Source organism: Rousettus aegyptiacus, unplaced genomic scaffold (assembly GCF_014176215.1).
Source record: "Rousettus aegyptiacus isolate mRouAeg1 unplaced genomic scaffold, mRouAeg1.p scaffold_m13_p_11, whole genome shotgun sequence".
Classification (NCBI taxonomy): domain Eukaryota; kingdom Metazoa; phylum Chordata; class Mammalia; order Chiroptera; family Pteropodidae; genus Rousettus; species Rousettus aegyptiacus.
The window spans coordinates 92,294,943-92,438,096 of NW_023416286.1; the positions used below are offsets into that span (position 1 = coordinate 92,294,943).

Consider the following 143,154-nt stretch of genomic DNA (forward strand, 5'->3'; position numbering starts at 1 on the left):
TATGGCAGTCATCCCATGCCTGGGAGAGTTCAAGGTCACCCTCGGGGGAATCAGCACCGCCCTTCCCCCAGGAGAATCCTATCTCGGGTATGATTAGGAGACAGTGGAACCACCTGTGGCCGGACACAGGGCTCTAAACAACAGGTACCGAGGGGCACAGTCGGCGGCTCTCTGGGGATACATTGGGCCAACGTCCATTCTTCATAGCAGCATGCAAAATGGCGAGAGCGAGGCCACGGCGCTCAAAAGGAATGCGGGGGACAGTGTGGGAGGGGAGGGGGGCTCAGTCAGGGGGCGTCGGCACAGCGGACATCTGGCGCTGACCCCTCCGCCCCCAAGGACGCAGGCGCCCCCGCGCCGCCGCGCTGCGCGGGGACCGTTGGGGAGCACAGACGGGGCTCTGACGGGCGTGGGCGGCCCACGTGGCACACCTCCTGGGCTGAGCACGACACCGAATGAGGAGGGGGCCGTCCTCTTTCCAATAACCCCCGGAGCCAGATCCGGGTCAGGACCAGCCCAGGGCACCGCGTCCGCTGGGAAGCAGGACATGTGAGACGCGTCGCCAACAGAGACACCGTGTGGCAGCCACGGGCAACTGCGGGGCGGGTGGGATGAGGCTCCCCGCAGAGGCCGAACCCTCGCGGCCTTTAAAAGAAGGCCCTGGGCGCCTCCCGCCTGCGCCCAGCTTACTCCCTTCCCATCTGTCTCACAGCTGTCACTGTGTAAGCGTGTGAATGGCTTTTAGCTGAGCTGATTTCTGGGTTCCTTAGACTGAATTTCCGGCCTCTCCATAAGTCAGGCCTGACCCCCCAAAGGCCACAGTTTTGGAGAGGGTCTCACGCGGTCTCTCTGGGAGAGACACCACCAGCAAAAGGATACACAGGTCCTCCCCCGACTGTTGGCACAGCACCTGGTCGCCCAGAACGCACTGGCTGCTAGAGTCACATTCAGGACCCCCCCACCCTCCCACCCCCCCCCCACACCCCGCTTCGGCCCCGTGGCCTGAGGGGGCAAGAAGCCAGGGTCCCTAAGTCTGCTGTTTGGCCGGAGGTCCTTATGCCGCCACTTGGTCATGTCTTAGGTGCACGCTGGGAGCCCGCGCTCCCTGTGCGGAGAGAGAGAAGCCGCTCCGATCCCCCCGGGGGAGCCAGGAACCCGGTTCCGGTCAGATAAGCATGAGGACAAATGCCACACGCCCTTCTCCCCAAAGTGGCAGAGAGCGCCCCGGGAAGCGATGGGGGGGCCGGGCCGGTCTTCTGTATTCTCCTGTTTTTCAGTCTCGCAGACAGGCCCCCTAACCATGAGTCTCCCGTGCGGGGGCGGGGGCGGGGGCGGGGGGAGGGGTTCGTGCAAGGTGGGTGGAGAGCTCTCTGAGGGGAGATGCGGGTGACACTCTCCCTGCCCGCCCCCAGCGTCTGGTCACTGACCCACAGCTTTCCGCCCCATCTCGGTGCGTCTCGCCCTTAAAACAGCAGAGCCTCGGGGGCACCAGGTGCGTCGGCGGCCCCCGAAGACCGTGATGAGTATCAGGTGATCGAGGCCTCACCGCCTGTCTTAGCCTGGATCCCCCGGAAAGTAAACTCTGAGGCAGAGGACTCATATGCTTCGAAACTTTGTCAGGGACTATAATGCCCTAAGGATTACAGGGAGCAGAGGTCAAGGGAAAAGGGAGGGGGCGGAGGGGGACGGACATCCAGTTCAAGGACAGATGCCCGCCACCGAGCCGCCTACCTCTGCTAAGCGCACGTGATGGCGTTCATTCAAAGTACATTTCTCTAACACTCGTGAACCCCTGGGCGGCATGCAGAAAGCTACAGGGTGGGTCCCTGCCCTCACAGAGGTCGTGTGAACTGCACCCCAGTTTGTCTGTGTTAAGAGTGGGGGAGGGAAGGACTTACCCATCAGCTCTTGCCTCCCATTGGCCAAAGGTTCTCCCCACAGGGCGCTGACTCGCCCAGGCTTCCCGCCGGCACGTGCACGGGCACCAGGCACGTCTCCCGGAGGCGTCAACAAGGCGCCCCGAGTGGATGGGGGGGTGGCGAGAAGGGACCGGCATGCACACAGGCAAAGCACCGCTGCACCCGCGTGAAGCCGGCTGGAGCCCCCGTGACGTGGCGCGGGGACCAGAGACAGGTAAGGCCGAGAGGCTCTGAAACAGCGGCCGTGGGGAGAGTCACAGGGACAGGGCCGCCGCGACCACCTGCGACTGTGGGACACGGAGAGCTGTGTGTCTCGGTGGCCTCCGGCACGGCGCGGAAGAGGCAGACTCTGACACACGCTCACCAGGTCTGGGGAGCGGCTGGGACTTCGCAGGCCTGCGGGGTCTCCTGGAAACGTTCTGTGCTCCGATTCACAATGCTTTTGGGGACCCAGCAAAGTCTCAACCCCCTCTCCTCCTGGGGAGGCGGTCGGCAGGGAAGCCTCATAAGCTGGCAGCCCGTGTTCGAGGCCCAGGTCTGCCACCTGCTGGCTCCGCGACCTTCTGCAAGATTCCTAAGCTCCCTCCGCCTCGGTTTCTTCATCTGTCGAAGGGGGAAATTATGATAGCAGATGAGATCGCTCGGTGTCATGTCGAGTCCATCGTCTGGCACACAGTGGATTCTCCATACATAGAAGGCACCGTGGTTATGATGCTCTGTGCGCCTCCTGGAGTATCATGTTTCTCTGGGGAAAATTAGGATGGTGTGACTCCGTGAGAGGGTTCTAGAGCCCTAAATAAACCATCAGCCGATTCTATTTTAACGCCTCTGTGAGCAAACAGAAAACTTGGCAACAGCAAAACGGCCCGAAACAGAAATAAAACCAAGTAGTAAAATTAGCAGTACATCTTGGCGTCTTTCCTCCAGGGCACGAGTGCTCCCCAGCCCCCCGGGCGCGAGTCAGCTCTGGCGGCAGAGACAGGAGCCGCCCCAGAAGGGAGTCTGGGGCTCTCGCCTCCCCGCCGCTGTCCGTCCAGACTCCGCTCCGGCTGCAGGAGGCCTCGCGTGAGCCACGGCGCCGGCTTCGGGAGAGGGGACCCGGGTCTCACGGTTGCGTAAGCAGATGTTCTCGGCTCCTTCACCCCAAGGGGCCCCACTCTGCTTTGCTGTTCGAGGACTTGAGGGTCTCGTCAGAGCTTCAGTCTCGCTTCCCGTAACAGACGAGCGACGTCTACCGCTCATCCCTGACGCGACGTCGTGATCTCGTCACCCCGTTAGCCCCCCAAGTGTTCACAGAGCCCTGAATCTGTGCCAGGCCCCGCACCGGCTCTGGGCAGGTGAGTCTCCAGGGGAACACGGCTTAGGGCGGGAAACACGTCACGGGACAGGCGGGCGCAGAGGTGCGCGCATTCGTTCGGCGGGTACCACTGAGCACTTCTCCAGCGGACCCCAACGTTCTCGGCACCAGGGTCCGGTGCTCTGACGAGCATCTCACGCCTGAGGACCCGAGGCGGAGCTGTGGCGGTGATGCCGGCGCTGGGGAGCGGCTGCAGACGCAGACGAATCTGCGCTTGCCCGCCCCCATCCCTCCACCCCACCCCCCGCCCCGCCGCTCACCTCCTGCTGCGCGCCCCGGTTCCCAACAGGCCAGGAGCTGGTATCATGATGTCCACGGCCTGGGGGTTGGGGACCCCTGCACTTCTCAAGCCCAATGGGGCGCCTGCCTTCAGGGAGCTTGAGACCTGGAGGGAGAGACTGATAAATAGCAGATGATCCCAGTTCGAGGAGGCCGACTGTGTGGACGGGCGGGCCCACCAGCGGCCCTTTCCGGACACGTGTCCTGGGGACCGCAGCAGCCACCCTGCACTGGGAGCCGCTCTGCACCCCGTTTCCCGCACGCCCCCATCTCCCCATCTCCGGCGTCAGTCTGCACCGGTCTCACTTCCGTGAGACTTATGATTATTGAACAGGCCATCGACTTTTTTAAGTACCCCAGGATACTTTCCTGTCTAGCTAAAAGCCAACTTAGACTACCGAAGTGTCTCAGAGCCCAGGGCCACAAAGTTTAGTGAAAGGGGTAAGCTTCTCTCACCCCGTGAAAGACCTGCCTAGCAAATATCTGGCCCCCAAACTGCCTGTCCATAGGTGAGGCAGTGGGGAAGCCCACTTCCTTCGGTGGAGACCCCACCCCACGCCAAGGCCACGGGAGTCTAAGTAACGCTCACCGCGGTGGTTGAGTTGAAGGGTTATCTCCATCTCCCTAAATTACCAACTGTTACCAAAAGAGTGAACATCTTTTAAAATAATTTCTACTGCTATACGACATGCATTTAGAAAATTGCACAAAGCATAAGGTATTTGGATATCCTTATGATGTTATCTGAATGAATGATCTCAGAGGAACACCTCCCCCCGTGACTACACAGGTCAGTTTTAGTATGTTTTAAAGTCTAGATTATTGCTAGACTTAGAGGAAACTCACTGGACCTGGCCTAGGTCTCTGTCACGGTGCCTTCTCCAGCATGAGGCCACGGTGATGCCAGCGTGCTGGGCACCTCCCTGGGGTCTTGGCATCTCGGCTCCAGATACCCCACGGGCCACAGAACAGACCTCACACACACAGGCCCACGGAAGAGCCGTCCGCAGACACAGGGCGGGTCCACAGGTGAAGAGAAGCCATTCTGCAGAGAAGATCTGGGCCGCAGAGAAACGCCTCTGCCCTCGAACGGGTGTGCGGAGCACAATTCCCTGCTGACGGCTCCAGCCTGTCAACAGCCCACTCAGGTGGATTCCCTTAAAAAAGGGGAACGGTTTTCACCAGAGTTATATTTGAGACCCTACCTCTTGTATATTAAAACTGTTGAGAGCACGGAAATGATCTTTCCCCCCATTTTTTACCACGGCCCCAAAAAGTTTCAAAGAATGACCATGAAATCGCACTTTTCACCAGAAAGCTGAAAGCAGGATGCCGAGGACATGGCAGGGGACAGGGAGCTTCGCGGGCGGACGGGGACCGCAGAAGAACCATTTACTAGGACCCTGGGACACCCCGCTACGCCCACAAATGCTCCCTCTCACGATCCGCTGAAGCCCAGTCTCCACTCCGCCTTGGAAGCCCGCTCCAGGGGCCTCGTCTGGCATTGTCATCTGGCTTCTCATATGCCATCTCATCGCACTTGTCCTGATGGCCACCTAAAGGTCAGACAAAATAACTCACACCGCAGGTCTCCTAAACGTTACCTTGATGTCAGACCTGGGTCAGGATCTAGGGACACGAAGATGAATGTGTCTGGAACAGCTAACCGACCACCAAATTCTGTGTCGTTCAGCCCCCGCTCCCCATCCTTTATAGAAACGTCACGGAGATCCAGCTTCCCAAACAGGAACTACACCTTCCAGTCCCCTTTGCATTCGATGGGGCCTTGCGACCATTTCTCAACAACGGAAGGTGAGCAGAAGGAATGACTGTCATTTCTGAGCCGAAGTGCTGAGAAGTGTGGCCTCTCCACCCTGAAAATTGCACAAATTCCTTCACCCACAGGCCGGCTACAGAGGATCAGAAGTTTCCCAAGCCCCAGGCCTGGAAAAGCCGCAGAATGGAAAGAGTTGGGTCCATGAATCTCCACGTAGAGAAAAACTACCCGCAAACCAGGAAGGTCTGTATCGGCCCACGAGGTGATTGAGAAGTGAATCTCTGCTGTGTTGAGCTACTAAAACATGGGGGATTGTTTGTTATAGCAGTGAGCAGTACTCTAACTTTTACAACGACCAGACCTTGTCTCTATCCCTGAGATGTTAAGATCCCAGCATGTTTAGACTTGCGTTTTAGAAACCACTTCCCAGCACCAGGGTGGAAAATAGACTGAAGTGAGATCACCCCAGAAAGAAGCCTGGTGTGTAGTAACAGCAGCAGCAGTACCTGGTGTGTAGTAACAGCAGCAGCAGTACCTGGTGTGTAGCAGCATTAGCAGTAGTAGTGTGCATCTTGGCTATTATATTTATTTCTGCAGGACCAGCATTTATACCCCCTTCTTCATATAACACCACCTTAATTTTCCTTCATTCCTGTAGTTTAGCTGAAACTGACTCACCATAGCTCTAAAGATTGGTTGGGACAATCGGAACCAATCTGGGCAATACTGGGGATTTTTCTAGAAGAGTGGGACAGGGACCTTGAATTTCCTGGTTGGGTTACTAAGGATAGACTGAGGGACCAGACCTCAAGGCAGCCATCCTGCCTCCATCAGGGGAGAAACGGCTGAGAGTGGGAAGGATGAGGAGGAAGGAGTTAAAACAGCTGGCCTGTGACCCAGCCACTCCCAGGTACTAGAGGGACTCTCTCGGGGAGAGAGAAGGCAAGAGTTCCAGCCCAATCTAGTTGTTACCGTGCTGATAACTGAGCTCCTGATGAATGATTAACAACAGTTCAAAAAGGAAAGTCCTTATCTGTGGAAGCTCTTAGCAGGATGTTCCTGGTTTCGGGTGGCTTGTGATGATGGCTTGCAGTAAACAATTTTAAGATGTGGACATATGAGGCATGGCTCCCTGAAAAATGTCACATAAGCTCAGTGACAATCTTGCTGCGAAACTAAGATGTTTGTAACATAAACACCTCCGGCTGTGTAGGATGGGCACAAATATTACTCATCCGATTACCCTGAGCCAGAAAGCACATGTCATGCAGAAAGGACGGAGACAGGGGTCACGTGGATGTCCCACACCTCTCTCTGTATTCAGTTACCTATTGCCATATAACAAATGTCCTCAAAACTGAGTGGTTTCAAACGACATCATTTTATGATCTCTGTGTTCTCCTCAGATCAGGAATTTGTTTAGAGTGTGGCAGGATCAAATGTCTTTGCTCCACGTGTCTCATGGGGACAGAGCCGGGCAACAGGGAGGACTCGGAAGCTGGAGGCAACTCAGCAGCGAGGGCTGGCATCTCACACCTGGAGCTCAGTGCTGCCCGGGGGCTCAGCTGGCATCCAGGAGGGAGATTCCTCTCCACAGCTCTCTTGGCTTCCTCATGGCATGGTAGCTGGGTTTCAAGAGAGCATCTCCAGATGAACAGGCTGAAGCCATGTCACCTTTTATGAGCTAGACTCAAAAGTCATATAGGGTCACCTTGCCATATCCGCACACCCAACCGAATACACTGGAAGGGACCCTAGGCGCCACCTCTCTGAGCCAGGAAGCATGTCTTATGCAGGAAAGGACAGGTCTTTCTGTGGCCATCTTGGAAAGTATAATCTGCCCCGTATTGCTTTCTCTAAGTTGTTTGATTGCTTATATTTTTAAAACTACTAGTAAAGATGACTAGTAAAGTAAGACATCCGATTTAACAGAAGAAATCAAAGCCAAGAGCCATGATGACCATATTTGTGCTCTATATCTGGCGATGCTTGAAGCCAAAATCATTCTGGTGCTGCCCAACTGCATGAGTCAATAACGTCCTCTTCTTTCATTTAAGCCGCTTTGTTTGAGTTTTCCTTCGCTTGCCATCAAAACATTTCAAAATAATAGAGTGCGTATATATTATTTGCCACCTTGTTAGGTGATATTTTAGGCTGCTTATAAAAATATACACATACTCCTCAGCAAGATAAAAACATTTTTAAGAAATAACTGAGAAAAATAGAACCAAAAGGAAACAACAATAGGAATACTTTTTGATTAAACTAAGGACGAGGTCAGAACTCACGGTTCGTGCTGGGAGTCCATGAGGAATGGAATAGAGGTAGGAGGGACAAGCTAACAATTGTCGACATAATCCAGGTCGGGGTGAAGAGGAGACAGGCGGGTGAGCCCCATAAGATGTGAAGAATAAGGGAAAAGTAGGGTTCAGCACAAGTCCAGGAGGGTTCCTACATTCTTGGCTTAGGTGATTGGGGAAGACAGAAATACAGCTTGTTAGGACAAGTTTGGGGGGATTATTTGGAGGTAAGTAGTTCCTTTAGGACATTCTGAATGTGAGGTACCATGGGCATGCACAGAGAGGTGCAAATGGAAATTGGTTTCCTAAGGTAGTAAATGAGGATAGCTTCGACCTGGAGACCCAAATTCAGTCAGCAGCAAAATATTTCGAAGACTCCAGTATGGGCAAGACACTGCGCTGAATTCTGGGGGTAAACGGATAAACACAATAGGCAAGAGTTCTGCCCTCATGTAGCTGACACTCCAGCGAGAGTCATCAGCAGGTAAGTGATGGGGAGGGTCATGTTACTGGCTTTTCCAGCTATTCTAGTCCTGTTACAACCCCTATGGGAAAGAGGTTCGGATGTTGGGCAGGCAGGTAGGTAGGTAAGTAAATAAATAATCAAATTATAAAAATGCTTCTAGAGCAATAGGGTTCTACGGAAACTCTTAGGTTTGAAAAAGTGCTCTCGGAAATATATACATGCCTTACTGTTAAAGTGTACGACTGGAACTTATTGGATTTCGTTAACCAATGTCACCATAAAATAATTAATTAATTATTTCTTTTTTCAAAGTGCTCTCAGGTGACTCTTGCTTTCTCCAAGCTTCTTATATTCAGTCTCCTGATTTGTCTTAATCAGGACGCTCAGTTCCAAATGACAGAGACATAATAAAAAGCATTCTATGCTTTTTAAAAATGAGGGAGTTACTGGCTCAAATAAGTAATGAGGACAGACGTATTTGGGCTCCAGGCCTGAACGGCGCACTGAGGCCCATTCTGTCTCCACTTCTCCGTTCCGCTTTGCCTGGAACCCCTTCCTCGTCACGCCAGCGCTCCTTGTCATGGTGGCAAGGTACCTCTCTGCGTTTCGAGGAGCGTGACCCCTGCTCTCGGTGCACCCAGACAAAAGGCTGTCTCCCTCCCCACAGTTCACAGAAGTTCTGGAATTGCATCTCACCTGCCTCTAATTGGTTTCTGTCCATTTCTGAGCCAACCACTCTGGGCAGGTAGTTCAATGGTCGCACCCCACGCCTTAAGTCAGCCCCCCTCAAACCATATGGACAATGAGTACAGGACAGTGAGTTTCTCAAGGAAAATCGGAAAGCTACCACCAGAGGGAAGAGGAAGGAAGCAAGCCATGTCCATTGAAGAGCCACACTGGCAGCCTAGCCTATGACCCCATAGGTTGCAAAAGAGGCTTTTAAAAAAGTTACCATAAAATACAGGCTAAGATGCCAAAAACAAATCAGAGTTCTTCCTCCCATGTTTTGTTCATCCTCTCATGTTTTGTTCATCTAAAAGGATGAAGACACTGTTTCACATCCTGGAACAGTGTTTCTCAAGCATGGCACGATTGACTTGTGGGGCGGCATAATTCTTCGCCGTGGGAGGTCTGTCCTGGGAACTGTGGGAAGTTTAGCAGGGTGCCTGGTCTCCACCCACTGGGTGCCAATACCACCTTGACCCCCAGCTGTGAAACAAAAAACATCTCCAACATCGCCAATCTCCCATCCTCAGATTTAAAAACACCATGTAAGAAGGCATGAGAAAAGAAGAGTTCTAAATACCAACCAAGAAAGACAAACTCAAGTCTCCTGGTCCAGCTGGGTCCCCCTGCAGTCTGAGGCCCGCACACTTAGGTCCTGGGCAGGAGGATTGGGTTATTGGACATTAGGTACCAGACCAGAGATTGTCTAGTCCTGCTCCAAAACCCTGGAGGCTGGCCTCGGAGGTGCCGGGTCTTCCCCCTAATCCAAGTTTAATGTAATCACGAGGCTCATCGCTTACTTAGTGCCAACTGCGTCCAAGGCACCAATGGCGCATTTGAATTTTCTCTGTTATCACATCAACACTCAAACAGAGATGGTAGCTTCATTTTATAAAGGAGGAAACGGAAGCTCTCAGAGCTTAGCTGCCCCCACATCCCACCCAGCACATTCTAAAGCTGAGATTAAATACCACGCCCATCAGACTCCAGAACCTTCACCTTTTCTAGAATGAGGCCTCCCCGAATTTCCACTTCTGATGGCTTCCTGCATCTAAGCTCCCCTGACTTATGATTTCTATTCCAGTTCCTCTTTTCTCTGAGATCTGATTTTATATTTTCTCTTGTTCTTCTCCCTGCATTTTTGGTCTCTTCTTTGAGAGTTTAATCTCTATCTTTGCAGGTCCAAAATAACAAAGGAACCAAATAACTATGGTTCACCAAAAGATGAATAAACCACATTTCACCATTTCTCTCGGAGAGCAGGTCATTTTTGAGATTCATTTCATGCCTTCACTGAGAATTGGGGGGTTCAGGCCACTCTGTCTGGATTTAAATTGATCATTTCAGAGACCTCATAGCATGATAAAGCGGAACTTAGGAAACCTGGGTTTTAAATTGGACCTTGCTATGTGGCCTTGGGGCAATGACTTAACATTGAGTCTCATTTTTTAACTATAAGATGGGGAGAACTTTTGGTCAAGATGCCGCAAAGGTAGACGCTGTGCTCGCCTCCTCTCGTGACCGCATCAAAATTACAATGAAACTAAAGAACAACCATCAGTGAGAGTCTCCTGAGGTCCAACTAAAGAGAAGTCGTACAACTAGGGACACACACAAGAGGCCACCTCGAGACTGGTAGGAGGGGTGAGGTGAGAAACTCTGGCTGCCGCACCCGTGTGTGGCGTTGAGAATCTGGAAGGACAGCTCGGCTGCGGAGGCTCCCCCAGCAGAATGGGGGGTCCCGGCCCCACGCCGGGCTCCCCAGCCCAGGGTTCCACTGACAGGAAGAGGAGTCCCCACAACCTCGGGCTGTGAAAACCAGTGGGGATGGTGGCCGAGCGACACGGAGGGCTGAGGGGGTCACAGCCTTTCCTCGTCCAGGGCCCGCGCGCGGACTCACCGCTGACGGACGCGCCCGCTCTGAGCCCGGGCGCCGGGGCGGCGGCTCGGAAGGCGTCAGGTGGGGAGGAACCGAGCTGTCGGGCTTCGGGGTGAGGGCTGGAGGGGCGGCTCTCTCCTGCACGGAGGTGTTGGCAGAGGCCGCTGTCCCTCTGTGGAGCCCTCCCGGCCAGCGCCATCGCAGACAGCCGCCACATCCCAGCTCCATCCGGGGACTGACGCAGTCGCCCCGCCCACGTGACGTCCCAGGCCCCACCCCTCCCAGCATGCGGACCCACCCAAGCCGCTCCTGGTGGCTTTTCCATACAGATGACCTGTCTTGGCTCCTGCTGTGGAATTCCCTAAAATTCCTCAAAGGCTCAAAAACCCAGACAAGTAGCATCTGGCCATGGCATGCCCATCTTGCTGACCAGCTCCAAACCGGGCACTAGCGACAGCCAGCCTCGGTTCCTGGATTGGCCTCTCAGGGCACTTCTAAGTCCAGCACAGGTAGCAGCCATCTGTGGATTGCTTCGTGGCTCATTCCAGGTGGCCTCAGACACTGCATAGGCTGTGGCTAAATTTGGCCTATAGTTGGGACCCTCCCATGAGGCTCTTGGGCCCACACATCCAGTGGCTGGCTTCGACCAGAGCTGGAGCACCACTCAGCGCTGCATTGAAGGAGGACACACCTGAAGGGGAGGCTAGGTAGACACCAGAGCCCTCCTAAAGTGAACCCTGCTCTATAGGGTCAGCCCCTCACGGGCCAGTCCTCACAGCCAATCAGCCAGGGGCGGGAGGGTCAATCCTTCCCTTCAACGTGCAAATAGCAACCAAGGCTCAACTACAACAGGAGGGCACATACGACTCACACAAGAGACACACTTCAGATATCCATCTCAGGTGACTAGGGAAGACTGTACCACTGGGCCTCACAGGACACCTGCTACGTAAAGCCACCCTACTAAGACTGGGAGACATAGCAGCCCTACCTAACACATAGAAACACAGAGAGGCAGCCAAAATGGAGAGACAAAGAAACATGTCCCACATGGAAAAAAAAAAAAAAAAAAAAAAAAAAAAAAAAAAACAGAACAAAGCTCCAGAAAAAAGAACTAAATGAAATGGAGGTGAGTAATCTACCAGATGCAGAGTTCAAAACACTAATTATAATAATGCTCGATGAACTTAGGGGAAAAGTAAATTAACTCAGTGAGAACTTTAACAAAGAGCTAGAAAGCATAAAAATGAAGATAGAAAACATCAAAAAGAACCAGTCAGAAATGAAGAATGCAATAACTGAAATAAAGAATAGCTTTAGAGGAATCAACAGATAAAATGAGCCAGAGGATCAAATCGGTGATTTAGAAGGCAGAGTAGCAGAAAACACCTAATCAGAATGGCAACAAGAAAAAAGAATCCAAAAAAATGAGGATAATTTAAGGGGCCTTTGGAACAACATCAAGCATACCGACATTCACATCATAGGGATACCAGGAGGAGAAGAGAGAGAACATGAAATCGTAAACCTACTTGAAGAAATAATGTTGGAAAACTTCCCTAACCTGGTGAAGGAAATAGACATAGAACCACGGAAAGTGTAGAGAATCTTAAATAAGATGAACCCAAGCAGGCCCGCACCAAGACACATAATGATTCAAATGCCAAAGGCTAAAGACAAAGAATCTTAAAAGCGGGAAGAAAAAAGCAATTAGTTACGTACAAAGGAGTTTCCATAAGACTGTCAGTTGACTTCTCAACAGAAACTTTTCAGGCCAGAAAGGATTGGCATGAAATATTCAAAATGATAAAAAGCAAGGACCTACAACCAAAATCATTCTACCCAGTAAACCTATCATTTAAAATCAAAGGAGAGATAGACAGCTTCCCAGACAAGAAAAGCTAAAGGACTTCATCACCACCAAACCAGTATTACAGGAAATGTTGGAGGGACTTCTTAAAAAAAAGAAAAGAAAACGTATGTATCAAACGTATGAAAAGCATGAATAATAAAATGTTGATAATTACATATCTATCAAGAATTACTTTAACTGGAAAAAAACTAAATTCTTCCGTCAAAAACAGGGTGGTTGAATGGATAAAACAACAAGACCCCCACATATGCTGCCTCCAAGAGACTCACTTCAGATCAGAAGACACACACACACTCAAAGTAAAGGGATGAAAAAGATTTTTCATGAAAATGGAAATTTAAAAAAGCCTGGGGTAGCAATTCTTATACCAGATAAAATAGACTTTAAAACAAAGACCATAACAAAAGAAAAAAAGGACCCAGTAATCCCACTTCTGGGTATTTATCCCAAAAAAAAACCCAAAATACTACTTTGGAGGGACATATGCATCCATATGTTCATTGCATCATTATTTACAATATTCAAGATATGAAGACTACTTGGGTGTCCATCAAATATAAATACATACATACATACATACATAGCTGAAACCTCACCATCTGCAACAACGTGGATGGACCTAGAGGGTGTTGTGCTGAGTGGAATAAGTCAGACAGAGAAAGACAATGATTCTACTTACACGTGGAATCTAAGGAACTAAATAAATAAACAAAATAAACTTACAGATACCGATAGCAAATTAATGATTGCCAGATGGGAGCGGGGTTGAGGGGCGGGTGTAAAGGGGAAAGGCTTAAGAAGTACAAACTGGTGGTTACGAAATAGTCACAGGGATGTGATGTGTAGCATAAGTATCGTCAATGATACTGTCATAACTACGTGTGGTGTCAGGTGGGCACTGGATGTATCAGGGTGATCACTTTGTCAGTGACATAAACGTCTAATCACTGTCGTACGCCTGAAACTAATATAATATCGTATGCAAACTATAATTGAAAAATAAAAAAAGAAAGTAGGAACTTTGTAACAACAACAATGACGACAAAGAGTGGGGGGCATGGGGAGATGGGCCTCGACTTACTAATCTACGAGGACTCTTCTAGCAATTCGATGACAGCACTAACCCTAAAATTAATTCCATGGCCGTTTAAAACGTCTGAAATAGCTTGAATAGATTCAAATAAGAAGCCAGCTCTGCTTTGCAGGCGGGTGGCTGGAAAGAGGGCCTCGGTGTGGAGTGACAGCTGAAGCTGACTTCGGCTGTGTCCCATGAGGACAGAGCAGGGGGCAGGGCCATGTCACCTGAGTCTGGACGTAAAAGTTAATTAAAAATGTATGCCCAGGCTGAAGGAGGACACCTAGTGAATTAGTGATGGCGGTCGGATGCCCACATGGCACGGTGGCTGGGGGGTGGCGGTGAGGCCAGCCGAGGAACCCTGTAGACAGAGCGCGGGGTCACCGGCCCGTCCTCACCGGGTTTGGGGCCCGTCTCCAAGAAGGAGCCTGTCTCCAAGTATTAGGCTGACATGTTTCATTTAGCAGAAGGGTCAAGCACCGTGCCGCTCACAGCAGCAGGGCACACGCAGGACAACCCTCCCGCTTCTGTCTCCAGAGGAAACAGAGAAGGCCGAGAGCAGGAGGCGGGAGCCGGCAGAGGTGACAGAGTGGCCTGAACCCCGCCGGGAGCCAGGGACCTCTGAAGGCAGAGGGAGTCTGCAGGTCTCCTCCCCTGCTCCCTCACCCGCCCCCACTCAGTAGCTGTAAAACTCATTTTTCTCCCGAGTCCTCAGAGGCATCTCTGAGGATCCTCACCCACCTGGGCTGGGGGTACCCCACCTGAGGTTCAGGGCAAAGGCGGTCAGGGAGCTAGAGAAGAAGACCCCCTGGGGAGGGCCCCGGGCAAGGAGCCTCCTCCTTGCTCTGCCCACGCCATGTGCCCTGTCGGTGAGGGGACGGCCCAGAGGATCCGGGAAGCCACCCAAGTCCTCCCTGGCTCTCCAAGTCCTGGGCAAATACAAAGCCTGAGTAGGAAAGGACAGGAACGGGAAAGGTCAGTCCCGGGCAGTAGAGAGGAGACAGCTCAGAGAAGGATCTAGCAGGAAAGGAGCGAGAGGAATGTCAGATGGCTCCAGGCTGGGCGAGGTGTCTGGGAGACAGGTCACCAAGGTGGGAGGCAGACATGCGATGCCTCGCAGGTAAGATAGGTGGCTAGGAGCTCAGGGGTCATGCATCCGGGGTCCTCGGTCAGCAGGAGGCAGGCGATACTCGGAGGGTGGACGAGTTTGCACGACAAGATGACAGATGCTGGGAAGATGAACCACGAAAAACATCGTCTGTAAACGCCCTTTGTTGAGACGATGTATTTCCTCTGCCTGGTCACTTTGGGGTTATTAGGAGTCGCAGTGGTGACGGTGGTCACCTGTAAACACCACAGAGACTTTGAAGTCGCAGTTAAGAGAACAGGCAGCAGCCCCTCCTCAGCGCGTGCTGAGCTTTTACGGCGAGATGTGCCCACAAGCTCCCCTCCTCCTCGGGGCCGAGTGAACGCCCCTCCGTGCGCCCACCTGCGCGGCGGCCCAGGGACGCGCAGACACGCGGACCCGGCGGCCCGCCATCTGCTCCGCTCACTCCTGCGCCCGCGGTGCTAGAACAGGCTCGGGCACAAGGAAGAGACTCAGCAACTACCTGATGAATGAGGGGACGAATGAATGAATGAATGAATGAATGAATGAATGAACGAACGAACGAACGAATTATTTAATCCTAGATCCTTCTACTAAACTCTAGAGCCCTTTTCAGCAATTCCTGCATCTGAAGCTCCTATACCGCTGCGCGGCACACCGTCCATGCTGAATAAATCTTCTCGAATGAGGCGAAAGCGTCAGGCACCAGCCCGGGCGATGTTAGTTCTTGGGGTGGCCCGGGGCATCCTTCGCTTTCACCTGGCACGCCCTGCCCCTCCCCCTCACCCTCACTGAGATGTCAATGAATTTCCGAGCTGTTCTCTGGACAAAACAGACATTCATTTCTTTCTCCTCTAAAAAACATGTGTGCGAATCATTGTTTTTGCTCAAGATCAAATCAAGCCAACGGCTAGCCCCCCTCTACGGCAGAAAAATAAACACAGGACGTAGGAAGGACTCGGCTCAGAGGAGCAGACGCGCCGCCTGTTGAGTTGGTGTCAAGAGCTTATTTTATAAGGTGCCGTGTGTTTGCAGGATCATAAATGAGAACTTCCAGACCCCCCCGGGCTCCGCGTGGTGATGCGAAACCTCGCCCCCACCCCCCACCGGCAGTAAATCCCCTTGAGAGGAGCCTCGCAGGACGGCGCCTTCCCCACTGGAGCTGCATAATAGACATAATTACTGCTGTCAGGGTGAGTGACAGAAACACTGTCATTAAGTGTGTTGTGTAATCTCCCTTTTCTGCTTTTGCTTATGGTAAATTAAGATCCTCTCCCTCTCCTCCTGCAAGGATTCAGCTGCCCGGCTGCTGCCTTCCCATCCCCGCCCCTCCACTTTTCTCCCCCCTCCCCCGCCCCCCACCTTTGGCTCTCCCTCCTCTTGCCAAACCCATTAATCCATCGACTTCCCTCCCAGCGTTCCCCCCTGGGATCTGACCAGGAGCCTCCCCCTTTCCCTTCTAATGGAGGGTTGCGAGGGCTCCTCCGACGAGGTCTCTAACCTTCACTTAGGAGACTGGGAGCCAGCGCCCGCCGTCACCCACCCCAGACAGCTGCCCAGCCCTCCCACCCTGGAGCTCGTGCTGAAGGGTGCGTTACTGCCGCGTTCAGGCTTCCGGTAGGAAGCCCGTTTGTCACACAGGATCCCTGGCCTTTTGGTGCGGTGGGAACCGAACTTTAAACGGTCGTGTTTAAAGCCAGTCCAACAGTGGCGGAGCATGGTGCCGAAGGTGGACCTTCTGCTGCAAGCTCTTACCAGCTCTGAGGAGCGGGAGGTCTGAAGCAGGACCCAGCAAGCCCCAGTGTTCACGAAAAACTAAATGCAATGATAAAATTACCGTTCGTATTCATTGCCTGGGGCTGCAATTACTACAAATCACCACAAACTGGAGGGCTTAAGACAACAGACATTTATTCTCTCAGAGTTCTGGAGGCCGGAAGTTCAAAACCAAGATGTCAGCAGGCCACGTGCCCTCCATCCACAGCTCGGAGGGCCAGATACCTCCCTGCTGGGTCTTTGCTTCTCGTGGCTCCCAGCGACCCTTGGTGCTCTTCGCTCGTGGACGCGCCACTCCAACCTCTGCCTCCACCTCCACGCGACCTCCTCCCCGTGTGTGTCCCCTCCTCTCCTCCCGAGGTCGCCGTCCCCTGGGTTTAGGACCTGATTTAATCCTGCGCGATCTCATCTTCATTAGTTATATCCGCAAAGCTTCTATTTCCCAGTCCGAGGCTGCAAGCGGACGTGAGTTTTGGGGGGATGCTAGTCACTTAACACACTAAAAGACGGGAAGAGAGGTTTTTCAAATCTTTTCTCTGGATTCCTTCATACCTTGTGCATGTCCTGCCAGAGGAAGAGTTGGGTGAATCCCACAGAGCTGGTTCAGATGTAGGGGCCTCAAGAAAAGATGTTCAAAGCAATCCTCCTTAACGCTGTCTTGTTTTCGTTTTTTAGCTCAATGTACACATCTCCTGGTTGCAGAAGACCCTTCCCTCTGTGCCTCGCCTCTCCCTCTCCCAGGCCGGGGCGGCCTCGGGGCTCCACTTAGCTGAGAGCGGAGACGTACTGGAGGAGCCACGAGAACATCAAGGGGCCGAAGGTGGGGAGAGAGACGCCTTGGGGCTCTTCAAAGCCTCATTGTGGAGTGAATTAGAATGTGTTTGCATGATCTTCTCTTAAAATGCAGTCAGAGAGTCCAGCGCCAGGCTCCATGTCCACGCGCTCACAGTGGAAGGGACAAGTCACTGTCCAGTCAGCTACTCGGGTTCGAAACCTGATTTCGAAAACAAAATCAAGAATAAATCAATATTAAATTAAAAGGGGGGAGGCTCTGGTGTCCATTAAAAGTGGTTGTCCCGCCTCTGCCACCACCCCCCAGGGACCTTTGGCGCTATCTGGAGACGTTTTGGGCTGTCACGGCTGGGGGGGGGGTGGCTGTGCTGCTGGCATCGAGAGACCAGGGACTCGGCTGAATGTCCTGCAGCACTCAGGAAAGTCCCCGCGACAAAGAATGAATGAGCCCAAAACAATAGTTGCACCAGGCGGAGAAGCTCTGATCTCCCCCTAGGTCATGGTCCTAAAACCAGACTGGCTCATGCTTCTCTCCTGCTCAAAGAGCAGCACATTATTCCTGAGAATTCTAGCCCCTCGGCCTTTAAGTTCTTCCAGAACTTTCCTAAGGTTGCCCTTACAGCCTTATCCCTCACGACTCCTCATAGGAACCCTTCTTCCCGGCAGCCCTGGGCCTGCACATGGCCGTGCGTAAGCTCATCACAGCTCGCCTCACTTTGAGATGTTCCCCAACCTCAGACTGGAACCTCACCTGTCCTTCAAAGATGGGGGGACCAGCTCCAGCTCCAGCCCTTCCAGAACTCTCCGGGGCCAGCCTCTCCTCCAGCCTCTCCCCTCGCTCGGGACACTCCAGCCACACGCATCTCCGTGCTGGCTTCCGCCTCCCTCCGCCTGGCTCCTGTGTGACCAGCTTCTCTGGGCTTCAGCCCTGTCCTCGGAAAGGCCCTCACCGACCCTCCCAGTCGCTCCCCTCGTTCTCCGTCTCCACCCCATTTCATTCCTCCGTGGCGTTTACTGCCACGTAGTGACCTGCCTGTTCCCAGGCTCGCTTCTCTCCTGCCCTTTTTTTCTCACGCCGGAGCATCCACCGTGAGGGCAGGACCCTTGCGCTTTGCACCGTTGTGTCCCAACCCCTTCGCGATACCGCGAGTCTGACTCAAAATAGGGGTTCGGTAAATATTTGTCGAACGAATGAACGAATGAATGAATGCCCCCAACCGATACGCAGGTGTTTAATTACCGAAGTCCTTCTCTCGTCCTCGAAAGCCCCCACGGTACAGCACCACGCACGCGGTGAGTAGCTAGCAATGATGCATTGGATGGATTAATGCCTGCCGCAGAGTTAACATCTGCAGAGCTCACCTTCCGATACGTCTAGATTTCATCTCCACAGCTGGCCCGCTTTGTAGTTCATTCCGAATGGTCGGCGATGTTCTCACTGGGTGGAGGAACTACCCGGTAGGTGTAACATTCTGATGTACATTTCGAAATTGCTACGCTTCCGTTTTATGGCACAAATAAGAATTGTTTATGGCCACTGGGCTTTATACTCTTTCTAGGGGTAAATTCTCGTGGATCTGTTTACAAAATCTATGCAGTTCCTTGCGATGTAAAGACCGGGCAGGAAGCCTGACGATTAGCCCCACCCGGTTCCCTTCCCTGGGGCGGTTAGGAAGGGTAACGGCCCTGTATTTACACGGTGTTTTGCCATAAATTCCTGGTCCCCGGTGGCAGAGATGCTGTCTCCTGATACCCTTTTTCCTCTTTCATGGCTGTGGCATTTTCAGCTGGGACATGGCCACCCGTGGAAGACTACATTCCCCAGACTGCTTTGCCCCTGAGGGATGGCCGCGTGCAAAGTTCTGAGCCAGGCCCTGTGAATAGAGGCTAAGGCTGCAGCGTCCTGGTGCTGAGCCCGACAGGCGAGTTCGCCTTCCCTTTCTCTCCCTGTCCTGGCTTACGGATGCGGTAGTGGCCGCCGTGCAGAGGAGGACAATGTCCCAAGGCGGCGGGAGGTCGAGGGACAGGCAGGTGTGCCAGCGACATCGCCGCTGCCGCGCAGCCCTGAGTTGCTTACGCTCAGACGTCCCCGAGCGGGGCCAGTTCCTCCCGGGACACGTCTTCCTCGGCCTCCTCTGCCACCCGGGCTTGCGGCCGTCTGTCCTTGGCCTGGTCTTAGCTCCTTCCAACCTCGATCTTGCCCGTGGGGACCGATCGGCTGGCACGACGTGATCGAAGTGACGGATATTTTGGGAGACGCGGAGCAGGCTTACCTCCTGCCAGCCAGCAGGGCTTTCTACGTTCCCCGGTGGAACTTGCCATTCCCCTCCCCCCGCCCCCCGCGTTCCCTGGGGTTGTACTGACCGCACCAAGAGAGCAGCACAGATGCCTCGCAGACGCCTCCAGAACTCACGACCCGAGCCTGTCGCTGCAGATCGTTTTCAGATTATCAGGGACCCTCACGCATGAATGCTCTTCGCTGATACCAAAGTGCTTTCAAGTGATCTCCATTTGCCTTCGCCATTTGCTGAAAACAGGTGGGCACGATGTCCCTACACGTTCTCAGCGGATGCGGCCCAGAAGGAAGTTGGGGCGAGTCAGCTCATTCCTGCAACAAATGTTTGAGGAGCAGCTGCTCAGGGGCCATCCCGGGCACGCAGGGCGCATCGGTGAGCCAGACGGACAAGGTGGCTGCTTCGCGGAGCTCCCGCTGCGGTGGGGGAGGCAGACAAGGGAGAAGAAAAGGAGAGAAAAGGGAGAGAGGGAGAACGGGGAGGAGAGCGGTTCAACACTTTCGTCCTGTGACGAGCGCGCTGTGGGAAGGGTCGGGCAGGCCTCTCCCAGGGGAGGCTCTGAGGCTGAGCTGAGGCTCGAGTGACTCCAGGCCAGTCGTGGGGACGACGAGCCAGGGAAGGCTTCTGGGAGAGGGAACGGCGGGTTCCGGCGCCCCGGGCCGGGAGCACCTGCCACGAAGGGAAGACACTGTGGCGGCCGTGAAGCCCGCGAGGGGGAGGGCGGGAGACGGGGTCGGCTCGTGCTTCTCCCGGCCCCTCGGGAGTTCACACACGGGTCTGGAGGTCGGGAAAAGGGGAAGTGGAAAGCCGACCCTGAAGTAACGTCCTTCCCGAGAAGACTGACGCTCTGGATCGACTGCGCCCAGTCCCTCGTCGTCTCGATGTCCTTCGGAGAGTGCTCCACCTGCGTTCCCGCCTGCACGTGTGGTGACGATGACGATGACGATGATGATGACGATGATGATGATAAGTATTGACGATTGGCAGCGCCGCTAAATTTGGGTGTTAAATGCATACTCTTCCAGCTTCTGTAAAATAGGGAGCTTCTAGCTCAGGCGGAAAGTAAAATTACCTCTAAAACTGAAGACTTAATGGACCAGCCCACGCTAAAAGCAGGACCCAGAGTCTCAGGAAGAAGGTTCTTGCCTTTAAAGCCTTGTTTCGTTCTGCATTTATGACACTGGAGCCCAAACGACCCCATCTCTGCCTTGAGCACCCCAAGGCAAACGTTCCGATCAAGTCTCCGGGATGATTGAGATGGGCTCGCGTGACTCACTTTGTATCCTGCGGGGCCTCAGTTTTGTCTTCAAAATGAAATAGCTTAGAGACCTAAGTCCACTAATTGGTAAGTAGACTGTAGAGTCTGCCTCTCCTCTTGCTTTCCAAGTCAGGGTAACTTCCACCTCTCTCCGCGGCATGCCGGCCGTCCTCGGTGATTTCACAGACGTCCCCGCCGACCGGTACGACAGTCTACGTCCCGTCATCTCCTGGGCGGTCACGGGGATGCCGCGGTGGACGGGATGGCCGTGGCGCTGCCTCCGAGAAGCTAAGTCTCGTGGGGAACGGGCGCTGAGCAAGGGCGCGCGGGAGACACCCGAGGCCATCCCACCGTCCGGGCCCCGGCGTGGCGACCTCGATGGCGCTTGAAGCTCTGGAGACACGTGATCTCTCCTTCGCAGCCTGTTGTGCTTCCAGACACATTGAGGAAAGTGCGGGGGGAGGAACTAGTGTCGCCCCCGGGCGCCCGCTGCGGAGCCCTGCCTCCCTAAGCCTGGCCTCGCCCCACCCTCCCCAAATGCCCCTTCGAGCCCTGCAGCAGGAGGCGGTGTGGGGTGCTGGGAAGAGCTGGCGTTTGGCCGGAGGCGAGCCGGGCTCGAGCCCCAGCTTTGCCTGCGAGGGGTCCCCGCACCCTGGGCACGAGTCCTCCCCCCTCCCCGGCACCGTGCGGGCTCACGTGACGATTCACACGCGCACGCTTGGCAAACCGCAGAGCATCTCGTTCCCGTCGGCCGCGACGTCACACGTCTCCACGGATCCTGGACTTCGGCTTTTCCGGACACTGATACACAGACGCCTGCCACTCATTAGTGACGCCCTCCCCGGGTGCCCCTTCCCGCCATGGTTCGTTCGTGCTCATTTAAAACCAGGGCTACCAGGGCCATGTTGGCTCCTCGGCTGCCTCCCCCTTCCTTCCTTGTGGGGCTTGTGTCCAGGACGGAGCGGATGCCACTGGAAGCTCTTCCGGGGCCCTTTCAGAGTCATCCTCAGTCCCAAACCCCAAACACCTTCCCCCCCTCTCCGCCCCCGTTCCATTTCACCAGCTTGGAAAATCAGAACACTTTTTAACCCAGATCGAAATGACCTCCCTCAGCCTAAGGTCGGGTGAGGATTGCTGTAGCCCTCGGCTTTCCTAAGACATCTGTCCCAGGCGGTGGTGGCCCTGGAGGGAAACGCCTGGATGCCATGGGGGTCGCCATTCCCTTGGGGGTCACCATTCCCTTGGAGGTCTGACACAGCGACTCCAAGAACCTAGTGAGTGTTTATCTGGGGGACCCCTCCTCACACCCCGAAACTTTCTTAGGCCTCCCAAACCCACCCCCACACAGGGCTCATCAAATCAAGAAGCTGGGTCCCATTCGCTGGTCAACCGCCGTAGAACATGACCTCCGCCTCCCAGGCTTCGGTGGCCAGCTGGGGACAAGCTGGGAACCAAGTCACACCTGGTCTGGGGGGCAGGCCGTTTCTCCCGGACCCCCCCTTCCCCCCCACCAGAGGCAACCGAAGTGCGAGCCTCTCTCCTTCGGCCAGGCAGGCCCCCACCGGCTCACCCTAGTGGCAAGTGGCCAGCAGCACCTGGCCCTCTCCGTCCCTGACGCCCCAGAGGGCTTTGCGAGTGTGTCATAATCCTCCTCTCCGGCAGGCGACGTCACAGGGGCACTCAGGAGAGCTCCCGGGGAAGGTGAGGTGAGCAAGGACAGGCTGTGGGCTCCTTGGGAGCGGAAGTGCACACAGGTGAAAACTCGTGCTCACGGGAAGGAAGCTGACAGCACTTCCCTCCCACTCCGGTGGCAGAGGACGCTGGGTCCCTGCGGCTCAGACGCAACTTCCTCATCGGAAGGGTCTTGCCGCCAGCGAAGCGAAGGATGTGGATGACAAGGGTTGTTGCCTTGGGGGCGGGGGAGTGGGGGGGGGCAGCCTGGGGACCCTGATCCCGGGAAACACACACAAAGGGACATCCACAAAGGTGCCCGTCAGGCCGGACGCAGCCCTTGCGCTCGGAACCTGAGCGCGGAGGGGCCGTGGCTGCATCTCAGCTCTCAGCCTCTGGCCTCAGCCTTGCCCAGTGACATCCCTTCCTCCGGAGTGGCTTGCGGGGAATCCCGGGAGAACGGCTGTGGGTTTTCAAACGGAGATTCGGGAGCCCTCGGTTACCCCCACGGGACGGTCTTTCTTCTTTCTTCTTTAGCCTTCTTAAATCGATCTCCCCGTCTTCCATGGTCATTAACAAATGTCACCAAATCCCCCATGTCAGGTAGAAACAACTGCTGTTTGCTTGAAACACAGGTCCATTTACATGCTGGAATACGACACATCTTAGAAATGGCAGCTCGTAAAGCAGTCCGAACCATAAGTACTAGACCCCAAAAAAGTCACTTTATATTGTCTAAAACACACAACTGAGAAATAGCGTAATTTTCACCTGCTACAATCAGAACTATTAATGGGCCTCATCTTCCTCGTTCTGAGTAGTTTTTTTAAAAGCCTGAGATTGCTGTCGTTCAGGTAGTGATTTCAAAACTGTTTAAGGGTTTTCGTGAGGTCGTTCAAGACAGTGTGCCCTTTTCTAATTATTTTTCCATCCGTCTGTGGCTCTCGCTCTCTCTTTGTTGTTTCTTGCTTTTTGTTTTATGGAAATATTGACCCACGAGGATTTGCTTAAATCCTCCTTGGTTATAGGCCTCCGGAGACAAAGCCATATCCATGGCAACCACGGGCCGCTGGGCGGAGAAGACACATCGGACACAGAGCGGAACGGCCCTGTTTACTGATGACTCACGTCTCGAAAGCTCTTGGGCACATTCTGACCGCCGGCTCGGCTCGGGGCAGCAGGCCAGGCTGTCTTCATCCTCCACACCGGCAATCTGTGGGCAGAGCCGCCAGAAGGGGCGGAGCCCTCAGACGCTCCTCCTCCCTGGGAAGGGGGATCCCCACCTCTCCCAAAGCTCTGGGAGGTCCTGTGGGGAAGGGGGATGGGCTAGCATGAGGAGGCAGGCATTGGGCGAGTCATGTGGGGTGCTGTGGGGGCGCAACTGCTGAGCCCTCGTGGCCCTGGGGGCTCCCTGCCTCGCAGGCCATCTGAGGCCATCCCTGCAGGAACCGCCTCATGCCGAGGCCCGCTGCAGAGGCGGAGGCGCACGCAGCAGGAGCAGGCCCTGCTGGAGCCCCGTCCACAGCCCGGCGCTTCCGATCTGCCCTACGACCCCCTACGTGCCCCAGGACGCCTCGTTCCATCCGCCTTGTCCCAGAGCCGATGAAAACCTGGTAGTCCCACCGCTGTGCAGCTGTGTCCCGCATTCGCTAGGGTCTCCCTGGACAGCGGCAAGGCCACCCAGTGGCCCTTAAATTGCTGGAAGCTTCTATCTGCCAAGGAGAAAAAGCGGGAACAAACCAGGCACTTCCTCTCTGGCAGCTTGGCATTTTTACCTGTTTCTTATGTCTGACTTCTACATGCATTTATTTGAATTGTTTTTTAAAGTTCCAGCACCTAAAATAGTTTGAAAAATCCCAGCTGTAGAGACAGGAGAAGGGACCGGAGAGCAGGAGGGGGAGGGGCAGAATCGCGGATCATCCCCTGGGCGCCTGGCATGTTAGTTTGTACCTCTCGCATTGACCTTAACATGTGGGCATTGCATTTCCTATCACTTTTTAGATGAAGAACTGGCATTTGAAAAAAATATATATATATGAAATTTCCCCCACGATCACACGTTGGCAGAATCAGTCCCAAGTTCTGTGTCAAAGTTGGAGCGGCCCCCAGGGCCGTTTGATTCTCCTTCGGCTTTATCTCTCTGTAAAATGAGTCGCCGATCGCATAAGATTACAGATGACAGAATAAAGACAGCGTCCCCAGCCCGGAAGAGCCTTGCCAAGAACTCTGAACGGTTTGGGGCCCCGCTAATGTCCCCGCAGACCCCGAGGTGAAGCGGTCGCTAAATTCTAGAAGCTCCGTGCCGGGCAGCGGGACGCTCCCTCGTCAATGCTCCTGGTGTTAGGTGCCGGCGCTTTGGCATGTGGAGGCAGCTCCGTTTTCACCCGTCACAGACAGGGAACTTCCTAGAACTGCTGCGAAATGCAGCCAGCTCCCCGCGTTCAGGGAATTACTCTGCACGGCATCCTCGCCAGAAAAAGAGCACGGGCCCGGCTCCCGAGGCCGAGTGGGAAGCATTTGCAGAGGGCTCCACTCAGAGCCCTGTGCCGGCCGACCGCCGACCGTGTGGTGCCCGCTTCTGTGCTCAGAGAAGCCTCGCGAAAGTAGCCAGGACCCTCTGACCAGACTGCTCGTTGTTCAAAAGTGCCGGGTGCTTGGAAATATCCCCAGAGAGGGTCAGGTCTGGCTTCGGCGGGGTCCAGAGAAGTCATCGGTGAAGTAACACCACCCCGCATGCAAGGGCTTTCTGCTCAGCATCTGGTCGTTACGATGATTTTACTCACTGGCGGCTGGTGGCCCAAGCCGAAGCCGGAGAGGGAAAGCGTGATACAAACTTAAAAAAAGAATCTTACGTTGGCTGCACACTTGATCCCTCAGAACATTCCCGAGGATCGTTTGACCTTGTTTGATCCAGCTGGGCACGGGGCGGAGCATGCTAGAAGTCAGCGGTGAGGAAAGGGACAGGGGACCTCGGTGTCCACCCTGGGATCCAGCTGCGATCGAAAGGACAGGCGTTTATATCTTGTCGTTTAAAAGTAAACAACCAAAAAAAAAAAAAAAATGTCACGCAATCGACTGTCTCTGTGCCCCTTCCCCCTACCCCGCTCCCCCCGGAATATCCAGGGCAACACAACGCTGCTTCCTCTGTCCGGAGGGGAACGAGGGGAGCCCCGGCTTCCTCTTCCCGGCTCTCTGCCCCCGCTGCGCCCCTCCTCCCCAGCCACCTCCCCCCACCCGCCAGCCCCCGTGTTACCCGCATGCCACGGTGGTGGCGAATGATTGTCCTCCCTTTCCTGATGTTTCCTTAGCTCCTTTTCGCTTTTCTATGTTGAAACGATTATAGACTGGCTAGAAGCTGTAAAACATTTGCATGTTTTCATTTACCTGGGATAAGGCTGCGGTCTTCTTTGCCATGACCCACCCCGACCCCCCTTCTTTCCCATAGGCCTCTTTGGGGGACACAGCCTGAGGAAAGAGTGAACAGAAAAGTAAACGTTTCTTCGGGGGGGGGCAGTCTAACTTTCTTGAAAGAGGAAGGATTTTCTGTGACGCAGGTGTATGTATGCAGGTACGTTGGTAGCACGTCCTCAGAAGATCACGTTTAAAAGGTAAAGCACACTCTCTAAATATCCAAGGTTTTCACTGTTTTTATTATTACTGATCCTGACATGGAATGAATGCTGTTGATCATATTTGGTAGCGGCTTGCAAAAACGATAGTCGTTTCTGCTAATTCTCAAATGAGAACTCAAATTATTGTGATTCTCGATAGCGAAATTCATTATGACAAATCTCCCCAGGGCCTTTTACACCCAGCTAAAGAGACTGGATCAAAACTCCACCTGAAAATACTAAACGAAACAAAACAACAACAGCAAAACACTTTGATGTTCATTTGCAAAAGACAAGGCAGCATGCTGACAAGAGAAAGTTCCTGCATGAAGGAGAGCTAGCTGGATCCAGTTGTGCACTTAAAAAAGTCTTTAAACGCTAGAGAAGAGCTTCTCGGGACTTGTTTCCGTTTGCTTTGGTTCGGGGTCTGGGGTTTCTCGGGTATAGCTAAAATGGCATTTCCAAGGCATCTAAGTTTTCTTTTCGAATGAGCAGACGGCTCCCCACGTCGCCCTGGGTGTGGGCACAGAGGGGTGACGTGGTGGGTGTGCAGCCTCATGTCCTCCTGCAGGGTTCAGCCCAGAGACCCACATCTGAGGGTGAGGGCAACAGACAAAGGCCTGCGGAAGGCCGGGCGGCTCGGAAATGCCCTTGTGCGGGGAGGGGTAGCCGCGAGCACACCGCAGGACATCGCCATCACCGAACGCCGACTCCCGTGCTCCGTGGGTTGATGCCAGGGAAATAAGCCGCTGACTATGAAGGCGATTACATGCTCATTTCAAAACATTTAGGAAACCGAAATCAGTGTAAGGGAAAAAATTGCTTGTAGTTCTACCGTCTAGATATAAACATCACTAACTTTTGGGTGTATTTCCTTCCTGTTTTTGTGCACGTTCGGGCTTCCTTCTACAAACAAGGTAATATGTAATGCAAAGTTGGACTCGAACTATACATAGAGTTTGGGATCCTACTTTTTTCTGTGTCGTTAACTAATCTCGGCTATAAATAATACCACTGTACAACTTCCATCATATGGATGTACCTACCGTTCCTTTATTCTTTTTTCTTTTGCAGGATTTTTTCCCTTCATTTCAAATATTTTTAAAGACAGATGTAAGGGAAAACATCCTTGTTCATAAATCTATATCTTTGCCCTTCTCTGACTCTTCCCTTGATGTAGATTTCTAAAAGTAGAATTACCAGATCAAAGGAGGAACCACGTTTGCAGCTCTCGATCTGTATCATATGCTAAACAGTTTTCATGAAATTTTTACCAGCTCGCCTTTCCGCCGCGGCCCCCAATCACACACGAAGCATATGCAAGCAACCACGTGCCGACATTAAAGCACCTGATTTACAAATTAATTAGTAGCTCGGGATGTTTGACTCTTCACAACATGTAGCAAGGCCAGAAAGGACGGGAACGTTTGAGGGCCTCATTAGCCAAGACTCACCGGAAAAAAAATAGCCTAACGAGCACCCAGAGCCTCCGCCAGCTTGTCTTCTACCTTGGCACAAATTAAAAACGTCACACCTTCCTCAAGACCCTTGGCTGCCATCTGCCAAAAACAGTAGCATAATCGGTAACGAACCCGTGACAGCTGTGACGGGCTGGAGGCCGCTGGGGCTGGGCAGCGCACAGCTGGGCTCTCGCGGTCTTGGTCCCCGCGGGTCTAGGGGTCTGCGTGTTAAAGCTCGCGTCTGTCACCGCGGGCAGACGCGCGGCAGAGCCTCTCTCCCCTTGCCATGCACACGCCCTTCGCTCCTTTCTCTCCGGCCCCCACTGCTTTGCAGCAGCCAGGGCGCTGTCCAGTGAGGAAATCCCTCAGCCTCCTTTCCGCCTGACCGTGGCAGTCGCCCTCCGAGCTGTCTGCTTTCACGGGTGTTCCGGCCTGGGCTTCCCGGCGGGGCCTCAGATTTGTCAGAGGAGACAGATCTCATCCTCTCTGCTCCCCTCCTCTGCCTCTCTGGGGGTGCTTGCCATCCCAGGGGGCGGGGGGTCGTCGACACATGGTGCCCTCCCTCAGCCCCCCGCCGTGGTGCTCCTTCCTCATCCGCCTCCCTCAGTGCACGGGCCCCTCGGCCTCCCTGTCAACCCCAATCGGGACACTAACAAGCACGGGTCGTGGAAAATGACTCCAGCCTCTGATAACTGCCGGCTTCACCGTTCCTACCGTGACCCAGCGAACACATCCGATACCTAGACAATCTCCTGCCTTCCTCTGCATGAGCCCCGCCCCCGCCCCCTGGATTAGAGCTTAGAACGCAGCGCAGCGCTGGACAGAGAGGCACCCGGAGGCCAGAAATCAATAGTGGGCCCGTCGCTGTGGTGGGCACGCTCGCGAAGTCTGCACGCGATGAGCGAGTCGGAGTAGAAAGGGACGCCACCGTGTGTGGCAGGTGTGGCAGGTGTCGGGCCAAGGCAGCTGAACCCGCCGGGCGTGGCGGGGGTGGGGTTCCCTGATAATGAGGCGACCCTTGCCCCCCGCCCGGGTCCACTCTCAAAGGCTGCAAGACCTGGGCTGAATCCTGACGGGCATGCATTCTCTGCACACGAGTCTGTAACTTCGCTCTGGAGCTTCCAGTGGAAGTGTGCGTGCATCAGGGTGACATCTCCGAAACGAACCTGCGGTCCCCACGACACAGGGCCCCCGGCATGGGACCCGGCCCGGGCGCCCAGCGGCTCCATCGCAGGGTGGGAGCATGGCGGTGGGAGGCAGCCGGCCGGCGAGCGGGGATCTCAGACACAGCCGATGCTCTCCGCGGCACCGCCTCGCCCCGCTTCTAGGAGCCGCCTCCTCGAAGTCTGGAGGGAAAATGGCCGAGGCCAGAGCCCGTGCGAGCCGCTTACCTGTTTGGAAGACTTGAGGCAATGACCAATCCCGTCTCCTCCATCTCCACTGAGAAAAGCTAGGAAAAAATGGCTCGTAGCCAAGAACACGGCCTTGCCCAAAGAGACATCTGGGTTTTGCCCTCAGCTTCTGGGAAGCCGACTACGTCATACCTGATAAGAGTGTCTTTGCTTAGGGCAGGGGCTGGCCACACCTGACCATCTTAGAGTGGACCTGCCAGAAAGACCAACCATGTGACTTAGGGTGGGGGTTCTGAGTCACTTGTCGTCAGTCAGCCTAGGGACTGAGTTCAACTTCCTGAACCAGCGACCAATCAATCCATCAATCGGCCACGCCTACATAATGAAGCCCTAGTGGAAACTCAGAGTGGCTCCTGCGATTGGCCATAGTCCATGTGCGTTGTCCCACAGCCCTGCTGGGAGGGCGACGTATCGGGGCTCCACGGGGAGAGGGGCCCCAGAAGTCTGGCGTTGGGAGCCCTCCCGCAGTCTGCCCTGTGCGTCTCTTCCTCGGGCTGATTGCGACCTGTGTTCTTTCCCTGTAGTAAAGCGTAACGGTGACCGCGATGGCTTGCAGTGAGCCCTGTGGGTCCTCCTAGCTCACCGCAAAGCATGGTTTACCGCCACCCCCACCCCCCCCCAACACGCACCTGCAGGTGGCGTCAGAGGCCAGGGCAGTCTCGGGCACTGTGCTCGCACACTCGGCCGTCTGGCTCGTTCTGGGCAAATGGGCTGAAAGCAAAGTATCATGTGATGTATGTCAGTCCACGAGGAAACTTACAACGTTGCCAAATTCTGAGGACGAGGTGACGGAAGCCATCTCGAGAGATCTGTTAAAACAGTCTCATCTTCCTCCCGAAGTGTCCCTGGTGCTGACCACAAGCCTCCCGGGGGGCAAAGTCCCTCTGTGCTTAAAGCTCCAGAGGTTTCCATCACATTCAGAAGGGAATTCAATCTTCTTACCTTATTTATGGATGTGTGTGTGTGCGTGCGCGCACTATTCCCAACTGAAACGCAAATCTAGATCAATGCCAGCACACAGTAGGCATTCTATGAACATTTGCCGAATAGATGAATCGTTTGAGTAAAAGGAAATGAAAAATGCTTATTTCGCCAGCAAGACTTTATCTCTGGCTTAATTTCTTCCCCATGATTTTTTAATAGCGCTCCAGTTCACAAACTATAAAACCTGGCCTTTAAGTATATTCACAAAGCTGTGCTATCTCACTGCTCTGGCTCGGGCTGCCAATCACAATATCCCGCATGCGTCCATCACAGGAGGACACAGGACCCAGGTGAGGCCGCATTCCTCCCCAGCACTTCCCAACAGAAGCTAAGAGAAAGGCCCTCCCTCGGGGTCGGCGAGGCTGTGAGGAAGGAGCACGGAGCCGGCCGCGCCCTGGTACCCTGCCACATGGAAGCGGCTGGTCCAGACGGATGAGAATAAATCTGACACGCGGAGAGAAAGAGAGGGGGACGCTGGTTCGGTGGTCCCTGAGGCCGGCCACACAGTTCCACTGCCCACGGCTCGGGCATAGAAGCCAGTGGTCCTCTCGGCCCGAACTCGTTCTAGAGCGTGGAACGTGAGCTGTTCCCCGTCTGGCTCACACCTTCCCTCAACACATGTTTATCGAGTATGTGCTGTGTGCAGGGGACTGGCCTTGGGGGTTCATTCGAGCTGGGCCATGGCAGTGTGGGGAACGCAGTGAGAGGGACACGTCAGAGCAGAGCCTCTCGCCCACTGCCACTGCGGCGGGAGAGCCTCTCGGACCAAATGGCTTCCAAGCCGAGACCTGAAGCTCGCGGGATGCTAAGGGGGTCGGATGAGGTTCCCATCGGCGGGAGCGGTAAGGGAAGCTACGTGAAGGACGTGACATTTGAACTCGGCCTCAAAGCATGGAGGTAAGAGGCAGACGCTTAGTAAAAGGGTTAGGAGCATTTCAGTGGAGGGAAATTGTGCAAAGGCCAGATCCAGGGCACAGCGAGGAGTTCCTGGAGTCTCGGGTGCACGGAGGGAAGAGGTAGGAATTAGGCTGCAAAGGCGCATTTGGGGCACACAGCAGGCCAAAGCCCCGAAGGTTTAGGGGCGCGAGAGCCGCACGCTCCGCCCCAAGCTGCGAGAGGCTCGTGAGCGCCGGAAAAGACGGACGAGGTGGGGGCGGAGAAACCCGCGTGGCGCCCGCTGCAGCCGTCCAAGGAACGAGACGGTCGGACCCAGCACGGTGGCCGGAGAGATGGTCAAGGAACAAACGTGGGCGCCGCCGAAGACGCAGAAACGATCGGATTTAACGCCGCGATTCGAGGTGGAGGAGAAAGAGGAGCTGAACACGGCGAAGACGGTGATGGCGATGGCGGCAATGTCCACAGGCGTCTGTTGGCCCCGACCCCCAACCTGGGCCGAGCGCTTCATAGGCATTACCTCATCCGCCCCAAGGGGGAGGTGCTATTATGACCCCCATTTTCGAGTTGAGGAAACTGAGGAACGCGGAGATGAAGTCATCTGTGCAAACAGAACCAGAATGATAGTTCTAAAAAATAAGGAATCTAGGCAAAAAAAAGCGCTTGGGAAGGAGGGTGAGGCCGTTTTTGCAGACCGGGTGTAAGCTGCCTCTCTGGGTGACGCCAGCTCTGACTTCCGTTCACATGCGTCGGGGCCGGGGGGCAACGGCCTCACTCACGTTCCCCGAGTACACAACAAACTAGAAAATGCCCAGCTTTCTCAGATCACGATAGAGGGTCTTGATTGCTCCCCCATCCGCGCCTGTCACTTGTGATGAAAGGAAATTACATGCATCTGCTAAGCTTTGTTTTTCACAGAGCTACGTGGGATGATTTCCCAGTACCCTGCGGTCTTCTAGGTGTTTGCAAATTGATTTTTTTGATTATTTGTTCCAGTGATTTTCCAAGTATTCAGTGTTTTTCCAAGTTCCTCTGCTTTACAGTGTGGGTGAATTAAAATCCGTATTCGCCTTCCCTTTCCCGCATAACATGAAGTTTTAAGGTTGTGATTATTTAGGATTTTTTTTTTTTGTATGGAGCTTATATCTCTGAGGAAACATATACGAATATATATGACTGTAAATACATATGTGGATGGGCAGAAGGCAATCTTCAGGCAGAATTCCTCAGTGTTTACGACCATATGCAGAAATGGAAACACAGTGAGAACATATAGCTATTTCAAGTATCCTAAATAAATTGAGATTATTACCTCCTAGAAACGTTTATATGTTATAGTTAAAAAAAAAAAACCTTAAAACTTCAAACAGAAAAATTATTCTGTGCTCACGCAGCTCTCCCATTAAAACTAACCAAAGCAAGATACAACGGAATTCTAAAAATTCATCTTCTTTCTGCCCAACCCCCTTTCCTGAAGCCAGGATTTGGAGGGAGTGGCAGTTGGCCATTTGGAGATTCCATTTTTTTGTGTGTGGGTACAGTCTAAAGTCCAAGGCAAAGAATCGGAGCAATAAAATTCCAGACCCGATGCATCATGGGTGACATGAGGGGCTCAATTAGATGACTGTTAAGGGCCTTTGCAGCTCAAATAGTCTATGAATCTAAAGACCGATTATGAGGATGCTAACGAAAACTATGGCAAAGTGTTCTGTAAAAACACCAAACATAACTCAAGCAACCACCACCCCACAAAGTTAAACTTCTCATCTTATTAAGTTTGCATCTTCAGAAGGATCTACTTGGTCTGAGTCTTGTAAGTATCATAGATGACCAAAGAAAGTTTTGTCAAATCCATGAAGCCAAAAATCTGTTTAATGAAAATAAATGATTAATAGGATGAATAGATTTGACAGCCTTCATTCGAATGAAACTCACCTACCATGTGAAAGCAAAAACAAATTTTTAAACAAAGAACAACAACACAGCCCAGGATCTTCCCTAGAAACTCTCTCCATCAGCTCTCGTCCCTCCCCATTTAGGCTCAGGAGCCCCGGGGACTGCATTGTCCCTTGCTGCTTCCCTAACCCCTCAATAAACCCTAAATAGTTCCTTTATTAAACTCTCTGCTAAGAAGGTGTCATCAGTTTCCTACTAGGCCCCTGGTTAATACAGACATAATGATATTACGCAATAACAAAATAAAGATTAAATTGGAGAAGATGTGTAAAGCACTTAGCCTGGTTCATATTACATACTTAATAAATATTACCTATTATTATCATTGGGCTTTTTATTTCCCTATCAATTCTGCCCTACTTGATCCAATAAATACAGATTGCCAGTTGTTGAAGGATTTCCCCTCCAATCCCTGTATTAGGAATTTTGAATGAGCGTATGTTTTAGCCTTGTGTTTTTCTCATGAAGGATGGCATTTGTTTCATATCACTTAAAATTCCAAAGGACTTTAAAAAGAGAACGAATTTCAGACAAAGTCATGTAGACGCTATGTCTTTTTCACAGTCACTTCTGGGTGTCAATGGCGGTCTGGGGACAAATTGGGGAAACTTCCAAGAGCTCAACACCAGTGAGAAAGCAGGGTGCCTTCTAAATAAATGCCTTCTGGTTTTTCCCAGCAGCAACTGTTTGGAGAGTAAGCGAGATAAAGGATTATAGCGGAGGCCACACGGATTTGTCACGCCAGTGCTAAGGTTTCTAATTCTGGCTGGGCGTATCAAGAATTCTTGACGTTTTTTAAACAGAAGATGTCAAATACATGCGTTAGGTTGTGAGAAGAAAGTTTTTTGCCCTTGCCTCACTCTTCCATGTTTGTAATAACCTGCTGTTCTTCCTCCCTGCCCCATAACTGATTTAGTGAGCTCTTTGAACACAGTGGGCTGTCTGCCCACCGACCTGCTCGCCCTTAGTAATGTGTCTTAGCTGGAAATCTTGCTCTCTTTCCCAAAGGAATGGCTTTAGGCAACTTAAAAGCCCTATGATGCTCTGAAATGCGTCTTTTTTTTTTTTTCTTCAAAGTAAAGCACTTTTTGGTCGTTTGCTTAATATCCACAATACGAGGGAAAATTACTGCAGACAAACCAGCTGAAACATATACTTTAGCATAGGACTGGTTGGCTCTTCGCTTATTTATTTATTTATTTTCCAACTTCAGTTTTAATCCTTTATCTCAAAAGCTAACTTCACACTGTTCGGAGATGTCGCATCTCCGCCTGCGGCCAGCGACGGGGGTTAGTGTGGCTTCGCCTTCACGGCCGCTGCAGGTGTAGACCGTGACTCCCTTTAGCCTCGACCTCCCCTGGCTGCTCTGAAGTAGGTTATATCGTTTTTGCAAAAGGATCAGTCTGCTCCTCGTTAAGAGAAAACCCAACTTTATTTATCTAATCCCCCCACCACCAAAAATGTGTTAGCGTTCCCACACCGGGAGTCGAACCCGGGCCGCCTGGGTGAAAACCAGGAATCCTAACCGCTAGACCATGTGGGAGACGACGAAAGCTGCTCCAAACCTATATTACTTGAGCCTCCCATCCGCTTCCGCCCGCCTCCGCACCTCGGGCCCGGCGCCGGGCTCGCTTCCGCGCCTGCGCAGAGGCGCGCGACGGCTTCCGCCCTCTGCGGCGGCCCGGCGCGGTTCTCTCCGCGCTCGCGTCTCTGGCGACCGGTCCAGTCTCGCCATCCTAGAGTCCACGTACACGTCGATGTAGACTCTAGACTGCGTGAGCCATGTTCAGGATTCCTCACTGGAAATCCTGTAGCGTACAAAAGGACTGGTGTCCGGATTTCAGACTCATTCGTAAGAGTCATAAAACCGCCACCGCTGAGGCCGAACCGGAGTTGGCGCCGCTGTCCCCGACGGCCGGCTGACCGGCGCGTCCCAGCCGCGCGCCGCGGCCCCGAGGCGCCTTCCCCGGGCCTCCGCCCGGCCCCGCGGGTGCCCGCGCGCCTCGGTGCAGCGCCCCGGGCCGCTGCCCGGCGGACCGACTGTGCCCCCCCACACTGTGCCCCCCGGACCGACTGTGCCCCCCACACCGACTGTGCCCCCCGCACTGACTGTGACCCCCACATGACTGTGACCCCCCCACACTGTGACCCCCGCACCGACTGTGCCCCCCGCACCGACTGTGACCCCCACACCGACTGTGCCCCCCCACACTGTGCCCCCCGGACCGACTGTGCCCCCCACACCGACTGTGCCCCCCGCACTGACTGTGACCCCCACATGACTGTGACCCCCCCACACTGTGCCCCCCAGACCGACTGTGCCCCCCGGACCGACTGTGCCCCCCGGACCGACTGTGCCCCCCGCACTGACTGTGACCCCCGCATGACTGTGACCCCCCCACACTGTGACCCCCGCACCGACTGTGCCCCCCGCACCGACTGTGACCCCTGCACCGACTGTGACCCCCCCACACTGTGACCCCCGCACCGACTGTGAACCCCACACCGACTGTGACCCCCGGACCGACTGTGAACCCCACACTGACTGTGCCCCCCGCACCGACTGTGCCCCCCGCACCGACTGTGACCCCGCATGACTGTGACCCCCCCCACACTGTGACCCCCGCACTGACTGTGTCCCGCCCCCCAGCGGCGCCGAACGCCGGCCTCGGTCCCGTGCGCTCCGCACTGCCCGGGGCTGGGTACAGGCCCCGCCCCGCCCCCTCAAAGCTGATCTTTCCAGAGGCAGGAACGAGGGCCGCCGGGAAGCCCGGAGCCGTCCAGGCTCTGTGGACGCGACGGCACAAGGCAGGATCTGAGTCACCGACAGCGGCGGTGGCCGGGCCGCGTGTGTCCCGTGCGCCTGCCGGGGTTCAGGGGTTTGGGGGGGATGCGCGCAGCCCATTCCGGGACAGCCAGTGTGGGAGAGCGACGCTGCTGCTGTCCTCGCTGGGGCCGAAGCTACACAAGTTGTTTTACCAGCAGCGACACTTTGGAGCCCATTTAAAAGCTGATCCTGGTTCTCTGTTTTCCCTCCCCGCCTGGCAAAGGGACTTGGGAGGGCCTCGCTTTCTCCTCAACTACCTGAGGCTCCCTAAAACTTCGGTCGTGATCAGCAAGAGGGGAGCGGAGGAGGCCCGAGTAGAAATTGGTCCATTTATTCTCTTGCATTTATTGACTCGGAGGAAGCTCCCTCACATGGAGTGAACAGGTGCAACGTAACCTAAACGATCGGCTGGAAACCTGCCGTGGGTATCAGACATGTTCAAACGTGTTTGCTCATTCAGCCCCCACAGCATTCCTGTCTTATCTGCATCTTCAGGGCTTCTTCCTGTCCTATCTTTGCATCTTGGAAGAGTTTCATTTGTTTGTTTTTTAATCAGTGGAACAGCTGCCTTCCTTTGGGGGGCACGTTTTGGAACACTGAAGAAAACTCCACAACAAACCTCATCGAAGACGCAAGATCCTACATCTGTGGATCTCATTTTGGGGGCTTTAAATACGTGAGTTCCTGATGTAACCCATGCATCGGACAGGCACGGTCCTTGGGACTGTGCCAAAATACAGCTTTACTTTTGTCTCTTGCTGTCCCCAAACTGAGGTTTATTTGTTCACTTTTCCCCTTGCCACTGGATGAAAACTCGAGCAATGGCAGAAAGCCCTGTGGTCGCTTTAAATAATAAAGCACAATCCAGGACAATATACAATTCAACAACTCACTCTTCATTCTGGAGAGTTCCCCGCCACTCCAGTCGGGCTTGACTTCAGGCTGGGAGCAGTGGTGAGGATGGTCCCCTTCCTACTGGCTCACAACTGTGGGCTTTTCTCGCCAACTTTGTGTTCAGTGGCATCACATGGGTAGCCTGAGGTAGCCACGCTGGGAGTGTTCACACCAGGGAAATAGGCAAATGCTCCGAGGCAGGGCTTTTCACCTTGGAGGGCCAGTTAAAAAGCAATGATGAGCTGGTTAAATATTCAGGAGCATAACAGCCAGCGTCTGCTGTCCAAGAAGAAAAGAGTGACCCACTTCTCACTTCTTTCTCGTTGTTTTGCTCCTCCGAGGCTCCAAGGCCGTCCAAGATCGGCGTGTGGGGAGGGCAGGAGAAGCGGGGACCAAAAGGTCCCACTAGGCTGGTGCTGTCAAAGCCAGCTTCCTGCCTGACCGTGTTTTCGGGCTGACTCTTTCTCTGTGCTTCTCCGGGTTCACCAGGTGTGCCCTTGCTTGGGCCCCTTGGACAGTGGCTCCGGGAGGCCAGCCGTGCTCTCCCGGCCTGGGTCTCACTCCAGTGGTGCCAGGATCATCAGGCCTTTGGTGAGGCCCAGGTGCTCTTGAATTGCAGGTTCTGCAGATGAGGACTTCTGGGAGCACAGCCCGGGAGTCTGAATTTTAACACGCATTCCGCACCCTCTCCGCCAACGATTCTGATGCCACTGGAGTTTGAGAAGCACCGAACTGCGTGGCTGTGAGTTCCCTTCACGTTTTAAGAGACCGCAAATCCTTGACGCAGCATTTCTATCATGTCTCTTTTCCTGCTCAAAAACGTGAAAGAATGGCTTCTGGTTGCCAGCTGAGTAAAATCTAAACTCCCTGGCCAAGCCTTCCATCCTTCCATAACCCATCCCTCGCGCGGGCTGCTGAGATCCTCCCACGCCCCACTTCAGGACCCCATCCCTAATCACCCCGCTCGCTCTGTCCACCTGTCCCTCTGTTTTCCTGCCCTGACGCCTTTGCTCCACCTCTCTCTGCCCCCCGCCCCCACTGGACTCTTCTTTCCACATCTGATCCCAACTCCAAGGTCAGCTCAGCTGCAGGAGGCCACCTCGGGTCTTCCTGGTCAGGAGTCGCTCCCGCTTCCTCTGAATCTCAAAGCACAGGCCCTTACAAAACTGAGGTGGAGGATGATGCCTTGCGGCCCTTGTTATTTAAGTTATTTAATTAGGAAGTCCGTGAGTAAAAATCGGATTCCATAATCCCCCTGGGAACCCAGCGGCTGCACTCACTCAATCCTTCTGCCAAGTAGTCCTCCCTTTTATCTAACTTAACTACTTCCTGCTGTACTTCGATGTGAAAGCTGCCCCCTTTTAACCAGCAGCGTGCACAAAATGTTCCTGGGAAGAGGGGGGAAAAAACACACACACACACACAAATTTTTGAAGTTTAGCCAGACCAGTAAGTGAGCCGCATTTCTCTCGTTTCACACACACAGAAAAGCCTCCTTGTTGACACAGGGAACAGCCGCTCCGTTCCCAGGCGCCCCAGGCTGACCCTCCCGGGGTGGCTCTCCCCTTTCATCGCAGTCCGATGCTGGAGAAAAGCCCCAAACACATTGTCCCTGCCTGGTGTCTACATTAGTCAAAGCGGCGGGTGCGATTCAGGCCCCTGCCTGCCAGTCACTGCCGGAGGGAGGGCCCGGGAGTCGCCCTTCATGAAGGCCTGGAAAATCAGAACCAATTACATCCCACCCCGGCCGGCACAGACCCAGCCTAGGGCTCAAAGTTAACATCGAAACTCTTTTGGGTAACAGCACCTGCCCTAGTTGGGGTGAAGTAATCTTCATGGCCTAACACTAGATTCAGCTTCTAAAATTGGATCTGAGCTCAGGAGGCCGCTGGGATGGCAGAGCCTCCTCAGGGCCCGTTTAGTTTCTAACTATGCCCTTCGCCTCTACCCCAGACTAGCAACTCCTACTCGTCCTGTGACTCAGGGCGCATATACCCCTGAACTCCCCAGCTGGGCCAGGTGCTGGTTCTGCAGGCCCACCCCATCAACTGCTGGGCTGGATGAATTTCCCGGCTCCCCTCTCCACAGCCACCTAAGCTCCTAACGGCAGAGTGTGGGGCTCACTGTGTCGTAGCTCAGCCTCAACCCCACATAATTGTTTACCGAGTGAATCAATCTCCTACAATCACCTCTCTCTCCACAAAACCTCCCAGTGGCAACCCATCTTAGTCAGAATAAAAGTCGAATCCCGGCTATGACCTGCGAAGCCCTACGTGACAGCCACCCGCTCCGAGTAATTATCCCAAAGCGTTAAACACAGCCAAGCAATATCTCTCAGAATAATAACACTTTTACACAGGGCCTAGAATGTAGTCCTGAGTGTAATAGCATCCTTACTGGCCCAAAAGGAGCCTTAAAATGAAAAGGCTGTGCAGACATCGTCAGAACAGCCCTCTGCCGCATTCCTGTCCCTTCACCGGAGCCCACTGTACGAGCGGGGAACACTCAACGGCACTTCCTAGTGACCCCCCAAGGCAGACGCCCATCGGCATTGCGCTTAAACGATGCTTGTTAGAGCAGAAACAGAAATGCAGGGGGAAGCTGTGCGGCAGGTGGACCCGCGCTGACGGCAGCGGCCTTCCTGTGGGGATGAATGAAGACCAACCGCCCGGGGACAGGCCACGGCTGCTTACTCAGAGCTCGCTAGAGCGAGGGAGTCGGCCGCCGGCCCTGGTGTTCCGGCGGAGACTCAAGGCAGGCGGAGGGGTGCGGGGGCTTTACAGTGGAAACAAGGGACTATTTCGGGTGTGCCCTGATCAGAGGCCTTTGGGGAGGGGTAGCTGGAGGGGACCAGCCAGAAACAAGGCTCCCCGAGCGCTTGGTCAGGGTGCATATACTGCTTTTTCTGGTTGGTCCCAAGTTGGAAGTGGGGACAAAAATTAGGGAAGCTGTCAGTTATTAACGGGGTCCTGGCCATCTGGGGGCGACCGGTGCGGGGTGACTGTTTGGCTTCCTGGGTTGTCACTGCAGACAGCGGTCTGCCTTCCCACAGCCTGGCTTGGAGCCCCGGCTTCCCGGCCGGTTTGCTGCAGATCGCGGCTCGGTTTCCTGGCGGTGTGTGGCAGAGCTCCGTGTCCCCACGCGCCCTTTGCACTCAAAGTCACTTTGAAACCGCCCGTGCCGTCCCTGACGACAAGCCTCCCCAGGATGTTCCAGCCCGCCCCCCTCTCCGCAGCGCTCCTGTGCCATGAGTTTACGTACAGGTGCGTACAGGTGTACAGGTGCGCACACCTACCACACAGCCTCGCCATCAACAGCGGCGCCTGTGCCTGTTTGGTGACCGTGCGGGGCCGGCCGGAGCGCCGCGCCCACACAGGTGGGGACCCCAGCGGCATCTCGGGAAGGCAGAGAGCAATTCCAGTCAGCAGCCACGAGAGTTCCAGGGAACCCGTTTGGCCCCGGGGACACCTTTCTCTCCTCAGGCCCGCTTTCTTTTTAAATTTAGAGACATGGTAAAGACATTTCGAAAGTGTGCGCACCGTTATGTTTTGGAGCGAAAAAGCTGCTGGGTCTCGTTTGAGGAGTACCGAAGTTGTTATATAGACGTCGTATCTTATCCTGATACCGATCTGATGAACTGTTCGCTCATGGTAACTATTAAACTAAAAGCCGTGTGACAACGAGAATAAAACGGGCCTTCCACGTTCCCAGTGGGAACCACGGCATAAACGGAGAGTCCCATAGGCTGGAAGACCAGCATCCAGGCTGCCACGCCCCTCACCTGGAGCCCGACCGTCTCCGGGGTCACCCCAGACTTTACTGTCCACCACCAAAGCTGGACGTGGCTGGGCTTTTGTCCAATTTCCAGTCTCAGGCTGTAAATTAATTCCAGTCAATTAAAATAAATGGATTTTGAAAAAAATGCCCACTACTGAACTTTCGAATACTTACACAGTCGAAGTCCGTCACTGCTCTCTTAAAAGAACCATAATACGTGGACTAGAGCTTTCCATTGGGACATTTGTCCATTTGTCTGGATCCAAATTCTGGCTCCGAAAGGAAGGGTTGGGAGGGCCGTTACTTGTAAACACCAAATCTTAAAACCTCCCCATTTTGTGAGTTCTGAGTGTTTGTTCTGTTCTCTTTCTTTCCTCTGAGATCCTCCCTGGGGTCCAGGAGCCCATCACCTCCCTCAGCCAAGGACCAGAAAGGATACACATGAGAAATACCGCTGACAGCTGACACATCGGCCCCTACCCGGTGAAGTCGTGTGAACCGCAACTGGCGGGTGAGATACACTCAAACATCTGTGATGTTCTGTCTCTTAAAAGATGTCAGTCAGTATCGGGGTGTAGGCAGACATGGGCGTTTTTGCACAAGCTCTACGACGAGCCCATAAAATTGTATGTGACCTAAGAAAGTTGCCAGTGGCTCTGTCCCCCCGGACCATGTGGGCCTTTCTTCCTGCCTCCATCCAGCATACCCCACAGAATAGGCCGGGTAACGGCCCACGACACGGGATTTCCAAGTCAGCGTCCATGGCTCCTCCTTTCCCTGACCTAAAGAAAGATACTAAGTTCAAGTTAATGCTGGAGACACCCCAGGCAACCGCCCAGCGGCCCCCAAGCTAGGAATTGTTCCCTCCGCCCACTTTCTAAGCTCTAGTCCAACAGGCTTTGAAAAATCCGAGGCTGGTTATTTCTGTCCGCAGCTCCAGCGTCTCTCTTAGCCACGTTCCCCTCGCCGGCCAGCTCCATCCGGCTCTGCCGACAGGGGGCGCTGGGAGGAGAGTGGGAGCCGCTGGCTTTCTGACCCCAACACCGAGCGTCCCCATGACCACACGACACTCCATCCCAGCAGCGGCAGCTGCTCCTGCCACTCCAGAACCAGGCCGGTCGCCATCCCCCTCCCCTGCTCAGAGACACCAGCACTAACTGGACAGCATGTCCCATCAGAGGGCCGAGTGGCAGCTCCACAGCGTCCCCATTAGGTCTCCAAGGAGCCAGGACCAGCGGAGCAGGCGTCTCTCCAGCCCAGATATGCGTCCCAGCTCTGCGGGCCCCAGCTCCAAGCGCCGAGTCTCAAAAAATCCCGGCCTCTTCCCTGTGACCCCCGCCTCGGGGGTGATCGCTGTTCCTGAAAGTCTTATCCTCTGTGACACCCCAGCACCCCCTCTGCCTTTTCTCTTCCCTCAGGCCTGGCTCGTGATCCTTTCCATTAGTGCTCTGTTAAAATACACACGTGGCCTCTCTCTCCCGCCCGGACTCTGCGTGATCCGAGTGCTGTTTTGGAATGCCGACCCAGCCCTGGCCGCTCGGTTCGCACAGCGTGACCCTACTCACGGCCGTGCGTCCAGCTACCGTGTGCCAGACACAGAGCCTGTCACTAGGACACGACAGAAAACACACAGTAGGTTTTTGCTCTGTAAGTCCCAGAGCTTACAGTCTAGCCGAGAGACAAGTGACATCGTCACCCGGGCAAATACAGAACTGCGGCTGTGGCTGTGCGAGGGCAGGTGCGTGGGGCCGAGGGCGGCCTGCTCCGGGGCGGGCTTTCCTGAGGAAGGCACTGACGAGCAGAGGCCCACGTCTACGCAAGCAATAACCCGAGGGGAACGGGAAGAGCTTTCGAGGCACGGGGAAGAGCAAAGGCCTCTTGGCAGGCGGAAGCGTGGCAAGGAGCCGCGGCTGGAGCACGGAGGATCGGGCGCCCTGCCCGAGATCACAATAAAACCAGGGCAGGGTGGGGATTTCAGCCCAGATCTACGTATTCCCTGGCTGTTTTCATGACGACACCCAGCCACCCAAGCCAGCGACCACTCAAAATTTTCCATCGGGGCAGAGGTCCATCAATCAAACCCCACTCCAAAGGACGAAAATCACAAAGTAGAATATGGGGGTGGGGGGCGGGGGAGGTCAAAGGCCGGAGCCATGGAAACTGCGGTGGGATTCTCTTTGCTGCTTCTCTGTTGCGGGTGCCCAGTCTGGGCCTGTGGGGCCTGGGTGGACTCAGCGTGGCCACTGGACTAGCAGCAGCACGTCTCCCGAGAATGCAGCGCCGGTTCCCAGGCCCCAGCCGTCCCGTGGGAGCCCTGGGAAGCGGGGCCCTGTGATGTGAGTTTCGACAAGCTCGAGGGCCTGTCTCGGTGGTCCCCAAGCTGCCTGACCGCCCCGGCCACCAGAGGAACTTGTTAAAACGTACCCAGGCCACACCACATGTTGACGAAGATGAGACTGTCTGGGTGGGGGCCTGTGCTTGGGTGACCAGCCGGGTTGGGGCGCCAGCGGCCTACGTCAAAGTGACAGTGTGTGTGTGACACAGCGAGCAGTTACTCGTCAGACGCCAGGTAGCTCAGAGCGGCTCTGCAAGCCGGGCTCCGGACGTGATTCGATTGCCTCAGCTCTCCCATTTTAAAACATTATCTTTCAGATTTCTTATTTCGACATTTTTTAATGAATGTCTCCTCATCTCACATATCATCCTATTCACCAAAAAACCATATGAGATTTATTAAATTCGAACCTCGTTTTACTCTAAATATCTGTTCTTGAAAATGCCCCCAAGTTTCAAAATATCCAAAAGAAAAGCACCCGGGCTTGTAATGCAAACACGCATCTAATTCATAACTTTTTCCTTTTACAAAATAGATTTTTCTATCACAGTGATTCAGCATTGTTTTAAACAGACACTATGGGAGGAATTAAGACAATATTATGTTTAAAAACAAAAAACAGGAAATACTTCCAGAGCTGAAAGAATAGAGATTATCCCAGGTTCACCCTCAAACAACAGTATTTTCAAGAAGTTTTCCGCCGTAGAATTTTTCCACACCCTGGTATTTATGCAGCTCACACGTGAGTGACATTGACCAGTCTACTGGAGGTAAACAAGACAAGGATGCAAGACTCACTGCCCTTAAAGGCCACTGCCCCAGCGAGAAGTGACCGAAAGATGAGTGGTTACTATGCCATTAAAAAAAAAAAAAAAGACCCCAGTTATTGGTTATCTTCAGACGGTTTAGCGGTTAGGGACGGCGGAATTTGATTGTGACAAATCAGAATCTGAGGTGGCTGCTGCTGCCACTCTAAAAAAACAAGGAAGCCATTTCCATAGCTTTAAAAAATGGAAAAGAGCATAAGAAGGAAGAAAAGGAAGGCTTGACCGTACAACTCTGCCCCTGAAGATGTTAAAAATAAACCACTAACTGTGAAATTGCATAATAATCATGGTTTGTTTCCTATTATATGGCATCGTCATCTTCAAAGGAAAAAAAAAACAGAAAACCTTCTTTAGAGAACAGAAGCTAGAAGGCAGTATCAAGAAGATAAACATTTTACCTGCAAAAATAAAGGGATTAGAGGGGAAAAGCCTCAGGTTCCATTCTATAGTTCTATGGAATAGGAAATGAAGGGGGGAAAAAAGGTAGCAGATCTGTATCTTATACCATATGCAAATTAAAAACAACAAAATATATTATGAAAGTGTTAGAATATATATACAGATGGACGGCACAGAGCGCAAAAGCCATCAGAGAAAAAGAAATAGATTCAACTTCCCCAAAAGTTAAAATACTAGCGAGACACTGAAATATTTAACAAAAGATTGAGATCCATAGCAAAGTGTTTGTACAAATCAAAAGAAGACAAGCAGCCAACAGGAAAATAAAGAAAAGATCAGAACAATTCACAGAATATGATGGCAAAAAAAAAAAAAATGCAGCCTCGCTAGTGCCAGAGAAATGCAAAACAGTAAAATGATAAGATGCCATGCTTTCCCCTCAGAGTAACAAAATGACTGGATTTGCTCTTCTCAGACGTTCTTGTTGCTCAGTAATGTCATCTAACACAGGGGACCCTCCTCTGCTACTGCTCTGGGTGGGGGTGGCGCCTGCTGCAGCCCGGACCAGCTCCTGGCGGCGGGGTATTCCGAGGGAAGGCACAGCTCCCAACCTGTGCCACGTGGGGCGTGGAAAAGGAAGCCGGACACCCCCTGTCCTTCTTACAGTCCCGCATCTCCTCGGGCACCTGGCTCTGAGGAAATGTTTACCAATTTTTTTAAAAAAACACTTTAAGTCTTACACAGGGGCACATTTCACGCATCTGCAAAACCAGTTAACGGATCTGTGCTACATTGGTAAGACATGGGTAAAAAGTAATTCTCATGTACTTGTCCAAGAATAATGTTCAAAAAGTTGGACACATGACATAGTAAAGAGGTCAAAAGATGTATTTAACTTATTAGCAAAGGACCCTGAAAGATGACAAAAGAAGATGCCAGGAAAGAATGCTGGAGTGAGATCGCACGGTCGGATGCTCAAGTGGCTCACGTCCCGTAAGGCTAACTGTCCCCGCCTTTCCGCTACAGCAAACCACATGTCCCTCCGCCAGATAAAAGTCACTTGCAGCCGATCGATACTGCGTTAACATCTGGCTTTAGCGCCCGGACCCTAATCCATCACAACCAACCAGTGCCAGCTAACCACTGGGGAGGTGTGTTAGACAAGGCTCTAGAATAGGGGTTCCCAAACATTTTGGTCTCAGGGCTCCTTCATGCTCTTAAAAATGGAGGCTCTCCAAGAACTTTTGTTTATGTGGGTTATATATAGTAATATTCACAGCATTAGAAATTAAGACAAAATTTAAACATCAATTTATATAAACAATAAACCCATTTCCGTATTAACATAAATAACATTTTTTAAACCTGTTTTCTAATACAAAAAAAATTAATGAGCTCAGTGTCATCATTTTAAAGTTTTATAAATCATTGGGGTTTCAAAATAATTTATGGATGACAATAATTAGAGAGGGTACAGGGATAACCAAAGATAGCTAGGAAGAGTCCTGAGAACACGCCGACTTGATCTCTAAAAATTCATATATGTATATTCTCAACCTACCACCTTGGAAAATTCTAGAAAACATAATAACCAAGCATACTTCCCATTAGCTGTTATAGTAATGGCACATCATGTAGCTTCTAGAAAACTCCATTGTATATTCATAAAAAAAAAAAAAAAGAAGCATGAAAAGGGCAAATAATGCCTTAGAATTATGAAGTCTCAAATTCAAAGATTCCCACGAAAAGGTCTTGGATGCCCCCATACGCCGCTGGTCACACTCTGAGACCCACTGCTCCCATGCGACATGCAGGAACCCGCTTTCCTTATTTCAAGTTTCAATATGCTTTTTAAAAAACATTTTTAGTAAGAAGGTAATCTCATATAGCCTTTGAAAGTCCATTTCATCTTTGAACCTAAGACTCTTTCTTACAGAAACATTCAAACACACACACACGTGCACAGAGCATGCATCACTGTGAATTCGGCAGTGTTCGCTGTGGTATCACTAATGTTAACAAACTGGAAATAAATTTCCACACGGGGGATGACTTAGAAATGATTACATAACGCGTATGGACACAGATGTATTCACATGCAGATGCACGAGTACTCATGACATACTGTCAAGTGAAAAAATGTGCAAAGCAATATTTACAATTTTTATATTTAAAAACAAAATTCACAGGAGCATATTTAGATACTTGTAAATATACATTATTTTAAAAGTCTGGAAAGATATGCCGAACTGCTGAGAGCAGAGTCTCCAGAGAATACGATGAGAAGGGAATAGAACAGAACAAACCTCGCTTTTTTATTTTCTATATGACTAGATTATTTGCATTTTCAAAATGAGCATATTACTTTTGTCATCAAAACAGCTAAAAACAAGCTAACTAAGACACAGCGATTAAATGCAACGTACTATCCTGGATCACAAAGGACACTTAGAAAAAACTGGTGAAATCCAAATAAAGCCTATAGTTTAGATTTACAAATTAAGTAAAAATATGACAATCATCAGATATAGACACTCGACTGCAAAGAGTTGGCCCGGGAATGGTGGCATCACCCGCCAAGAACCAGACAGGAGGCTGCCGGAGACTGGACCATGCGGACGCACACACGGCCTTCGCGAGGTCCCGGTTGGGACGTTCCGGCTCCCCCAGGCCGTGCACAGACTAAGTCGCCGGGAGACAGACGATCAGCAGGAGACATGTGCCGCTCTTTGTGAGAAGACCCAGAAGGTGTCCCCAACATCGCGGCCACGGCCGGGTGTCCCGGAGCACGGGCTGCAGCGCAGGGCGCCATCCACGGCGACCGCTGCGGAGCACGGAGTTCCAGTGTGCGGTCCCTGCGCATTCTGAACGCATCTCCTTTCTCACTGCATGCGTTCACCTTTGTGATTTCCTGCCCTCCCAACGTGGAGGGAGGGCTGGCCATCCATCCCCCACACCACTGCCGGGAAGCCCACCAGCCCTGCGAACAGGAGGCGGCTCTGGTGTCCGTGTGCTGCGGCCTCCACCGCCCGAGGGGCTTCTCCTCTCCCAGAGTGAGTGTCGGTTCGGGATTTTCAGCCTGTGCATCCGGCAGTCAGTTACTGGACAAAGGAAGCGGAGAGGCAACTTTCATGCTGGTCCAGAGGGTGGCTGCGGAGGTTAAAGCCATCACGAGAGAGGCTGCCCTGGCCCGCTCCATGGGCGGGGCTCTCTGTCCCCTCCCCTGGGGCGCGCTGGCCACCTCCAGCAGCACGTGGCCCCACAACTTTCACACTGAAATTAAGATACATTGTCTATTTCAGAATTTGTGTCTATTTTTAATGGGGGAATAAGATGATAATAATAGTAAATACAATAAATGGGTTGAGCTTTAAATATGTCCAAAATGGTTTTCCAACACGGCACTTCTTGTATACAAAACAAGGTGCAAAATGGACTATTCGGAATGATCTCAACTATGTTATCTCAAAAAGTTACAGAAATCTTAATTTGCCTGATTGGAGAGTTGATGGCTTTAAGGAACTATTAATTTTTAAAGACATGGTGCTTTGGAAAGTCTTCATCTTCTAGAGGTATGTACTGAAATACATGGGGGGAAATAATAGGACTGGGGTGGTGGGGTGGGGTGGGGAGGGGAGGAAGGGATGAGGGGCGGGTAAAAGCAAGACCGGCCGCGGAGCAGTACAGTGTTGAGGCTGCGTGATGGCTGGATGGGGTGTTATTACGTTGCTCCCCGTAATTTGGTGTGTGTTTGAAGTTTTCCAAAACAAAATATTTTAAAACGCCATAAAAAGGCAAAAAAAAAAAAAAAGATGCTTACTTAAAAAAAAACTAAGGAATATAATGAAGAGATTCAGTTGAGTCCAGGTTACAACAGCTGACGACGACCTCTTTCTTATGCTCTGAATTCCTTGAAATGATATATTTTAAAAGAACTGAAGAATCACAACGGTGAAGGAATACAAGAGAAAGGGTAATATTAGGATGTTAGTGGTTTCGAGAAAGGTCCCTAAGTTCCTCAAAGTGGCTGTCAGAATGTGGTCTCTCAGACAAGCCTCGTGAGCATCACCTGGAAACCTGCTCGAAATGCACACTCAGGCCACACCCTGGCCTCCTTCGGGGGAAGGGTCCTGCGACCTGGGTTTGGGTTTGAACAAGCCCTCGGGGTGATTCTGACACACGCTGAAGCCTGAGCAGCACTGTAAAGATGGTGAGACTGACCAGAAACGAGAGGGGAAAGCCTCGGCCTAAGAGTCGGGAAGGTAAAAGCCATTCCACGAGTACTGTAAGCTCAGAGTCAAGAAGTGACAGGAAGCTGGAGGCCTCCAGCCGCAGTCAGCAAGTCCCAACCCTGCGCGCCTCCCACCCCGAGCGGCTGGTGGGAGTGGGGGAGAGGTCCGGCCGGGGGTGCCGGTGCGGGCGCTCCGGCCTCGGAATACAGCCCTTCGTATTTTTTTAGCAAAGAGATAAAGAGATGAGAGTGAGTGAGGACGGGACAAAAGCCCATTCTCCATCTGTGTATTCCGAAAGGTCTGTGTGAATAACCCCCCTCTCTCAAAGTAAACATCTTTTGGAGAAAAGAAAGCTCACACAAACGTGGGAAAAACCCACAGCAACTACCAGTACGTTAATCAAGTGAATGTCATCCCTGTCTAAGAGCCATCCTTCAAGGAACACAAACAGAGGTAAAGATGATTAAGGAATTGAACAAACTCAAGAACTGACTATCAATGTTTGGAAAAACAGAACTAATTCAAGGAGTAGACAGTAATGTAAAAATTCTACTCGGTATTCTCAGAAAGGCAGGGTACTACATCTATGCAAAACGCAATTAGAACTAGAAAGCAATTTTGAATATTTAAAAACAAATTACTAAACTTAAAGAATGGGCAAAGCACCCCATCTCCCTCCAGAATGCAAAGAATATTTACAAATATTGACCATATAGTCCCCAAAGTAGAAACCATACAGGCTACATTCTATCTGCTTGGGAACTTTAAACACATGTAAATCATTCCTGGGTTAAACACATAGGCAGTTGAATCTAAAATCACCCACTAGAAAGAAATGGCAATAGTCCCTATTTAATAGGCGGTCAGACACAGCCAAGGCAGTGCTCCGTGTATCAGAACACAAGAAAGACTGAAAACAAAGCAGTGACCGTCCACACTGCCGCAGACATGGCGGCCCCCGAGGGTGGCCTAGGAGTCTGAGCGCACTGACACATTTAAGGCCTGTGGAATCTGCATGCTACCCAGGGACAGAACTGCAGACTTAAGTCATGTTTTAGAATATGCACTCAGTTTATAATATTGGTTACTTCACCCTGACAAAACGAATTGCGTTACGAGTCACATCTCTGAATAATACAAAAATTAAACAGAGTTCCTTGAAGTCAGGCAAGGCCTTTTTCATTTTTATACCGTTAATCTATGTACAATGGTGGCGCATAAGCCCTTGTCAGCTTACAATCCCTTATTTTTTAGGCCTCCAGCACCTGGTCTTCCTAGGTGGTCTCCCATCCAAGTACTAACCAGACTCGACCCTCCTTAGCTTCCAAGATCAGACAGGATCGGGCTTGTTGAGGGTAGCAAGGCCGTAGACAGATGAATTTTAATTAAACCTTAAAACTGAGGCAACTTCTTTACAAACTGCTGCTTCTGCTATAAGAAATTAGTTAAACTTCATCAGGCACCATCGTACTTTTTCATAGAGAAATAAAAAAAGTCCAATTCTGAACCAAAAGAAGCACTTTAATGGAATCTAAAGATACATAGGGGCCATATATCAATACTAATATTTTAAATGTCCAATATTGGAGCCACTTAAGCAGTACTAAGAGGCGAATTTCAAAATGTCCTTTGAAATAAAGAGAAAATTTAAATTTCAAGAACTTCTGGTTATATTAATTTAACCTGGCTTATTTTTTAAATATTTCCTCCCCCTACAATTAAAGAATTATCATTCCTCTCCTGCATTAAAAACAAAATAACTACATTTCTCTCCCTAAGCTACAGCTTTGCTCAGTTGAATTTTAAACATTCTTAAAGCTTTTTTCTTTACTACTAAACCAGCATCTCAATTCTTAGTGCCAAGAGCAGACTTCCTTACATGACAGCAACACCTGCAAACGAATGAAGGATTCTGCTAGCGAACGTTATATACGGTCCCAACGACACACACAGGCTTAAAAATCAGTTACGTATTTATTTGCATAGATTCAATGACATGAAAATCCAACATACTATCACATGAGGCTTACAATTTATTTATTAATCCAGTTAAAAAAAAAAAAGTTTTTCTCCACTAATTTGAGGACGGCCATATTTTCAATGCTTCAGTTTTGACTGTGAAACATCACACACCTGTACATCTTCAGTTTTCGTAGAATTAGTATTAAGTCCAAAAAAGTCTTTCTTGATGATGTACCGAACACACTGCAAAATCACATTTCTTTCATGTCGAATGTCTGGAGCTAAAAGCTAAAAAACAATAAAGAGATTGGCTAGTAAATAAAATATATCTAAGAAACACAATCTGAAATTTTATGTGTGAACACATAACAATAAAGATGTACGTTATTTACTATTTTGCTAAAAAACAATGCAAGAACATTTCCTTTTAATTTACTCCAAGACTGTCCAGCTTTCTAAACAGAGCAAACATCTGGCGTCGCCCACGAGAACTACGGAAACAGGTGTGAAAGCCTGCAGTTCTTCAACTTAAAAATCGTGTCGAAGAGGACCCGCCAACCCTAAATCTATAGAGTGTAGAAACTGATAAAGAGATTAAACACAGTAATAATCAACCTAGCACTTAAAAATGCCCATATTCCTGGACTTGAATAGCTTCCCATGTTTTGTGCTTACTATAACTGAAAGAAAGCTAACACTCCCTGGTATTTAGAATAAGTACATAACCAAGGAATGATTTGCCAAAAAGATAGCGACCAGTCAATCTATTTTCTGATGGCACTGATACAGTTTGAAAACATCACATAGGAACTTTCAGTGGAAAAAATGATTTAATTTACCGCTTACGAGGAAAATATTTTTAAAATACATTTACCTTAATATTATAGCATGGAAATCTACACAGCAGAGTGCATTTCGGATGAGTGTTAATCAGAAGCTCGGGGTCCACCTGCGACCCTCCCGGAGCGCACCACACACCACTGGCCGCGGCGTGAGCACTCCCCCGACGAGGCAAGACCAAACGCTGTCCACAGACGTTAACAGTTCACAAATCCACCAAAAAACCTGGAATATTTCTCTTCCTATTGCTCTTGGACACGAAAGCCGTGCATCTTTGAACAGCTTCACGTCCGTTACTTAGAGTCAAAAGATGCACTGCTTCCTCTGTACCGTGTGAAAGACAGATTTTCCGGCACGGCACAGTGAGAGTAACGCATCGGACGGGCACTCGAAAGCCCTCTGCTCCCTTCGACCTGCACTGCGTGGAGCTTTCGACGGAAACACTAAAGCTGTCATTGTACCTCAACACATTTTGTTACCGGTTACACCTAGATTTCTATGTTAAGCAGTTTTGAAAGCTAATTATCCCATATTCGCTGACCGTGGCTATATGCCAAATGCAGCCTCAGGATTAAGACGCACGGAGGAGACGTCGAGGAGCGGCCATCTCTGGAGACCTCGGAATCGCGACCCCCACGCACCGAGCTCCGTGTGCGAGCAGGGCATGCGGGCCGGCGCAGAGCAAGCGCACTCACCATCTCCAGGAGGTACGGGTGGTGTGTTCGTGGCTCGAATAACGTGTGATAGTTGTGATGACCTTTCCTCCTCTTGGGGTTTGTCTTTTTAAAGCCCTTCTGGCTCGCACACGTGGCCTCTGAGAAGCTTGTAGCGGTGGCTTGCGCGTCCTGACTTGGCCTCTGAGCAGCGGGGTGGGGAAGGCCCCGGTCTTCAGCCAGCACGTCTGCTTCCGTCTTAATGCGAACTTCTACAGGTGTGAAAAACACACACACGAATTTCAAACCAGAAAACAGTAAACCTTCCAAAATACCCCCCAAACCATAATAATCCCCCCCACCGGACAGAATACCGGCTACTTATTAATGAAAGCGAGGCACTGACGACGTATTACAGCATTTGTTTCAGCGGGAGCCGTAACTGCCAGGCTGGAGGTCACCCCGGAGCCACGGACCGTGCCCCGGGGAACCGGGGAGCGCCCCACGGCAACGCGCTCCTGCGCGGACGAGGGCTGCCCGAGAGTCGGCACGCGCACGCCTCTCTCGTTTGAAAAATCTTTCAAAGATAATGACAACCTAAAGCAAAAACGAATAACGTATGTGCATCGGTTTGTAACACCCGTAGAAATGAAATCTATGACAATGGCACGAAGCAAGGGAAAAGGAAAATGTAAGTCTATTGCTATGAAATTCTTAAATTATATGTGAAATGGTGTATTTCAAAGTATACTGTGAGAAGTTAAAGCTGAATACTACGAACTCTAGACCAACTCCTATGCAATGAAACGAAGAAGTATAACTAATAAACCAGTATTTGCACTGCCCTAAAAATACAGGACTAATCCAAAGGAAGGAAAAGAAGAAATATACAACAGAGCGAGAGCGAGTGAGCAAGAGAGAGAAACGAGCCGTATCAACAATCACGATATGTGTAAACAGTTTAAATTCCCCACTGAAAAGGCTGGGTTGAAGACAAACTGGAAAAAAAAATAAAAAGACCAACAAGAAATCTAAAAACACCCAACTTTAAACTATACATACTCCCTGCTTTACAGAGCTGAATGAATTCCATCACCAAGGCATGGCGCACAGCGAGGACGCCCACTTAGTCACGGGCTAACAGTGCAAGGATGGAAGAAGGCACCGTGCACACCTGCATACACCAATCACGAGAAAACCGCAACGGCTATAGCAATCTCAGACAAAGGAGACCTCAGAACAGCGACTATCGTGAGGGATAGAGAGGGACCATTCATAATGATAAATCAATTCATCAAAAAGGCAAAATGAACAGCTAATAACAAAGTGTCAATATACATGCAGGAAAAGCTCACGAAAGTAAAAGGAGAAATAGAGAAATCCATTATTAAGGTTGGACACTTAAATGCTTTGCTCTTACTAATTTTTCGTAGAAGAAAAATGAGAAAATGAGCAGGGATACAGGATACCTCAGTACCACTTACAATTAACTAACCAAAACTGACAAAAAAAAAACCCAACTCAATATACATTCTTCTCAAGTTCACTTGAGTTAGACTCTAAAACACGTCTCGATAATTGAAAAAACTGGAACCATACAGAGGCTGTTCTCTGACCATAAGAGAATTAAAGTAAAACCAATAATAGAAACTATCTAGAAAACCTCCAAATATTTGGAAACTAAACAACATACTTCTAAATAACCCACAAGTTAAAGAACAAATCATGAGAGAAATTAGAAAATATTTCGACATAAAGATAACATAACGTGTCAAATTTGTGGGATGCAGCTTAAAGTAATGCATGAAGGCAAATTTATAGCTTTGAATATTCATATTAGAAATGAAGAAAAATCTAAATTATCTAAGCATCCATTGTAATGAGCTAGAGACTGAGGGAAGAAATAACAAAGAGTGAAAATCAACACATTAGAAATAGACAACAGAGAAAAATCAACAAAGCCAGAAATCGGTTCTTTGAAAAGATTAATAACATAAACACCTAACAAGACCGATCGAAAAGAGAGAGAGAGAGAGAGAATGCTAATTACTGATATGAGGCATCAGAGAGGGGACAACACTACAGACCCTACAGATATCCCAAGAAAATATTAGGGATAATAAATATTATGCCAATAAATTAGACAACTTAAATGAAACCGAAAAATTTTTTTGAAAAACACAATATACCCAAAACAACTCAATAAAAGTAGAAAATCTGAACAGTCCTATACCTATGAAGGATATTTAATTCATAACTAAAATTTTCCCCAAAAGAAAATGCCAGGTACAGATGGCTTCACTATTGAATTCTACAAACAAGGAAAAATGATAGCAACACAAACCCTTAAAAAAGAGGTGAAGGAAACAGATCCCACCTCATACCAAACCTGGCAAAACCGTTACAAGAACATAAAAACACAGACCAATAACCCTCATGAACATGGATGCAAAAATCCTTAACAAAATATTAGCAAAACAACTCTAGCAATGTATTAAAAAGTATTACACCATTACCAAGTAGATTTTATCCCAGAAACACACGGTTAGTTTGACATTACAAAGTCAACCAATGTATATTATTACCATATTAATAGAATAAAGAGCACAACCTATGATCAGTTCAAAATTCAAAAGTTTTAGGATAGAAAAAAATTGTTTTTTTAATTAAAAAATTAAAGTTTTAAGATAGAAATCCCCTCCTCCCACCACCCCCCAAATAGTTATTCTTTATTTTTGATTACCATGAATTATAGGCGGATGTGATAATAAAGGGTTGCAGTCTAGCGTCTGGGAGACTAGGTTCAATTATCTGGACCAAGTATGGGACTCTAATCATATTCCTCAAAATTCTAAATATTCAAGCATTACAAAGGGAATCACAGTTGAAAGGAAGTATAGGATAAGTGTTAAAAGCAGCCCCTGGTCCCAAGCTGTCAGGTTCAAGTTCTAGTTCCAGCACTCACTGTGCGATCTTGGGGCAAGTGACCTATCTGTGCCCAAATTTCCTCATACACAATGGCACCTACTTCGTGGGGTTACTACCGTAATTAAACGAGTAAAGCACACAAAGCAGAGCCTGACCCGAAGTAAGCACCATGAGAGAATCTGTCGTGATGGCAGTGGTTTTGGTGATCTTCCTTTGAAGTGATGGGGAAAAGAGGAAAAAAAGAAACACGACCATGAAAGAATGGAGCTAAGAATTCACAAAGTGGTTTAGAGTTGGACACTATGAGAGCAGTAATTAAAGGCACACACGACAGCCGGGGCACTGCCTTCTGTCATTCCCTTCCCCTTCGAGGACTGACCTCTCGATCCAGGAACATGAAAGTCGAATGAATCAGAGCTCACCCTGTCAACCTGCTGCTGAGGAATAAGGAACCGGAACCTCATTTATATTTTTCTCAAGATGCATATTTCCCAGCTTAGTGTCATATTGCAATGAAATATTTCCCAATCCAAGTAAATTTAAAAGATAGCCACCGAGTTTTTTCAAACCTAAATCACTCTTTTTTGGTGTGTGGCCTATAGAATGACTTTCTGATTTGGAGGTCCCCCAGTGATAGCCAAACCAGTTTCAAGAAACAACTATTTTGGGGAGCTATAAAACAGTGCTTAACTTCCAATATGGCAAAAAACAAAAACTCACATGCAAAAGCCAGAGCAGATATCAAACTAACCCTTCTGAAAATACTATTCTTTGAAATGTTCTTTCCTATGTCTATCTTAACAATTCCGGGACAGTTCCAGAACCCAGTATAGCCTCTTCTTTTGCTGCAGTCTTGCTTGGGGGGCCTTTCGCTTGTTGAAAACTTTCTGGAAGAGCACTGCTCATGTTTCAGACCCTCTACACACTTTTCAGTTAACCCCGAACTTGAGACACATCTGAACTGTGAGGATACGAACTGCTACCACCTGTGAAAAGCAGACCACGCCCCTCCACACAGAATCCACTTCCATAAGCAGCCTTCTACATGCTTTTTCATTCAGAGCATCCCACTTCATTTCTTGGGTTTATTTATTCCGAAGCCTGTATGTGTCGATTTCCTATTCTAGAGCCGATAATGAACACCGAAAGCTAGAAATCTGCTAGTGGCCTGGATGGCTTATTAAAGCTGAATTCAAACCACATAAAATAATTCTTAATGCTTAGGAATGTGAACAAGGGCTTTTCCTAAAGGGTGGGCATTCCGGACCATTAGTCAAAATGATTTCAAAGAAAATCAAATACATTTTTTAACAGATAAAATCTTCCGTCACCCGTAGGAAAGGTTATGCATTATGGTGCAAGAAGACAGCAAATGCCACCCAGAGAAAGACTGTGATGGAAGGCGAGAGAGTTGGCTTCCTCAGACCTCTGAGCGCTAGCCCGAGGCTTTACATCAGCTCAGCCACGAACCAGCTTTCAGACTCATCCTCTCTAAGTTTTAGGGTCTATGAAGGCGTGGGACCTCGGAGATGCCGTCCAGTCTCCTTTCTTCCTTCTACCTGAGAAATGGTGGCAGCCACAGCATGAAAACATGAGTATAAAAGCACCGAATGTTTTATCTTGGAGAAGAAAGCGGTCACGCCGCTTGTGTTCGCGGGACTCAGTAACCTGCTGATAGCTTCCTCTGCGATCGCCTGTCATAAACACAACTGATAAGCAAGAAATGTAATATGTGTTTAAAGAATAACTCCATCCTCATATCTGCGCATTGGAAACGAGAGTAAAGAAATAAATACTGTTTTTCTTAAAATTAAAAAAAAAGAGATAAGGCAACCATCTGTTAAGCAATACTCTGGTGGAGCCAAAGTGGTTTGTTTCAAAATTCAAGTAGTTTTTAACCAGCTACCACAGGAAGCCACAGTGCATTAAGAGAAGAAAAAAATCCCTGTTACAGACTGAACATGACCGACGACACAAACGCTGTCGTGAGCCCAGTCGACACGAGGCGCGCGGCCGGCCCCGTCCGCACCTTCCCCTCGCGCCACGTCTCCCGGCGCACCCCACGGTCATCCTCGGGACAGACCCTGTCGTGACCACTCGCTCGTCCTGAGGGGCACAGCCGTGGACTCCCGTGGCTGGTGAAGCCTAAATGCGATGGGCGCGCACAGTGGGTCTCCACGCCAGCAGGACGCAGGCTGCGCCACCGGACACGTGCGGGGCCGCTGCGGGCACTGGGAGACGGGCTGCCACGCGGCGACCATCCGCGGCCGCCTCGCGGCTCGTGTAGGCGGCCCGAAGAGAGACACCAGGGCTCAGGCTGGCTCGTCGCCGTCGTGAAAGGGCAGACATGTCTCCTGAACGTCGCTGCCCTCAGAGTCTCCTGAAAGGTTTCCATGTCTTCCGACCCTGAAAACACGTACCACACGCCACGGTGGCTGTGTCCCAGCCGAGGTCACTGATGCACTGGGCACTCTGCAGAGCGCCGCCCTACACACGCTGAAGGAACCCCGTCCCCCCCGTCGCACAGGACCTCTTTCCCCCACCGACGGCGCTAAACACAAGACAAGCGTTCTGGAAAGCAGAGGGGAAATCCACCTCCTCCGCGAACGCTTTCAGAACGGTCCTCGGCTCCCTTAGTTAAGAATCGTTCCTTCCTGTTCTTTCGCTGCATCGTTCGCCTTTTCCTCCCAGGACAGCAACGCGTTTCCCCGCGTCTCCGGCGTCCCCCCATCCCACGCTAACTTTACTTCTGAATCAAATGAAAAAGGAACTTGAAGATCAGAGAATGTGCGGGATTCGCCTCTCCTCAGATACAGACAGGTGCGTGGACGCTACCGCCGCGTCGCCGGGGAAAGGCGACAGCGCGAAGCCAGCCCCGCGGTGACCGCGAGGCGGCGCCTCACCTTCCGGCTCACTCTCCGAGCCCGAGAGGCTGCCGTAGCTGCTCATCAGCGAGCACAGGGCCGGCGTCACTTCCTTGGGGATGACGGTGCTGTGCGGTTTCTCCTCTTTGTCAGACTCTGAAACAGAAAGGGAAAGAACTGAGTAAAACAGGACACCAGAAGCGTCTACCACCATCGAAAAGAAAGCTGACGGCCCCCGACTCCCTCACGCGTTAGTGAAAAGGAACTGCTGACCATTTCCTAAACCTTCCCAAAGAAGGAAAGCCAGGAGACCTGAAACCGTCCCCCTCGGGTCCTGTCTTCACGGTCAGAGAAGCTGTTGCCCCAAAGACAAGACGCAGGGGCACACGGAGGCCCCCCACGGGCCAGCTACTCGCCGTGCTTCGCAGACTACAGCCTGTGGGGCTCCTTTAAATTAGTTATACAGGCTCTGCTGTTAATTTGTTACTTACTCCATTCATGCTACTAATTACTTTTATCAAGGTAGTAGGGAAGCCGGAAATTTATTTAACTTCACTAGATTAGGATCATTGATTCTAAAAAAATTAGATTTAGGAATAACATAAAAATATCCAGTTTTTATTGTTTTAAAGGACAGAAATAATATTTAAGCCATTCATGGATTTTTGCTGAAAATAATCTGCCCAAAGGTTTTATTACTTAGAATTTCCAAGGACTTCAGTAAACAAGCCAAGCCTGAGGATCCAGCCAGCACCCCGGCACCCACCAAAGGGACAGTGCTTGAGGGGCCCAGCAAGCCCGGCTGCAGCCCCAGACACCACCCACGTGTGTTTCTGCAGCTCCAAAAAGGTATTAAGCCTAAACAGCCAGTAAAAACAAAGCCTGACGGAAGGATGGAGACAGCAAGTAACCCGTCTACGTCATGAACCAACTCAATCTACAACCAACATGAAATGTTTCAAGCCAGTGTTTAACGTTTGCTAAGTTGGTCCAGGGAAAGCCAAAACACGTCAACGGAAATGGGACTATACTTGTGTGTGACTGTGGAAGAGCCGCCTTCTGGTGGGTGGAGTTACAGCCATCCACACTGTCCGGCGCCCCACACCCTCCGAGACCGCTCCTTACCAATTGTAAGCTGAGTTATCACCTTTCCTCCTGGATTAATAAAGAGACATGAAAACACACAGTGTATACATACTCGGGATTAAACAGAAATCCACAACGATATTAGTATGGAGACTGTTCGTCCCATTGTGTGAATGACGAGGGGCCAAACTGTGATATTTCCTTTGAGACCCAAGGAGAAATACCACAAAGTACAACACCGTTGACTAAAATATTCTTTAAAAGCATGAATTCATTTCATCATCACAAGGTATCACTTTCACTATTAATCGCAGGTGATGAAACCAAAATTCAGAGAATCTGCGTAACTTACAAAACTATACAACAGGTGGGTCAAATTTAAGCCCTGGTCATCTGACTCCAAATCCCAATTAACGACTAGCCAGCTAGACTATCCCCTATAGATATAAAGTCTTCCTCTTAAAATGAACCCATCCTATCAAAATGTCTCTCTGGTCAAGAACAACGCTAATAAACGTTCTCCACCTAAACACAGGTAAACAAGGCCACGCCTTCCCGCCCCACCTCGGCCAGTCCCAAGCCCGGTCCTGGCCAGCCCGGTCCGGTCTCGCACGCACCTCCTGAACGAAGTGCTGCCCCTTTCTTCCCTGGCTGCGCCACGCCGGCCCTGCTGTCCCCGGGCCCGTGCGGCCCTCTCGCCAGGGCCAGGTGGCGCCGGCACCTGGTGCCTTTCTGCGTGGAAGGCCAGCCCCTCAGGCAGCAGCTCCCCCCTTTATTCAGATGTCTTAATGTCACCTTATCAGTCCCCTCATCAGCGATGCCCCCACTGATTATGCAAAATACCGGGCTCCTTCCTCCAACCACGTCCTCTATCCTTTCGCTTAGCTTTACTCATCTTCCTGTCCCTTAAATCGACCCACTTTTGTTTATTACATACGCCCCCGACTAGAACATAAGCTACAGGAGGGCACAGGGCTCTGGCTTTGTTCAGCACTGTCGCCTCAGAGACTAGAACGGCACGTAAGCTCTGTCGAGTATGTCAAGAACAAACTGTTGCACCAATAAAGACGACTTCAAAAAGGCTAACTGGTACAGAGGACGGAGCTGGGCAGCGGAGGACCACCAGAGAAGCCCGGACTGTCTGGACTGAAAACTCATATTTTTTTAATAACATGATTCCATTTTCATTTAGAAAAAAATAGTATACATTAATAAGAAAAATATTGGCAGGATCTGCAACAAAATATGAGCAGTGACCCTATCTGTAAGTTAAGGAGGCTGTTTTTTTATTTTATGCTTTTAAGTCTTCCCATGTTTTATATATTGCTTTTGCAATTAGAATAGGAAAAAAAAAAAACAGAAATAAACCCTGGAGGAAAGTGTTTCCTCACAATTCAAGAAGTGGAAGACAAGGCTTTAACTGGCCTACATAACACCCCTTTTCCTGCCTTTTTTAAACTTTCTATTTTGAAACAATTTTAGCTCTACACAAATGTGGCAAAGATACTACGGAGAATATTCACGAACGCTTCGCCCCGTTTCCCCCCGCGCCGGCAGGCTCCATGACCACAGCACGTCTACGGCAGCTAACGCGCGACCACCGGCACGACACTCCTCCCCGAGCTGGCCTGCCGCACGTCCGCCGGCTTCTCCACTGTGACAGAACACAGCCCGCCATCTCACGCGCACTGTCTCACGACTCCTCGCCTGCCTTCGCCCATTTCTCAGTATTTCCTTGTCTTTCATGAACTTGACATTTGTGAAGACTCGTCAGTTACTGCGGAACACCCCTCGGCTTGGGTCTGTCTGCTGCTGCTGAGACCAAGACTCTAGATCTTAGGTAGTGCCCGCTCCCCACACAGCGGGGGGTCCACTACCTCCACGTGCCTCGCTGCTGGTGACATTAACCTTGACCACGTGGTGGTCTGCCTGGTTTCTCCACTGTAAAGTTACTGTTTTTCTTTCATTATTCTGTCTTGAAATGAGTCACTAAGTCCAGCCAACATTAAGGAGACAGGATTAAGTGCCATCTCTTAAGAATAAGAAATACTGAAGAAAGTCGGAGGTGTGTTAAAACCACCGCAGTAATTACTACTTGGGGGAGATAAACTGAGGCCATGGAAATGCTGTTTGACCGTAAAGTGTTGCCACTAACGTTACCACTTGCCGGTGTCCCTGCCTGAAACAGGAATTACTGCGGTGTGCTAATGGGGGCGCTCTACTTCCCTCCTCTCTTCCACAATTATCCGCCGAAATTCTTCTACAAGAAAGACTGCCCCCCCATACTTACTTAGACCAGTCTGGCCTCACGGGTATTTACTTTATTCTTTTGGTTACAGTCTATTATTATTTATCTGTGGCTTGAACCGTGTCAACTGTGGCCACTGGGGGCACTTTCCAGCTGGTCCCTGCGCCCCTCTGAAGAGCCCACGTCCTGGTGCTTTCGAGCGCTTTCTTCCTCTCCGGCCTCACCTGGTATTTCCCCGTCTCAAACGTCAGTCGCTTCTCCAAAAGGCCCTGGCTCCGTGAACTGGAGAACGGCGGGACCGCAAGCTGGGTGCCTGGCACACTCGTCCTAGGAGTGCACAAGGCTCACCCCGCTCGCCTGCCTCCCGAAGCGTGTCAGGGCTTCACGCAAATGAACAACACTCTATCTGATGCCCCCTCAGTCACGTTTTGGAAACCCACCCCACATCATAACACTCTGAAAGGGGGTACTGTCCTTGATCTAAACATCCTCTACGTTGACTTCATCTCCAAAGGAAAAGGCTGTCCCCAAAGTCCCTCGGGGCCACTAGCTCTTCTGGCACAGGCCTTTTTAGCAGCCATCCTGGAAGGCTACACCCAACGCACTGAACTGGCTCACAAAATAATAACAAACTCCACTCTCTTTTTAATAAAAACAGCCAAAACATCTCTCTGAACTAAAAATATCGGCATAAAAATGAAGATGATAAAATCAAACTTTAAAATGACTGTAACATACCAGCTCAAACAATTCCCCTTGCTGTTAAAACACCAGCGACACTTAAGGTGAACCTCGCCTCCCTCACACACGTTCCCACCGACGTCACCGCCTTCGACCCTCGCTATGAGCACATTCCTCTCTCTGGCCCTCAGTATACGAAAGGGTGTCAACGCTTCAACCAAAACAAATCGCTAACCTCCTTCACACTCCAGGAACCTGCCTGAACGCTGTTTCCCGTGAGGACGGAAGGTCTTTACTGCTGCTCTCATCCAAAGTGTCTCTTAGAGACCTAGATACAGGCTCAAGTAGAAGCACGATGCACAACCATGTCTTTGTTGGCATGTCACCAGACTAATGTACACTGAAATCCTTCTTTAAAAATGAAACCAGAGTTACCCACCTGCCAAAGCTAACAAAACGAAAACAACAAAGACCACTCAACGTCACAGAGTCCTTCGAACGTTCATTTAGAGAACTGCATAAAATGAAGAATTACAGAATTTTCAAATGAAGAACTCACTGATTATAATGGTAGTCTTCATATTTGTGTTCCAATTATTTTAATGACGTGAAAGTTTATATCTGGGTACAGATGGTGTTTTATCAACAAGGTCACGTGTTATAAACGTGAAGAAGCATGAGCTCTGGCATTTTTTAAAAGAAAAAAAACAAAACAGTGCTCAAGAGTCAGCTCGGCCCAACACGGACCGGCTTCGTCCCTGCTCCCAGCACAGGTGCGGAGAGGCCTTTTCTAGACCCTGCCCCACATCTCAACTCTCCTGGGCTCACACGACGTTTTTTAGACAAGTCCCGGCTTCACGTTTAGAGGCAGCGTCGTGCACGCACGCCGTCAGACTCCTACGTCCAAAGTGTGGCGCTCTCGCTGCCAGCAGCGTGACCAAGGCCAATAAACCGCCTTCCCTGTGTCCCTCGGCTCTGCAGTGGGAGCGCTCCGCGACCGTACAGATGGAACCGGTTTGTCACGAGGAAACGAGTTAATAATGTAGATGAAGCATTTCGAGCACAGTAAGTTCCTTACTCAGGAAGCATTAGCTGGTGTTAAGATTTGTTATTACTACTACTAACAAATTTTATCTTATTCTTCTTAGCCTGACATTCCTTTATAACAAGACCGCTTTCCATCCTAGTTCAGTCAGTGATTTGCTACGTGAAGCCGCTGTCTTCCAAGCCGCACAGAGCCTGCCAGCATGGCCAGCATGTGACCTCGGCCCGCTCAGTCCCCTGTAGGAGAGGACGCATATGCCACCGGATCGAGGCTCCCGGCGCTGCGGGAGGGAGGGTGGTGGAAGCATTTGCAAATGCATTTCCATTTCCACAAGGGGAAACGGGGCCTCAGGGGCAAAAGGACGTCTATACGGGAGGAGGTAGCAGCCTCCTGGTCCTTTAGAAGCAAAGAGTAAACTTGCCCCATTAAGTTCTCGAGGGAATTCAAGGGGAAACTGTAAACACATATAAATCTAGTCTACGCTCTGAGTAAGAACGGTGTCACCCAAATACGAGGCATTAATATTATTTACCCAGAGAGACGGGTCCGGGCAGCATGAAAACACTGGCTTCCCCTGGGATTACTGCTTTATAGGTGGGGGAAAATTTACATAATTGGGCAAATGTGAACCTGCGGCATCAATACGTTGAGAACAATCTTAAGGATATTTCCAAGATCACATCGTATTATGGAAATTATCCAAGATAAATTATCTTCCTCCCACAGCCTGCCTGGCTCACGCACTCAACCCCAAGATTCTGAAAAGATGTCCTGAAATCAAGGTTTTGACAAGAAGCTCCTTAAAAATAAAACAAAAGCATCATTCTACAGCTTTATGTTATTTGCCATTAGACTTTCCACAAACAACACTGTGAAGAAGCGACTTCATTATCACGTCTACACTTATAAATACAGCTTTCCTGTTTAACTTACCAGAATCGGTGTTCACCAGAACACCCAGAGGGTCTGCGGTGGCCTCCGGTGGACCATCAGGTTTCGAATCACACACGCGACTATCTGACCCAAAGGCTGCTCTCTGCTCAGCATGGTCATTTTTCCATTTGTGATGTCTGCCAGGACTTCTGATCTTTGCCATCTGTGAATGTCTAGACATCCCCTTCATTTTGCTAGAGTAAAAAAAAAAAAAAAAAAAAAAAAGTGCAATTCTTAATATAAAAGACACTGACCTTTTAAGACAAATCTGAAAAAGAAACCTAGCTGTCAATCAATCTTTAAAGCCTAGTGCATGAAAGTGACCAGAATAAAATAAACTCAGTGGCTTCTGAAGGCAGAGAACTCTACGGATAAATTTTAAAAGAACACCACACCACAATATACCGTGTTTTGTCAATTTCAAGATGCACATTTCCTCCCATATTTTAACTCCTCCAAAACTGGGTTATAGTGCATAACCAAACGCAGGTGAATTTAACCGGCAGCATTCTTTCATTCTAATTGTACATAAAATATAAAAGTGTTTCTTAAACTTTCTAAGGTTTGTTAAATCTCGTCTACTCATTTTTAAGAACCTTAAACTTTCTGAAGCATTTTCAAATATGCCACCTGGTTTGATCTTCGTGACAACTCTCTGAAACTGATTAGACCATTCACTTTACAGGAGGATAAACTTGAAAATACAGACTGAGCACGATTTCATAGCTGACTCAAATCGAGTGCCGTCTCAACCACCACAATAACTCCTCTTAGAAGGAAAACAAATACTTACACGAGCATGTTCTAATGTAAACTATGTGTAGAAAAAAAGGCCACTAAGAAAAGGCGTATTACATACATTCCCAGTAGACAATAATACACGGTATCTTTTGATGGGGCTGAGTTTTCAAAGATACATATGTTACCTAAGTTGTCACTTTTCGGGCAAAATTCATTTTTTCATTAATAATGGATACTGCAGTTAAGAGTACAGAAATGAGAAATCTGGGTTCAAATCCCAATTTTGCCACTTACTAATTGTGTCTTTTAGACAAAATTAAGCTCCCTGAGTCATTTTACCCTCTCGTCTGTAGAACAGGAATCACGGAAAGAGAATAAATACAGAGTTCTTTGCATCTAAAATAAGTTAACACACTGGGCCCTTAATAAATAGTAGTTATTCTCATAACATTTCTAAATAATTTGCTAAACCAACATATTCGGTTAATATCTCTACATTACAGAGGTTCTTAATCCTTTTAGAGTCACCATAATCCTTACAGTCTCACTCCAAAAAATTATAGATATACTGCAAATTTTGTGGAAAACCATGGATCAATTTCCAATGTCCACCCAGAGGTGTTGAGCTAACACCGTGACAAAGTCATCACGGGTAAGACACACAGTGTCTGCCTCCGGTCCACCATCACTGTGGGGTAGTGAAGAGACGCCCCTCTCATAGGCTCCCTCTCGCAGATGCCTTCCTGAACCCACTCAGGGACGCCCCTGCACCTGGCCGCACCTGGCTTTCCAATGATCATTCTCAGTAGAAATCGCTAGTAAGTAACGAGCTAGGATGATCTTTAACTGATAAGATCAATGAGACGTCATTGGAAAAGTGGCATATTTGGTATCTGCATCCCACCCCACCTTTGAGGAAGTTCTGTTACACCACAGTTTGACAATCATTGAAAGGAAAGTTGACTTAATCAACTTAAAAATAGTTACACCAAGTATAATGTAAGTAAAAATGTAGATGCCCTTTAAGTGGAGAGATGAGGAATAATTATAACTAAAAAAACTAACAGAGAGGAAAACAGATTTAAAAGTATTCAATTAACCCAAAAGAAGGCAAGGGAAACAAAGGACAAATTTAAAAAACAACCAGAACAATGGTAGACTGCAACCCAACTATATTAGTAATTATATTAAATGTTAATAAATTAAACCCTAGCTAAAAAATAAAGATTTTCCAGCCTGGATGATAAAAAAAATAGGACCAAATTTTATATTCTATTAAGAAAAACACTTTCAAATACACAGATAGAAAAGTTTAAAAGGCAAAGGTTGAAACACTACCCTTTCCCCACCTATTTGTGGTATTGGCCAACACTACGCTATTTTCATCACTCTAACTCTTAGATCTTCTAGAACCCTTGCACTATCATATAAATTTTAAAGTTTATCAGTACCACCTTCCTCCTCCATCCTACCAAAAACAAACAAACCCCAAAACAAACAACCAAAAAAACATACTTGCTGGGATTTTGACTGGGATCAACAAACCCAAGCACGAGAAACATGAAGAAACTACCAAGGAACATCTTACTCACGTTCAAAGTCAGTGATAAAGAGAAATCTAAAATCAGCTAGAGAAAAAGGCATTTTACATAGAGGAACAAGGTAATGATGACAGGTTTCTCACCGGAAACAATACAAATGCGAAAACAATGGAATACCATCTTTAAGGTACTATAAATTTTAAAAAATGCTAACCTAGAATGTATAGCCAACAAAAATATCTTTCACAAAGAAAGGCTCAACACACCTTCTCAGACACACAAGCTTACAGACGGCATCTCCAGCACATCTTCAGTAGAGGAAACGTTAAAGGGAGTCTTTGAGGCAAAAGAACAATGGCATCAAGTGCAAAGATGGATCGACATCGAAGGACAGTGAGGACGAGAAACGGCAACTGTGCCGGCATCCCAGCCAGCAGCCACGCAATCGCCATCTGCGGCCGAGCCCTGTCCATCAGCGGGGACGTCTAACCGAAGCCCCGCCACCCCCAGAGGTCCCAGCAATTGACCACTGTATTAAACAAAAAGAACAGCCGTTAAGAGTAGAATGGTAAGTCACAAACTGTGAGACTATAACCTGCGACACATACACTCACCTCGGAAAAGGACCGTATCTAAGTAAACAACTCCTCCAAATCAAGAAAAGCGACCCACTTAACAACTGGCATAGAAGGTGCCCAACATCCTTAGTCCTGAGGGAAACGGTACGACACGAGGAAAAGGTGTAACAACACAGAGCACTGACCAGGGACCAAGCAGCCGGATGCAGTCGGTCGGCGTGTAAGTTGGTACAACCGTTCTGGAAAACCGTGTGGCCGTGGCTATTAGGGCTAAACGTATGGATGCCCTATGACCTAGCGTGTGTGTGTGTGTCCAAGGAAAACGAATACTTAGGTCCACAAAACACATGTTAAAGAATGTTCAGAGCAGCTGTATTCATAACAGTCCAAAGTGGGAAAACCCCAAACGTCCGACAGTGAGAAGTTATCTCCTCACCACTGAGGTGTATACAGCTGTAGGAATGAACAATTTACAGCTCCACACAGTATAACCGAATCTCATGAAATAATTCCGAGCCATGGAAACCACACACCAATGACTACATGATGTACGATCCCACTTACACACTGTTCCAAGTACGGGTAAAATAACTCTATGACGACAGAAATCAGAACCGAGGTCACTGTCGAGCACTCTGTGGGGTGGAGGCCTCCTGTGCCCGGCACGAGGCCAGGTCGGTCGATGGTGGACCACACGCACGACAGGCGTCCCGTAAGGCTGTGATGCAGCTGAAAAATGCCCGCTGCCTAGTGATGTCGGAGACATCTCACATCGTGGCCAACGCACTGCGCACGTGTTCGTGGTAAAGAAGCCCACTGAGCTGTGACTACGTGCAGCACCTACGCTTGATAAACACGACAACGATACTGGCTATGCACTTACTGTATTTTTCAGTTATTTTAGAATATACTTTCTACTTCTAAAAAAGTTTGCTGTAAAACAGTGTCGTGCCAGCAGCCAGCCTCATCTGCCTCGTGTTCACTGCGCCTCGGGATTGCATCATTTTCTCTTGTGCTTGCTTTACTTTCATGTTGTTTGATAAATTTAGTGTGCAGTGTCACTCCAAAGCTCGCCGGGGAGGACAGTCACGTCCTCGGCCGTCACTCACTGACACACTCAGAACACTGCGGGCCTCATGGTAAGTGCCTCACTCAGGTGGACCACTTTTTATCTTTTATACCGTATTTGACTGTATCTTTTCTATGTTTAGATATGCAGATATTTACCACTGGGTTAACAATGGCCTACGGTATCCGGTCCAGGGACGTGCTGTACAGGGGTGTAGCCTAGGAGCAGAGGCTGTACCACAGAGCCTAAGTGTGCAGCAGGCTCGCCACCTAAGTGTGTGTAAGTACACCCTGCCTAGCATCACATTTCTCAGAAGGCAGCGCGTCCTCAAGCAGGTTGTGATTGTATTAGTTAATCTGTGTGTGGAGGTTACGTGGGTGTGTCGGTGGACAGGTATGTGTGTATGTGTGTGTAAACTTGAGTTGTACATTTAGGATTTATATATTTTACTTCTGTTAAAAATATATTTCAATAAAAAACAAATGGAAAAAACACTGGAGAAAATTCTGTGACGGTGAGGGAAAGTGAAAACGTCGTCTCACACAGTGCTGGTGTCTAGAACGGCATCTGCGACAGGTGCCTGGCAGTCGGCTAACGGCACCACAAACACACATATGACTCAGCAAATCCTTCTAGGGATCCCGCCTCAGAAATACATGCACGTGTGTCAAATGCATGTAAATTTGGCAACTTTTTAATAGTAAAAGACTGGTAATAATTTAAATGTCTGGCAACAGGAAATTGGCTTTTTTTAAAAAAAAAACAAAGATCCCATGAGACATCCTGAGGCTTCCTACACATTCTTAAAGGAAGAGGAGATCTGTTATGTATTAATATGGGACAATCAATCGCCCATTATATTATACGGCTAAAAAAAAAAACAAGTTGTAGAACAGCATCAAAAAAATTCTTTTAAAGACTATTATCTATGTGCTACATACATCTGGACTATCTGTGGAGGCATAACATTGCCTTAGGGAAGAACTGTTTAGTTGGGAAACGAAGACAGAAAAGACTTATTAAGTATAAATCTTTTTGAAAGCCTTACAAATAGAGGGTATTACTTATTTTAAAATACAATTTACAATTTTTTAAGTAGAAGAGTTACCTAAGCAACTATGTCAGAATGGGGGGGGGGGGTACGGCGACTGAAGCTCCCGGTCTAGGCGCCTCCGACCACGCTCGGGCTCGCGTGCGCGAGGGCGGCCGCAGGGCACTCACCCGAACTGCGGCGTCGCCAGCACCGCGCCCCTCTTCTCCTTCTCAAGCTTCGACTTCTTCTTCCTCTCGATATTGGCCAGAGTCGGGTAGTTTCTATGAAACAAAGTCAAGAATATACACGTGAGGGCTTGCAGGACTCAACTTCGATTACACAACAAAGCAATTGCTCCGCTTGGCAACTTTTGTTTAACGACTAATACTGTGAATCGTAATTTATATAAACCTTCATATAAAATGTATATAAATTTTAATTCCTTCTGGGATCTTTTGAAAGGGCAGAGAAAATAGACTATAACAGTGATGCTCACAATGCAGACCGGCTGCCAGTCCCCAACCTTGTTACTAGACTGTGAGGTTACAGATAAGGAGCTTAAACCAGAATTTAAATCAAACATATACAATGTGCTCAAGCAGATCAAATTCATCTATTTGGTGTGCACTGGACAACACTGTAAGAAAACACAAAATTCTGTGTAATTACTTATGCAACTGCATACCAGGTACATCCAGAGTTACCAAGATGAGAAGAGACAGTTCTCAGAAGAGCCCAGCAAGAAGGATAAGAGAAGCACACAAACGGCTTTAGCAACGGGCAAAATGTGGTTAGTCCCCCGAAGAATGTCGAGATTGCAGGGTGGCAGGGAAAGACCACATCGAGCTGGAGAAATCCAGAAAGAAAGGAATATGGAAGAAAATGGTCGTAAGTGGTACGAACAAGCAGAAATCAGAAGAAAAAGCTCCAGCGTGTTCTAAGTGGAGCCAACAGTGCAGACGAACCAAGGCCTCAGAAGGCGTGGGAGAGGTCCAGGGAATGCCAGCGGTCCATGGGCATGACACACGGTTACAGGCAATCCGATCAGAAAGGGGGGCTGAGGCCAAATGAGCACGTTTAAATGTGACTCAGCAGAGATGGGGAGCCACCAAAAGTTACGGACAGAAGAGGGATGCACAAGGCAGCGACTGGGACGAAGTCCGACAGCACTGCGCAAGACGAACGAAGCTCTCTGTGTGTGGGACGCAGGCGCTAAGCTGGCGGTGTGGGGCGCAGCTCTCAGGAGGGGACAGAGAGGCCACTACTCAAGCGAGCTGCTCATCAGAACAAATGTTGAGAAAAATCAACAAGTCGTGTTCTGCCATTGCTTCTAGGACACTGTTTCCACTGCCTTTTTGTCGTTGTTGTTAACATCTGCATCACTGACCTGAACAGCACAAACGACACGAAGCCTCCTGGCTGGCCACACTGGAGGAGAATGGCAGTGACATTGAGCAAGTAATCAGAAAAAATGGCCATGAATTTCAATAAGAACACCGCAAAGCAATCTATCCGGCCAAGGAAAATAAACTCCATAAATAAAAGATGATGAATACGCGAGCTATAAATAAACAGTAAGAGGAAAAGATCAAGGTCATAAGGAGATAAAAATCTGACAGCCAGTCGGCACCACATGACTGCACTCTCGGAAAGCGACCACAAGCTCAGGTCCCATGACAGGGACGCGCACGTTCGCATGTGAAATCTTCCTGTCACGATACTCAAAAGTGGTCGGGATGGCTCAGGGCTCTGTGTCCAGTTTCATATTTCTAAACCGAAAAGGAGGGCTGAGAAAAAATGAAACTTGGAAGGGATTCAGAAGAGACTCGGAGATGACTGACAGAATGAAAAATAAGACCTCTGATGAAAGACGACAGCAGCTGGGGCTACCTGCGGCCCTTCCGAGAGGAAGAGGAGTGACAGTAAGCGATCTCACAGGGAGGGTGGCGGCCAGTGGTTGGCAACCTGAGCGAATATGCAAACGCGGAGGGCGAGGAAAGGGTGCCGCCTTTCCCAGGCCTTTCCCAGGCCCCACGGCCGGGCTAGGGCTGGAACTCGGCTGCGCCACGCTGGGCGCACCCCCGAAAGCCACGCCGGGCGCACCCCCGAAAGCCACGCCGGGCGCACCCCCAAAGCCACGTACTCTGACTCCTGCGTTTCTTCACCATGTTCCTTCACGCGTGAGGCCCCGTGCCACACAATCAGACGGGGCACTACGGGGCGCCACAGACCGCGGGGCGAGGCCGCGGGCTCCTCAGTGGTAAAGAAGGGAAACGTCCGCGCCGGCGCGCGGGCTGCGGTGGGATGTAAACCACCTGCTCGAAGGAGGCGCCGAGGCGGCCGCGGGAGCCGCTGCCGGGGGTCTTTCAAAGCAGCGCACTGTCTCTTTCCGCACATTAAAGTGCCGCTGTCCCAAAGGCAGGGGACCTTTCAGTGTCCCCTGCAAAGCAGCGATTTTCTGTTTTCCAGCGCTTAATAAAACCCTCTCCCAAAAGTTATACCGTTGATATTTACACAGAATCTGGAGACTAAAAACTACGGACACAAGGGTATTAGAAGGCAAATGACCCCAAAACAGGGATGCCAGAAATACAAGAGCGAGTCACACACACGGGCCCCGGACGCCCCTCCGGCCGGGCAACACTGAGACACGAGGATGAGGAAAGTCCGGGGCGCTGACGGGGACACGGGCCGGTCCCTCGGCACACCTGCAGCGCGAGTCCGAAGTGTGCAGGGGAGAACACCCACGGCCTCACGCAGCCACGCACAGACGAACCTGGGCCCGGGCCCTCCTGCGAGAGAACGGGGTCCTGGAGCTACCAAGGCTGGGACAGCGATGTTCTCGCAGGTGGTTTCTCTACTTTTTCTGCTAAAATCACTTCTCCTCCTACTTCCATCTTCCCCCCAAACCCTAGAGGCGCTGGCCCGAAACCACAGCCCGTTTCCCTTCCCTCCCTTTTCACGTCCTCCCCCGTCTTTCCCCTCCTCTCGCCTGTGATTTACGCCTCCAGTGACAGCCCTGAAGCACTGGAGCCGATAAACAGGCAAAACGGAGCCCACCAAACCCTCGCACGCTCCTCTCCGGCCACACCATCCTCTCCGGTTCCTGCCTCACCCCGAAGTCTCCCCGCCTGTTCTCTGTAAAAACACGGCCCCTCCCCGCTCTCACTGAACCGCGCTACACGCCGCGCGTCTTTATTCCTGAGCCCTTCTGAACTTCGGAAAGATGGGGCATTCCTCAGGAGCGGCCCCCTCTGCTGGAATCTGGAAGGACTGGGGACCCGATGTCAAAGGCTTTGCTCAGAGCCGCAGTGACTACTGCAATAATTACCACAAAACTGCTCCACCTAGCGGGCTCCCGTCTGTTGTCAAACATGTCTCAAAGTTGCTAAAATTGAGGTTTTGGCAGTAAACCTCTACCGCTCGTTTTCCCCAAGGCTGACTCAGACGGCATTTGAACCTCATAGATCAGGAATGAAGAAAAAAATCACTTTTTAGCAGCGGCATTTTTTTTTTTCAAGTTATGAGTGAGAAGCCTTGAGGTTTTAATTCAATACAACGGGCACCTCTGAGTTTGGCTAATCTGAAAAAAATAAGAAAGAAGGTGTACTTTTTAAAAATAAATAAATAAAGGAGCAATAGACCAAGCAAATCTTAGAGTTTTCTTCCAGCTCTAAAATTCTTACTCCACGAAAATCCTTCACAAGATTTTCTAACACAGCAATTACAAACTTTTTCTTTCATGTGAAAAAATACAGTGGCTTCCTCAGAAAGAATGTAGCTCTCCCCAAAAAGATAAAATTCAAGACATAAGGACTTTCCTGGCATATCAATGTGAAACTTACTCTTTTAGGAGTTCAAATAACATTTTTAAAAAATTGAGAATAACAGAAATTTAAGAAAGTGAATGTATTTTCATAACAGGTTTTTTAAAAACGCTAGTGGGAGAATGTTAGTCTATCTTTGAAGAATCTATCAAATATACCAAAAGCAATGTTTCCCATACTTTTTATTAATAAAGTACACTGATAGAAATAATGTCTTAATATGTTAAAAAACCAGAACTGGAGAACCAAGATATGAAAGAACCTCAGATGAATTCAGCAAGCGGCAAAAGGTACCTTCAGAACACTTCACTAACGAGGCGATAACCGCAGATACAAATAAACTCCATCCAAAATCGTCGTCCTCACCCAAGTTCCTCATTCTCTTCAAGCATTGCATTATTTCACAGATCTGTCACCTCGCTTATGCACTTCCTAGATTCTGCCCAGTCTTCCCCAAGGTACTCTGTCCTGTCGGTCATACCTTCAGCCTACGTTCTAGAAACTATAACTAGACTCCCTCCCATCTGCCCCTGCCTGTCCAACACAGAATCACCAGTAAGCGAATTAAACACTTGCTCCTCTGTCGTCATTCAGAAGGCTAGAGCTGCTTCCAAACATCAGAGTATTGAAACCCAACAAGCTTTCAACTTCGCCGCCAAGCACTCAGGCCAATGCTGCTGCTGCCTGTTCTCCCCTCCTCCCTACCGGTTTTGTTTGGGGGTGTTCCACCAACTCTGCTGTCACTAAAGGTGGCCAGGCAACCCACTTCTGGGCATCGGGAACTATAGTGAAGTCTCCTGGCTGCAGCTAAAAACAAAGCTACTGTTTTCGCAGAGAAAAGGGGCAAACTCGGCCGCCACGTGTGCCTTTCGCCTTGTTCTCTCCTTCCTGTCTAGACCGAGGGCTCAGTGTCTGGATATGCGGGAACCTCCTGGGGGACGCGAAGATGGAAAGCACTGACTGAGGAGCACCGAGAGCCGGAGCACCAGGAGCCAGCCTGTGCCCAGCGGCGCTGCGGAGCTGCACCGCCAGCCTGGGACTTCTGTTCGGGAAAAGCCACCCCCTTCGCGCTGGGCCTCGGGGTGAGGTCGCTGCTCGGCTCACAGGGAGCACAACCGTGGCCCAGCCACCCTTTCCACCTGATGCTTGCATCCCGATTTCGAAACTCACCGCTGAACAGGTTTGGCGGTTTCTCACAGTTAAACGTGTGCCTGTCACGTGATCGACCCATCTCGCTCCCAGGCATTTACCAAGTCCAAGAAAAACCAAGTTCTAAACAAAAGCCTGCATGTCGGTGTTCCTGAGGCTTTACTCATCAACACCAAATACTGGACACGTCCCAAAGGTCCCTGAACCAGGAAATGGATAAACAAACAAATACATCCACGATGGAACGGGCAACAGCAAGAGAGAGGAAAACGCTGCTGCTAAACGCAGCGACCGAAACGAATCTCAAGTGCAGCGCGCTAAGTGACAGCGTCAGACTCGAAAGCTACAGACTGTACGACTCCGTTTATCTGATGTTCCGCGAAGGTGTGAACATAGCAACAGAAAACAGACTGGGGCGGCCGGGGACTGAAGGTGGGGAGAAGCCGACCACGAAAGGCGCAGGGAGTTTGGGGGTGACAGCACTTGTCAGAACTACGCTTTAAAGGGGGTGTATCTCGCTGTGTGTGTAACATACGTTAAAGTGAACGGAGGAGAGGGGCAGGCACTACTCCGCGTTCGAGGAGTCTTGCAAAACCAAGTGATGGCCCTGCCTTCGGACGGCCCCACGTACCCCTTGACCAGAAATTCTCATCTCCACGTGGTTACGCTTAACGCTTCAGGTGCATACGACCTCACGCCCACATCACATACTTACTCTATATCTCATATTACAGCAAGTCTTAAAGGCAAAGGTCTGCTCCTCTCTGTTTTTGGCAACTTTAGTCATATACGGTAAAATCTTTGCCTTTCCTATGCTGAATGTTTACCTCTAATTTTCAACCTAAACTATTGTCAAGAAGTTATTTGAAGAGATCATAACATACATTGCACTAATACAAAGGTTGCTGAGATTTCTCTTTAATTTGGAAAATTAAACTAGTCTGCTACCAGGGACTTTATATAAACGCATGCTACCTAAACCAGGTGGCATCTTCAAATTCCTTAAGTCTCTGTAGCCAGTGGAATTCTTTCATTTAAAGCCTCACTCCTATGGCCACACTACCCTGAACACGCCCAATTCCGTCTGATCTCAGAAGCTATAAATAAATAATAAATTAATTAAAAATGAATAAATAAAGCACAAAACACCAAGGGTCACAGCTCACATTCATATAAGGAATGCTACTTTAGAAAGTATTACATTTAATACGATCAGTTTGGTTTGTCTCTATGACTGTCCAACGTAGTGAGAATTTCATGCTCAAAATCACGGTAGTTTTAGTAGTATTATTATATTACTAATTTATAACCACATAATACACATTTCTGCCCAATTTCTTTAAAAAACAACAAATGTGTAGTTATACATCAACATTTATAAGTATTTCTATGGCACCTGGGGTATTAAGAGCCATGTAAAAGATGGTTCTTACACCTGTGAAGCCTATAAGTTATTTTTTTTCAAGATGTGCATGTAAAGAAGCTCATCAATAGGACAGAAATAAGGGACATCTGTGCTAAAAAGGTGAAGACATCAGACACCGTATTCAGAGAAGGGCAGGAAATTCCTGTAGACAGATGAGGAAAAATATCCCCAAAGCGGCAGGATGTCAGCTGGGATAAAGCAATGAGCAGAACGTCAGAGATGGAGAACGTACGAGTTTCTAGAAGGAGCAGCTTGAACAGAGTCATTATTTTGAAGAACTAAGCCTTGCCACAGGAGAAGAAAGTTATTTAACGAGTTTAAACTCGTTACTCACTTCCTTCTTTCTTCCCTCCATCTTGCAATCTCCTCCGGAGTGTCTAACTTGATCTTCTTCATACCAGGAGCGTGCATCTAGGGGGAAAGAGCCTACTGAACGCCAGGAAGCACATTTATGCTTCTGACTAAATCTCAAGTGTTACGGGGGATAATGGAGACTCGATACCCAACATTACATTTCCTAGCTGAGATAATGTTAACACTAAGGAAGCAGGCTTTATCCATCCTTGTTATGACTCTTCCTTTAAAGGATAAAAAATAATTGTCTGTGTATTTAGATTGGTGCCATTGACAAGAAAAAAAAAGTAACGTAATTTTCATTATGGAGTAAATATGTCATCACCCATTTCTCAAATGACATTAAATATCCAAATGAACGCCCTAAAAAGCAAAATTGAGGGATAGTTAACAAAATAATAAATACGCGAAATAACGTGAAGAAGCGTGGTGCAGAAAAACCACCACAGGATAAGAGTCGAGGAACTCAAATGCAAGAGAGAGTTCTGCGGCCCTAGGCAAATCACCATTTTACCTGTTAAGGGGGCCAAGGTTTACCTACTTACATAGTGGTTTGTGAGGATGAAACGGAGTCATAAATGTAAAAGTGCGAAGTACTGTACGGATGTTATGATTATGGTATGTAAATGAAGAGCTATGAAGAAAACAGATCAGTGATATAAGAGCATGTATTAAAAAAATGCAACAAGTCTACGGCCACGCCACCCTGAACAAGCCTGATCCTGTCTGATCTCGAAAGCTAAGCAGGGTCGGGCCCGGTCAGTACTTGGATGGGAGACCACCAAGGAAGACCAGATGCTGTCAGTGTAAAAAAATAAAAAATAAGGGATTGTAAGCTGACAAGGTCCTTGCAATCTGTAATGTCAACCAAGGGTTGCCTCGCCTAAAAAATAAAAAATAAATTTAAAAAACGCAACAAGAACTTACATTTTTCCAATGGAACTGGACAATCTTCTCATGTGCACTGAAAGAGCAATCCGCTTCGGGACACTGTGAGAGACAAAGGAAAAAGGAAGAAAGGGGAAAAAGGCTATTCCATATTTCACATATTAAATATAGCCTAAAACTACATACATGGACATATTCTGGTCATATTACGTAGTTATCCCAACGACGTGGTGCCAAAACTGCATAGTTATGTCAACAGCAACACAAAGGCCACTCCAAGAGTTGTACTTAAAAGGAAATGGCGTTCTTGAAGTATACGATACGGTGACACAAATCATTCACTTGTCCACGTGAGTGAATGCACGACATCACCAATGACGTCAAACGTTCTTTATTCCTGAAGTGGGAAGCAGTCCCATAAACCGAGAGGAACTTTTCCAAACTGAGAACTTCTTTTTTAACTTTTTGACTTCTTGAATATTCTGGTTAAAAATTTTTTAAGTACCTGATGAGGTCCAGACCACCTTCAGAGTGGGAGGGGCCATGGCAAATTACAAAGTGTAGTTAAACGGCCCAGGGCAACGTCGAAGGGAAAAGCACTCAGAAGGTGCAGGGAGCCACTGCACGCGAGAACCACCCCCTGGCAAAGCAGAGGCGCCTCCCCACCCCCACACCGACAGCTGCCAGACCTCCCTTCTCTGCTGCCATCTCCCCTCACCCTGAAGCAGGGGGCGCCCTTCCCTCAAACTGCAAATCCCAGAGTCACTGTCCCAATCTGTCAGGTCATCTGACATTTCTATGAACTATAAACTTTTAAGGAAAAGCAGCTCAGAATTTCTACCAAATATACCCATTTTGCTAAATAAATTTCAAGACAACCAGGAAAACCTACTTTTGTATGTTCAGACATGTGTTTATCATACTTTTCTTGATTTTTAAAACCGCGATCACAAGTATCACAAAAACAGTGAAACACTGGTTCTTTTCTTTTCTGCCAAAAAAAAAAAAAAAAAAAAAGCGTCATTAGGCTTTTAATAAAAAACTTTTAAACAATAATAAAAATATAACTATCCTTCTAGTAATACATACTTGGATTGCTCACATTACCCTCATACATGGGAGAAATGCCTGAAGACATTTCTAATTAAAGAATAATTCTGTTCTTTAATTTTATTTTTAGCAAATATATTAGAAAAAGCCAGGCACAACAGAAATTTTTAAATCTGAGTAGAGCTAATATAAACAGTGAGTAGACTGCGAAGTGATAATCTAATTAAGACTTAGTAGAGTATATGTCAAGATGATCTAAAAATAAATATTCAGCATAAAAACAGCATTTCATCTTTAAGGAAAAACAACTACATATTTAAACCACAGAAGGGGAAAAAACATTTAGGTGAAGATCAGTTCTTTTCTGTTTCCAATTTGCTAGTTTTATGCTTAATAAAACAAAAAAGTTACAATGATAAACTATAGAGGACACTGTCTCCAATTGTTTAATGTTGAGACAATGTTAATAAGTAGAGGATACTTTCATGATATTTTGTTAATATTAGCTACATATATACTGATGTCAAATAAAGGATACTAATTTCATACTATAGACCTTACTGAACTTATTCTAAACTATGCCATTATTTATACAGTTTTAAAGTTGAAAGACCAAACGATAAACTACATCAGAATAAATGAAGCCTATTTTAAGACTTGGTTTCTGAATGTAATTAAGAGTTGTTCCTCATTAAAAAAATACAAGACTTTTAATTCCTTCTCTCCCCTACCAATCTCCTGGAAACACACGTGTTATATATAACTTGTAGTCATTATATATTTTTACTTCATTGAGGTTTAATAACACATTTATTTATCTGTAGTCACAATTCTTAATTACATTTACTCCTGATACTACACTGAAATGGATTCAACATTTTCATTTTCTAAAATTTCTCCACTTATTTCTCGAAAAGATTTTGCTCAAGTTTTTCCTTACAGCTAAGACCCTCTAAGATCCTACTGTAGCAAAGCTCCACCGTGTCAATAATGGATGCGAAACACAGAGTTATGACAGGAACACGAGATATGAAAGAACAACACAGGGACCAAAGTGTAACATTCAAGCTTATCTTCAAAAATACCTTTTTTTTCTGTTTTTTACTGGGAGGGAAGTTGAAGTCAGTGAACTTTGCATCACCTTTTCGTGGAAAATAAGAATGTTTAACTGAAAAACAAAAAGATCCATAACTGTTTGCAACCATACAATTATTTAAAATTTTACTTGCTATAGCATGTCACAAATACTTGAGTAACCATGATAAACTACCCCTTCTGGGAAGAATAGTAGTTTGAACAAATTAATGAAGATTAGGACTAATCCACTTAATTCATATTTTTCAGATACAGAGGGATAAGATCAAGTGCCCATAGAAGCTTTAGGGGTCCAAATAAGGGACAAGCAACCCTGATAAAACTCCCTGTAGCTATTTCAAACATTAGAGACATAAACAGTAAAACCCCTAACACAGCTCCGTCAGCACCAGTTTTACACCAGGAAAACAGAACATTGTGAAATTCACTTTCCTTCAAATTCTTTTCCTTTCTTACTGCAATGACCCGACTCTGAAACCCTGAGCTTTCACCTAGATTACTGTGACAGTCTCCCAAATTGTCTTCCAGTTTCCAAGTCCTCTCTCTCCCAACTGACACCACGAAAATAATCCTCCAATTGTCACAACCCTGCTCAAAATCTGCAAATGGCTTCCTAGAGTCCTTCAATGAGATCCCAGTTTATTTTCACACTCTTCCCGCACGCCGTCCAGACACTGCCCCAGTCACGCCAGAACGCCGCAACCTGGAGAACTCACCTTGTACTGCTCTTTGCGTCTACCTAAAGAGCATCTCTTTCTAAACATTCCCAAGACCCTTCTCCCAAAAGCTTCTCCTCCAACACTAGGCACACTGTACCGTGATGTACGCCCATGAACTCACCTCACTTGGCTCAGGAGTGCCTTAAGCACGTTCATCTTCCCAGCACTTGGCACACAGTAAACACTGATTTGGATCCAATTTAATGTAAACTGAAATCTTACGCAGAGTTGGAGAATGGTTTCAAGTGAAGAATCTCAGGACTTTAAATATGATCTATATGCTGATGACACCCAAATTTACAGCTCCAGCCACAAATCTCCCCTGAAAGTACCAACTAATAGCTAACAGCCTATTCAGCATCTCTACTTGACACACGCATATTCCTACTCCTGGTCTTTCCAAATCTGCTATATCCACATTCTTCTACTTGTTTGGCAAAAAACTTCTAAGTTATTGTCCTCTCCTCTTTACCTCACTCCTCATCTCCTATTCTTCAGCAAACTGTTTTGGTCCTACTCCACCTTCAAAGTATATCTAGAAACCAACTACTTCTCATCACCTTCTGAGCTCCACCCTGGGCCAAGTCCCTAATACCTCTCACCTGGAGAACTGCAATAACTTCCTAACTGGTCTCCTTTCAGTCAATTCTCATCAGTAGCACATTAATCCTTTTTAAAATATAAACCAGATCATGCCACTCCCCTGCACTACCCACATCACAACAGTAAAAACCAAAGACCCATCACCCACAAGGCCCTAACAGGTCTGCTCTCTTCCTCAGTTTTCTACAATTCTACCCCAGGCTCGGTTCACTCTGGCCACACTGGCTTCCATCTGATCGGCAGCTCCTGCCTCCAGACCTCTCTGCCTGTATCCATATTCCCCCAGATGCATCCTCGGCTGATCCCTCACCTCCCTGAATTCTTTGCTCCAACGCCACTTTTCTTACGACTATATTGACATTTAAAACTGCACTACCTATCATTCTTCTTTGCTGTCTCCCTCCATAGCACTCACTGCCTTCTAATATACACTGCCTCATTTGTTTACCGTCTGTCTTCCCGCACCAGAGGATAAGCTTCATAAAGATCCGGATTTTCGAAAGTTTTGCTCACTACTATATTCCAAGTTCCTGACACGTGGTCGGAATTCATGCTAAACTGAATGAACAGAGGAGGAAAATATTCCTGTCGGACAAACCATGAGACATGAATGAGCGGATTCCAAAAGTGCAGCGCAGAATCCCAAGTGCAGAGAGAGAGGGAAAGGGGAAAAAGGGGAGATGGAAGAAGGAAAGAAGAAAAGGAAGGGCGGAGAGGAGTGACAACCTACCCGCCGGGTTGTGGGGCTTCTGATGCAGAGGAAAACTGCCTGGAGAGTGTCTCCAGGACCACGACGTCGAAGCCTGGAAATTCCAGGAGGGCTGGCCGTTGATCTGAGGCTGAGAATCGAGGCGGGACTGGATGTCGAAGCGGGGCTGCGCTCCGGGAAGAATCTGGGCGTCGAAGCCCGGAGGCGCCTGGGTCTCCACGGGGGGCTGCGCCTCGGAGGAAGGCGCTGACCCTGCGGCGGGAGGCGACGACGAAGGCGGTGGTGGCGGCGGCGGCAACATGGCCCAGAGCATCCAATTGCCCGGCAGCGGGGCAGTGTCGCTCGGAAGCCCCAACCTGGGAGTCGGCTCGGGGGCCGAAAACCAGCGGGTGGGCGTCACGAAACCGCTAGCCGGCTCTGCCATGCCACCCGCCCGGAAGAGGACGCAGCGTGCGAGTGGGAACCGGCCTTATGCGTCACTTCCGTTACGCGGCTCAGCCAACCACGGGCCGACTCGTCATCGGCCGGCGCCGGAAAAACTTTCTGCGTTCGCGACGGATCGCGGGCTGCCTTGGAGGTAGGTTTGACTCGGTGGTGGTAGGTTTGTGTGCGTGACCAGCGACCGCTCCCGCGCATGGCGAGGGATCTAATCGGGCCGGCACTGCCGCCGGGCTTCAAGGCCCTGGGGACAGCGGACGACAAGGAGCGGGACCCCAGCCCTGGTAAGCTGCCGCACGTCCCCTGCTTGCCAGGCCCCCCAGCCCCTTCTCCTGCCCGGCCTCGCTCTCTAAGGCCTGCGAGGACGGGGGAGTGGAGAGTGGGCGCAGGCAACACAAGCTGACCTTCCTTCCCAAGGCGTAGCAGTGGGGAGAAGGCCTCAAAAGCGAGTCTTAGCCTGGCAACCATTATAATGATGAGGTGTTCCCATTTAGCGCTGAGTGGCCTGGACGCTGTGCCAAACTGTCGCTACACATTCACTCGTTTAATCCTCCTAGCAAATGTATAAGATAGAGGTTGTTATTGCTGTCCCCAACAGAAGGTCCAATCCTATACAAAAGTTTTACAAGGGTTTAGTTGAGCCAAATTTTCGAGCGCATTGCCCAGAAGCAAGATCTCAACGAATAGAGAAAATGTTCTGGAGAGTGGCAGTTTTGCAGTTCCTTTTATGTATTTAGAATTAAGGGAGAAAAACTAAGGAAGGTACATGAAATTCTCCTAAGGAGGCGGAAGAAGGCAAAGCGGGGCCATCTCTAGGATTGAATTAAAAACAAAATGAAGAAATATATACTTCTATTACGTTGGATACAGGATAATTAGTTAACATTTACAGTACAGAGAGATAGTATGCGGGGAACAAAGTAACAGTGAGAGGTTCTGTGGTCTTGTGCTCTGGTGTCTGCGGTTGGGCCTTTGAGGGGTCTAGAAAAGAAAATGACTCTGACATTTCAAAGGTGTGTTATCCTAGATGTATGAGAACAATGGACAGGACTCACTTAAGGTAAAGATTGACCTTTGTAGGGAAGCTGTACACTTGGGACATGGCTACCCACTATAACCTTCGGGGTTAGGAATTTGTGATTCACACCATCCTGTGTGGCTACTTTTGGTCACTAAGCTTGTCAGGGCTGCCATGTGACCCTCCCTGAGCTTGTCAGGTATATTACATAGCCACTTTTTGGTTCACATTTCCATGTGACAGTGAGGGACACTGAGGCCCAGGCCGTGGCCCAGATCGTACACCTAGTAAGTGTTAGAGCCCAAATTAGAACAAAGCCGCCCTTTTACCCTCTGTGTCATACCGCCTTCCCACGTCCAGTGCCCCTGGCTCCAGGAGAAGATGCTTTGCTCCCTAGCCCCCGACCTGCCACCCTAGCCTCTCTATTCTGTCACTGTGTCAGATACACACAGCCCAGTGCTCAGGTTTTCCAAGTTTCTGTGCAGTTTCTCGATTCTCTAAGCTCCTTCTAGCTTCACGCTGCACTTCTTGCCATATGTGACAAACTCCTATGCCATCCTTAAAGGCCAAACGTAAACGTCACCTCAGTGAAGCCTTCCAGACTCTCCCAAGCATTGCCACTCCCTCCTCTTTACCCACAGCCTTTTTTCTATTTAATTACATCGCATACTTAATATATTTTCTAAAGATGCACATGATGGGCCAAACAGTGACCCTAAGTCAACAACAAAAGGGTAAATAATTTTAGGACTACTTTGGTTAAGAAAAAATACAGTATTTTAGAAAGCTGTGGTCTCATATTTTATCACATCAGGAGGCTCATAATACCTGAATGTCTCAAAAGCGAGTTTAAAACCGAGCTCTGAAAGATGAATACAGTTGTTGAGCCTAAGGGGCGAGAGGGAGCACTGAGACTGAGGGAACGACATATATGTAGACTTCGGGGTGAGGCGGAACGTGACGGGTCCAGGAACAGAGAAGATCCGTAACTGAAACCGAAAGCAGGAGGGCACGCGGGAGAGCCACCGCTGTCCGAAGGCCCACATTCCAGTAGGAAGGCAAATTCGCAGGACCTCAACGACATGGTTAAGGACATGATGGGTTTTCAGAGCTGCACACAGCAGTGTGCTCCTGCATGCCCCCATCTAGTCACCAGTCCCTCCGAGAGTAACTGCTTTCACACTATCTAACAGTGTTGATCATTTTAGGCTGTTTTTATACTTCCATAAACAGAACCATACAGCATGTATTTTTTTGTGTATAAAGCAATGTTAAGATCTTTGAAAGAAGGTCCGACGTTAGATTTGCATGATCAGAAGACTTCTTTGACAGCTCTGTGGAGAATATACGGGCGACGGGTTGGAGAAAGGACTATTGTCGATGCAGGGAGTTCAGTTAGAAGGCCGCTGCAGTAACGAAAGCTGTCGGCAACTTAGACCAAGGTGGCGACGGCGGAGGTGGGTGTAGTCATTATCCGTTGGTGCGACAGATTACCCCAGACCCTGGCAGCTTTACTCGACACACATTTCTCACACGGTCTCTGAGTCAGGCATCTGGGAGCAGGTGAGCTGGTGGCTCCAGCTACGGGTCTCTCACGAGGTTATAGACGACCTGCCATCCAGGGCCGCGGTCATCTAGGGCTTTGACTGGGACTGCAGGAACTTCTTCCAGGTGGCTCATTGATACACCTGGCAAGTTAGCGCCACCGTTGGCAGGAGGCCTTGATTCTTCCTGCGTAGGCCTCTGTGTGTGTGTGTGGGGGGGGGTGTTCCTTGAGTGTCCTGGCGCGGCAGTTGGATGCCCCCAGAGCGAGTGATCCAAGAAAGCAGAAAGTGGAAGCCACCGTGTCTTCTGTGACCTAACTGCTAAAGTCACGCACCATCATTTCCTCGGTATCCTATTGGCTACCTAAGTTATTCCCATACAGTATCGAAGGGAACTAAATAAAGGCCACGGATGCCAGGAGGCTAAGAGGCATCGGGAGCCGTCCTGAGGCCGGGGACCCCCGCAGAGAGCGGGGAGACTCGGAGACTGAAGGATGTGCGTGGGGCGGTCAGCGGTGCGTGGTGGTGCGTGGATGTCGGGGGGAAGGTGTGGAGGGAGAGAGGGGTGTCTGTGTTGGCGTCCACGTTCCTGGGGAAACAGCTGGGTGGATGGTGATGGCGTTATTGAAACAGCTGGAGGCCGGTTAGATTGGGGTAAAAGTAATGGGCAGAGTTGTGGACATGTTTAGTGTGACGTGCTTGGGCGACGTCGTCAGGAGATATGTGTGGGAAGGCAGGTAGATAGATGCGCACTTAATAAGAGTTCTGGGCTGGACATGGAAGTATGTTTATCTATAGGTGATAAGTAAAGCCGGGGTGCATATGTGATCATTTAGGAAGATAATAAGGTTAAAAAAGAAGGTGGCCCAGGACTGAGCTTTAAGGATCTTTAACAGTTGAAGGTTTAGTAGAAGATGAACTGGTTGAGGAGATGAGGAGCCCAAAGATGGGACGAAAACAAGGGAGCGTGGTGTCACAGAAGCCACAGGAAGAGAAAGTGTTCGGGAAGTAAGCAGTAGTCAAATGTGGCTAAGGATCCAGGTAAGATAAAGGCTGATTAGAAGCAGGGACATTTTGTTCTTGTGTGAAGAAGTTGATACTTATGCAGCATCCTTGTTTAGTGATTGCCAATCTGCATCCATATCAGAATCTTCAAGAAGGGGTATGGAATTTTTCTAAAGTCCTGCCATGTCTCACATGCCCTCCCTCCTTCTGTCCTCTCCCCTTTCAGGATTTTAATGTACTGACATCTTGCAAATTGAGAGACAAGGAGTGAACCTCTCAGGGCCTGGACTGTCCCAGTTTTAGCACTGAAAACCCCATACCCCAGGAAGCCCTTAGTCCCAGGCAAACCAGCACGTTTGGTCACCCCATTTCTGTCTTCCGTAGCAAGGCACCTCAGACTTGAACATGCACCCGAATCACCTGGAGAGCTTGTTGAAATGCAGGCTTTGATTCAGAGGCCTGGGTGAGGCCCAGGTGAGGCCCAGGTTCAGCATTCGCAGCCAGCTCCGGATGCCACTGCCGCTGGTCCTGCGAGTGGCAGGCAGTGCCGAGGGGTGCCATGCACTTCGCTCTCCATGCCGATCGTGATGTCCAGTTGGCCGATTTTCCCCACTAAACCGTGAGTTCCCCGAGGAAAGGGCCCGTGTCCTAGGCCTAGAATTTCAGGCACTAGCACCACTCTGTAGGTTCCTTTTGCAGCAAATTTTTTAAGGTAAAAGTTTAAATTTTTAAGTCATTTTTTTGTGTATCAAGCACTTGTTCTACAGTTACACACCAAGGGGATATAGGAAAAAATTTTAGACTCAGTCATAGTCCCCAGACTGGCCCTGACCTCTCCCCTGAGCTTTGCACAGGCGGACGTGCTCCAGAGCCACGGGGATGGTCAGTGGGCATGTCGAGCTTAAGATGCAAAAAGACTCTCGAGTCTCCCTAAACCGCCTTCCCACCTGGCCTCGGCCACGTTCGTGGGAGACTCCTCCTGCCTTCCTGTTTTTGCCCTCACTTCTCATGTCCAGATCATTAGCAAGGCCTCTTCGCGCTCTCTTCCGAGCGCGCTGTGCATCAAACCGTTTTTTATCAGCTTTGTCACTCACCTCCGCTACCCCTGGTCCCCTGTCTGTCGCCCACAAGCAGACTCTGGGGTTTTTTAAGGTAATTTAAGTTACGTCTCTCCGGACTTAAAACCTCCCAGTGACTGCCTGGTGTCCTTAAAATCCAAACGCCTTGCCGTAGCCTGTACCAGCATTTACTGAGTGCCTGCTGTATGCCAGGTGCTGTGCTAGGTGCCTGGACCCTGTTGACTGATACAATCCTCGCAACAGCCCGATGAGGTTGGAATGCTCATTAACCTCATTTTATAGACCCAGGGAGGTTAAATAGCATCCAAGTCACGCAGCCGGTAAGTGGCTGTGATCTGCACCGGGAGAGCCGGCTCCAGAGCGTGCAGTCTGACCCCTTCTGCCACCCAGCCTCACCCAGCGTTCGCTTCCCCTGCTGTCGCCACACGGGCCTTTTTGTTTCGCAAGCACGCCAAGCTGGTTTTCTCCCTGAGTCTTTTGCACTAGTCGTTCCTCCTTCTAGAATTTTCTCCCCTCACGTTGCATGGCCACTGTCATCTCATCACTGAAGTCTCCACACAAATGTTTTCTTCCCAGAGACGCCTTCCCTGACTGCTGTCTTGAACATTACCCTCCCACACACTCAGTCACCTTTTTAATTCTTTTTTACGTTGTTTCTGTAGAAATATTTACTCACCAAGTGTTTGTTGGATGGGCGGACGGCTGTTGACTCTTTGTTGGATGTCGTCTAGTGTATATGTAAGCTCCGAAATCAGACTCCCGTGTTCGTATCCCAGCCCCACCGTTTAGTTATGTGAAGTCGGCAAAGTTATTTTCTGCACCTCAGTTTTCTCATCTGTAAGATGGAAGTAATAATACTTCTGCAATAAAGTTGTCAGAATTAAATACATCAACACATGTAAATCACATCAGAACTCCAGACGTAGTTTTTCTTTTATTATATTTAGTTTTTGTTAATACTAATGATAAATGAATAGCGTACCTCAGAATCTCTTCGGAAAATCATATTTCTAGGCCCTACTGAGTCCCCCAAGCCAGCTGGGTCAGATCATTGAGGAAATGGCCCAGGAATCTTTTTTTTTTTTTTTTTTTTTTTTAAATATTTTGGCGATTCTAATAAACATCCAAGCCTGGGAACTACGGAAGTAGAATTTTAACGTCACTGCACAGGATCAACTTAGACAGTTGTGTCTGTGTCATGCCGTCCTGCAGTGACATCATGTAATTATAATTTTGCTGAGACGTAAAGTGAGAGCAAGTCGCTCTGTCGAGTGAGCCCAGAGGAAGTGACGATTCTTAGCTCGAAACTAGAATGGATGGTTTTGGGTTTTGGTATGTTAGAATATGGAGTAGCAAATTTGTTGTTTGGTTAGCTCCATTATGCAAATACCCCCTACTGTGTATTGTTCATAAGAAGAAAATGTCATGGAACTGTTTTGGCAGTTGGACCAACCAAAGTTGAAACCAATGCAAAAATTGTCAGTATGTCAGGGAAATTACTTGCTCTGGTTTTATTTATAAGTTTGGGTATTAAAGCTTTTGTGAATCTCCCAGTATACTGTGCAAGACATAGTTTCTGCCTTCTTGAAGTTGGAAAGACAAAACCACTACACAAAACAGGAGCCAGTGAATTTAAACTCCATACTACGCGACAGCCAGCCAGCGCTGTGAATTACAGAGAAGAAAGTATGAAGTGTCAGCAAGGGGGTCTGTGGAGACCGTGTGGCTAGTTGTGACGTACATGAGCATCTTCTTCAGTTGCAGGGCCAGCTCTGCCCCCGAATTATAAAAGCAGTAGTTCAGAGTCACCAGACAGCGACGAGGACAGCAGTTCTCCGAGTGAGGAACGGGATCAAGACTCTGAAGACAACGACACTGGCCCAACTGCAAGGTCAGTTACTCAGGCGATAAACCAGGCTTCAGACCTAGTGCACATTGGCTGGAACAGCTAGATAGTAAGGGACATCACATCTGCGTTTGTACAGCTCAGCAAGAAGTAATTTCATGCGGCATTTCCTTATGTAAAATTCTTTTACAAAGAATTTATTCTAGTGGTATGTAGCTGTGGACCTATGTAGAGTTTTAATGAAATTCGTAGAGCTTTTCCTTAAGATATTATTAAAGAAACTAAATACTCTAAATAAACCATAGAGTTTATTTTTAAAAATTACATGTGCAGTGTATGTTTTTTAAGTTTAATGAGTGATTTCCCTCTAAGCTAGCCTTACCGCAGGTCCATGTAAATAAAATGGTGAATCTGTGTGCATTATTGAGTAGCAGGTTTTTTATGATTCATTTTAAAGATTATGAGACAGAAATAGCAACATAAAACCCTCCCTGAAATGAGATTAAAAGCCAAAGTCTTATATTTTGCTCAGAAACATCTAGCAAGTAGACTATTATTTGAAACTTCATTGGGTGGAATCTTTAACACCACAGAATATGTAGAAAATTGATATATTACTACTGTAAAGAAGTAACCAATCTATTTTAGGCCAAAAGTAAATTTCAGGAAAAGATAAGTATTTAAGTCTTACTGTGGTGGTCATTTTATATATGGCAACATTAATTTATTATTTCAGTATTTATGTAACTAGTTGAAGTTACAAATTAAAATTGTTAAAAATTACAATTTGTGAAAAAAAAATTTGACATATATGCATAAAGTTACACTACTGTGTTTTCAGAAAACAGAGGAGAACTCAAGATGACGATGATGATGATGAAGGGTTCTTTGGACCAGCCCTTCCTCCTGGATTTAAAAAGCAGGATGATTCTCCTCCAAGGTAACAATGTATAATATTTCAGGCCAGTCTAAATGTTTCAACCAGTATCTGTTAATTCATTAAAGAGTTGTCTGGAATTGTCTTTTAACTTATGTTTATAAAGCATTTGAAATCCACATAATAAAAATAGTTATTTAAATACTTTTAAATATCATTGAAATAAAAACAATTATAATAGAAATTCCTATTAAAATAATTTACATGTTTATGACATCTCCATAGTTTATTTTAAAAACTACATCTCCTATTTGATACTCACAAGTGTTTTGTGGTAGAATATTATTCTTCTTTCCCCTTTTTTTAAGCAGATAAGGATGCACACATAGTAAGGATAGACCTGGGGCCTGCAATCCTGGTATTTGAGGTCTAATTCAGACGTTTTCTTAATTATTTATTGATAGAAGAAGCAAAATATGTCCAACATTAGACAACTTGATAACCTTCTCTGAACCTCAAATTTGTCATCTATTACAAAATCGTACATATGTGTGACTATCTTACGGTGCCTGGCACAGAGTGAGCATATAGTAAATATTGATTCCTATCTTCTTTTTGGAATTGTAACATTTTTAAACGTTGAATATGAAATTGCACACCAAATTGTTTATAATTCATAATACTATATACTAATGTGTAAGAACAAGTAAAACAAGCTGTTGTACATTTTATAGTCAGAGTTTACCCTAATTTTCAGAAATAACGAGGATAGACGATCTGCCGTCTGTTTTTGTATGGCCCCCAAGCTAAGAATGATCTTTAAAGGTTCATTTCAAAAACAGACATGCAGCAGATCCAAATGTGGCCTCAAAGCCTAAAATTTCCTGTCTGGCCTTTTATAGAAAACTTGCTGAGGGTATAATATTCCTTTCAAGAAAATAAATTCTGAGACATATAGCGGTTTCTTTTTTAAGAATTCTTTCTTGGCAATGATAAGATACATGTGTGAAATAAACATGTGGTAGCAGCATTGGCAGAACCCTCTTAAACAGCCATAACACGCCATGGCCGTGTTCCTTTACTGTATTTTAAGAGTTAATGTTTCAGTAATTTTGTCCTCACAGATTGCCTGAGGCCAGAGAATTAATTGAACTGTAATTGCATTTGTAGATCTGCTAAAAATTGTCTTCAGAAAAAAACGAGGTAGTACTTCCTTACAGGTTATAAATGATAGCTAATCTGGTCTTTCTAACAATGCCAAACTTTTCTGTTTTTCGTATACAAAACTGTTTTGGCTCCGAGAAGTTTTATGAGTCCAGACCAGGGGTTACAAAGTGTCTCGGGTCAGAAGCCAGTGCCATTTTCCCCCACCGGGGAGCCTGTCTCTGGGGCTCTCACTGAACACACTGCAATCGGGAAAATTCAGCTCAGCCCTGCGCTGCCATCTTGGCTGGTGCTATTGGCACAGTGACATCTCGGGGCAAAACACTGGTACGAGAGAGAAAAGATGGAGAAACTTAAAAGTGTGACAGAGAGTAGACAATGTCTTATTTTTCCTCTACGCAAGTAAGGCTTTCTCTTTTCAAGACGCAGACGTAGGCAGTTCTGTCTTCTGGCCTGGCCGTGGTTCCCTCAGAACGCGGGGTAGGGCAGCGTGAAAGCAAGTGAACTTTTCATCGAGTAGCCCAGGGTTCCAGCTCCTGCTCTACCATTTTAATTAGTGTTGTCCTCGAGCATTATTTCGCTCACCTAGAAAATGGAGTGACTTATACCGGGCAGGGTTGTTTTAATTCCTTAACACGGAAAGGCGCACGCGGCGACGTGGTTATGAGCACAGCGCCTTTTTCTGTGGGTCTCGGATAAACTGTGGTCCTTCCTGTCCACTTCCGTGTCAGTGCTGGATTACCAGTGAGGACAGTGCTAGATTTTTATGCTGCCTCGGCACATGTAACCCTAAATGGCTGGCATCTGTTGTATGCACGTGCTATGTGCGTCCGTAGGACTCAATATAGATTGAGTAGTTCTGGCTGTAATTATAATTCTCAGTGGACAGTGAATATCAAAATGGAAAGCCAAGGCACAAAATAGGAAAACATCTTCATGGGCTTCAGTCCATAATAAGGACTTCTTTTTAAAAAATTATGAGTTTTATTTAACATAGTTTTTCTTAGGAAGTGGGAGAAATACTGGTTTAGTGTCTAATCATTGACTAACAAATAGTAAAAATGCAAAAATTAGATTTTTTAAGCTATTAAGTAGGAAAATACTAGCTTATAGCATAAAAATAATATGTTAAATAAAATTCTCATTTTCAAGGTTTGTCATTGTCTGGCTTTTTAGTATTTTCGTGAACTTCGAAAACTGCTTTTAAAAGTCAGAGAAAACGATATTGGTACATTTTGTTTTTCAGGCCTATCATAGGTCCTGCATTACCACCTGGTTTTATGAAATCTGCACAGAAAAGTGACAAAGGCAGAGGTGATCCAGGACAAGTATCATCGCGTCTCAGCTCTGAGGTTTGGAAAGATTTTGAGCAAAGGATAAGATGTAACAAACTCAAGACTCTACATAGTAATAACCACCGTCATTTCACTCAGATGTTATGTTAGGCACAGTCACGTTCAGATGAATTTGGGGTCATAACACAGGTAGATGAAATCAAAGGCTTGTCATAGGACCGAGATGCTGTTAGAAAAATAACGTGATGTTGGCTCACGCTTCTGATCCTTAAAAGGAAGCTTAAAAATGCTAGAAAATAGAACATGATGAAAAGTTTGAGAAATCTATGTGATCTGACGCAAAACAGAGAAACCTGAGGAATTCTTTAATAATGATCTTCATGTTGAAATTAATGCTCTCCCACCTGTCTCTGGTACTGTATATAACAAAGTCACTGGTAGATAAGTAATTTTATGAAAAGATAGATCGAATGATTTTGGAGTTGAGTGTGAAGGCTGTTGTAGAGATGAGCTATAGATAGTTGAAGTTAAGTCATTAACAGTTGAAAGAAAGAAAATAGGCTGCTCTAGCGTAAGCAGAAAAAATACTGCCTTGATCTTAGAGTATTTGAGTCTTAGACGCTATTTCTATAACCTCGAATATGGTGTTTAACCTTTTGAAATATTAACCTAGTTTTCTTTAAAAAGAAAACAAATTATAATGCCATTTCACAGTTTGGTTACAAGGATCAAATTAAGCATCATGTACCACAGTCCATAGTTATTGAGAGAGAGAGTGCGTGTGAGTGATATAGAGTAAGCCACAGAACAACACATAATTATCTAATTACTTGTACCAATAGTGATCACTTCGTAAGGGTTCAGAGAAGCACAGATAGAAAGTTGCCTTTGGTTAGTGGAAGTGTAGATAATACAAATGAATTCCTAGAAAAGTAAGAGAAGAAGCTGCCCGTCAGAACTGGAGGACAGACATGTTTTATGGTTCATCTTCAGGTCTTATTTTTGAGGGAGAGGGCTGCTTTAAACCCCACCGTGTATAGCATCTAACCCAGAGACTTCCAGGAAAACCCTTTATTACAATACTTATTAAGAACAAATTGTATTCAGCTGTTACAGTACTATTACATCTTTGGGATACGTGGGGTATTTGGGGGACCAAATGCACCCCTTCGGGTTAGTGTTTGTGAGGTACAGCACAGTGTTCCTGTGTCAGTGGACTGTGCTGAGCCTTGGAGACGAATACAGCTTTCAGGAGAGTCTCCCTTGTTTGCGTCTTACACTTTCGCGCTTTGGCATAAGCAGACGCTTTCAACTTCTGTCCTCTCTGACCAATTGATAACAATTACCTAGAGTATCATGTTGAGAAGAATCGTCAGGTCACATCTCTGGCCATCAGGAAGAGATCCGAGGTAATTTAATGAGGTCCGCTGTGGACATAGGAGAGGTGGGACGATCCACATGCCACGGGCGTGTCATCTCTGCACCGTGCGCGTCAGGAAGACACAGAAAGGGCCTCGTTGCTCAGTGGCCGACTAGCCTGCAGTGCGGCGTTGGCCTTTCGTTTTACTGTGTCTAGGCAATCAATTTCAGTTAAAGTTTAAGTGATTTAGGAGCACTTTCCATCTCCTGTAGCTCTGATCGAGATTTAAGGTAATGTCTTGTTTAAACAGGAAACAGACAGCAGTGAGGACGAGGACATCGTCGGACCGATGCCCGCGCAAGGCCCCGTTAGCTACAGCGTGACGGCGGAGTTTGAAAAGCGGGCCCAGAGAATGAAAGAAAAACTGACTAAAGGAGACGACGTAAGTTACAAATACACTTTACTCTGAGAAATTTACAACGTTAAAAACCTAAATTTTAAAAATGGACGTTTGAAAAATACATGTCTGTACATATGTATCTACGTATGTATGTGTGAAGAAAATTGGGGAGCTGTGTCACACAGAAGCTATCAAAGGAAAAGACAGATTTGCCTACTGGAAAAGTTTTGTATGGCAAAAGATACCATTAAGTCAAAAGAGCAATAAATTAGATGAAGGTATTTGTAACACATCTGACAAAAACACCAGCTTTGTTCTATTAATTGTTTCTCTTAAAGTCTGTTATTTAACATGTAATCCTCAATTGAGAAATATTCTGACTTATATGGTACTTTACACGCACATACACACTCTTTCCAGGCTTCGTTAAAAATTTTTGTTTCTCCGAAAGAATTCCTCCAAGCCAGTCGCAAGGGAGTCGTGGATGACCGAGCTTCCTCCAGAGTTGAAAGACTTTGGTCTTGGGCCCAGGACTTTTAAGAGAAGAGCCGACGACAGATCGGGAGATCGTTCGGTCTGGACAGATACCCCAGCGGACAGGGAGAGGAAAGCTAAGGTGAGGGGTCGTGCGCGTTTCTGTCGGTGTTGGCTCTGTTTTGAAAAGCCATGAGGCAACGTTCTGTAAGGGTGCTGTTTTTTAAATTACAATTCCAAAGAGAAAGTTCACATTTCCCCATGAAGGAAAGTTAGGAGGAAGGAAAGGGACAGCAGTTGCTTACTGTTTCCCAATAAACTGTCTCCCTTAAATAAATTGTCTCCTGAGACATGGGTTTATTGACCTCAGTTTACAGGAGAAGCTAATGTGTGTGAGGTCAATTGTTCTGTACTTACAGTACCCATTAATGATGAATAATGATTCCATTCTAGACCTTTCTAGCTCCTGGTCCTCACACAGCATCGTACTATCTCCAGGGCAGTGTATCTTTTAAAATATCTTGAAAAAAAAACCAAAGCCACAGATTACCCTAGATGGTTAAATGATACAAAGAGAGCCTCAGATGCACTAACTAGATGGGTAAATGATACATGGAGACCCTCAGGTGCACTCAGCTTCCTGTTACTGTCAGGACAGCCAAGGGGCACTGTCGTGCATGGCGCTAATAGAGTGTGACCTCACTGGTACATGGAATCTAAAAATTCAGAAAAAGCAGTTCATGGATGTAGGGAGCAGATCGGCAGTTGCCTGAGGTGGGTGCGGGGGGTGGGGGGCAAAATGGGTGAAGGGCATCAAAAGGTACAAATCTCCAGTTATTAACTGATTAAGTTCTAGGGATGTGATGTACATCATGGCAACAGTAGTGAATAATACTATATTGCATATTCGAAAGTAGCTAAGATACTAGATCCTGAAAGTTCTTATCACAAGAGGAAGAAAATTTGTAATTATGTATGGTGACAAATGTTAGCTAGAATTATATACAAATATATACAAATATTGAATCATTACATTGTATACCTGAAACTAATATGATGTTATGTCAATTACATCTCAATAAAAAAGAAGCGCTTTCATGAATACGTTAATGTATGAAATATATACCCAAAGAAGTTTGCATAAAATACATTATTATTTTTAGATTTTCTCTTCTTGACTCTTTTCTATTTATTGTGAAATATTCCATTGTAAATTAAGTTTATTTTAATTGCTTCTTAAATTTACTCCATCCAAAGGTTTTGATTTCCTTAAGATATTCTCATTCAAATCTTAAATACTTGATCAATTGGCGCCTTATGATTATAGCTTTCTCAGTTCTGACTTAAGCAGTTGCATACTTACTCAGTCCCCTGATAACTAGTTTTAGAAGTTTTTTGTTGATCCTTGCAGTTTTCTGCATAGGCAGTTATATCATCTGTGAATCAAGATAGTTTTAGTTCTTCTTTTCCAATCGCTACACGTTTTATTTCTTTGTCTTAATTTGTTCTCTCAAGAGTGATTGTCCAAGTTTTGAGAACATAATACAGAATTTCTTTTTAAGCCTTATTTTCTCTTCTACATTTCATCATTGTTTGTCAGACTCATCTCTCCATTCGAGACATAGGTGATACAGTTGATTCTTCTATTAGTTGGTTGGATAGAGTTGGAGTTTTTTTTCTTTCTTTTTTTTTCAGGAAAATGTCGAAACACTAATATCTCTTATCAAGTATATTAACATTTTCAGTTTTTTCTAGTGAAAAGAGGTTTAATAAGCCTGGCTTAGTTTAGTCTCTACTCAATGTGAGTAAAAATAATAGTTTTTCTTTTTATTTCCTTTAAATTATGTAGTTCTGTAATATGTCATCTGTATTCGTTCCTCAGGAGACACAAGAAGCAAGGAAGTCATTCGGTAAGAAGGATGAAGAACATATATTGTCAGGAAGGGAAAAGAGATTGGCCGAGCAGGTATCTTCATACAACGTAAGTCAGAGAAGAAAATTCATAACTTTTTTTTTCTCCTGTCTTTTAACGCTCTTCATTTTTTTTTGTTTGCTTGTTTCTTCTGCCTGCATCTTCTTTCTCTCAGTCTTTTTCTATACATTTGTCCTGAAAAATATTCAATTCTATCTTGTGTATATGTTTACATAAAATCTTTTCGTGTAGGGTTTTTTAATGCACCTCATGTAATGTTTTAAGTTTTTTGGGTTTTTTTGGGGTTTTTTGCTGTTGTTTTTTGTTTTTTGTTTTTGTTTTTTATTTAAGTCATATATCAGATCAGGAATTTAATTCCTACAGATCAGTAGATCTGGTCAGGAAGGAAGAGCCCTACTAATCCCGCAGAACCTCAGTTCATACATGTTTAAATTATAAGCAGATCTGGAATGCTTGATGTAAAGACTTAAATATAGGAGAAAAAATGTTTTTAAAATATGGCCCGACCCAGATTTATGAGCCGCATAGCCGGTGTTCACGTGACATGGCATCGTTGCGTTCTGCTCTCTCTCCCGCGCTCCTGGCGTGTGCTGATTTTGACACGTCGTGCAACGTGCTGTTCATTGCGGTCCGTTAAACATTGGTTTCTTTTCTGTGCGTGTAGCGTGTAGTTAGTAGATGATTCCTTTTGGTTGAATTGAATTAGCCTCTGATAGATGTTTTCTTCATAGATGTTGTCTTGGATTTGGAAAAAGCCCATTGGGGTTTGTAAATAGCCCACCTTACTGTTCACCATTAACATTTAACTATTTTGTTTCAGTATCATATTCTGTCAGTAATCTATACAGGCAAAGATTTTCGTTTTACTTTTTTGCTTTTCTTAGGAATCAAAAAGATCAGAATCTCTTATGGACATTCATCACAAAAAATTAAAGAATAAGGCTGCTGATGATAAAAATAAGCCCCAGGAAAGAACGCCATTTGACCGTGATAAGGACCTCAAGGTTAATCGGTTTGATGAAGCTCAGAAAAAGGCCCTAATAAAGAAGTCTAGAGAACTAAACAGCAGATTTTCACATGGCAAAGGCAGTATGTTTTTATAAGTAAGTGTATTTCAGTGAGGTATAATTTCATACTGATAAATTTTTCTAAACTTTTCTAAAAATAAATTTTTTCTATAATGTGCAAAAATCTATTTCCTTTTATAATAAAGTAGATTATAAGCCTGTAAATCTTTTTTTATAAGTAATTGGTGATTTTTGAAAATGCAGCCTTTGTGGGCTAAAAAAACGTTTACAGAAAAATAGCCTTGTCCTCAACCTAACAAGGCATTGCTATTAGAAATGCTAAAATAAAAGTTTAGTTTTTGAGAAATGGTCAAGGAAAGTGTGATTTAAAAGTTGAGTAGCATGCTTTATTAAAGGGTGAAAGAGATTTGCTGGTAGTCTTTGGGTTAAGCAAGATCACAATCAGAAAATGGTCGTTGCTTTGAAAGGCTCCCTGTAATTCAGGTTCAAAACCTTACATCATTCATTTATAGCCCAAACTGACAAGGGTTCATAATGGTGATTAAGGAATTCCATAAAAACTAAAGCTGCTTCTTAAAATCTTTATGATTTTTTAATCGTATGAAGGTTACATCCATGTTAAAATGTGGCTTAAGGGAATCGCTGGTAAAGTTGGAATCGTCTGTCAACTCACTGGCCGTTGTTATTCTTACCTAGGAGGATTTCCCTGCGCAGTGAAGAGAAGTTGAAGAACGCTCTTTTACCTGTCTGTCTACCTTTTTTCTTTTGTCTTGCGTTTCTTAACATTAGAGATTACTTTAGTCTTAAAGACCGTACAGACTTACCTTATTCTGTGTGTCCTTTCAAGTCACATGGAAACAGAAAATCAGTGTTTTTTGTGTAGAATAGAAATTTATATATCTTTGGCTTCTGGGAAAGTGTGGACTTGTCTTCAAATAATTATTTTGAGGAATTCCCACCCCACCCTATCCCCCACGCGCTCGTTTTTGTGATGTGTCACAAACACCATCTCAGATCTAGTCAGGACCGTCCGCTGAATGTCAGCCAGAGCCCGGACCTCGGGTATTGCTAACCTGCCATGGAGTAAGTATGTCGGGTCCCAGCAGTTAACCCATGAATTTGAAATTTCTGGGTATTCCTTCTAAACTCCAGCCAGTGAAGACACATTTACTTGAAAATTCAAGGCATGGAGGCATCGACATTTTTGTTAACAGTTTGCTTGTTTAGGCATTCAGGGCTTTTTATTTGTTTTTTGGGTTTTTTGTTTTGTTTTTAAGTCAGAAAGAGGGATCTCTGTGTTATGTGCCGAGGGAAAACTGTTTTATGGTTTTCAACTTTAGTAAGTGTTTCTGAGGGAGGCCACCTGGGGGGACAAGACGTGCCGTAAACGGGTCAGCGGTGTGACGTCTGAGACTCGGCTCCGTGACCTCAGCCAAAGCTTCCTGATCCTTTAAACTTGCTTTACCCCGGTCTTATTCTACCTATTCATGTTTAACAGATAGTAGCTAATTTATTGGGGACAGATCTTTTATATCAATCATGAATAATCTTTTTTAAAAAAATGAAACTCTGTAATCATAACCATCCTAATAAGATCATTATAAGTTTGAAATCATGTAAGTACTGCCTCTTCCGATGTTAAATAGAGAATTCTAAATAGTTAAAGCCCAAATTCAAAATCTGTAAGTTTTATTTAGTCATCTGCTAGTTCTATGTTCTAGTTTTGATGATGCACCAGGTTTTAATGGGAAAAGTTGCTGATTCCCAGTTCATTTAGGTTTTATGAAAAATTGTATAAACTGTTCAAATAGTGATACAAATTTTTCTCCTTCTAATCATAGCAGTACAATGATATTTTCCATAACAAGTGTAAATAGCAGCCTACTCAAGGAGCGTTGCTATTAAAAAGATGAATTATTCTCCTAAGAAATTCATGAAAAGGCTCTTGTCTAAGTGGAATTGAATGGAGCTACTTTTTGACTAAAGATGTCATGTTTAGTGAGTGATACTTTCTGAACACAAAACTACCCAAGCACATCCGTTGCTTTCATTGAATTTTGTTATAATTTTTTTCCCAATGAAAGGAAGAAATGTTTTCTAGTTCTTTACCCTTCTATAAATTCCTAACACACATATCTTTGGGAAATTTGATATTTTTTAAAGCACTTATTTCTGCTTTGCCTTCTTAAGAGGAGAAGGGTACCTCCATGTGACTTACGTTTCCCCCCCTCACCCTTGCAGTATCCATGAGCTTAGCCAAAGGGAGAAAAAGGAAAGCCTCTTCTTCTGCTTAGTATTTCTGCGAGGTATCACCTTCCTGCCTCGGATATAATGCTCTTTCGTGCCACCCCGAGGCCAGTTTTAATAGCCTACGGCCAGACCGGAGCTTCGTGCCCATGGAGGGACTAAACCCGCACAAACACTGGCCGGAGAGGAAGCCGCATGGAACGGTGCCCGTCTCGCCCTCCCCTCTTCCGGGCCGCGAAGACCCGAGTAAATCCGGTCTCCTCTTCATGTGGCAGAAGGTCGAGACCTGTTCTAATGAGAACGTCTCAATGTCCCGAACTTCTTAGCTAAGTTTTGTAGAACTGTGACCTCTTTTGAAACCTAAAAATGAAGTAAAAGAGCAACACTAAGTTCAAAATGGGAAGCAGCTACTTTCACATTTTTTGCCGTTGAAGGTGACGTTTAAATTCATTGCACCTGAAATGATATGAGCTCGTCCACTTCCCTACATTGTCATCTGAGAGAGATTTAGATACTCCAGATTTCTCACGTTACTGGTAAATAAATGGTGGCTTTGGTAAAAGGGGAGAGATGGTGGCTAAATCCGTAATAAGACCACTTTATCGGACAGGTCCTTTTTGTATTGGGCAAAACGTCGTAAATCAAGCCTCGCTCTCAATAGAGCCACAGTCTCACTAAGAGTGTTAAATCTCGTGTGAATGTGGCAACCACTTGATTTTTAGTTGCTTCAACATTTAATGGTTCTTTGAATTAATTGTGTTTTTTTTTAGAAGCGAGGTTAAGATTTATACGGTATCGAGGCTTACATGCTCCAGAATAGATTAACGGTTATTCTATAAATTATTTCATCCCAGAACATTCGGGCACTTTTTGTTTCTTATATAGGGTATATAACGTTAATACTATTGATCAGAAATGTGCGGTGATGGGAGGCAGTTTTTAGGCTATTTACAAGGGCCCTTCTCACTTCTCTTTTCACTTTTCCATGGTAATGGTGGGGAGAGGAAGAGTTAGCATGGAGGGAGGTAGCTAGGGGTAGTGCCCATGCAACGTCCCGGCCGAATCTTCTATTTCAGAATATTAATTTATTGTACTTTGACTTTTGACACCATCATGTGATTTAAGTGCAGTTACGAAAGGTCGTGTATTTTCTATTATAGGAGAGGTATATTTTTTGTGGCTTAAAAAATTAACTGCGACTGTTGTATGTACAGAATTCAAAAGCTATACACTGTCCTTGCAGTCTTCATTTTGAACTTTACAATTAAAAGACTTTTCAGAAAAGAAGAATTCCCTGAGCTGTCATTTTTTTACATATAAAATGAAGTTTCATCCCTATCTGAGAAGTTCTGGACTTTTATACTTGTTTCGTTTTAATGTTCGTAGCTTATCTGAAGCAGGCAAGAGCAGTAAAGAGAATATCCTATAAAGACTTACTCTGACCAACCAGATTGCTCTGGGCTGTTGTGGAAAAAGAAAAAAGAAAGAAGTCTCTCAGCCCAGCTCCTTTGCCAGGTTTTCATTATCCAGCGTCACTACAGATTTTAACTATTTATTTAGAAACACGAGGCAGACAAAGCGGAAGTGCCATCAAGGGCCCCGGGGGACAGAGGGGCTGGCGCTGGGCTGTGACCAAGCCCCATCCCGCATCTGGCCGGGCTAGGCGACGGCTGGTGGCTTCCCCTGGATTGGTTGGTTGTGAGCCGTTTTCGCCCTTTCTGTACTTTCCAATTTATTTCAGATGTGTGTATTTTTCTATAATTTGGGGGGTAAATTAAGCTTTTCGTTATGTCCTAATTTTTTATTATATGAAGCAGAGTTAGAAACTTAACTGCTAGGGGAACAGGACTGAGGAAATGACCAAAAGAGAGAGTTTACAGTGCAGAAGCTGAGCATCAAAAGACGCGCAGTCACTTCCTGTTGATAACTAGTCACCAGGACAGAAAACCCGTGCGTTAGGAAGCGTCGACTGCCATCTCTGCTGAGTGAATCGATGCCTAAAAGTTTGCATTCTTCAAACGTTTTTACGAGCCGCTGCTACAGGGCTCAAGATTCTCCTGTCGATGGTAATTCGGTTTCATTAGACTTCGCCTTTTCTAAGGCACATTTGAAATGGAAAGGTCCCTAGAAGGAATAGTTAGGGTACTAGGTCCTTGTCCCTGGCTGACTGGGGCCCCACGAGATCACGAAACACCTTGGAAATGCAGACCGCCGAAAAAGTGACGGCCACGGCGAGGTACCGGAGAGGACAGGAGGGTGGTGTCCGCTTGCGACTGTTTTCCTTGCGGGAGCTGATCAGTTGATGTTACCGAAGTCCTTTGAGGCCTTAGATCCCTGTGCTTCGGCCACTAAGGCGTTTACTTTAAACAACTTCAGAAGCTAATGAGTTGACTTAGATCTCAGTTTCTGCATTTACTACTTTAAAAAGTAATAGATTTTTTAAATGTCAAAAAGCGAAGGTCCACGATTGTTTTAAGACCGAAGACTTTCAAGGACTTATGCTAGAATATCGAAAAGGATTTCACACCTTATTTTCAAGTGTCCCTGGTGACCGCTGTGGCACTGTCCAGCCCTTTGCAGAACTTGCATTCGGTTTTCTTAGGATGGGGCAATGTTGGCCCAACGGGCCATTCGATAGTGTATTTAGTCCTAAAATTTTTTCTTTGTACAGTCAGTGTTCTGAGATACAAATAAACTTGCTCCTTTTAGCACTGGACACGAAGAGATGGAGTTGCCTATGTACGTAAGTTTTGATGGTTTTTACCTGTGGGAGTAACGGCTAAAAGCGACACACCTAAGAACCCATAGTACTATACCTCATCCACACTACACGCTTAAGGAAAGCAATTCATTAACCTAAGGTTGCTGCCTTTTTACAACAGGTAGAGACGTTAATTTGATATTGGCCAGAAAAGAAACCTAGAAGTTGGCCATTCTTCAATCTTCATTTGAACTGGATATTCTATGGTCTTTTAAACCTGTCTTTTTTCCCCAGCAGCCTTGTTTACCGGTTCAAAAAATGATCACATTTGAAAACCAAAATTCTTAGTGTTAAAAACGTTTGCCAGTCAAACCAGTTTATCAATAAAGAGAAGATTGGAACTCACCAGTTAACTTACAGGGTGTTATTTGACCCATTATACTGTGATGCTTTGGAGGAAATAAAGAATGGATTCAGAGTGTTTCCTTTCACCAGATAATTATATAGAGCTTTTTCAAAAAAATCACGTTTCCGGCCCTTCGCGTGAGCACGTGCCGACACCCAGAAGGACTGCACCTTCAGTTCAGCGTCGACCGGAACTGAGTAACAGCTGGATTTGGAGGGGTGAGGGACAAACATGGTGTGGACCGGGTTTGTCAACAAAAACCTCTACGTCTTTTTTCAAACTTTGGTGTTGGTCAGAATCCCCTTATCAGATTTTGATTCTATCTTAGGTTCGAGGTTGGGTCCAGGCGTCTATACTTCTCAAGCTCCCCAGATAATTCTCACCCCAAAGTGTGAGAAACACACTTGGTTTGGTCCTAACGTGGCATACTAAGATTTCTAGAATCAAAAAAGTCAAGATTACAGTCATGGCTGCTTGTGGCCACTGAGCCTCTTGATTCGAACGCTGAAAGGCAAACTCGTTTCTCAGCCTCCCTCACTGCTAGAGCCTGGGCTACGCCAATCACATGTCACATGTGCCCACGTGGGATTGGGACTCCCAGAGCTGAAAAGTGAAGAAACAGACGTTCCCAGGATCATCCGGTGGGCGTGAAGGTGAAGGGGGCGGGAAGGTTCCTTATCTGAGCTTTAATTTGTCTTAAAAGGGAGGCAATAATACCTTATAGGGCATAATGAAGATTACATGAGATGACACATTTAGGCAATCAGTACAAAACCCAGCAATAAATGATGGTCGCCATTACTGTTGACCCCTGGCTGGTAGGCTCGCTCAGGCAGCTTTTGTAGACAGACACACTCATTTCTTAACGACCTCAGAAAATTCCTGATTAGGACTCTTGGAGGCACGTAATAGAAACCCAACTCAAACTGGCGTAAGCAAAAAAGATCGTTTGTTCACGCCCGTAAAGTCCAGAAAGTAGCCTTGGCTTGAGGTACAACTGGATCCGGATGCACGAATTACGTCACCAGGATTCCTTCCCGGTTCCTCGGCCTGCTTTCCTTTGTGTGGACGTCACCGTCGGGCGGGCTTTCCCGGAGGTAATGGACGTGGGTTGCAGCACCTCTGAAGTGACATCGGCTAAGCTCCCAATGAAAAGAGAGCTGCCTTCCCCACCCATCCCAGCCCAAGCCCAAGGACTGATGCCAATTGGCTCAAAAGACCAGCTTTGGTTACGTGTTCCCCCCTGAACCAATCATGCGGTCAGGAGACACAACACCCAGTAAGTAGCCCGGGCTGGTTCACATCCTCAGCGCTGGAGCCAAAGAGTGGGTTAAGCCCGATCTAAACCACATAGACAGACTTGGAGGTCACGCCCACGGGGTATGAGCTGCCATGTGGGGCTGATCCCACAGAGTAGGGTTTGCCCAGCAGACATATGCCTGTTGAGACCACCCTCCAGGTTTGCTGCCTGTGGGGCTCATCAGATGGTACTTTGTTGTGGAGCAGCTTAAGAAAAGGCTCAGGGCACCCCAAGCTCTGAGGCCATCTGCTGGCTGCCCACAAGGCTTAGCCGGCAAAGGAGTCTCCGGTGATACACAAGTTGAGTGAGCCGAGGTCCCAGGAAGTCACCAGGGTGGGGCAAGTGGTGTTCCCCAGGTTAATGTGTACTGAGATTTGGTGCCAATGCTGAACCTGTGACCTCTTGCAAAATTCTGAGATCACACCTCGGTCAGCCACCGCTCACCTTGGGTCTGCAGACCCCCGAAATTTGTTCAAGAAATACTGCATCTTGGGGCAGCCACCTGATTGTCTCCAGAGGTGTAGGAGTAGGATGACTGTTGATTGATGCTAAAAGAGCCTCCTGCCAAGAGGGCTGGGTGGGGCTGGTTGCCCAGCAACAAAATTGCCACCTACAATTTGCAGTTGGGTGGGGTAGGCAGAGCTCACTGGGCCAATGCAGATTCAGAACTGGCCACGTAGGGGCAGGCTCAACATGTAAGATGGTGCTCCCCGCAGGCTGCATTGGAGGAGGCTCAACAAAAGGACAATAGCAGCCGTCCCTACAGTCCTCGCCCTGACGCCTCACAACTCAGTCTTTCCTGGTCTGTCTCTGGCACCTCCCGAGCTGCTGACCCTCCGCCGGCGCCCAGGGCAAGTGTCTGCAAATGAGTGAGTCTGTGCACCGGCCCTTCAGGGGAACATTCGGGTTTTCGGGTTTCTTACATCTTACCTGGAAGTCAGGATCCCCACTGGTTTTCACAGCCAGATTTTGTGGGGACTCCTCTTCCTGGGACTGGAACCCCAGGCTGGAAAGCTTCGGTGTGGGGCTGGGACCTCTTTCTCCTCTGGGGAGACCTCTGCAGCCGAGATATCCCACCCGATGCCTGGCCGCCACACGTGGGTGCAGGACTGGCCTGTTTCAAGTCTCCACCCCTCCTACCAGTCGCGAGGTGGCCTCTTCTTTATATCCTTAGTTTTAGGTGTTCCGTTCAGCTAGACTTCAGACGGTGGTCCAGGTTGATTGTTCTATAATTTAGTTTTAATTTTAATGCAGTTACGGGAGGAGCGTTTACCTACTTCACCAATTTTCTAATAAGAATACCAGTGTTTTGTTTATATTACCCACCCACCTGTCAGTTCACCCCAGGTTTACTAACGTTAGTGTCTGGCCATTGCAAATCCCCTTTTCCGCTGTGTCTTCAAGTCCATTTCTCATGAATCGTTGGGTGGACGGGGTAAGGAGGGAGCAGGTGCACACTGTCATGCTCTGGAGATGATTCGGCCAGGGCACGTTCTACCCAGTCGGATGGCACTGCTTGTTTCCCACTCATTTGCTTCCATCACATCCTCTGACATCGAGCAGTACGCTTAGCACGAAGTGAATGAGAAACGAGGCTGTCGCAGTGCATTCACTCCCTTCCGCTTCAATTTATAAATCACAATACGGTTCAAAATGATTTATTTAGCTTTCCATTTACAAACAAGACAAGGGAAAAAAAGGAAATAAAAAGAAGTATGAAGAATTGCCAGCTTCAACCCAATCAATAGCAAGGACGCTTGCCTGATGCTGCCAGTTAATCATGTATCTTGGATAGGTGTCCAAAGTCTGAGGCAGCCCTCGAGAGAGATTAGCCAGAGCGGGGCCGAAAACCCGCAAATCACACAACTCAGTGGAAGTCGAAGGGAAATGGGAGATTCTCAGATTCATCCCCCTGAGCACCTGGATATCTGGGTCTGGAGGAGTGCCAGGGACAAGTGTAGTGGGATGGATGGTGGTCCCCAAAAGACATGTCCACCTGGGACCTCAGAATGGGACCTGATTCGAAATAAGGATTGTTGCCAATGTAATTAAAGTAAGGATCTCAAGATGAGATCGCCCTGGATTTAGGGTGGGCCTTTCATCCAATGACTGAACTCCTTAAAAGAGAAAAGAAAGGAAGATTCGAAACACAAAGACACACAGGGAAGAAGGTCCCGTGAACATGGAGGCAGAGATTGGAGTTACGTTGCCACAAGCCAAAGAACTCTGCAGCTCTCAGAAGCTGGAAGAGGTGAACATGGCCGATACCTTGATTTCAGACTTATCTCTGCAGTTGTGAGAGATAAACTCTGCTGTTTTAAACCGTTAAGTTTTGCAGCAGCTTTAGGATAGGAAGCAAATTCACCTTCACTTCTTCGAGCCTCAGGTGGGGTCTGGTGTTGTCTACGTCTAGTTAACCATCGTCGGCAAAGGCATCAGGGAGCTCCTACGCTCACCAGAAGCTCTGTGGGTTTCTAGTCTCTGCTCCATAACGGTCCTCTGAAAACAGACAAACAAACAACAGAGGTATCATTATCAAAGAAGGTAAGATATTCTGATCAGACAAAAATTTAAAGTCAAAAAAACAAACAAACACTACAATCAGTAAAAGGCCTGACAGGGAGTGATTAAAAATGGATTTTTTTTTTTTATGTGTTGTCAAGTGGAGGCAGTTCTCGAATAAATAGTTGTTTGTAATTAGCAATCGAATACGTTGCCATCTTCCTGCTGGCCCTGTAAGTGGCAATTAAATAATTTGTAAATGTATCATTCTAAAGAGAATAAAAGGCCGGGTTTTTTCCTTACATAGGTAACTAGTCCTAAATGGGCTTTGTTTATACTCCTCGAAAGCAATTGAGCCTCAGTGTGGGCAGTAATGACATTAATTTAGATGTTAATAATACAAATTATACTTATTAGAGTATGAGCTTTGGTTCTCAATTGTAATGCAGATAAGGGTTTAGGAGTCCTTTAGATAAACTCAGTAACTATAGCCAAAAAAAAAAGGCAATAAAAGCTAGTCAAGTATTCGGTAATGGAAGAAAAAAAGAAATATAAGAAAAAAAAAACTGCTACATTTGGATGAACCTATGGTTTGTCTGCCTAGAAAACTGTTTCCTGTTATAGTTCTAGTTTCTGTACCTCAAGGAAAGACATAACGAAGAAGGAGGAGGTCGTGAGGACAGTTAAACCGATTGACCCCTGTCTGCCGCGTTCATCGCGCTCCCACGATGTGCGGGGCTCTGGTTTAGGGATGCAGAAATGACTGCGCCACGGTCCTCAGCTCCGCAGCCTGATGGAAGAGCCGGGGACACAGAAACAGCTGTCACAATGCAGCGTGGGACAGGGAGATGCACAGGACGTCAGAGGTCACGGAGCAGAGTCCCCAGGCCCCCCAAGGAGTGAGCCGAGAATAAAACCCAGAGAGAGAGAGAGAGAGAGAGAGGGCGGCGGAGAAGGGACGGTGGTGTTGCTGTCACGTTTAGGAGAGACCGGTTTGGAAGGAAGGAGCCGTGCAGCCTCCCTCCAGAGAGCTGAAAATCCACTGAAAAAATCTACCGAAGGCTGCAGTTAGAGGACGCTGTCTAGGGATCGGCCTTGGACAAACAGGAAGAGGAATCCCACAGCCTCCAAAATATAGAGAAAAAGAAGTGAGGGTGGTTATGGGTAGAGATACATTTTTAGGTAAAGTTCAGGCAGTTAAGAAATTATACCTGGCATACTTATTTGCTGAGGCAGAGATTTTTTTAACCTTCTGGGTGTTGAGAATCTGATGAAAACTGTGGATGTTTCGCTCCTCAAAAATGCACGTTACCCAAATTTTTACATCTAATTTCAGTTTCCCAATGTTCCGGGTCCCAAACATGGACCCTTTGTAGAGAGCCCGCATTCCACTCTGATGAGACAGGTCGTCCTTCGCTGACCCGAGGGCGTCAGAGGCGGGAAGGTTTGGGATGAACTCCAAAGGGCGAGCAAGGGGGACCTGACGGAGAGAGCAGGAGGCAAGGCGGGCTGTCACCTCGACCCAGGCTGGGCGTTAAGTGGAAAGCCTGTGAGGGGACGCAAGCGAGTAACGCAAATGCCACACGGGGTGGGCGGAGGAGCCGCCGAGAGGGGACCCACAAGCTGGGAGGTAGGGCCGCACCAGCGGGAAGGGGAGCTGCCTCGCCTTATGCAAAACTAAAGCGTGCTTGACAAGGAGAGGCCTTGCTGGAGGCGGGCGCCGCAGTCAGCCCTTCGGATCTGTGAGACGTCGTCTCAACCCGCTTGCTCTGTGCGGCCTCCTTCCCGGCTCCTCTCCTCGTCTCGCTCCACACACAGACCGTCTCTTCCGTACTTACAAACAAAACCACAGTAACAATGAACCTTCCTTCAAGGACGAGGTCAGGAATAGGAGCATAGCTCATCTGTTACAGAAAGCCTAAGACAGACACGAATGCGAAGACGGCTTTTCGAATCAGTGAGGGGGGTGGAGGGTAGATTGCTCCATAAATGCCGTTGACACTCCTGGGTGAACATATGGGAGAAATAATAGACTGGGTCTTTGTCTCACACTGTAAAGCGAAACAAATTCCAGACGGAGTGAATATTTTCTAATGTAAAAAAAATGAAGCCGTAGATATGGAAGGAAACGTGGGAGAATTTACTTTCATTATCTCAGAATGGGCAAGGACTCCCTAAGGAGAACATAATATCCAGAAGCCCTAAAATAAAGCATCGATAAATTGGACTATATTAAAGAAACTGCACAGAAAGCACAGTCAAAAGACAAATGAATATTTGCAACCCATATCACAGACAAAAGGCGAACATTCTGAACCTTTGACTAGCTGATAAAAGGCAACAAGAAAAAAAATCAGCAAGCCAATAGCTAAATAAGCAAGGGTTATGAATACACGATTCACAGAAACGAAATTGTTTTAAACCTAGGGAAAGGAACTCAGCCTTACTCATAAGAAAGAAATGCAAACTAAAACTACAATGAGAAGCCATTTTTCATCATCAGCAGAAGTCGAAAAAAAGTCACAACACCCTGTGCTGCCCACGATGGTGGGGAATGCATTATCTCATCCACTGCTGGTGGGAATGCAAATTCGTGTGCCTCTTCGAAGAGCAATTTACTGTATCCACAGAAATTACATACCACAGAACCGTAATTCCATGGCTAGGAACTTATCCTATAAATAGACCCACACGGGTGTAAAATAACGTGTCGGTTTTAATTCAACGTGGTTTGTGATAGCAAGAGCGTGGGGCCGACCTCCATGCCCATCAGCAGAGGACTGGTGAAGTCCCCCTACTGGGGCATGACACTGCTGTTTAAATGGGTGTGTTGGTTCCATATATCCTGAGTGTGTGTGTGTGTGTGTGTGTACGCGCACGTGTGTGTGCGCGTGTGTGTATACTCCAAAATATATTAAGTGAAAGTACTGAGGTACAGAATAATAAAAATAACAAAAAAAGAAAAAAATAGGGAAGGAAGGAAAGGAGGGAGAGAGAAACACACAATAAGAGTGTCTGTGTGTGTGTGTGTGTGTGTGTGTGTGTGTGTCAGACTAGCTCTGTAAGTGTAATCAAGTAACTCATCAGAGTGATTGCTTCTGGGCCTCTAGGAAAGAAAATTGAATAACTGGGGTAATAAAACGAGAGAGGCATGCCTGTTGGTACCTTTTCAATTTTGCGATTTTTCAATTACTGTTTCTTAAAAAGCATTAATATTTAGTGAACGAGGCTTGCCCTCCCGGGAGCGGCCCGTTTGGGCTTCTCGGGAGCGGAGTGAGCCCTGGCGTCTGCATCCTGACGCTGACCTCGGGAGGCGGCCGCAAGCAGGGAGAGACGGGCGGTCCTCCACTTTAAATTCCGGTTTATTTCGGTGACAGAACCGCCCCCTCCCACCCCGCGGCATGAAATATGGTCATTGTTCCACCTTGCAACCGTGAGGGACAGGGTCCTGGAACGTCCGGCTCAAAAATGCCTTGCTCGGCGCCCCCAGGCCAGGGGGCGCCCCTCTCTGTCGCTCTCCTGCGGACTCCGGTCGCACTGTCAGGAGCTCACCACTGTGTCATCCTCGCCCCACACCCGGGTCCTGAGTCCCGTGGAAACCCCCTTCTCTTTTTCCTTAGTGTTATCCCCACGGACTGCAATAGATCCTCAGCACAATTTGTAGGAGGGAGGGAGAGAGGGGTGGGTGGGGGTGCGGATGGATGGATGGATGATGGATGATGGATGGATGGATGGATGGATGGATGGTGGATGATGGATGGATGGACGGACGGACACAATCATGCATGGAGAAAGACTATTTTGGCTTCCTAAATATTAGTAGTAAAAACTTATTTTTTTGCAGAAGTCGAGGTAAAAGCTGGAAATGTCAGCGGTACCACAAGGGGGCACTAGAGTTCCACATGGGTTCCCACTGCCAAGAGAAGCCGGCTCCACTGGGTGTCCCGACCTGGGCCGGCGCCTGGTGGCAGGTGCCTGGCTGAGACCGGAGGGGCCGGGAGACACGGCCGGAACCGAGGACTGTGGGGGAGCCCCTGGGAGGGGGCTGCAGCGGGGACTGTAGCACGGAAGACTCCCCCTCGCGCCCCTGGGCAGCACCCCGCCCCTGCCCAGGGAGCCGTACCCAAACGATATTGTTTCCTCACCCCAATCTTCCTCCTCCGCTCAGTAAGCAGAATGCTCAGGCTCACAGTACGGGGATTTCATTCCCCGCTGAACCCCGCCTTCCTCGTTCCGTCACAGTAGAGCGGTCGTAAATATTATCACTGTTTTCCCTTTTTCTTCCCACAAGGTCACTGAAACTTTCATTCCAGGTATCGTAGATTTCCGTGTAGAATGGGGAGAAAGAAAAAAATCCTTTGAAATTTCAAGTGTGTGTGTGTATATATATGTACACACATACACACACACACACACACACCTCCTGCGAGGGCCTGGGAAATGTAACCATGGAAACTAGAGCATGCCTGTAACCATGGAGACCTATTTAAGCCAGCTGTGCCATAACCATCTAGAAGCTTGTGTGGTGACGGCTGTCAGAAGGATAGTTAATGTAGTTGGGTGATTTCAAGTGCTTCGCAGACGTTTGGGTAATTTCTGGGTGGTGCCCATACTTTAAAATGCTGGAAAGCCTTCCGACGGGACTTTCTCCGTTACGCTAATTTCTAAGGGGCCCCCAAACTCTTCTCCCTCATTCTCTTACCACAGCTGCAGGGCCATCGGCCCGTCTGTCAGTCAGTCAGCAAACACGCTCATCACCTCGGTGTGCCAGACACTGTGCCGGGTCCCAGTAGATGCTCGGCGCAGACAGCGTGCGTCATCTGTCCCATCAGCTTTCACGCCGAGGCAAGTCCCCGAGTCAAGGGTCCGTTTATCAAAAAGCCTTCTTTACCAGAACCCACCCGAATTTGCCCTGTGTTTCCCCGGAGACGTGACGTAGACGTGTCGCCGGCCAGCGTCACGGCAGCGCTTCCCCGAGTCAGGTCACCCTGTGCAGCCCACGTCCGCGGGTCTGTCCCTGGGGTGGCACCACCCCACCGGCACCCCTGCAGCCACAGCTTCCAAGGCCCGGTGACAGACAGTCAGGTTCGCGGGCCCCCTCGTTGTGGTGGGTTTTGCGTACCAGTGTGGCTAAAAGGCGGGGAGCCGGAGTCGGGTCCCCCGCGTCTGCCACTTTCCTGCGTGTGACCCCAGGCGAGGGACTAGACTCCTCTGAACCTGAGGCTTCCTCGCGCAGAAAAGGGAGATGAAGCCTTCGGGCGACTCAGAGGGAACTGCGCACAGCCGCGCAGATTTAAAATGCTGCCGGGTTTCACGTTCCGGGCCTGACGCGCCCGCCCCGGCACCTGCCTGTCCTGAGCCCCTTCTCCCGTCTCACGCAACAGCCGGTCCACGTCTTTACAACCTCCGGTGGGCGCCCGGCACCCTCTGGGTCCGCAGATAATCACGGGGGATGGCGACAGCGCGGTGCTCATCACACGCCAGGCGCGTCCTGAGCCCTTCGCGTGCTGGAACGTGTCGAATTCGTACGACCGTCCAGCAGCGTCGCCGTCGCACAGGCAGGGACGCCGAGGGCCCTGGCGTTTACGCGGGTTTCCCGCGGGCGTAAGCGCGGGAAAGGCGGGCAGAGCGGCCCCCCAGCCGAGCCGCGGCCCAGCGTCAGAGGGCTGTGCTCCCGAGCCCACTGTGGAGGCAGAGCCCGCCGGCCCCCCGGACGCCCCCCAACGGCCGCCGTGCCGCCCCTTCGCTTGCTGCCGCTGGCCGGCGTCGCCCCCAGCGCCTCTCCCCACGCACGGCCCTCGTCAGCATGTCGGAGGCCAAGGTCAGCCTTCCTCCGGCCGGGCCCGCTTGGCTTCGACTTCTCTGCCCCCTCGATCACCCCGTCCTTCTTGGCCTTCGCTCCTTCCTCTCATTTGGAACCTCCTTCTCAGTATGTTCATCAATTCGAGCGTGTCCTGTCTTATTTCTTTTTTTTCTTTTAAAGAAAAAAGTGACCCCGTTTGTCATCGTCTCGCCTTTCGTTACGGCCAAGCCCTCAGGATGTTCTCTCTTGTCTTCGGGCTTCCACGACACACTTCCCCTGCGTCCGGTGGGCCCTGCTCCCCGGTGGCCCCGGAGTCCTCGCCCTGCTGCTCCTCCGCATTTAACTCTGCGGGTCGCGTTCCCCTCTTCAAAACACCCCCCACGCGGAGACCGGCTCCTGCTCCTCCGCCCTCCGGCTCTTCCCCTCCGTCCCCTCTGCTGGCTCCTCCCGTGTGGCCCGTTCCTTGCCATCCGGGTGTCTCTGGGGAGCCTTAACCTGCGCCCCCTCTCTGGGAACTGTCAGCGTCGTGTCTGGATCTTGAGCCGGAAATCTCTTCCGAGCTTCACGGCAGTAGATAACAGTGAGTAGGGACCGTCCCGACCTGGAGAGCCGCGGGCTCCTCATCTTCGGCACGTCACCGCCACCCGCCCAGGAGCCCCGGCCACCACACCGGGAGCCGTCCTCCAGCTGCCCCCGCTCGCCCGCGTCACGAGGACCTCTTTGGTGACATCGCGAACGTCCTCCCGTCCCCTCCACCGCTGCCTTGGGCCAGGCTCTCGCTCCTCTCCTCAACACACTGAGATCGCTTCCCGACCCATCTCCCTCGATCTTAGGCCGCAACCCTCACCAACCATAACGATGCCGGCGAGGTCTCCCTAACACGCGTACCGGCCCATGGCTCAGAGGTCCCCGAACGGCCTCAGAGCCAACAAAATGAAAGTAATTCCTTCGCATGACAGGAAAGGCCCTCCCGGACCTGGCCGCCGCCTCTCCCTCCAGCCCCGGCAGCTGCCTCTACGGCGCGCGGGCCACGGCCTTTCCCGCACTGTGGCTACGATATCGGACTGGCCGGAATGGCCCCAAGCGTCAGGCTTCCTCGCTGGACTCGTTCATCTTTTCTCTCTGGAACCGCTTCCCCAGTGTGTCCGCCAGACAAACTCCTCATCTGTGTCCTCTGCTTTCCCCTGGACATTGCCCGTGCTCCTCCTACCCTCCCCCCCTCCTCCCCCTCTTCTTCCCCCTCCCCCTCCCTCTCCTCCCCCCTCCTCCTCCCCCTCCCCTTCCTCCCTCCCTCGCGTCCCGACCTCCCTCTCACTTTTCTGCATGCTCCCGTCCAGCCATTAGCTCATCACCTTATGATCGTTTGGTCCATCTCCCTTCCTAGACTTATTTTCTCCTTCGAGGCAAATACTATTTAGTTTTTGCCCTGGTATTTTTTGTTCCTCCAGGGCCCAGCAAAACAGCTTCACAGTAGCAGGCATTTATTGCATATCAGATGTTAACATTGTTATCAACAGGATGGCGGAGACACCCCCCTGGCAGCTAGCTCCTTCCATCGTCGTCACCATTTGGCACCGGGAAGCACACGACGTGTCATGACGAGAGGGGCCTAGACTCCAGGCCGTGAGCACACGACGACGTACAGGAGTGCCGGAAGCTGAGCATCGAGAACAGCACAGTTATTAACCGGCTCCAACGGAGTCGGTAAAAACCAGCAGAGAGCGCACGGAATGCCGTCGATAACTAAACAGGGGGAGCGGCGCCCGCAGCGGCGTCGGGGCACAGGGGTGAGTACGTGGAGACACCCCCCCCCCCCGTGCGACATAAACCTGCTGGCGTGCACGCCTCACCCCACCACACGCCAGGTGAGGGGCCCGGTCTCTTCAAACGCCGACGTCCTGCGAATGAAGGCGTTAAGCCCAGACGCGCGACGGAATCTACCGCCTCATGAGTGTACGTTACACGCGAACTAAATACCGGGACGGACAGCTCCTCCGAGCCCCGCCCGGCCCCCGCACGCGGGGGTCCCCTGCGCCTCCCAGCGCCACGGACAGCTCCTCCGAGCCCCGCCCGGCCCCCCGCACGCGGGGGTCCCCTGCGCCTCCCAGCGCCACGGACAGCTCCTCCGAGCCCCGCCCGGCCCCCGCACGCGGGGGTCCCCTGCGCCTCCCAGCGCCACGGACAGCTCCTCCGAGCCCCGCCCGGCCCCCGCACGCGGGGGTCCCCTGCGCCTCCCAGCGCCACGGACAGCTCCTCCGAGCCCCGCCCGGCCCCCGCACGCGGGGGTCCCCTGCGCCTCCCAGCGCCACGGACAGCTCCTCCGAGCCCCGCCCGGCCCCCGCACGCGGGGGTCCCCCCTGCGCCTCCCAGCGCCACGGACAGGTCTGCGCTCGTCCCTCGCTCGACCCCGCCCCACCAAGCCCCTCGCTACACTCGGTGCTACGCACGCCACTCCGCCCCGGAGCCGAGCCCCGGAGGCTCCCTCTGCCCAGCCAAGGCAGCACGGCTGCACCAGCAGCAACTTACAGTATCTAGACGCCCTCGAAGAGACGTCTGCTCGCTCTCCCGATCTCGCAACGGCCTTAGTCACGGCAGCCAAGAGGGGGAAGCAACTCGACTGTCCCTCGGTGGACGAAAGAATAAACAAAAGTGGTGTATATTACATGTATGTGTGTGTACACACACACACGCACACACACGCACACACACACGCACACACACGCACACAACAGAATGATTCCGCCTTACGAAAGGAAGGAAACCCTGACCCGTGCTACGATATGGACAGACCTCGAGGGAGTTCTGCTGAGTGAAATAAGCCAGGTAAATGGACAAACACTGTCATTCCACTAGTGCAGGTGCCTGGAGCAGTTAAATTTGCAGACAGGTGGGCAAATGGTACGAGCCCGGGGCTGGAGGGAGGGTGGGCAGAGGGCGTGGTGTTTGATGGGTTCAGAGTTTCAGACTCGCAAGATTAATCTGGAGATCCGTCTTACAACAATGTCCATGTACTGACCTGTGAAGATGGTAAATTTTATGGTGCGTGGATTTTTACCACAATTTTTTTTAAAGTTAAAATTGAAAACAAAATATTATTTAAAAGCCGGCAGAACGCAAGCAGCGTGCAGTGCGAATGGACCCTGGTCCCTGCGAGCCCCGCGGGGCAGGCAGGCTGCACACGCCCGGAGCCGCGGCCGGTCCCCGCCTCTCCCGCTCATCTGCCGCCGTCACCTTCGGGCAGGTCCCTGCCCCCTCCCTCTTTCTCCCCCTCCTCTTGTTCTGTCCTCCACCGTTTCTCAAGTCTGAGAAGCCTTCGTCCATTCATTGCTCAGTGTGTTTAGGTGCCAGAGACAGAACAGACGCTGAGGACGTTAGGAAGCAAAGACCTCGTGGGAAGGACATCGATAGCTCGCGGGGCTCCTGCGAGGGCCAGAGCCAGGCTCCCACGCTCGGCAGCCGGGGACAGCGCTCACGACAAGGCCTTACAGACTCTGCAGTCGCTATGGACACTGGACCTCACCGCTTCCTCCTCTGCGGACACCGGACGCCGGTTGCTGCCACGGTCCTTGTCATCGCCCGTCACCGGAACAGGCTCTGCCCTGCGCCTGCCTCGTCCAAATACCAGCTTCCCCGTCCAAGTCCGGGGAAATGTACCCGACGGCTCGTGCCCTCATCTGCATTCAGGGAAGGCCGGGCAAGCAAGACTGCTACCTTCTCATCCGCGGTGGCCACGGGCTCTGCTCAGGCAGGGGGAGGGACGTCAGAGGTTGGCCGGTCGGCGGGGCTGGCGTGCTCTGGGGTCCCCTCACGTCTCCTTCTCTTCAGCAAGCTGGATCCGTCACCCGACGGCCAGTTCGTTTTCCCGGCTACGTGGTGGTACTTGCCTGGCCGTCTTAGACTTTAGCGGTAGGATTGCCAGGTGTAGCAAATAAAAATACAACACACCCAGTTAAATTTGAATTTCAGACAAACAGTGAACTTTTTAGTATGAGTAGGTCTTCTACAATATTTGAACCAGACTCATACTAAAAAGGGTCTGCTGTTTATCTGAAAATCGAACTTAACTGGACAGTCTGCGTTTCTGCTGACTGGTTATCCTCAGGAGTATCTTTTCTCGGTAACATGCCACTTCGTGACCACGTACCGGGGCCTGGCTTCCTGGGAACGCCAACCGTGCTACTGCAAAACCCATATTCACGACAGCAGCCTCACCGCCTCTTCCTGGTTTTGAATGTCAAGAATTGGAAATCACCCAGCCTTTCTCCCTGCTTTCTTCCTATAACAGATTTCCACGTTCTCCAAATCAGATGTGTGCCTAGGGCCAACCAAGGTGAAGCTCGTGTCTCAGAGAAAGCGCAGGAGAGAAGCACATTGAGTTTTATTTTTTAATTTTATTTGTATTTGTTCTATTTTTTAGGTGAGGCCACCCTTGGTTGACCTCACAGATGGCAAGGACCTTGTCAGCTTACGACCCCTTATCTTTTATTTTAATTTTTTATGCCTACAGCACCTGGTCTTCCTAGGCGGTCTCCCATCTAATTACTAACCAGACCTGACCCTGCTTAGCTTCCGACATCAAATGGGATCAGCCTTGTTTAGAGCGGCATGGCCGTAGAAGCACATTAAATTTTAAAAACTGATTATCCAGTTGCAATAAAAAAAAGAGTAAGCAGTGCAGAGAGGTTTCATACATTTTTTATGCTAGGCTCTCTGGGTTTCTGGGACCCCGAGTTTGCTGACTCACGCTTAACAAGGCTTTAATAGGAAGTGAGACTATAAAGCAATGAAACTGACTTTCATGTGTGGCGTGTGAAAATGGTCTCTGTGACTTGACAATTACTGTTGTTCTCACCACCTACGTAGCAAGCTGGATGCGTTGCCCAACTGCCAATTTGTTCCTTTAATGTGAAAAAGCCAATGATTTTCAAAGCCACCGCGTTTCAATATATGATACACAAAAGGTATTGGACTATTTCCTAATGTTATTTAAAATCATAAAAAAACACAAACGAGGCACTTGACTTTGCCAGATTCTTCTAAGGCCACACACACACACAGACTTCACTCACCCGGGTCTTACATGAAGAATAATTAGACCTTCCCAAACCAACGTTGGCTTTTTCTGGGCTTCCAGACAAACCACAGCAGATATTTCAAAGGACAGAAATTGAATGGTGTCTTTTAGAGCTGGCGTGAACGTCAGAATATATTTCATGAGCTGGAAGGATCGGGTCCGTGGAAGAGAACTAATTCATGTATTTGCTTAAATAAAACTTTTTTCAGTTCCTCAAACACACCTTGTCCTCCCAACTTTGGGGCCTTTGTGTGTGCCGTCCCCTCCTCCTTGCCTCGTCTAGCTGACGCCTGTACGTCTCTGCCCAAAATCATTTCCTCAAGAAAAAGTCAGTTCCCTGACCCTGAGTCAAGGCTCCTTTTCAAGCTTTCAGAGTTAACTCTGCCGTTTCTTCATAGGTTTTATCACGGTTTTTAAAGATATAGTTAGATTCCAGAATGAATCAAAAATGGTACCCTCTAAGAGTTTTTTCCATATTTCTTCCTTCAGACTCACTTCCTATTCACTTTGCCCCCTGGGAGCCTCTCGTAAGGTCCTATTCTATTATTATAAATAAGTAATTTGTCTCCCCGCATGACAGGCAGCAGCGGGCCCTTCCCCGTCAGTCAGGAGAGAGGAAAGCCGACCGAGGTCAGGGTCTTGATCTCTCGCAGAGGTCGTTACTGCTAATGGCCATCTCTCACCGCTCAGCCATGAACTTCAAGAACCGGTCAGAGATGATGGAATCACAACTAACGAGCAGCCTCGTGGCCCGAGGGAGTCATTAACTGTTTCTGCATAATTTTTAAATCTGCTTTTCGATACCACATATAATTTCATGTAAGTGCACATTATCTGTGCTTTCAACCCTGGGGTGCAGTGTTTTTGCTTTTTTTGGTTTTCTGTCCTGCTTGATTTCTTCCTTCCTTTCATTTTCTTCTTCTTCCTCCTCCTGCTCCAACCACCATCCATTTCCACAGCAACGCACACACGAGCCACATCACCAAGAAACATGCTTTCAGTCTCTGGCCATGACACCCTGAACGAGCCCAATGTCTTCTGATCTCGGAAGCTACGCAAGGTCAGTCCTGGTTAGTACTTAGATGGGAGACCACCTAGGAAAACCAGGTGCTGTAGACGTTAAAGAAAAAAAAACTATATATATTCACTCATATTTTTTTCCAGGCTCATGAAATCACATCTAGAGATTTGGAAGATGTTTTTGTCTTTTTTTTTTTTTTTTTTGCTTGCTTTACAAAAGCAAGATCATAATATATACGGTTTTCTGCACCTTTCTCTTCTCATTCAACAATACCTCGTGGAAATCTCTCCAAGTCAATTGGTCTAGATTTAATCTGGTATTTCTAATGGCTGAATAGTAATTCGTGTTGTGGGTACGCTGTAAATTATTCAGCCATGGGCTTCGTTTCCAGCTTCATGTCACAATGAATAATGCTACAATAGTGTCCACGAACGTGTATTTTTATGAATAGTGGTTTTATCTCTGTGGGATAGAGTCTGAGGTGTGGGCTTGCTGGGTCCAAGGCACATTAATTTTTCATCTTAATAAATGTTATCTTCGGTTGCCATTGCTCGCTTCTGCAGAGCTGTCCTTTCTCCGAACCTTTTACCCCGACAGTTTTTCTCACCCCCGCACTTGCTCGCTACACTTTTTCTCTAATTATTATTATTATTTTTTTTTTGTAATTAAAGGCTTGACATGTTCTTCTCAGGTCTAATTTTACAGGCTAAAATATAAGTTGCCATTGTGCTAACCTATGAAAATACGATCATATGATAAAATTTTAAAAGTCATCATCATTTTAAAAGGCTCGGGAAGAAGCCCTCTTCTGCATGGGACCAAGTGGTTAAGGATGCCGCCACGATAGGTGTGGAACGTGGTCTCCGGTTCTCCTCTCGACGGTTAATCGAGATATGTGTTCACGGACATCCCAGCGCCATGGCAACCGAACGTTTTCGGTAGAAAATTATGCGACCCTCGCCACTGTTGCCTACAGCGGGACACTGATTTCCTGAGTGTAGTCTGCGCCCACCACCTGCCCGAATCCCACTCACGGGGCTGTTTATTCACTCGACAAATATCTGTGGGCTACTGCCATGCGCGAGGCGCTGTGCTCCGTGCTGGTGGGTGTCTGGCAGTAAATAAGATGAGCAAGATCCCATCTCGCAGAGCTTATGTTCCGGCTGAAGGGAAGGACACTAAACAAGTAATTACACGTGTGTTTGAACAATGTTTTTTTACTGCAATAAAATATACATAATATAAAACCTATTTAAACCACTGCACTTAGTCTCTTATTAGAGCAGCTTGTAGCCAGGGGGCTGCAGAGTTAAGCGGACAGTTTTTAAGTGTGTGATCTTATGGCATTAAGTGAATCCACATGGTTGAGTCACCATCACCACCATCCATCTCCGTAACGCTTGCTACCTTGCCAACCTGCAGCTCTGGACCCGCTAAGCAGCTCCCCAAGCCCTCCAACCCCCGCGATCGCCGTTCTGCTTTCTGTCTCTGTGAATTGCATTCCACTTATGTAAGGGGAATGATGCCGTATGTCTTTATGTGACTGACTTATTTCACTTACCACTGTGTCCTCAAGGCCTATCCATATTGTGACAGGGTGTCCTTCCTCTTTAAGAATGAACAATATCTTATTGTATGTATATACACCATATTTTGTTTATCTGTCCGTTAGTGGGCCAATTGGGTTGCTTCCACCTTTTGGATAATATTTTTAAATTTTTTCCCTTTACTTTTTCAAAAGGGATTTCAGCATCCGCATTAGACTTACAGAGCTGGTAAAGACTAGGAAAGTATTTCTCACGTAATTTTCACTACGCATTCCCAGACAGAGTATGTTCAAACGACTATTTTAAAAAGATCAACCAGAATTTTCTGTCTCTAGCTATTTCCTTTCCTCTTGCTTTCCTTCTGTTGAGATAGCGAAGCCGCGTTCATTGCCACAGAGGACGTTTGCCAGGGTCGAGCTTTCGCAAGCATTTCCCTGGCTGCCATTATCCCGCAGCCTCGGTGCTTAAGGAAACGGAACCAAGTAGGCCTCTCGGCATCTTAGCTGACACGTCACAGCCAGGTGTCACTGAAGACAACGTGGCCACTCCCAGTACCTCCCGTTCCTCCGCCTCCCTCTAACTAGGGAGGTTTACGACTCCAGAACTGTGGAGCCCTGTGGGACCCCAAACTGACTGAGACTATATTTCTACCACCATGGTCGAACGGGATCTTAAAGGATAAGTTAAGTTATATTTCTTGCTCACCGGAGCCGTGGACTGAGGTCTCTACTTCTATATCCAGTGAATGGCTTGACTGCAATGTACAACAAGCTGTGAATGGAGGTCTGGTTTTATGAGCGCCTACGACAGGGGCCTGACCTGGTCGGGGGGTGGGGAGGGGACCCCAGGCAACCAAGTTAGACGTCCCTGAATTTGAACTGCGATATCGAGGATGAACGGGAAGCATCTTGGCAACAGATGTGGGCCACGCAGTCGCTTCTTATCTCCCACGCTGCTTTCTGGTCCCCAGAACTCCCACTATTGCCTCGTTACCGGGAAAACCCGTCCAGCACATTCCCGGACAATAACCATCGCTTCCCAACTCTCTGCAGTCTTGTCGAGAGGCTCAGAGCACCGCGTGGAGGCCATCCTTTCCGAGGCGTGTTACACGGAGAAGTCTTTGTAGATGTGTTACGATGCCATCGTGATCTTCGCAGGATATCCGCTAGACGTCTGAGCGGCCTGCACGCAACACACACCCCTACTCACGTATGTCCCCTCTACCCGGTCCCAGCATCTATTCTTCGTCATAGAAAAAGCCGTGATGTTGAGGAGCAAACAAAGGCACAATCGGCCCCCCACATCACAAATTGCTCCATTTTTAAGCAGACGCAAACGCTTTTTCTCTTCGGTTCTGGAACAGCTCCTAGGCTGCCAGTTGGGACTCCCCGGGGTGGGGGAGGAGGAGCTCTAAGATCCTGAATCACCAGAACGAGCTTTGTTCTTTCTAAGGAAAATAAGACTAAAGGAAAGGCGCACGCAGATGTTTTGTCCTGGTTAGAACTGGAGAAAAAGTTAGTGGTTAATTTTTCATATGTCTATCATTGATTTTTTTTTTGTCAGTTGCTATAATTTTAGTAAAATTTTATTGAGCTCTAAACAAATTATAATTTAACTGTTTAGCCAAAATCTATTTTCTGAGCTCCAAACTCATATCTAATTACTTATTCCATTTCCTTTAAATATCTCATGGGCATCTAAAAGGAAGAAACAAAAATATGGTTTTAGATTCACAATGCTCCCAATACCAAATGTGTGGGGTTTTTTTTCTCCCACCAAGCGATTTTCTAATTCTCTGCGACAAGTAGGTTTTCCGCAATTCATTTCCATTCCGACACTGTCTACCTGGAGACAGCGTCACATCCCACAGCTAAAGGACTCGGTCCCACGAGACCGCCCGCCCCCTACTCCAGACGCCAATCCCAAGTCCAGGCTGATGACTGGCCACACGTCAAGGGTTCTCTGACCCCCTTCTCGGGTCTGATGACCCGTCAGAACGGCTTGCAGAACTCAGAGAAGCGTTTCACTGTTACCAGTTGAGAATAAAGGACTCACGCAGGACCAGCCACACGGAAAAGACACGCGGGGCAGGGTGTAGGGGGAGGGATGTGCACGTGCAGAGCTCGCGTCCCCCCTCTGGGCACGCCCCCCCCCCGCCCCGCCTCCGCGGATCGTGGTTTTCGTGGCGGCCCTGCCGCGGAGGCCTCCCGTGGCCGAGTCAACCTGCTCCTCTCGCCCTGTCTCTCGGCAAGTTACGAGGGTTTTTAGAAGCTCCGTCCCAATGTGTATTTCTAACGATGTTGCGGCATCTCGAGGTAATCACGTCTGAAACTGAAGTCTTGATCCTTCCCCCTAAATTAATAAATATTGCTGAGCGCCCCCACTTGCCCCGTTCCCCGACCCTGGAAGGCATTCGCACGCCGCCCTCTCGGCCTGGAAGGCTTCTCCCGCTCACCCGACTGGCTTCTGCACATCGTAAATGTCACTTGGTCAGAGACCTTCCCTGACCCTCTCCCAGGCTAAATGGTATTCCCCGGAGTCCCCTGCAATTCTCCTTCAGAGCACGTCACGGGTTTGAATACTGTGCTTGCTGGTCGTCTGTGTGTCGCTTGGCTCCCCCACCGGGGTGCGTGAGGACACGGGAGTCCTGACCGCGTACCGGCGCCCAGCGGAGTGCCGCCCTATAGTGGGTGCTCAGCAGCTGGTGCATGAATGAGTGGATTGGCTGCTGGTCAGCAAGCACACGCCTGTCACCTTGGTGATAAGCTCCTCGGGAATTGTTCTCCTGGATGACAACATGCGTTTCCCGATAGAAGGGCTCTGCAGCCGAATACGTCTGACGCGTCACTGAGCTCGGCAAAGGCGAACGGGGTTCTGCGCTGCGGGATTCCTCAGGCCCCGTAGTTGGGAAGGAGGCCTCTGAACGCAGCACACGAAAGGGGAGACGAAGCCGGGGTGGTTCTCAAACACGTCACAGCGTAGAGCCCAAGATGAGTGTTCTCTGGACCACATCGGGGGAGAGGCTAGTGAACAGCAAGTGTTCAGCATTTCACTTAACAAACAGGTTCTCTCTCTATAGATAGATATGTGACAGATAGAGAGATGATAGCTAGGTAGATAGATGATAGATAGATAGATAGATAGATAGATAGATAGATAGATGGTAGATGATTGATAGATGATAGATAGATAGATGATTGATAGATAGATGATAGATAGATAGATGATAGATAGGTATTCATTCATTCAGAGGTCGATTCTAAGCCTTCTATAATCATTATTTTATTTTCTTTTTTGGATACTTTTCTTTTAGAGCAGTCTTAGGTTTACAGTATAATCGAGAGGAAGGCACAGAGATCTCCCAGGTGCCCCCACCCCCCCACACACACACGGCCTCTCCCACCGTCAACACCCCCACCAGAGGGGACACTGGTTACCGCTGACGAACCTGCACTCACGTGCCATCCTCACCAGAGTCCTTCGTTTACCTTCTGGCTCACGCTTGGGGTTGCATGGACTATGGGTTTGACCTAACGTATCATGACACACATGTAATTAAAGGTCCTCCATGCCTTTGCATGACTCGATAGCTCACTTCTTTTTCGTGCTGAATAGTATTCCACCGTCTGGATGGACCTCAGTTTACCCATCACCTACCGAAGACATCTTAGTTGCTTGCGAGATTGGGGAATTATGAAAAAGCTGCTAAAAACATCCAAGGGCAGGTTTTGGTGTGGACATAAGCTTTCAACTACCTTTGGGTTAAAAAGATACCAAGGAGTGTAATTGCCAGATGGTACGGTAAAAAATGCGTTTCGTTTCATAGAAACCGTCAAACTGTCTTAAAGAGGCTTGTACCAAATCTTCCTTCCTGCCAGCAGTGAGCTCTCAGAGCAAGGCCCCCTCCCCCCCCCCCCGAGTGCTCCGGCTCCTCGCCGGCATCTCGCATTGTCACCGCTTAGGATTTGGGCCCTTCTCACAGGTGTGTAAATTTCATTGATTTTCATTAATTTGTGGAACATCCAACAGCCTCGTAAGAGTCAGGATTAAAATCTGGACAAGAAGTCTGTATCGAAGTACATAACGTACGCTTCTTTCTACTTAGCACATACTCTTGAACTTGAGAAATGTGTAATGAATGCACCCCACAGCCGAATCGTGAGAGTTGTCGCTCCGTTGTGACAGATGGTTCATATCTCTTGTCTCGACAGTACTTTCCAAGAAAAGGGGCAGTGTCAATAACAGCATCCCTATTTGGTACGCATTGGGCTGTCGGTCCTCGTTGGTTACTCTCCAACGGAGTCTGCGGATAGTGAAACGAGAGACAAACTGACAGCAAATTTTTTAAAATTTCGACCGCCAAATGTTCATACTTGCAGCTGTGGCTGTAGGCCATGCCCAGCCACATTCTACTCTTCATCACAAAAATTAAGACATGGAGGCACGAAGCCATGACGAGGATAGTTTTCGGTTGTGATTAAGCTAAAATGACCGGGACAGATAAGGAGGTAAGAAGGGACAAAAGGGACCTTGAAAATTTCATCACAAATGTGAACTACATCTGTCAGTTCCTGTGTGGCCTCGAAGCTCAATGTCTATATTGAACCAAAGGGCCTATTTCCACCTCCACTCCTTCGCGTTTCTTTGCTCTCTCCTCAGACCTTCCTCTGCACTCGCCGTGCTGACCGACTTCCCCCGCCTCCTTCCACAGACACGGCACCAGAAGGCCACCGTGCTCTCCCGCAAAGCACAGAGGTCCAGCTGGGCCGAGCACCAGACTCCAAGCTCTGAGCACTTTGCTTTGAGGCAGCTCTCATGCTGTCCTTGGGCCTCATTCACTCTCTTAAGAGCAGCACTTCTCAGACCGAAGACGAGGCGGACAGCATCCGCTTCCTCCCGAGTCTCAGGAATTCGCATCTATCCTGCAGAGGAACGATGGAAAAGTTAACATTTAGCGAGAGAGGGAAAGAAGAGGAGTCCATGGAAGTAACCGAATAAGAATAAACAGCTAGAGGAAAAAACAGTTCAAAAAATATTTGAAAGCTTTGGGAGAAGAGACAATTTTAAGGAGGGAGTGAGCGGAGTATCAAAAGCTACACTGATAAGCAAAATATGTGTCCATTACATTTGAAAATTGCAGCATTACTTTTAGTAGGAAGAAATCACAAGGAAATTAGAAAATACTTTGAGATGAATAAAAATGAAAACAATTTTGAGCTTGCACGTTTGCTTAGAGGGAAATTTATAGCTATCAGCAGCACCTTTTAAAAAGAAGAAACCTAATAACCTAGGCTTTCACCTTACGCCCCTGGAAAAAGAAGAGTGAATTAAACCCATAACAGAGAAAGGAAATAATAAGGATTAGAGCAGAATGTAATAAAACAGAGAATAGAAAAACAATAAAGAAAATCAATGAACCCAAAGTTGGCTCTTGGAAAAGGTCAACAAAACCGACAAACCTTTTTAACTAGACTGACCCAGAAAGAGAGTAGATTCAAATTACTAGAGTCAAAAAGGAAAGAGGGGACGTTGCTACTGACCATCGGAAATGAAAGGATTATGAGGGAATACTACGAACTACTGTGTGTCAACAAATTAGATAACTCGGGTGAGGTGGACAAATTCCTAGAAACACAGAAACTACCTCAACTGGCCCGAGAAGAACTAGAAGTGAGCCTGGAGCCTGAACGCTTCCTGCGGAAGAGGAGGCACAGGTGGTGTAGACTAGTCTTTGAAGACGACTGGCCGAGAAGGCAAAGAGCGATGTGGTTTCCTAGAGAAGCGTGCGGCCCACGGAGACTCGGGGTTCCTTCGTTTTGTTTTGATTCCGTTTTTAGGATGCGGAAACTTGAACACGGTCATGTAATAGAGGACCAACGGAGGTGAACGGTTGAGGATATAAGAGAAGAAAGGTACACGGTGCCCGGGCAGGAGGCAGGAAGTGAGGTAGAACTCAGAAGAAGGAGGAAACCAACGCCTTGCCTGTACTCAGCCACAAGGACCTGGGCATGGGAAGACAAATGGCCTCTACTCGGAGGTGGAGGCAGGATCTCCCAGGAGACTCAGGCTTCTGGTGAGGCCAGACGGTGCAGAGGGCACAGACTGGGCCTATATTTTCAGAGGAACAGGTGTCTTGGAGGACGTAAAGAGAGTGACTAAAAGAGAGGCCAGCAGTAGTAGGAGTGGGTGGAGATGCTTTTGGATCTCATCACCATGGAAGCCAAACGGAGCTGTATTTTATTTCAACCCTGGGCAGAGGACCGTCCCCAAAGCCGTTCTTCTTCCCCAGGGCCCCAGAATGAGCTGAGTGGCCCTCGCCTACACACATGCCACCCTGGGACTCTTCTATTATGGGAGTTAACCGTGTTGTATAATTGCATGTTTACTTGCCTGTCTCTCCTACTAGATCATGACAGTATCATCTTGCCATAACAGGTTTTGCAGTTTTCTTTTCTCACATATTTTTTTTTTTTAGATCGCCAAACCAGTGATTATAAAGAGGAATTAAAAAAAAAAAAAAAACCTTTGCTGTGGAAAATTTTCAACATATACAAAAGCATCGGGCATGGTACAGTGACTCACCTCAGCACCGCGGCCATTCGTCCTTCACGTATGTGACCGACCCTCCCCAACCTGATTCTTCTAGAACATACCAGAGACATCAAATGTCATTTCATCTGAAATGTTTTAGTGTATGTTTCTAAAAACATCACCACATACCATTACTACATATTTAAAAACTAAATATTTTCTAATATCATCATATGTCAAGTCAATGTCCAAATTTCCTCAGCTGGCTCATAAAGATATATATATATATATATATATATATATATATATATATATATATATATCATTGCAGTTGGCTGATACAGCTGTGAAGTTTCTTTTAATCTACTATTTCTCTGTGCAATTTATTTTTTGAAAACACCTGGACTATTTATCCAAAAGCTTTTCCAAAATTGTGGATTTTGATTATTACATCCTCATTGTGATATTTTACATACTTCTAAAAAGGGCTTCTTTTTTAAAACATCATTTACCTTGTTAAAATATACAGTTTCATCCTCACATTATAATTATGGGCATGTTGTCTCAGGATCTATGGCTGCAAATGGCAAGAACCAATCCCACCTGGTCTAAGCAGAGAGACGGAACTTCAGAAAGAGGCAAACGAGCACAGGCTGGGGCTCCCCCTCTCGGGCCAGCCCGCCCGGTAAAACGGGAGTATGGTAACGATGAGACAATGAACTTACTAAAGTTTACGAAATTTACTAAAAATTAAATTTACTAAGTTTACTCTAAATTTACTAAAATTAAAAAGAGCTTACATTCTCATAGAGAGCGACACACAGTAAATGATAACTAGGTAAAATACATAGAATGCTATTAAATGCTATAGAGAAAAAGCGTGTGGACCTGGTGGCCTACAGAGGCTGTGGGAGCTCTCTTCATCTCTCTCCTGGGACCTGTGCATTGGGGTGACGGTGGGGACCCGTGCGAGCTGGGCACGTATCTACTTGCAAATGACCAATGAGAGAATTAAACTGACATTCAGGCACAGGTCAAAGGACAAGGAGATCGGCTCTGACTCCCGAAATCTGAATTTCCAAGGGTGGTCATTTTGTCTGGGGGGGGGCGATTTCCTAGTAGAATGACAGCGCCGTCTAGACTGAGGAAGCCACGAGGCTGGACTCAGGAGGCGTTAAAACTGGGGAGTCCTGAACGAGGAGCGGCCTGGTGTGACTTCTGCACGGCTTCCGCCCTGGGGTCCCACATGGGGGTGGGGGGAGTCTGTGGAGCACTTGGGATTGGATAGTGAACGATTTTGGATGCCAGACGTTTGAATATAATTTTGAACATAGAGCGAGCCACGGAAGGTTCTAGAGCACGGGGTTGCCACGTGCCATCTACAGTTAAAAAGAATAAACGCAGAGTTAGAAGCATCAGCATGAAAACCAGCAAACCATTAAACACGGACGTGGTCACCGATGGGAGTTATTCTCGCGTGTATTCTGGTCTTCACTCGATTTGTATTTATCGGTGACTGTGTCTCGGATAAAGCAGACGAGTTGTGAAGCACCCATTGCCCCGGGCCAGCAAATGGCGCAGTTTATTCCCAGCATCCTCCTCCTCACCACCTGCGGAGCAGCCGGGCTGGGGAGCCTTGCGGGCGTGGGGGGGCGGGGAGGTGTCGCTGGAGAGGCTTCGCTGCGCCCCCCACGAATCCGAGGCTGTCCGCCCACGGACTCGGAGTAGAAAAGCCTCCAAAAACTAAACAAAACAAAAAAAAGAGATACACAAACGAGCCAGGCCTTCGGGGAGATGCCGCAGATGTGCAGCCCTTCTGTCTGAACCCCACATTTCGGCTGTGCCGCGGACGGAGGCGCCCCGTCCCCTCCACGCCGCCCACCTTCCCGCACTGCGGTGCTTAGCCCCGGCTGCTTTCGGTGGGTCCGCGTGGGCTCCCCTCGACCGTGACCGCCTCGTCAGATCCCCGAGTGATAACACCACTGGCCACTTTTGGTCCAGCTAATGCCACGACGGGCCCTGCGCCGGTCGTGGAGCAGGACTCGATCTCACCGCGCGGTCTCTGAGTGCACCCCGGCAGCCGCCTTGCACTGCAGGCCCCTCGGGGCCGGCACCGCATGGGTCTCCGTTCAGGCCGGCCCGTGTGCACCCTCCTGTCCTGCTCCCCCTTTCACCCTCATCTGGGCGGGTGCTCCTCCTAAAAGCTCCCTTTGCGGCCTGCACCTCCCCCAACGGCTCGGGGAGGCTGTCCTGTGAGCCCAGGGTGCTTAGCAGCTCAGTGGCCTCTGTCGGCTGGATGCCTGGAGTACCCGCCTCTGGTCCTGACGACCATAAATGTCCCCCGACACCACCAAATGTCCGGTGGGGAACAAAAGTGCACCAGTTGAAAACCCGCTACCCTAAAGGACTGGGCCAATTATATCCAGGTACATTCAGATGCTGAAGAAGGAAGGGGAGGAGGGGGTAAGGAGGAGAGGGATGGGGGGGAGGGAGATGGGGAGGAGGAAGGAGGAGAAGCTTCCTATACTTGCTAATAGCCGTCTGATCTTGTGTGAGAGTTACCATCACGCTAAGGACAGAAAACTCCTCGATCTTGCTCATTAAAGGTGCCCCGCTCTCTTCCGGTTGAACGCCGTCTCTGTCGATGTGCAAAACATGAAATGTTCCCTGACCTATAATTTCAGGTTGATTCAGGAGTAACAGCCGCTGCCAAAGTTCTTCACTTCGGCGCAAACTGTAAGATTGCCTCTGAGCACATAAAAATCCTAAAGGACTGTTTTCTGTGTGTGTCAGGAGAAGTAAGGGCGACTTAGTGAGCTGAGTGTAGGTGAGGTTGCAGAAGGGGGTGCTGGGCAGTAGGGGGTGAGGAGGGAAGGGGCCCTGCGTCTGGCCTCCCTCTGCCTGGATCCATTTACAGCTTACTGCCCAGGCAGGGTTGTGTTAAATTCGACACCTGTGTAAGGGCCTTGACATTTTCCCTTTATTTACCCAAAGAAGAGAGGTACATGGGTCATAGGGGTGTTATCTTCGAATTTTGCCTGCCGCGGTACCCAAAACTATTGGTTGAATGGCTACGCGAAAGAAGGAACGAAAAGATGCATTCCGTTTGTCTTCACAATAACCGCGGGGTGTGGGCAGAATCATCATTAACTTACAGAGAAAGACATTCGGTCTCAACCCAGCAAGTGACTGAATTCCGTCTGAATCTCTCCAGCCTCCGCTCCTGCCACCACGACCCTGGCCGAGGCCCCGCTCAAGCGGGTCTGGCCTCCGCTCCGGCCGTGAGGAAGAGGCAGAGGTCCCCGGGGGCAGCTCACGTTCGTCCTCCACACCGGCACCGGGCCACCCAGCAGGCTCCCAAGGCCAGTCCCGGCCAGGCCAGAGCTTCTGGACACTGGGCGACGGTGAGGAGACGCTCGCTCCTGCCCAGAAGCTTCTCCATCAAGTCCGTGCCTGGACCTTGGCACCTGTAGGTTCTCTGCTCCGTTGCTCTCCCGGGATGGAGACGGAGAAGCTGGCGAGACGTGGCTCCTTCACTCCCTCCTCCGTTTCGGAGGCTCGGAAGGCTGTGCCCCTCGCTCTGGTGGGGATGCGGTGTGAACAGGGGTGTCCAGATCCCACAAAGGCAAGAGTCCCGGAAACCCCTACGGGAGATTATGGGGACAGTGTGGACAGTGGTCATGTTTTATTCAAGTAAAAAATAGTGTGTGGGCGAATAGATCAGGCTCGTGCTTTGATCTGCTCCCCAATCGCCCCTCACTACCCACCATGCCTTCTCTGTGCCTGGCTGCGATGGCCTCTTTTTCCCCCCTGTCCCCTCCATCCCTCCTGGTCTATATATGGTCTTTAATAAGCAATAGCTTGTCATCTGCCTTTGTGTTGATGCCTGCATTTTTATCACATGGGAACTCCATGGTACATATTAAAGCCCCCTCGCGATGGTATAATATGCATAATGCATAGGCAATCGTAACCCACCAGAGCGGCACAGCATGCCGGGTGCAAATCCAAGGTGCAAGATGGTCGTTTGCATATTTTCACAATCCACTTTAGGCCTTCATTACAAAGAAGCAATAAAAAATGGATGTGACTACATGGATCTTGTGGCTGGCGTCTTTGTCATTCACTTCATGTCGAGCATTCCCACTGACGTGCAAGCATCTGTCCTCGGCCGCTGCTCCCCAGCCAAGGAGAGCATCCAGAGAGCATCCAGAACACGTTCTCTGCAGCCTCATGAAGACCCGGCTCGTTCTGTTCCACTGACTCCTCCTGAGACTCCAAACAAAACAAACCTTTAGGATATTTATGTGCTCAGAGGCAAACTTATAATTTACCCAAAAGCAAATGACTTTTGCGAGCAGCTGCTATTCATGAGTAAATACGAAATTAAATTTCAGAGAGGAACTTCTTCCATCTCACACAAAGGAAGCTTCTGACTGCTTCTTACATAAGGCCAGGAAAAAGCGGGTGAGGGGCCTCCGGAACATAGCTGGATGGTCCGAAACAAGCGTTTGTGGCTGGACGTGAGCTTTTGGAGGCAGAGAGCCTGTTCGAGTCATCTCGAAACCTGCTTCCAACAACCATGCCGTCCTATTGATCCTCCTTCCAACAACCGACTTGTTTAATTAAAAAAGGGGGCGCTGCATAGACAAAAGCATGGGGGTGTGGAAAGACCTTTCGTTTGTGGAAACGAAAGCAATTCATCACGCCTGGGGGTCGGGGGACGAGCGGGCTTATAAGATCTGAAAGACAATGGAGACAAGAGCATCAGAGGCCATTTGTTAAGAAATTTTGCGTACTCTCTCAGGGTTTCCCTGAAGGGAGTACCCTCTGGTTTGAGGTGAATGGTGGCCCCCAAAAGCTGCGACCACATCCCAACCCCTAGCATCCGTGAATGGGACCGTATTCTGAAAGAACATCTCTGCTGATGTGGTTGACTTAGGATCTCCAGATGACATCCCGCTGGGTTATCCAGGTGGGTCTATGCCCAATGACCAACATCCATCCCTACAGGTGACGAAAGAGGAGAAAGCCACCCTGAAGATGGAGGCAGAGATCTGGAGTGAAGTGGCAGCAAGCCGAGAAAGCTGGCAACCACCAAATGTGGAGGGGCAAGGAACAGACGGTCCCCCCGCCCCACCCCCGGAACCTCCGGGAAAAAGCGCCCCGGCCAGTGCCCTGACGGTCTTGCGGCCTCGGAGCGGCGAGAGGGCGCGTTTGCGCTGCGACGAGCCGCGCGGTCCGGGCTCCTGTGCTCCTGCCGCCGCAGGAAGCACACGCTCCCGCGCTCCGGTCCCCACGGCCCCGCGCTCCGCGCCCCGCGCACGGCCCTGAGCAGCCGGGTGGAGCGGGCCCTCCCTGCCCCGGGCTCACAGGCGCTCTCAGCGGCCGTCACACTTCCCATGGTCCTTCTCCCAGGGCTGCCGTTTCGTTTCCTGGGGACACCCAGCTGTCCTTGGCCTTCCTTCCCTTGGGCACAGATGCGCAATGCCTCAGCGCCCCCGGGAGGGTCTGCGAGGATTCCCAGACCCCCTTCCACAGACGCCACCGGAACCTGGGGACTGGGCGGCACGGTTCGGACCTCCCCTGCGTCCCTTCGCTTGTTCGCAGGGGTTTTGAAGGGGTGGGGGGAGGGTAAAGACAGATTCGGATTTGTCACCTGACGCAGTACCCAGAGCGGCCCTCTGCTACGCTTCCTCTGCGCCAGGGGCGACCTCGCCCCACCTTCTCCCGCCCTTGGCACCCCCCCAAGTCGGCTCTGCGGCCTCCCCTCGCCGTGTTGGCTCCCGAGAGCTGCGCAGCTGCCTGCCTGGGAGAAGAGCCAGAACGCATCGACTCACAAACCCTCTAATAAGAGGTTAAATACATAATTTGAGGCGCGATCCACATACACAGAAGGGAATTACATGAACTCTAGGAAAGGCGCGTCTGCTTCCAAAAGCCCTGTCTACTCGCGGGGCGTCTGGGCTCCCCTGCGTGTCGGTGGCTTCTGGGGTGTCCCTCCCAGAGTCCCCATCCAGACCCCCAGCTTCAAATCCTGCCGCATGCGATGTAGTGATTTCCAGCCTGCCTCAGGCCTCCTTCTGCAATTCAAGTTCAGCAAAGTCAGAAGCCGCCCCCCCCCACCCCTAGATGCGGCCCTGAACCCCGCCCACGCCCCACCCCCAGAACCGCCTCTCCGCATACGGCTCACTCAGTATTTCACTCGAACAGGTGCGGTGCTTTCCGTGAAAGGTCAAGTGAAAAAATGTTTCCACCTCCAGAAACGTATATAACTTATTTTTATCGCCAGGAAAAAAAAGAAAATCCGTTTCAAAAAATTAGACGACACGTGTAAAAGCGTCAAGGTATCATACCCAGACGGAAAGAAGTCTTGCTGAGACAGCCCGACCGCCGACAGAACTACGATATCAAAACAGCCTTTTAGGATGTTTGCCAAGGGCTATCCGGGTTTGACTATGCTTTCTCACAGACCCGGAAAGCCGCCTCCTAAGACTCTATGCCGTAGAAAATATCTCTCACAGGTGTCCTGGGATATGCGTGCGAGATGCTGGTGTAACAGCAAAATACCAGAGAGAGTATCGTTTACCAATAAATAAGAAAATAGATCGGTAAATGGCAGTGCATCTACAGAAAAAGAGCTGTAGCCATTCCTAAGAAGGCCTTACACGTACATCTTCCGACCTGAAAGGATGCTATGGTACTTTGTTGGGTGTTTGTTTATTCTTCACCGGGGTTAGAATTGTGAATTTGCTCACATTACACTCAGGTACATAAATAGAATGTTATCTCGTTGTGTAGCCCATTCCAGATCTGGTCTCATGGACGCTCCTTGTTTGGGGGAGGGGGCGGGGTAAGCATCTAGTCCAAAACTGCCACCTCGACCCGTCTAATGATCTCAATAACCATCCAGTCCCTCTGGCCCTGCTCGGAAACTCAGGCAACTGCTCAAGCCTCGTTCTCTGCAAGAGGAGGTCTGCGCGTTTGGGAAGGGTGTGGTTTGGGGGCCCCCCCAGCACTGGAGGAGGGGGCTTGGCTTGCCGCTGGCTCCGGTGGGGTCTCCCCGAGTGTGTACTGAGGTGTGGCGTGTCCGGTCTTTAGTTCCGGGCCCTCTACTGGCGTCACACTGTCCCCTCCCCTCACGGCAGCAGAGTGATCTCTTCGAAACTGGAAATCCACTCACGTCGCTCCTTTGTAAAACGAACGTTACCGGCTTCACACTGCCCTTCGGAGGACACAAACCTGAACCCCACCTAGGAGCCCTTGCGTGCGTCGCCCCTCGCTTCATCTCCTGCCCCGCCCTGCGCGACCCCGCCCCCACCCCGAGGCACGCGGTCCTTCTTTCAGTCCCTCGAACGTGCAAGGCTTTCATGCTGCCATCCTGGGCCGCGTCCCTTCGTTAACTCCCATCATCCCTCGAGGCCCTGTCCTCGTTCACCTTCCCTGATCTCCTCGAGGTCTTCGGTTCTCCCAGTTACATACCACAGTCTCTCTCACAGTGGTAATTTTATTTCTATTTGTGACGTGTGGTACCTGAAACAGGTTATCCATTTGATGAATATTAGTTTCTTCTTCCTGAGTCATACTTTAGGCCTATGTGCCAAGGGGCGCGCCCCCCGGGGGCATGGGGGAATGTCCATTATCCTGCCAGCTGCTTTCCCCCTGCAGATCAGTAAGTTGAAATTTGAGTTCTAAAGCAGCTGGTGAATTTCGATTAGAATGAGTCAGCTTCCCAGAGCCCTGTGGCACAGGGCACCGCAGTTTCCTGGGGCCATTGTAACAGATTGCCACAAATTTGGAAGGCTCGAAACATTTATTCTCTCACAGTTCTCGTGGTCTGGATGCCGGAGTCTTAATCAAGGCGGCAGTGTGGCCATGCTCTCGCGGGAGGCTCCAGGGAAGGGCGCTTCCTTGCCTCTTCCATTCCTGGCGCTTGCCAGCAGTCCCTGGCATTCTTTAACTTGGAGACAGAGCACTCCCCTCTCTGCCCCCATCACCGCGTGGCCTTCCCCCGGGGCCCCTGTGTCCAAATTCCCCTCTTCCTGCGAGGACGCCAACAAGTGGATTAGGGCCCGCCCTGATCTAGAAGGACCTCGCTCTAACTCTACTGACTACATCTTCGAAGACTTTATTTCCAAATAAGGTCACATTCTGAGGTTCCATGTGAGCGTGCATTTTGGGAGCACTGTTTCAGCCAGCAGAAATGTCTGTAAGACATTGGTCTGCAGGTTCGGGGTACCGAAGCTTGGGGTATGCGGTTCTGGCAGCTGGAAGAATATGCGAGGAGCCGTGGGCAGGTGTGACATAGCTCTGTGCAGGCACAGAGGACACAGCAAGGCTCAGGTGCAGCTCCAGCCCTGCCCCCCACCCACCAGCCTGCACAGACAGAGCCGTTCTTAGAACAAGGTGCACAATAGTGGCTTAAGGCCAGGTACTGTAATCCCTCATGATGTACAGGTTCTATAGGATGCTGTGTCTAAGGTTCACAGGATGCTGTAGCTAAGGTCGCCTGGAAACCACACGGCTTGCGGGGACGGAGCCCGACCGCATCCATTTTGTTTGTCAGGTTCCTCATCCAACAGCCATCATTAAATATGTTCATAAATCATCATTAAAGATGCCTCTACAGGCTCATTAACATGCTCGTAAACAAAGGAGCGTTACAGGGTTCCTTCCTCCAGGCCCCGCCTGTAAGAAGAGGTCAGAGGAGATGTTAAAGCCACGGAACGGGTCCCCAGACACACCGACCTTTCCTTCCGAAGTCAGAGCCATAGCATTTTGCTGCCAGAAACACCGGGTAGTGTTTGTTCCCCTGAGTCATGGCAGTAAATTCACCCCTGCTCTACTGAGATCTGTAACTCCAAGGTCAGTCCATTGTGTCCCGTGAACACGTCTGGTCCAGTGGACTCTCACCTGCTGTCGATGTGATATTAAAAAGAAAAGATATAAAGAAAAATTGAAAAAATGAATCAAAAGACCAAAGATCTGCAGACTATAGACTTTTCTTCCTTTTGTGAAAGTTTTCAGCATCTAATTCCTGGTGGCTTGAGTCTCTCTCTTATTTGCTTTAGATATAATGTTTACGGCAAGCATATTTGTATTTAATATTTTATACTTGATCAATGGTGAGCTTTTCCTTGCAAACCCCAGGAAGAAAGAACTTTCTCATTTGCATTGCAAAAAAGAAAAATCACAGCTTAGAGAGGCATGCGCCTTGGCTAGGACTTGGCTAGAGTGATTGACACAAAGCCCCGGGTTCAAGGTCACTGAACTGGTCTGCGGTGGGGAGGGCTCTCACCCCCGGCATAAGAATGAACTCTAGTCTCCTGGGAACTCAGCCAAATATTTCTTTTTGATAGACTCCCAAGGTCAATGTTAAAGAAGAGTGCTTTCTTATCAGAGTGCTTCTTACCACTCGACATCATAGATTCTTCGGGATGGAAAGAGAGTCAGGGGACATAGCCACCGGTTACAAATGTCTGATTCTGGATTGAACCTGGGTATGGACAAATTAAGTGTAAAGGACATTTCTGGAACAATTGGTGGATGCCGAAAGCCGACTGGGTGTTAGATAATATTAATGAATTATTATTCATGTTAAGGTGCTGATTATTTCGGTCACATAGAAATGTTCTTAAACTTTTAGCGATGCATAATTTAGCTCATTTAGCAATGAACTAAACAAAGAAATGACTTTTAAGCGACAATTTGAAGTTCTTAAAGTTAAATTGCTAACGACAGTTATTTCTGGTAAAGGGGTTGAAGAAGAGGCAATTTTTACCTTCTACTTTACACACTTGTCTGTTTGAATTCTTTGCAACATACATGTAATATGTATATGTAAAACTATATCTTCAAGAAACACCCACATAAATCCAGTTTGGGAGACTTTTTTAAAATAACTGGCTTGTATACTTAAGAAATGTTAAGGTATGAAAGATAGAGACAGATTGAGGAACTGTTCCAGGTGAGGGAAACTAAATTAACTTGACAACTAAATACAGCTTGAGAGTCTAAATTTCATCCTGGACCAGAAAAAAAAAAAATTGCTGTAAAGGACATTATTGTAACAACAGGCAAAATATAAAGTCTGTAGATTTGAGGGTAGTACGGTATTGGTGGCAAGCTCCTGATTTTTATCATTGTACTGTAGCTTTGTGAGTGAACGATCTTGTTCTTAGAAAACACACACTGAAAAGAATCAAATAGTTAAGAAGGAAAAAAAATACTGTGTATGTGCTGAGAGAGAGAAAGAGGAGATGAAGAAATGTGGTAAAATGTTAACAGAATCTGGGTAAAAAGGACACCAGAGTTTTTATATTTTTCTTCCGACTTTCTGTAATGAAAAGTCACCTCCAATATCCCTCCACCACCTCCAGAAGAGATTGGAAAAGTTGCTTCCTCATCTGCTAATAGAAATAAAAACCAGTGTTTTTATCTCTTGGTCATGTGATGGTAAGATAAGGTAGGTAGAGACCTTAGCATGTGACGAAGCAAAAATTAAACTATCAACTTCTAAAACAGTTGAGAATAGAATCCTCTCTAGGTGAGTACAAACAAATTTACTGAGGAGTATGAAGAGCTCACAGGACTGTTGGGAGGGGGGAAAAAAGAAAACAAAAACCAAAAAACTGGAAAACCTAGACTCACAGACCAACAGCACACTCACCAGAGCACTGGTCTGCCAAGATGGCTGCTGCCCCGCCAGCCACCACAAGCAGCTGCAGACTCAGGAAGCCACACGCGCCGCTGCTGTGTGACCAGACTGCCTCCGTCAACATCCAAGAGAGCCAAGATGCGATTCCCAGCCTGCCTCTCTCTCCAAGTCAACACTGTGTGTGTGTTCATCTCGTCAGGGAAGCATAAACTTTACCCACTAGTTATACAGGAGTTTTCCACTGCACGGGAAGGCAGCACCTCACACCCCCAAGTTGTTCAAGGGTCGGCTGTAGATCCTTGCTGCAGGGGATTTTGGAGATGTAGTTTCTAGTCACCTAGGCCTTGCGGTGCGGACAGTCCTGCCAGCGGGTAGCTGTGATGGGTGTAGAGAGGCGAGAGCTGCAGACAGTCCACGGCCGCGGCTACTCAACCTCTGAACCTTCTTATGCTTAAATTTCCAAACAACAAAATATCTTCTTCACTTAATTCTTTTCCCTTCTCCCCAAAATGGGAAGCCCACAGCCGCATGAGTCTCTTCATCTATCCTTAGCAGATTCTTATTCCTCTTCTAAACTAACCATATCCTGTCTTGATCGCCTGTAACCCGTGGGCTAAATTAAAATTTAACCAGAACCAAAAGACAAATAAAATAATAGGAAACACTGGCAGGGAGAGAAGGAGTAGGGCAGAGCAGGAAAGGAAAAAACCATGTGAATACATAAAGAAACACAAAGAGTTAACAGATGCATAAATGGCATGAATGCTTAGTGGCCATGTGTTAAAAAATCTATATATTTTGACAAAGGCAAGACCAAAGCTAAATATGACCATCAAAGAATGGACTTGCAGGATATATGGCTAAATCTGAAATGTTATCAAAATGTTTAAATTATTATCCATTTTCGTAGCCGGCTTAAAAGTTATTACATTGCAGAACCACATCCTTGGCCCCTGAGTAACCCTCACGGCCACCACGTTGCACCCAGGGAATACTAATTCGCCACTTGCTTCTAAATGAAGTTGGAAGAGTAGCAAGACTTCTTTTCCTAGCTCTGCCGATAGCCCTGGGCTGATGGGCAGGTCACACTGCGGTATTAAGCTGTCCTTCTCTAATCACGGTTGACTAAGTGGAGACTTGTCTGCAACTCTGGGTCTTGAAGATCAATAAATCATGATAGGCAGGTTCACTGAAGCCACGAACTGAAGCTCTGGGCGCTGTTTGGAGATGCGTATTTTTAGAAGTAGGCTTAAGACTGCACCGATGATTTTTGCTGTTCCGTTTCTAATACTTTAGCATGCACTTCCAGCTTTAATTACTTGGGAAAATTTTGTGCTTATGTCTTGGAAGAAGACATTTTTCAGTGGACAGTGGGAACTGCTTGGCTAATGAGAACAAAACATGTTTTGGATACTTCCGTTTTCTCCACCACTTCCTTCTCTTCTTTATGCTTTTTCTAACCTTTATCATGTGTGGACCATGAATGATTGTCATGCTCCATGTGGTTTTGGAGGGGTTTTTGCTTGTGAAATTTTGAGGTGACAAAGTTGATAGTCTACTTTAAAATTAAAGTTCTGCTGTATAAAATGTGAAGAAATCTCTACTAGAACTGGTAAAAAAATAAATAAAAAAGAAATGCATGGCCTAAACTGAATTTAATACCAAAAAATTATATAAATTCTTAAACACATTCGCCTGCCATTGTGCTTCGGCCCATTACAGGCGGGAACCTGAGAAGGAGGGAGCAAGGACAGCCAGAAAACAGAGGACGGCAGGACAGACTTGGGAGTGGTAAATGGGGCACTGGATTTTGGGGAGCACCGCGATGCTAAGCCTGCACTTGAGAGTAAGTGCCTCAAAATGTCTATTAGTGTCATGTAGCGAGGATGTACATTGCGACACAGTGGTCTGCTATGGGGCTCGTCACGGTGTGGCAAGGTGACCCGACCAGCAGAGGCCGGGGATGCCCTGCTGGGAAAGGAATAAAGGACTTTGCAAAGATTCGGGGAATGGGAAGAGAGACTGGGCCGGGGCTCCCCAAGAGCACGCTTTCCCTCGGCTTGACCCCTCTGCAGTCCTCCATCCTCCTGCTCCAGTACGAACTATTCTCTCAAACCACATGTCAGTTTGACATTGTGTGACTTTCAACACCCTGTCGTCTGTGTTGGGTCCCCTCTTACCTGGCCTTCCTTACACGTTTCCTCTGATTGGTGGACTGCTAGGTAATTTTGGAGAATATTCTCCAATAGCTTGCTGAGTAAAGTGCATGGGACGTTACTTTTCGAGATTTTACATGGCTGAAATGTTTTTTTGTTTCATCATCAATTCTTATTGACAATTTGGCTGGGGATAGAACTCCGCGTTGAGAATTGTGTCCTTGCAGAAGGCAGGAGGCAGTGCTCAACTGCCTTCTGTTTCCAATGCGTTTGGTGAAGAACCAGAGGTCACTTTCATTCCTTCAGTTTTACCTGAAGCCTGTTCTGCGCCCCCTCTGCTGGCGCCAGAATCTCTTAGAATTTATTCTTGGTACATAGCTTTTTATATCTATTTTCCTGAGTAACCTGAGAATAGCAATTAAAATATTTAAAGTTTTCTCTTAAATTTTTCTCTTTTGTAACTATTTGTTTAGGTCTCTGTCTTTCATGTTAGAGGTTTAATCAAATACTTAGTGATCCCAAGCTGTCCAATCACATTAAAGATCAAGGCACCAAAAATCTGATTGGCTGTTTTGCTTCTGGCCACAACGGAATAACAATTACCAGATTTACTCTTCTATTGGAAATAAAAAAAGAAAAAAGAAAAAATATATAAAACAATGGTTTTCACATATTCAGCATCAGGCAGCACTGGACGATGATTCCTGAGAAAAGGAAAAACACATAACATAAACTCTGCCAATGTCCCAGCTTACGAGATGTAGCAAGGTTGCAGGTTACGAGTTCAGTAAAAAAAAAAAAAAAAAAAAAAAAGTATTATACTAGCTAAACTCATAAATCGAAATTTAAAAACAATACCATTTATTATCACATCACAAATATAAAAATACTTAGGAATAACTATATTAAAGAATGTGTAAGACCCGCATGCCGAGAACTCAAAACGTTGGTGAGAGACATCGAAGACAAACATAAATGGAGAAATATAGCATGTTCATCGACCAGAAGACTCAGTATTATCAAGAAGGCCATTTTTTCCAAATTAATCTATGGAGTCCACGTAATCTCAGTCAAAATCCCAGCACGCCTTTTGCAGAAACTGGCGAGATGTTTCCGTGATTCGCACAGAAATATGTAGGGTCTGGAAGAGCCAAAGCAGTTTTGTGAAAGAACATTGATGGACCCACAGCCTTGTAATAAACTGCAGTTATCAAGACAGCGAGGTATTAGAGTAAAATGGGACAGAATAGAGATATGGCCATATATGACATACATGGCCAATTAATTTTTGAAAAATTATCAAGGCAATTCAATGAGTAATCTTAAACGATCAACAGACAAAATTTTCAATGAACAATCCGGGAATGACTGGATTGTCATATTCAAAAAGAAAAGAAAAACTTTTACCTAAATAAATAAATTGACTAAAATTAATCAAATACCTAGTATAAGAGTTAAAACTACAGAGCTTCTAAAAGAAAGCATTAAAAAAAAAAACCTGTTAACGACCTTGCATAGGCAAAGATTTCTTAAGGGACAAAAAGCATGAATTATAAAAGAAAAATTCGTTAAATTGAATTTTATCAAAATTAATAACTTTTGCTTTTCAAAAGACATTGTTAAAAATAAAAAATCAAGCTACAGACTGAAAGGTAATATTCGCAAAACACATATCTGCCAAAGGATTTTATCTAGAATATACCAAGAACTCTTAGAACTCGAGACAAAAAGGCCAATTAAAAAGAAGGACAAAATAGTTGAACAGACACCTCACAAAAGAAGATATGTAGATAAGTACATAAAAAGATAGTTAACATCACTAGTTATCAGGAAAACATAAATCAAAACCACACTGAACTATCATTACACAGCCAGTAGCATGGCTGAAAGTATCAAGATTGATCATGCCTAGGATATAGGTCAATGGCGACTCCCAAACAACGTCAACAGGAATGAAAAATGTAACAACCCACATTGGAAAACAGTTTGACAGTTTCTTAAAAAGTTAAACATATCCTTACCGTATAACCCAGCTATTCCAATCCTAGGTATGTATCCAAGCGAAATGAAAGCATAGATTCACATAAAGACTTATACGCAAATGTTCAGAATACCTTATTCTTAATATCTCAAATGTCCGCCAGTCAGTGAATGGATCAATAAACTATGGGATTTGCATACAATGGAACACTACTCAGCTATACAGCAGAGCAAATTATTAATATCTATAACAACATGGGTGAATCTCAAAGTAATTATAGTAGGCGCAAGAAGCCAGATAAAGAGTGTACACTCCGTGATTCCATGCATGTAAATTCTAGAAAGTACACATTAATCTATAGGGACAGAAAGCAGACCAATTTTGCCTGGGCACAGAGCAGAGACAAGGAGGACTGGATCACAAAGGAGCACGAGGAAGCATTTGAGGGTGATCAAAGCGTTCATCATCTTGATAGTGGGCTTGGTTCTCAAGGGCATCCATATGAAAAAGCCAATTAAATTGTACATTGCACTGAGTGCAGCTGGGCTCTGTGTGTATGTACATGGTGATTCCAAGGCTTACCATGCTGGACAATCTCTGGGCATTTTCCTCCTGGAGAATAATCTTCACTGTTGCTTGTACTTCATCTAATCCAAAGTTGGTTAATATTTCAATAATGAATGTTCCTTTAAATATTCAGAAACTACTTATGCGACTAATAAATCAAAGTCATAATTTTGCAAATGAGTCTTTCCAGGCATTCAAACACTGGTTTGCAAATTTAGTCAATTAAATTCTCTGCCATCCTAATGCCTTAGAGTCCTTTAAATGCAGTACTTACTTTCAAGGAAAGCAATATATTTACATAATATTTCAATGGTTATAATGAATGGTCATCACCAATAGGACGAAGGAGTACTAAGACTAAGATTTAAATTTATTTTTTCATTGTATCTGTGTGTATGCATCTATGTGTATTTATTCTTCTCCGTACCTACATACTACTTCTTATTTTTATTCCTTCTCATGGGCACAGCTTTAATTATTTAACCGAGAGAAGCCACATTTCCTCTCAGAGAAGCTTGGATATTCAGGTGGGTCATTGGCACTGAGAATACGATGCCTGAGATGTTCTCCCAGGATGCCTCTTTCCCAGCGCCTCACGCAGTCAGTTGGGTCTCTTATTACAGGGCGAGCCATCAGGAATTTCACTGATTGGCGCTGACCAAACTGAAGGATTTGATTTCTCCACCCCTAGTCTTGTTTTGGAAGTGCTCATTCTGTCCATCTTCTCTAGATCACAGTCTAAAGAGCCTGTTTCGCATCTGCATGTTTTGAAACAGGGCCCGATTGGGTTTGCTCACATTTTGAGCCTTTCCGCAAGCTGTTTCACTAAAGCTCAGAGAAGCAGGATGTAAAATGGTGGTTGCCAGGGTGTGGGAGGAGGGGACACGGGGAGCTGCTGTTTACGGGGTAGGCAGAGTTTCCGTCGTGCAGGCTGAGAAAGTTCTAGAGACTGCTGCACCTCGGCATACACATAGTAAACGTTACTGTGCTGTACGCTTAAAAACGTAAGTGGGTAGATTTAAAAATTTGTTAGAGGGTATGTGTTTTTTTTACCACAATTTTAAAAAATAAATAAAACCTCAACTTCTCCTTTTCATTAACACTTAAGGCTAATAAAAATGGCAATGACAGGCAGTGTCAGGAGGTCTCTTCTCTGAGGACGCTCCCTTATTCCAGGACGGAATCTTCGGACTCCTGTACGGATGGTACACACAGCCGCTGGCATCTGAGAGCGGACGATCTCCTTGGCTGCTGCCAACCCACACTCAGACTCTCCCTGAGTCTGCCTCCTTCCAGTCTGAATCTTTCCTCCTGCTCTCTGCTGAGCCTGCTGTCTCCTGATCTGAATAGTTCTTGTCTCCTGGGGGCAGGGGACGGTTTGAGTGCTGGCAGGATGGGTGTGGGGGGTGTGGGAGACAATCTGCACAGCTGTCCATGAGGTTTGCCAGCAGATTTTAAACAAATTGCAAGGGTTTCAGCCTGTCTATCATCCCTCCACAAGACCTGAGGCCTCTTAGGCCGATCACCCACCTATTGTGGGAATCCATGGCCAACACTGTGAGATGCCTACTCAGTATCTAGTGACCCCTTCTTCCTTGCTAACAGGACATCAATTACCTTCAAGATAACCAGATGCCTGACCTCAAGTGAGGTACTTACTTTCCCAGCCTCCCTTGTTTCCATGAGACACCATCCATAACCACTTCTGTGATAGGTGGAAATCTGCTGACTTAGAAGAGTGTTTGTTTTTGACACTCGTTTTAATAACCTAGAAGAAATGGACAAGTTCTTAGAAATATACAACCTTTCTAGACTGTATCATGAAAAATGGAAAATCTTAATAGACCAATCAATAGTGTGGAAATCGAAAGAGTTGTTAAAAACCTCCCAAAAAGTAAAAGTTCAGGACCAGGTGGCTTCACCAGTGAATTCTACCAAGTGTTCAAAGAAGATTTAACATTATTCTTCTTAAACTTCTTCAAAAGATTAAAGAAGAGGCAATGCTTCCTAACTCATTTTATGAGGCCAACATCGATCACCCTGATACCAAACCCGGTAAAGATAACACAAAAAGAGAAAACTGTAGACCAATATCTCTCATGAACACAGATGCAAAGATCCTAAATAAGGTACTAGTGAACCAAATATAGCAACATATTAAAAAGATTCTACACCACAATCAGGTGGGCTTCATCCCAGGAGCACAAGTATGATTCAACATACACGAATCCCTCAGTGTAATACACCGCATACACAAAATGGAGAATAAGAATAAAAATCATATGATCATATCAATAGATGCAGAAAAAGAATCTGACAAGGTACAGCATCCATTTATGATTAAAACACTTAACAAAAGCCGTATAGAAGGAAAGTACCTCAACATAATAAGGCCATATACAACAAATCCTCAGCTAACATCATGCTTAATGGTAAAAAACTGAAAAGCTTCCCTCTAAGATCAGGACCAAGACAAGGCTGTCTTATGCTATCATCTCAATTATTCAATATAGTATCAGAAGTCCTAGCTAGAGCGATCGGGCAAGAAGAAGAAATAAAAAGCGTTATTCGCGGTGGCCAGGACATGGGAACAAGTGTCCTACGACTGATGATTGGATAAAGAAGATGTGGCACATATAGACGATAGAATAATACTCGGCCATGAGGAAAGGTGAAATCCTGCCTTTTGTGACAACATGGATGGATCTTGAGATAATCTTGCTAAGCGAAATAATTCAGACAGAAAAAGTCAAAAACCGTATGATTTCACTCATACGTGGGATTTAAAACTGGAAGCAACTAACAAACATGACAAACGAACAGAAACTCATGGCCACGGATGGCAGATTAGTGGTTACCAGAGGGAAGGTGGGGTAAGGGAAGGTAGATAGGGGTGGAAGGGGTCAAACATTTGGTGGCAGAAGGAAATCTGACGTGAGTGGTGAACACACAATGCGATATATAACATATATATGACATACTGTTGAATTGTACACTTAATTGTACACATTGATTAATTT

At 48.3% G+C, this 143,154-nt stretch overlaps 2 protein-coding genes, 2 long non-coding RNA genes, 1 other non-coding gene and 2 pseudogenes across 8 annotated transcripts; 2 read left to right on the top strand and 5 right to left on the bottom strand.

Annotated features, from left to right (window-relative positions):
- Window positions 1–16,603: 16,603 nt before the first annotated feature.
- Window positions 16,604–22,694, bottom strand: LOC107510395. 3 transcript variants are annotated; one of them, XR_001596796.2, is made up of 4 exons: window positions 22,450–22,694; window positions 19,405–19,935; window positions 18,079–18,765; window positions 16,604–17,512 (listed from the first exon to the last, which is right to left on the bottom strand). It is a non-coding gene; the product is annotated as an uncharacterized LOC107510395 (long non-coding RNA). The 3 variants fall into 3 exon arrangements; XR_004953424.1 differs by lacking the exon at window positions 22,450–22,694 and having other exon boundaries at window positions 18,079–18,225; window positions 18,690–18,765; window positions 19,405–21,378; XR_001596795.2 differs by lacking the exon at window positions 22,450–22,694 and having other exon boundaries at window positions 19,405–21,378.
- Window positions 22,695–34,338: 11,644 nt separating this feature from the next.
- TRNAE-UUC lies at window positions 34,339–34,410 on the bottom strand. The gene has a single exon. It is a non-coding gene; the product is annotated as a tRNA-Glu (tRNA).
- A 15,001-nt stretch (window positions 34,411–49,411) lies between these two features.
- On the bottom strand, window positions 49,412–49,530 carry LOC118609696 (annotated as a pseudogene).
- Window positions 49,531–50,113: 583 nt separating this feature from the next.
- NUFIP1 (nuclear FMR1 interacting protein 1) lies at window positions 50,114–80,623 on the bottom strand. The gene is made up of 10 exons (XM_016143859.2): window positions 80,202–80,623; window positions 78,140–78,222; window positions 76,897–76,995; window positions 76,044–76,106; window positions 75,097–75,173; window positions 68,549–68,641; window positions 63,399–63,592; window positions 57,445–57,561; window positions 51,656–51,885; window positions 50,114–50,408 (listed from the first exon to the last, which is right to left on the bottom strand). Exons 1-10 carry the CDS (start codon window positions 80,602–80,604, stop codon window positions 50,256–50,258), a joined length of 1,512 nt encoding a protein of 503 aa, XP_015999345.2. The 5' UTR covers window positions 80,605–80,623; the 3' UTR covers window positions 50,114–50,255.
- On the top strand, window positions 75,805–75,923 carry LOC118609840 (annotated as a pseudogene).
- A 79-nt stretch (window positions 80,624–80,702) lies between the features above and the next one.
- GPALPP1 (GPALPP motifs containing 1) lies at window positions 80,703–99,178 on the top strand. 2 transcript variants are annotated; one of them, XM_036228945.1, is made up of 9 exons: window positions 80,703–80,757; window positions 87,023–87,155; window positions 87,952–88,050; window positions 90,398–90,503; window positions 92,117–92,248; window positions 92,658–92,822; window positions 94,563–94,661; window positions 95,498–95,716; window positions 96,338–99,178. In XM_036228945.1, the coding sequence occupies exons 4-8, from the start codon at window positions 90,432–90,434 to the stop codon at window positions 95,714–95,716; spliced, it is 687 nt and encodes a 228-aa protein (XP_036084838.1). In that variant the 5' UTR covers window positions 80,703–80,757; window positions 87,023–87,155; window positions 87,952–88,050; window positions 90,398–90,431; the 3' UTR covers window positions 96,338–99,178. The 2 variants fall into 2 exon arrangements, with proteins under 2 accessions (XP_036084838.1, XP_015999344.2); XM_016143858.2 differs by lacking the exon at window positions 80,703–80,757 and adding an exon at window positions 80,764–80,902.
- Window positions 99,179–126,515: 27,337 nt separating this feature from the next.
- Window positions 126,516–136,009, bottom strand: LOC107510392. The gene is made up of 3 exons (XR_001596794.2): window positions 135,443–136,009; window positions 128,752–129,048; window positions 126,516–128,417 (listed from the first exon to the last, which is right to left on the bottom strand). It is a non-coding gene; the product is annotated as an uncharacterized LOC107510392 (long non-coding RNA).
- Window positions 136,010–143,154: the final 7,145 nt, after the last annotated feature.

Excerpts from the sequence above, each read along its gene's own strand:
- NUFIP1 (XM_016143859.2), bottom strand. The coding sequence starts at position 80,604 with ATGGCAGAGCCGGCTAGCGGTTTCGTGACGCCCACCCGCTGGTTTTCG. Across the intron at positions 76,107-76,896 it reads ACATGTCTGAACATACAAAA|TGTCCCGAAGCGGATTGCTC; the intron begins GTAGGTTTTCCT and ends TGTCTCTCACAG. Across the intron at positions 63,593-68,548 it reads CTGGCGACGCCGCAGTTCGG|CAAAATGAAGGGGATGTCTA; the intron begins GTGAGTGCCCTG and ends TTTTTACTCTAG.
- GPALPP1 (XM_016143858.2), top strand. The coding sequence starts at position 80,815 with ATGGCGAGGGATCTAATCGGGCCGGCACTGCCGCCGGGCTTCAAGGCC. Across the intron at positions 80,903-87,022 it reads GGAGCGGGACCCCAGCCCTG|TTGCAGGGCCAGCTCTGCCC; the intron begins GTAAGCTGCCGC and ends CATCTTCTTCAG. Across the intron at positions 94,662-95,497 it reads AGCAGGTATCTTCATACAAC|GAATCAAAAAGATCAGAATC; the intron begins GTAAGTCAGAGA and ends TGCTTTTCTTAG.